Below are 141,637 nucleotides of genomic sequence, written 5' to 3'. Positions count from 1 at the left end.
AGGCAGTCCACCTGCCTTGGCCTCTCAAAGTGCTAGGATTACAGGCATGAACCATCGCGCCCGGCCCTATTTACTTATTTTTTGAGACAGCCTCCTGCTCTGTTGCCCAGGCTAGAGTTCAGTGCTACAATCACAGCTCACTGCAGTCTTGACCTCCTGGGCTCCAGCGATCCTCCCGCCTCAGCCTCCTGAGTAGCTGGGACTACAGGCATGTGCCACCATGCCTGGCTAACATCATATTATTGTTGGTTGTTCCAAATCTTCACTATTCCTTTTTTAAAATTGTAGTAGAATACACATAATAAAATGTACTGTTAGTGACATTTATTACATTCACAATGTTGTTCAATCATCACCACTATCTAGCTCCAAAATAATTTCATCACCCAAAAAGGAAACTCATTAAGTAAGAACTCCTCATTCCTCCCTTTCCCCAGACCCTGGCAACCACTAATCTGTTTTCTGACTCTATGGATTTGCCAATTCTGAATATTTCACATAAATGGAATCATACCACATGTGGCCTTTTGTGTCTGCCTTACATGCTTTTTAAGGCTCTGTTGAACTAAAATTTTCCTCTCTCTCTCTCTCTTTCTTTCTTTTCTCAGAGTCTCTCTCTGTCACCAAGGCTGGAGTGCAGTGGCATGATCTTGGTTCACTGCAACCTCTACTTCAAGTGATTCTCCTGCCTCAGCCTCAAGAGTAGCTGGGACTACAGGCATGCACCACCACGTCCGGATAATTTTTGTATTTTTAGTAGAGACAGAGTTTCACCATGTTGGCCAGGCTGGTCTCAAACTCCTGACCCCGAGTGATCCACCCACCTCAGCCTCCCAAAGTGCTGGGATCACAGGTGTGAGCCACCATGCCCGGACAAATTTTCCTATTTCTTAATAGATAATCTGTCTTGTTTTTCTCAAGAGTAGACAGTTTATCAGGTGTCGTGTCTCTCACCTTCCCACCCTACTCACCTATAAACTAATATAACAATAACAGTAACAATAATCATAATTTGCTGAGTTCTAATTTTGTTCCACGTACTTTGGATAAGTGTCTTATATGCACATCTCATTTCACTCTTTCAACCCCTCTGAGAGGCAAGTACTTAAATTATCTTCATTTTACAGTCAAGGAAACTGAGGCAGAGAGTGTTTAAATCATGTAAGCAGTAAGTGGTGGAGCCAAGATTCAAACGCAGATCTGCTGGACTCCAGAGTTCAACTTACAGACACTACATTGTGGCTCTTCTTGGTGGCCCCCTCCCCTCCTCCCCAGGCTCTCAGAGGATACAGGATCCCTCCTTTGCTAGTCAAGGCCAGCCCATCCCCCTGTATATTTGACTTCATCTCTTCCCACTGCCCCAGAATTTCATCCACCCCTGCTCTGATATCAGGGGCCCCCTCCCCTTCTGTCCATGGTGTGGGGCTTTTTGCACTTCACACACACACACACACACACACAGGTGCACATACATACACACCCCTTCTCCCAACCACTCCACAAAGGGCCCCTGCCTCCTCACTTTCTTGCCTCCCACATAACCTCTCAACCTACTGCAATCTGGCCGCCTCCCCTATCACACCCTAAATTCTCCTGGCCAAGGTTCCCACTGACCTCCTTGTTGCCAAATCTAAGTCCTGTGTGTCTCTTATGCACTTGGCAAGGCTGAGCAGGCCCTTCTTGGAAATGTGTTTCTTTGGTTTCTATGACACAATGCACCCCCACTCCAAAACACACATACACACATCCCAGATTCTTGCCCCCACCCACCACCACCCGCTGTCTCTCTAGATGCTTCTGTGGTTCTTTCTCCTCCTCTGACCTCTTCAAATGTAGTATGGCAGTTTTAAAACATGTCCATAATTCTTTTTTTTGAGATAGAGTCTCATTTTGTTGCCCGAGCTGGATGCAGTGGTGCGATCAGGCGTGTGCCACCATGCTCAGCTAATTTTTTTTAACTTTTAAGTTTTTTGGAGAGATAGGGGCTCCCTTATGTTGACCAAGGTGGTCTCAAGCTCCTGGGCTCAAGTGATCCTCCCGTCTTGGCCTCCCAAAGTGCCAGGATTACAGACTTGAGCCATCATGCCCAACCATGTCTATAAATTCTGTAAGACTCCTCCCACTGAGTGACAGAGTCTGTGTTTCTTCCCCTTGAATCTGAGCCAAACTTAGTAACTCAGACTACAGCAGAAATGATTCTATGGTGACTTGTGAGGCTGGGTCATAAAGGCAATGTTGCCTGACTCATGGGAGTCCTGAGCTACAGTGTAAGAGGTGTCAACACTCTCAGCTGCCATGCTCTGAGGAAGCCCAACTGGCTCATGCAGAGAGACAACATGGAGAGGCCTTGAGGCTATATGAAGAGAGAGATGCTTGGCCAGCTCCCAGCTGCTCCAGCTCCCCACTGCTCCGGCTTCCACTGTAACCACAAAAGAGACACCAAGGCAGAACCACCCAGATGAGCCCTTCCCAAATTGCTGACCCACAGAAACTGTGAAAGATGATAAAATCATTGTCTTTGGAGTGGTCTGTTATGCAGCCACAGACAGCCAAACAGAGGCATCTTAATCTCCTTGGGCTACTGTAACAATTTAGCATGGAGTAAGTGGTTTGACAACACACATTTATTCCTCAGGTCAAGGTGCTGGCAAATTCCATTCTGCTGGCAACCAAGGGCCTGACGTCTGGTGTACAGACGGCCATCCTATTGTAGCCCCAAATGGCACAGAGAAGAAGCAAGCTCTCAAGTCTCCTCTTATCAGGGCTGTAATCCCTCCCAAAGGCCCACTTCCAAATAACATCACCTTAGAACTTCAACATATGAATTTGAGGGAGACACAAACATTCAATCTGCAGCAGAGGGCTTCGTCAGAGCTCTGACCTGAGCACGCTTCATCTCAATGTCATTGTTTTTGCCAGATCTACATCCACTGCCCTTTCTTTTTTGGCTTTTTTTTTTTTTTTTTTTTTGAGACGGAGTCTCACTCTATCACCCAGGCTGGAGTGCAGTGGCACAATCTTGGCTCAATGCAACCTCCGCCTCCCGGGTTCAAGTGATTCTCCTGCCTCAGCCTCCTGAGTAGCTGGGACTACAGGCGCATGACACCATGCCCGGCTGATTTTTGTATTTTTAGTAGAGACAGGGTTTCACCATGTTGGTCAGGCTGGTCTCAAACTCCTGACCTTGTAATCTGCCCGCCTCGGCCTCCCAAAGTGCTGGGATTACAGGCATGAGCCACTGCGCCTGGCCCCACTGCCCTTTCTTACAGTAACAGTATTTCAATTTCCCTTTAGGGAACCTCTTCAAGCAGGCTCTAGTCCAAGAGGTTTCTCTGGGCTAACCATTGTCAGCCGCCCAAAGGGTGAGCAAGTAACCAGCCAATCAGAGACACTCCAGTGGGTTCAGTAAATGACATATTATCCAACTGGGGTGAGGGGAATCAACATCAGGGCTTTTCCTGAGACTATAGGGAGAGACAGATTCTTTTGCCAGCAGTTAAATTTGAAGTCTGTGGCCATTTTGCTACCATATAGGGAAAATCTGACTGACACTGAAGCCAACACAGATGAGGGAAGAGCCAAGAGATAAAGAGAAAGATCCTGAGCATCTGGATACAGCCATGCCTGAAGCCAGTGTCCCTTGACTTCTCAATTATGTGAGCCTTTATATTACCTTTGTTTAAAGCCAGTTCAAGTTTAAAACTGCCATTTGCAGTGAGAACAATTCCCTATGTTGTATCTAAGGCCAAGACCTTGCCCCTGACTCTAGGCCAGTATGTCCTGTACAGTGCCATTCAGCTCTGCCAAAAGCTAAGGGCATCAACTTCTCCACAACCTGGCTTTCCCTCATCTATTTTACATCTCTGTTAATGGAGCATCACCCACCTGACCTATAAACATAACAATCAGCCTCTATGCTCTCTGTCTCTCTCCCTCTCTCTGTCTCTCTCTCTCTCTCTCTCAATCTCTGTCACTTACCTTACTTCTTAGTAACCAAGAAGTTCTGCCAACTTAACTTTATGGACATTTTTCACACCTGCACCCTCCTTTCCATTTTTCCTGCCCACTTCATTCCTTCATCATTTCTCACCTAAATTTTTACAAAATCAAAGATAACTAACATAGAGGTGTATAGTAAAAAGTGAATTTCGGCCGGGCACGGCGGCTCATGCCTGTAATCCCAGCACTTTGGGAGGCCGAGGCAGGCGGATCATGAGGTCAGGAGATCGAGACCATCCTGGCCAACATGGTGAAACCTCATCTGTACTAAAAATACAAAAAAAAACTTAGCTGGGCGTGGTGGCATGTGCCTGTAGTCCCAGCTACTGGGGAGGCTGAGGCAGGAGAATCGCTTGAACCCGGGAGGCAGAGGTTGCAGTGAGCTGAGATTGCATCACTGCGCTCCAGCCTGGTGACAGAGCGAGACTCCGTCTCAAACAAACAAACAAAAAAAGTGAATTTCATTCCCACCCTTGCCATCAGTTACCCTCCCCCAAGGCATCTACTGGTACCTCTTTCTTGTCTATTTTCTCAGAAGTTCTCTATATGTGCCATCTTTTTGAGAATTTCAAATGGAGGCATACTATCAAGACTTTTCAGAACACTGCATCTTTCTTCACTTGAAATGTGATTAATATAAATAACTATAGACTAATTTCTTCTTTTTAATGGCTGCATAGTATTCTGCAAAGAGATATAATGTATATAACTTGTCTTCCATTGATGGATATTTAAGTTGTGTCCCAGTTATCTGTTAGCACAGAACAAAACCGCCCAAACCTAGTGGTATAACACAACAACCACTTGATTATCCTCGTGGGTTCTGTGTGTCAGGAATTCAGACAGGACACAGTGAGGCCAGCTTGTTTCTACTCTGCAATGTTTGAGTCTTCAGCTAGGAAGATTTGAAGATTTGAAGGCTGAAGCTGATTCAAATGGCTGGCCGCTGGAATCATCTGGTTCTTCCCCTTCCCCTTCTACCGTGCAATGGCATGATGTCGGCTCACTGCAACCTCTGCCTCCCGGGTTCAAGCAATTCTCCTGCCTCATCCTCCCTAGTAGCTGGGATTACAGGTGCATGCCACCATGCCCGGCTATTTTTGTATTTTTAGTAGAGACGGGGTTTCACCATGTGGCCAGGCTGGTCTCAAACTCCTGAACTCAGGGGATCCACCTGCCTTGGCCTCCCAAAGTGCTGGGATTACAGGCGTGAGCCACCGTGCCCGGCCTCATCTGGTTCTTCTTCACTCACTTCTGTTATGCCTGAACTGGGATGACTCAAAGCTAAGCTTAGCTGGGACTGTGGTGCCTTCATGTGTCCTCTCCTGATGGTCTTGGCATCCTCACAGCATGGCAGCCTCTAGGCAGACGTGGAGCCCTAGGTAGGCATGGTGCCTCAGGCTCCAAGAGCTAGAGTTCTAGCAGAAGTTGCATGTACTTTTATGTCTGGGCCTTAGAAGTCAGAGCATTAGTTCCACCATACTCCATTGGTTGAAGCAGTCATCAGCTCACCCAAGATTCAGAGAGAGTACAAGGATCCCACCTCTCTATAGAGGAGTGCTAAAGAATTTGTAGCCATATTTTAGAGCCACCACAGGTTGTTTCCAACCTGTAGCTATTCCTGTAGTTCATTTTACAGTCTAACATCTCTTGAATCTCTTCATCTCTCTGCACCAGGCCAAGACACTGTCATCTCTGATCTCTTCACTGATCTCTTGCTGTCACTCTTGTGCTCAACATGCTGTTCTCTTGACAGCAGCCAGATGTCCTTTCAGAATGAAGATCAGATCACATCCCGCCCCTCTTTATAACCCCTCCATGGCTCCCCACTACCCTTGGGTTGAAGCTCAAACTCCTTACCTTGGCTTATGAGGCCCCACAGGTCTCACTTCTGCCTGCCTCTCCAATGCCATCTCCTGTCACCATTTGGGGCCTTTAGTTTTGAGCTGCAAGAGTTCCTCCCATCACACACACACACACACACACACACACACACACACACTTAAATGAGTAAGTAAATAGAACATACAAAACGCTTAAACACTTTGCACATAATGAGCATAATATGTTTGCTACTATTATTAGACTGTCTTCAGTAAATATTTACTGGGCTGCCTACTCAGTGCCAAGCATTATGGGAGGCTCACAGATACAACATGAACAAGAAATATGTGGCCTTGGCCAGACGTGGTGGCCCACGCTTATAATCCCAGCACTTTGGGAGGCCGAGGCAGGTGGATCACTTGAGCTCAGGAGTTCAAGACCAGCCTGGGCATCATGGCAAAACCCTGTCTCTATTAAAAATACAAAAAATTAGCTAGGCATGGTGGTGCATGCCTGTAGTCCCAGCTCCTCAGGCGACTGAGGTGGGAGGATCACTTGAGCCTTGGGAGATCGAGGCTGCAGTGAGCCGTGATCATGCCACCGCACTCCAGCCTGGACAACAGAGTGAGACGCTGTCTCAAAAAAATAAAAATTAAAAAAAAAGAAAAAGAAAAACTAAAAAGGAAGATGTGGCCCTATCTTGCAGAGCTCATTCATCTGTGTGTCCCCAGCCCCTAGCACAAGGAGAAACAGAATGGATGCTCAAGACACAAAGGCATGTTTGTGCAAGGGTACTTGATGAAGGCTGGAGGGGCACAATGACTTTCCCAAGATCACACAGCAAATGTGGGACAAAATCAAGGCTGACAGCTCATGACAGGGTGTGAAGCAGATGCAGCTGCCTGGCACAGGCTGGCTCTCCAGGGAGATGGGCAGTGGGTACACATTGCCCAGGGCAGAACTGGGGCTAGGGGAGGAGAGAACAAGGGAGGCTGTGTCATTAGCTCCTTCCAAAGTGGAAGTCACTTCTCTCCCAACCCCAAGTCCTCCACCCAAACTCCCTTCTCAAGGTACAAGAGCTGATCCTGTACCAGGGAGGGGTAGGGACTCAAAGAGGAAAAGAGGATGAAAAGAGGATGGGGACTGAGTGAGAAGTGAGGACTTCAGAGAGATTAGGGGCTCTCAAGTCAAGTGGGAGGGGACTTCCCGGTAGGAGCCCGGAGAGAGATGGGAGCCTGTGAAGAGGACAGGGGCCCAGCGAGGAGATGCCGGTTTCTATACTGGGTGGGGCTCCATAAGGGGAATGGAGACCTAGAGAAGGGACTGACAGTACAGCGAGGAGATGAAGGCTCAGTGAGGGGATCGGTCTTCCATGAGAGGGGTGGGGAACTGCGGGAGTGATCGGTGAGGAGTTTGAGGGACTGCATAAGGGGTTGGGGCCCAGGGAGTCCGAGGGGTCTCTGTGAGGGACCTGGGGTGTCAGAGAGAGAAGGGAACTCTGGAAGGGGACAGGAGCTGGAGGAGCTGCAGGGGGCCGCTATCTGCAGAGCCAGTCCCTGAGGCGGGCCGGCACCCTCCTCCCCCGTCCCCGTGTCACCCCCGCCCCGAACTGCGGCGCAGGCGCGAACCGAACCCGCTTTTGCTGGGCTCCCGCTCCGGCTCCCGCTTGCTCGGCGGAGACAGCAGGCAGAGAGGTGAGCTTAGCCCTGCTCCACGCGCGGCCAGACCCCAGCCCCATCCCCTGGAGAATCCCCGCGCTCTGCCTGCTTCCTCAGCCCGGGCTGTGTCCCGCCAGTGACAGGACCATTGCGCCTGAGCCTCGGGTTTGGGAGGTGGGGGTCTCAGGGAAGTAGCAGGGGGAGGAGATAGAAACAGCCCCATCGCTCCTCGACACCTCAGGGTTGATAGGCTGGGTAGAGGCTTCAAAGGACACCCCCCACCCCCGCCAACACTTCAAACCAAAAACCCATTCCTACCCCTCTCTGCCTCAGTTTCTGTCTAGGGAAAAGGACGCAGTTAGTGTGGACCAGGGGATCGGTGGTCCTGTGCGGGTGCAGGTGGGGAAGGGAGGGGGGAAATGGCCTGATTTCCCCGGCCAACACCCCCATCCATCCCCCTCGGGAGGGCGCCCCTTCTCCTCGGCCTGGGCAGCGCTGGACGCTGTGGTGGGCGAGTCTGAGGGTCTGGGGAGGACAATGGAATGAGGCCGTGCAGAGCCGACAGATTCCATCCATCTTCGGGCCCTGGCTCCTGTCACTTTCGCCTATGCCTCCCGCCCCTCGCCTCCTCCCTCCGCCGCAGTCTCCCCACATCCGACAGCGCAGCCCCCTCCTCTTCCCGCTCCCTTCCCACCAAGCTCCTCCTGGCTCCCGGCTAGGGACACCTCCCTAGCGGTTCCCATGGCAACCCTCGTCCTGGCTACCTGCGCCCCGCCCCCCGCCAGCTAGACCTACTCCCTGCAACCCTAAAATGCCCGGGGGAGGGGCCAGGCCGAGGGGGAGGCACCGTCAAGGTCACCTTCCTTCTCCAGTACCAGCAGGACTGAGTGATTACATCTATTTGGAGTAGGGGAAGCGGTGAATTGGAGGGGAGGAGCTGACCCAGGTCAACAGTCCCTAAGCCCTCTCCACACCTCCTCACCTGTGGTCTTTAATAATGGTCTCCGCACTGAGGCTCCTACCGTCCCCCGGGCCCCATTTATTCTCTCCACCCGGGCCTCCCCAGCGCCTCGCCGGGGCGGGTACCGCGCTGGCCGCACCCTCCGCACAGTCCGCCCCGCCCACCTCCTCCGGTGAGCCCTCCTCTCCAGACCTCTCGCCCTCCTCCTCCGAGGGTCCTTTGCTTTTAGTCTCTGCCTTTTCCCGTTCTCTGTCATGGCTTTTGTTGTTGTTGTTGTTGTTTTTCCTCCTTTTCTTCCCTGCTCTTCTTTTCCCTGAATTGTAAGTGAGGAGGGTGTACAGCCACTATTTATGGACAGGCTTTCTTGACAGCAATCTTGTGTGCCGTGTGACTCCAAGCAGAACCTCCAACCGTGTGTGTGTGTGTGTGTGTGTGTGTGTGTGTGTGTGTGTGTGTGTCGTACCTATCTGGGTATGTCTCTGTGTGCTTTGTGAGCATGTGTCTGTGTGTTTCTCTGTGCTGTTTCGGTGAGTTTCTCTATGCAGGGATTTGAGGACCACATCTGATTGGAAGTGAGAGGCAGCTGTCAGGACCTTTATCTTACCCTTTGGAACAAGCACATTGTTTCATTTTGTAGGAGGCTGCTAATTAAGGCTGAGGGCCATCATGGAGACTGGGGTAGAAGCCCAGTCCTCCCCCAGCACCTCCTGGCTTTGGTTTGGGCCAAACCTTTTATATATGGATATACAAGTACCTTCCATTCCCAAGATCTGTGTCCACTTTTGTGGGAAAAAAAAAAGGTTATTTGATAGGTTTCTCTGGAAATCTAACAGCTCTTAAGCCCAAGAGCCTCTAATCCTGAGGGACCCTGACTTTCACTTCCAATGGAGTCAAAATTCATTGGAATCTGGAGGCTTTCAGGGGCAGTCCTGGGGAGGACCTTTTATAGCCTTGCAGCTTGGGAACTCCAGCCCAAGTGTCAGCCATGACAATTACCCCCAGGAGGGGGTCTGAAGGGGAGCGGAGGGTGAGGCTCTCTCATTCCAGACATGGAGACTAAAAAGTTCAAGATGGAAGTAATAACAAAAAAATTACAGTACTAATCTCAACAGCTACCATTTCTCAGCATTAGACACAATAACTGTATGGAACAAGTATGATTATTAGGTCTGTTTTACAGATGAGGAAACTGAGACCCAGAAAGGTGGAAGCAGTTGTCTAAGGTCACGCCTCCCGGAAGCAGCGTGTCCACGACTCCAGTCCAAGTGGTCAGGCTCCAGAGCCCACAGTCCCAGGTACTGGGTGGCCTCCAGAGTAAACATGCACATTTATTGACACCTCCAATTGCCAGGCACTGGGCTAAGGCCTTCAGTGCATTCGCTCATTCACAGTGTGCTTCGGGAAGGACAGGCTGGGATTCCAGAAGGCCTGACTGTGCTATGAGTGTAGGGTGTCTCGAGTGGGAGGAGAAGCGGGTGGGGCACAAAGATTTGGGGGGCTTATGAAGGTCACCATGAGCAGCTCCCACTAATCCCTCCCTCTGTCAGCTGCACCTTACCTGCTTCCCAGGGGTCCATGATGCCGAGCTGCAATCGTTCCTGCAGCTGCAGCCGCGGCCCCAACGTGGAGGATGGCAAGTGGTATGGGGTCCGCTCCTACCTGCACCTCTTCTATGAGGACTGTGCAGGCACTGCTCTCAGCGACGACCCTGAGGGACCTCCGGTCCTGTGCCCCCGCCGGCCCTGGCCCTCACTGTGTTGGAAGGTAAGGCCAGATGAGCAACTCCCATGATTCCTCTGCCTTGATGGAGGAAATGAGTCTGAATTTGAGGCTCAGAGGAAAAAAGAAGAGATAGCGTAGTAGTTAGGAGTCTTGCACATTCAAGCAACAGAAAACCCAATTCAAATGGGTTTAAATAATGAAGGGAGCCTTCATTGTATTTGTATTTACATACAAATTACTCACATAATTATTTACATATTTATTGTATGTAAATAATGGCCGCTCATGCCTGTAATCCCAGCACTTTGGGAGGCTGAGGTGGGCAGATCACCTGAGGTCTGGAGTTCAACACCGGTTCTGTCAGCATGGCGAAACCCTGTTTCTACTAAAAATACAAAAATGGGCTGGGTGTGGTAGCTCACGCCTGTAATCCCAGCACTTTGGGAGGCTGAGGCTGGTGGATCTCGAGGTCAGGAGTTGCCTGGCCAACATAGTGAAACCCTGTCTCTACTAAAAATACAAAAATTAGCCTGGCGTGGTGGCGGGCGCCTATAATCCCGGCTACTCGGGAGGCTGAGGCAGGAGAATCACTTGAAACCAAAAGGCGGAAGTTGCAGTGAGCCGAGATCAATCCATTGCACTCCAGCCTGGGTGAAAGAGCGAAACTCCCTCTAAAAAAAAAAAAAAAAATGAGCCGGGCGTGGTGGCAGGTGCCTGTAATACCAGTTACTTAGGAGGCTGAGGCAGGAGAACCGCTTGAACCCAGGAGGCAGAGGTTGCAGTGAGCCAAGTTCGCACCATTGCACTCCAGCTGGGCGGCAGAACGAGACTCTGTCTCAAAAAAAAAAAAAAAACAAATGAGCTAGGCATGGTGGCAGGCGCCTGTAATCCCAGTTACTTAGGAGGCTGAGGCAGGAGAATCGCTTGAACCCAGGAGGCAGAGGTTGCAGTGAGCCAAGTTCGCACCATTGCACTCCAGCTGGGTGACAGAACAAGACTCTGTCTCAAAAAAAAAAAGAAAAAAAAAAAAGAAGGGAAAATGTTGCTCATTTTTTAGAAGAGACCCAAGGTTGCATACTTTCAGGCAAAGTTTGATCCAGCAGTTCAACCCTTTACACCAAGGACTTTGCAAGTTTCCTTAGTCTTCAGCCTCCTCATGGTGCCCCTGCCCTGGCAGCCTGTTAGCTTCAGACTCTCCCCACATGTTCCCCAAATGGCCACTACTGTGTGGACCCTCAGATCTTCACTCCACACCATCTAAGGGAAGTCAGCATTTCCTGTGGTATTTCCTTCAGAAAAGAAAATAGCCCGTAATCCCATCATTTTGGGAGGCCAAGGTGGGTGGATCACCTGAGGTCAGGAGTTCGAGACCAGCTTAGCCAACGTGGTGAAACCTCATCTCTACTAGAAATACAAAAATTAGCTGGGTGTGGCGATGGGCACCTATAATCCCAGCTACTCTGGAGGCTGAGGCAGGATAATCACTAGAACCCGGGAGACAGCGGTTGCAGTGAGCAGAGATCGTGCCATTGCACTCCAGCCTGCACAACAAGAGTGAAATTCTGTCTCAAAAAAACAAACAAACAAAAATGGCCAGGGATACTGGCTCACACCTGTAATCCTAGCACTTTGAGAGGCTGAGGCAGGAGGATTGCTTGAGCCCAGGAATTCAAGATCAGCCTGGGCAACATAGTGAGACTTCATCTCTACTAAAAATAAAAAATTAGCTGGATGTAGTGGCGTGGGCCTGTGATGCCTACTACTCAAGAGGCTGAGCCAGGAGGATCATTTGAGCCCAGGAGGTTGAAGCTGCAGTGAGCCATGATTGTGCCACTGCACTCCAGCCTGGGCAACAGAGTAAGACTCTGTCAAGAAAAGAAAAGAGAGAAGAAAGGAAAAGAGAAAGCAAAATAGTAAGATATTAAAAACATGTTATCATTTACCTTAGCACCAAAGAAGAGAGAAATACTTAGGTATAAATCTAACAAAATATCTGCAATATGAGAAGAACTACAAAACTCAAAAGATATCAAATAACTAAATAAATGGAGAAATAATTCATATTCATGGATTGGAATAGTCAAGATGTTAGTTCTTCCCAACCTGATCTTTGATTCAATGCAATGCCAATCAAAACCCCAGCACGTTATTTTGTGGACGTCACAAAATGTCACCTCCTCAGGGAGGAGATCCCCGGACTGAGTCGGGTCCCTTGCTTTACTCTGGGCAAACTCGGTGCCCATTCATTCTTCAATACACTTACCACTGTGCACACTTGTAGTTTATATGGAGAGGTAAAAGATTCAGGATAGCCAGAAATTTAAAACACCATTTATAAGAAACAATGCTTTTCATTCCCGAAGTCCTGACAAGCATTGCACTGGCTCTCACTGGGCCACTTGCCAGCCTTGAACTAATTACTATGGTTAAGAGATGGACTCTGCTGACTGGCAGGAAGTGAGGTTCATCTCACTTAAATCTTACTCCAGTCTTACTATGGTAGACCGGAGTACCTGGCCAGGGCAGCGAAAAAATGTGAAGAATTGATGTCTGTAACAGCCAAGGAGACTAGTCGGCCAGGGTGCACCAATGGGTCAAGGTGTAGAGGTGGCAATGAGCTGAGTCCCTGCTATGGGCATAGCTCTTTGCTAAATATTCTCAGGAGACTGAGGCAGACGGTCCCTTCTTCTGCTTTCAAAGGACTCCACTCTAGTGAGGAGGTAAGGTGCCAACCTCTGCAGAGAGGCCAACTTATATAACTTCATATCAGGTCTGTAGAGAACACCAGGAGAGGAAATGATCAACGAAGACTTCCAAGGAAAGGTTAGTGTGTATTTAAAATTTTTAAGCGTCTTCTTATTGCGAGGCACTGTGCTAGGCTCTTGGGAACACAGAATTTAAGACATAAGGTCCCTGTCCTCAAAGAACTCTTTTAGCTGTGGTTTATTTAGTCATTCAGCAAACATTTATTCAGCCTTTGCTCTGTGCCGGCACATGCTAGGCACAGAAAACTCCTAGTGAGCCAAAACAGGCACAGTCTGCTCTCATGGGGCTCTCAGCACTGCGGGAGAGGCAGACATCGCTTACATAGCAACCAAAATACATGTCCAAGTGTGCACAATGGTAAGTGTATTGAAGAATGAATGAGCACAGTTTGCCCAGAGTAAAGCAAGGGACCTGACTCAGTCCAGGGATCTTCTCCGTGAGGAGGTGAGGTTTGAGATGAGATCTGATGGTGCATAGGAGTTAACCCAACAGAGACAGGGAAGGTAGAAAGGACAAGGAGATGAGTTGGGATGGAGGGAAATGCAGGGTTGGCTGGAGAAACCGACTGCTAGGTGGGAGCTGGGAAGGAAATTAAGAGGCCTCAGGATTCCAAATAGAACATGACAGTTTATGCCTCCTGTCATTTAGACCCCAGCAAGTGTGTTCTATGATTCCCATCTCCTAAGGATGGATCAAGGGGTTACCCTTAAGTCTGGTGAGGATCCAAGGTGATCCCTTGGCCAGGGTCCCCTGGCTGACTCTGACTGCTTCCTGGTCTGTCTGCTTCTCCCCAGATCAGCCTGTCCTCGGGGACCCTGCTTCTGCTGCTGGGTGTGGCGGCTCTGACCACTGGCTATGCAGTGCCCCCCAAGCTGGAGGGCATTGGTGAGGGTGAGTTCCTGGTGTTGGATCAGCGGGCAGCCGACTACAACCAGGCCCTGGGCACCTGTCGCCTGGCAGGCACAGCGCTCTGTGTGGCGGCTGGAGTTCTGCTCGCCATCTGCCTCTTCTGGGCTATGATGGGCTGGCTGAGCCAGGACACCAAGGCAGAGCCCTTTGACCCTGAAGCCGACAGCCACGTGGAGGTTTTCGGGTATGAGCCAGAGCAGCAGTTGTCACCCATCTTCCGCAATGCCAGTGGCCAATCATGGTTCTCGCCACCTGCCAGCCCCTTTGGGCAATCTTCTGTGCAGACTATCCAGCCCAAGAGGGACTTTTGAGCTGCCCACATGGCCTAAGGAGGAGCCAGATGTGGGTCCTGGATCCTTCCCCCTTCTCACCACAACCCCCTCTCAGTGTTTCCCCAACTTCTCCCTTTCAGCAGGGTCCCTTTAGAGCCCAACTCCAGGTCAAATCTGGAGCTCAAATCCCAGTGCTCCCTCTCCAGGGGTGGGGCCCCAACTCTTCTAAGATGCCATCATTCCCCAAGTCCTCCCAAAACTTCCTACCCACACCCTCTTCCCAAGGCCCTCAAGGGCAGAAAACATCACCTTCAACCCGTCCCCACTCCTTCCTCTGCATGACCTTGGGCAAGCCCCTTGCCCTTTCAAGCCATCAGCTCCTGCCTCTCTGCCATGAGGGCTTTGGATCAGATTCCTCTTCTCGCCAGGATAAGGACACGCACTGCCCTCCACAGACACAGATGAAGGGGTGGGGGTCATTCAGCTCGAATGGGTCCCAGATTCTCACTTGGACTTTCCCTGCAGGATGAGTGAAGACGTTTGCCTCTCAAAGTGTGTCTTCTACCTGCATTTTGGCATCAGAGCCCCCTAGTCCACCCACCATAGGCAATTACTAGCCCTAGTTGATAGGTGAGGTGGGTGAAGGAGGCTGGAGGTGACATGTCCAAGGTCACACAACAAAGCAGCATGCAGGAACTAGAAACACATCTTCAGCCTCCTCCTGGGCCAGCTCTTGTGCTACAGGTGGGGCGGAGCCAGCCCCACACCTTCCTGGTTCCCTGAGGATCCTCAGGGTGGAGGACAGGTTTGGCCCAGAAAGACTAGTCAGAGGCCTGATGGTCCCAGGTGGCTCTGGATATACTTTGGATATGGATTTAAATGGTCCCTAAGAGCCGGGGGTAGGGGGCAGGAAAAGTGGGTTGTCTTTGCCCCTCAAAGTCCACCTACCTAGAAACCAAGCCCACAGGTCTTGGCCGTGACCCTGATAATAAATGTGCCCTCTCAGAGGCACCAGCTCCTCCCTCCCCAGCCGGAGGCGTCATCTCTCTTCTGTACCACTAGAAGGCGCTCTGATACAGCTGGAGAGCAGGGCTCAAGGCTTTCGCCCCCTCCCCTCCCTAACCCCTATCTTCAGCCTCCACCAGCCTGAAGGGCCTCCTAGGGGATCCTCAGGCGGCCCCCCCCTCCCCCAGGGCACACCCTACTGTCCTTGTGCCTCACGGCCCCTCATCCTGCACCCCTTCCATCCCACCTTCCCTTTCAATAAACAGCTGGGATGGATACTGACTTTGTTTCCTTTCTCCCTGGCCACTGGGGCATGGGGAGGAGAAAGACACAGACTCTTAAGAGCACCTACTGTGTGCTGGGCACGACCCATTATTTCTCATTCACTCCTCAGGATAACCTGTTGAGAAAGGAATTATTGTCTTCTTCTTCCTTTTTTTTCTTTTTTTTTTTTAAAGATGTTGTCTCGCTCTGTCGCCCAGGCTAGAATGCAGTGGGGCGATCTTGGCTCACTGCAACCTCCGCCTCCTGGATTCAAGCAATTCTGCCTCAGCCTCCCAAGTAGCTGGTATTACAGGTGTGCGCCACCACACCTGGCTAATTTTTGTATTTATAATAGAGACGGGGTTTCACCATGTTGGCCAGGCTGGTCTTGAACTCCTGACCTCAAATGATCCACCTGCCTCGGCCTCCCAAAGTGCTGGGATTACAGGGTGAGCCACTGTACCCAGACATATTGTCTTCATTTTACAGATGCGGTAACTGATGATCAGAAAGGTGAGTCCTTTGCCTAAGGTTTCCCCGTGGTGGATTTATTTTTTATTTTTATTTTTATTTTTAATTCTTTTTTTTTTTTTTGAGACGGAGTCTGGCTCTGTCGCCCAGGCTGGAGTGCGGTGGCGCGATCTCGGCTCACTGCAAGCTCCGCCTCCCGGGTTCATGCCATTCTCCTGCCTCAGCCTCCCGAGTAGCTGGGACTGTGAGTAGCTGGGACTACAGGCACCTGCCCACACACGCAGCTAATTTTTTGTATTTTTAGTAGAGACGGAGTTTCACCGTGTTAGCCAGCATGGTCTTGATCTCCTGACCTCATGATCTTCCCGCCTCGGCCTCCCAAAGTGCTGGGATTACAGGCGTGAGCCACCACGCCCAGCCTATTTTTAATTCTTTTTATTTCAGTAGCCTTTGGGGTCCAAGTGGGTTTTGGTTACATGAATTAGTTCTATAGTGATTCTGAGATTTTAGTACACCCATCACCTGAGCAGTGTACACTGTACCCAATACGCAGTCTTTTATCCCTCATCCCCTCCCAACCTCCCTGGACTCAGTCCCCAAATTTCGTTATATCACTCCGTATGCCCATGCATCCTCATAGCTTAGCTTCCGCTTATATAAGTGAGAACCTACTGTATCTGGATTTCCATTCCTGAGTTACTTCACTTAGGATAATGGCCTCCAGCTCCACCCAAGTCCTGCAGTGGATTTAAATGCTCAGCCTAGGGCCAGGAGTAGTGGCTGGGCCAGGCGAGGTGGCTCACACCTGTAATCCCGGGACTTTGGGAGGCCGAGGTGGGTGGATCACCTGAGGTCAGGAGTTCAAGACCAGCCTGGCCAACACGGTAAAACCCCCGTAACTACTAAAAATACAAAAATTAGCTGAGCGTGGTGGTGCACGCCTGTAATCCCAGCTACTCGGGAGACTGAGGCAGGAGAATCACTTGAACCTGGGTGGCGGAGGTTGCAGTGAGCCGAGATCACACCATTGTACTCCAGCCTGGGCAACAGAGCAAGCCTCCATCTCAAAAAAAAAAAAAAAAAAAAAAAAAAATGCTTAGCCTGATTGGCCTATTGCCTGAGTGTGGAGCTCCTGTCTTTGGGTGGGAAGGAGATTTCTCAGCCACCTTGAGAACTCACTTCCCCTAGTTCTGAAAGGAATGTGAGGGCCAGGGTGTGGGAGAGGGGGCTGAAGCCAAAAGTGAGATCTTTTCCAGGCCTGGAAGAGTAATTAACCCCTTTTAGCACTCACCAGGGGCTGGGCCTTGTTCCTAGTGCCTTACAGAATTCGGGAATTCATTTAACCAGGACGACAGCCTCTGAGGTGGTGGCTATTATTCTCAAACCCAGTTTTTCCTAATCTCCAGGCTTGCGTTTCCATCTGCATTCACCTGGATGTTGAATTTAAACTCAACTATCTCGAACTGTTCTCCTTATTACCACCTCCCCCACCAAACCTGCCTCTACTATGCTGCCCACATCTTAGAGAGTAGCGTCCCCATTCTTCTGGCTGCTCCAGCCCCACCCTCTCTTTCCTCACACCCTGTATCCAATCCATCAGCAAGTCCTATCAACTCAACCTTGGAAATATATCCTGTACCCAACTACACCTTGACATCCCCGTAGCTGACTCCATGGTCTGAGCCACCAGGGCCTCCCATCTGGATCATTGCACCAGCTTCCCCCTGGTCTCCTGGCTTCTGAGTTTTGAACCCCACCCTACTCCACGCCTTGACTCCCCAAGTCTAATTACTACACAGTACCAGACAGATCTTGTTAGAACATAAATTAGGTCATGTTCCTCCTCCGCTCCAAACCTTCCCATGGATCCCACCTAACTCAGAGTAGCCAAAACCTTCCCTGTGGCCTCCAAGGCCCTACACAATTTGCTGATTTCCACTCCCCCCCGCACCTTCCTCTGTAACCCCAACTCCCACCACTCTCCAGGTTCCTGTGTCCTCTCCAGCCAGGATCCTGACCAGGGCCTTTGCCTCACTGTTCCCTCTGCTGGGGTGCTCCTCCCCAGTTGACAACATGGGCAATTCTTTCAAGTCATTGCTCAAACATCACCTTCTCAGAGAGGCCTTCCGTGAGCAGCCTATTTAGAATTGCAACCAGGCCAGGCGCGGTGGCTCATGCCAGTAATCCCAGCATTTTGGGAGGCCGAGGGAGGTGGATCTCCTAAGGTTGGGAGTTCGAGACCAGCCTGACCAACATGGAGAAACCCCGTCTCTACTAAAAATACAAAATTACCCAGGCGTGGTGGCACATGCCTGTAATCCCAGCTACTCGGGAGGCTGAGGCAGGAGAATCACTTGAACCCGGGAGGCAGAGATTGTGGTGAGCTGAGATCGCACCATTGCACTCCAGCCTGGGCAACAAGAGCGAAACCTCATCTCAAAAAGAAGAAAAAAACAAAACAAAACAAAAATGCAACCATGCCGGCCAGGTGGAGTGGCTCACACCTGTAATCCCAGCACTTTGGGAGGCCATCGTGGGCAGATCACCTGAGGTCAGGAGTTAGAAACCAGCTTGGGCAACATGGTGAAACCCTGTCTCTACTAAAAATATAAAAATTACCCAGGCATGGTAGCACGTGTCTGTAATCCCAGCTACTCGAGAGGCTGAGGCATGACAATCACTTGAACTCGGGAGGTGGAGGTTGCAGTGAGCTGAGATCGCGCCATTGCACTCCAGCTTGGGTGACAGAGCGAGACTCCGTCTCAAAAAAATAAAAAGAAGCTAACACGGAGTATAAATGGTGCAGGCAGTTTGACAATATCAAAATAGAAAATACACATGCCCTTTGATTTCTCCCTCTTATGCAGGTGGCTCTATAGATTCAACTCTACATGTTGGAACACTATAGTATTATTTGTAATTAAAGCATTTGGAAACAACCTAAAGGCTCATGGTAGGGGACTAGTTAATAAAATATGGTAAGGCTGAGTGCAGTGGCTCACGCCTGTCATCTCAGTGCTTTGGGAGGCCAAGGCAGGAGGATCACTTGAGGCCAGGAGTTCAAGACCAACCGGAGCAACATAGGGCAACATAGCAAGGCTCCATCTCTACAAAAAATTAAAAATTAGCTGGGCATGGTAGCACATGCCTGTAGTCTCAGCTATTAATATTTGGGAGGCTGAGGCAGGAGGATCACCCCACTGCACTTTAGCCTGAATACTGAGTAACAGAGCAAAATCCTATCTCTCTTAAAAAAAAAATTGGGGGGAAAGGATGTGTCTTTTTTTTTTTTTTTTTTTTGAGATGGAGTTTCACTCTTGTTGCCCAAGCTGGAGTGCAATCACGTGATCTCGGCTCACCACAACCTCCGCCTCCTGGGTTCAAGCAATTCTCCTGCCTCAGCCTCCCGAGTAGCTGGGATTATAGTCATGCGCCACCACGCCTGGCTAATTTCGTATTTTAGGTAGAGACGGGGTTTTTCCATGTTGGTCAGGCTGGTCTTGAACTCCCGACTCCTGGCCTCGGCCTCCCAAAGTGCTGGGATTACAGGCGTGAGCCACCGCGCCCAGCCAGGACAAGTCTTCTTACAGAAGAATTCCAATTAGTAAATGTAGAACAATTGAGAGAAATTGAAAAATCATCATTAGAACACCAGAATAATAATTGCTGCAGGCAACATCTACCAATGAACAATAAAATGAGTGGGTGAAACTTTAAGGAGAAACAAGGTTTTTTTTTTTTAGAAACAGGATCTTACTGCATTGTCCAGGCTGGTCTGGAACTCCTAGGCTCAATGGGATCCTCCCACCTCATGCTCCCCAGTAGCTGCTACTACAGGCACATACCACCCCACCAGGCTTGAAACAAGATATTTGCATAGCCTCAAAGTATCTACCCCCAAATATGTATTAATTAGTATGGTGGTTTTAACATATGCATACAAGTTCTTTGATGCTCTGCCATCTAGGAAACGGAGCTTAATTTTTCTCCTCTTGAGTGTGGGCTGGACTCAGCAACTTGCTTCTAACAAGTAGAATGTGGAAAGGCAAAAACAGTGACTTCACAGTGGAAAAATCTGGCAGACACCACTTAACCAAATGAAGGCTGGCACCACCAGTCAAAAGTCTTGTTGATATCACAGCCTCTGAAATGATGTGGTGAGAAGGGCACTTTGCCTGGGTGGCATTCTTCCCCCAAATCCGTAACATCAGCCTAATCATGAGAAAACCCATTCTACAAAAGATCTGACCAGCACTCTTCAAAGGTGTCCAGGTCACAAAAGACAAGGAAACCACAAGAAACGGTCTCAGGTTGGAGGAGACTAAGGAGACGTGGCTGAAGGATATACAGGATCTCCCTGTACTGTCCATGTAACTCTTCAATAAATCTACAATTATTTCAAAATAGAGAGCAAAAAGTACAATTGCTGGCCAGACACAGTGGCTCATGCCTGTAATCCCAGCACTTTGGGAGGCCAAGAAGGGCAAATTACTTGAGGTCAGGAGTTCAAGATCAGCCTGGCCAACACGGTGAAACCCTGTCTCTACTAAAAATGCAAAAATTAGCCGGGAGTGGTGGCAGGTGTCTGTAATTCCAGCTACTCGAGCAGCTGAGGCAGGAGACTCTCTTGAACCCAGGAGGCAGAGCTTGCAGTGAGCTGAGATCACACCATTGCACTCCAGCCTGGGCGACAGAGCGACACTGTCTCAAAAAAAAAAAAAAAAAAAAAAAAAAAATTACTGTGGTCAAGATGGAATAAGAGGGATCTGGTTTAACACACCCCAAAAAGGACCTAAGAAAGGACCATTCCCTCTCCTCTCTGAGGTGGGAAGATCTGGGAAGGAGAGGAGGCTGACCAGTGGGGTCTACCTTCTGCTCCATCCCTCTTCTGTCCAAGAGTCTGAGCACCCAACCCCCACAACACCCTGGAGGCTCCCTTCCTCCTGCTGAGTCCAGTATTCCCTCCCCATCCCTACTGACTCAGGGGACTAGGTTAGCTCAGAGAAGCCCCTCTAACTCACCCACAACTGGACCAAAGAAGGAGTGATCTGGAGCCACTGCCTCATCCCTGGGAGCACCGTGCCAGGGCAGGGGGCTGAGATGCCCCAGGGTAAGAGAGAGAAACAATGATTTTTTTTTTTTTTCCTAAGACAGAGTTTCACTCTTGTTGCCCAGGCTGGAGTGCAATGCGCAATCTTGGCTCAACACTATCTCCGCCTCCCAGGTTCAAGCGATTCTCCTGCCTCAGCCTTCCAAGTAGCTGGGATTACAGGCATGTGCCACCATGCCCCCAGCTAATTTTGTACCTTTGGTAGACACAGGGCTTCTCCATGTTGGTCAGGCTGGTCTCGAACTCCTGACCTCAGGTGATCCTCCTGCCTTGGCCTCCCAAAGTGCTGGGATTACAGGCGTGTGCCACCATACCCTGCAAAAACAGTGATATTCATATAGATGGGGGAGGGATTAATGGGGGTGGAGTGAGAGAGAGCCTGCTGGGGCAGTCTGGAAGGCAGGCATTCCTTCTGTTCAGCAACATTCCTGCCCCCACAATCTCCTCCCACAGCTTATATCTAGTGCAGGCTGAGAGTGAATCTGTCTGCCAGTGTTCAAGCCACTGTGTGAACCTGAGTTTCTTAACCATTCTGAGTGTCAGGGGTTTTTCTCGTCTCCAAAATAGGAACAACAAGGATACCAATCCCTTGGATTGTTTGAAGCTTAATGCACTTAACACAGCACCTGGCACGCAGACATGCGCCCTAAATGCCAGCTGTTATTATGAAAGAGAGAAGTCTGAGGTTCAGAACTAGCAGGCAACACATAATCTATGATGATGGATGGCTCAGACAGGGTCCTGTCCTACAGGGACTCACAGTCTAGTGGAAAGGACAGTCCTGTGGACAGCAAATGGCAATATACCTGGGTAAGTACTGTAATAGAAGAACAAAGTAATATCCTATCACAGGGGCAGTCACGGGGGCAGTGAGAGACAAGCGCTTGTCCATGCCAGGCTCTGTACTCAGTCCATCACATACATTAGGTCTTGCAGTCCTCATACCACCATAAGGTGGTTACTATTATCGCCAATTCACAGAAAAGCAAACAGTACCGAGTGTTTAAGTGTCCTCTCCGAGATGGCATAGCTAGCGGAGTTGAAATGTGAACCCAAGCAATCCAGGTCCAGAATGCCCCGGATGCAGAAATGACCACACAGATTCTACCAATGAAGTAACTTGATAAGGTTGGAGGTCATACTCATAACCCCTCACACACATCCACACAGACACAGGCAAGCACACACATGTCTATTCAGATACACACCAATTCCTGTCTATGACAAGCGCTCAGAAAATCCTCCACAACACCACACCAGGAATGATGTGCATTTTGAGAAAAAAAAAATCAGCTCTGAAGACCTCACAGACACATGCATTGAAATGTAAATTGAGGGACCCACCCAAGTTCTTGAATAGCACATTATATGCCTGGATGCACACCAACATGCATTCATGTACACACCAACGGGCATGTAAATGATGATGATGAGGTCTGCAGACACTAACACACTGCATTTGCACTCACTCTCCTACTGAATTTTTTAGCAGCTACATTTACTGAGCACCTACTGTATGTAAGGAAAGATAAAGCGGCGGGGAGCTGTGGCTCACGCCTGTAATCCCAGCACTTTGGGAGGCCGAGGCAGGTGGATCACCTGGGGTCAGGAGACCAGCCTGGCCAACATGGTAAAACCTTGTCTCTACTAAAAATAATACAAAAATTAGCTGAGTGTGGTGGCGCACACCTGTAATCCCAGCTACTCGGGAGGCTGAGGCAGGAGAATCGCTTGAACCCAGGAGGCGGAGGTTGCAGTGAGCCAAGATCACGCCATTGCACTCCAGCCTGGGCGACAGAAAGAAATTCTGTCTCAAAGAAACAAACAAACAAAAAGAAAGATAAAAAAGATAAAGCTCAGAGAAGTGAAGTGGCTTGCCCAAAGTCAAATGGCTGAGATTCAAACCCTGGCCCTATAATATTAGGCAATGGTGTCTACCTCCACCGCTGTGCAGATGTATCCATGAGTGAACAGATGTGCTATGGCTGGATTCCCTCATTGACATTCCCTGTGACCTTGGACATGGCATGGCCTTGTCTGGGCCACATTCTCATGTTGAGTCCATTCACAGGTGTGCTCCATGGATGTGCATGGATGGGACCGGCAACCCTGGCCTTGCTCTGAGTCTCAGCCTGGCTTGGTGTCACCAGGGCTGTGAGCTTCCAATCCCAGCCTTGCCATGTCCCAGAGCACATGGCTCAAAACCAAGCTCTGGGCATCAGGCCAGCAGGGCCCTGGTGTTGGAAGAACTCACAGGATTTCATAAGCATCCGGCCCGGGACATGTGGTCAGGGCAGGGAGAAGGGAGAAAAACAGGATGTCCACCAGGGTGTGCACCTGGGCAGGGTCCATGGACCAGGTGTGGCAGGGGAAGAGCTGTCAGGACTTGGCATCTGATAGGCACTCAGCAGATATAGGCTGTGTGAAGGGAGGAGTTTGTGGGGAGGCAGGGCTGCAGCTTTGCTCCCATCCTGGAGGCCAGGAATGAGGGAGTAAGTGAGCCATTGACTCAATGAATGAATGAATGAGCAGGTGAGTGAAGGAAGGAAGGGGTAAGTAAATAAGTGAAGAATGGAAAGGGGGAGGGAGTGAATTTATTTATTTATTTATTTATTTATTTTGAGACAGGGTCTTGCTCTGTCACCCAGGCTGGAGTGCAGTCTCAGCTCACTGCAACCTCTACCTCTTAGGCTCAAGTGATTCTCCCACCTCAGCCCCCAGTGTAGCTGGGACTACAGGCGCGTGCTACCACGTCCCGCTAATTTTTGTATTTTCTGTAGAGATGGGGTTTCGCTATGTTGGCCAGGCTGGTCTCAAACTCCTGGGCTCAAGCGATCTGCCCACCTCAGCCTCTGCAGTGCTGAGATTACAGGTGTGAGCCACCGTACTGTGCTGTGAATTTATTTTTTACACGAATCTGAGTGCTCACTCTGCGCTGGCCCTGGACGGGTCTCTGTGGATGTCTGGTGAGCAGGATGGACACAGCCTGGTCATTGCAACGCTAAAAGCTTGAATGACACCAGTCAGGCTGGGGAACTGGGAGGGCCCTTGACATGCAGAGTGACTCAGCCAGTGTGAGCAGGGGTTGTCAGCATGCCTAGGGGAGCAAGAGACTGTGAGAGATGTGTGTGTATACTTGTGTGCCTGTGTGTGTCCATGTGTACACATGTGTGCGCTGGCACAGCCAGGTGTTGGTCAATGCAGGTGTGGTGTCCTCACGAGCACAGGGCATCCTCATTCTTCACCCTCCCAGGCCTCACCTGCCCCTGTTGTGTGCCAGCTGGGCCTGCCCCACGTTATGCCTGACACCCACGCAAAAGCTGCTTCTTCCAGTCACAGGACAAAGGACTCCTCAGCCCTGGGCCCCAGGGGTAAAGACCTCCCAGACCCCTAGTGCTCCTCAGCATGGACCTCTCCACCAGGAGCCCCAGAGTTGTGAGAAACACACGCACCCAAAGCCCACCACCCTGTGTCCATGTGCGTGGAGTGTGCCCAGGTACACGCAAGTGCTGGAGATGCCCCAGGGCGGTCCAGACAGATGTGCAGATAACACATTGGCCACTGAGTTTCCACAGACACTGAGCTAAGTGCTTTCGAGACACACTGGGTGACCTTAGGCATATCACCCTCTCTGAGCCTCAGTTTCTAATCTAAAAATAGGGTAATTATACTCACTTCCAGTCTTGTTAGAACAACTCAATGCATCATCAGCTCAACACATCATGATTATTTTTCCTGAGTTCCTGCCTTCCCAGCTATATTGTCTATTCCTCAACAGTACCCACTGAGTCTTATATCCCCGTTTCTCCTATGATACTCCATTATACAGGACTCAAATAACTACCTGCTCTAAGAATTGCTGAGTGACATGTAGTCCTCACAAATAGCAATAATAGTCACTAACATTTATATACAACAAGAGCCAGCAATTTTGATTTTTTATTATGTCAGGCATTGTGCTGAGCACTTTATATTCCTTCATTCTTTTGACAAACATTCACTGAACACCTGGTATGTGCTGGGCTCTGTGCTAGACCTGGGGATGCAGCATCTCTGCCCTCAAGGTTCTTACATTCTAATGGGGAAGAAGAGACAGACAAAAGACAATTTGGCTGGGCATGGTGGCTCACGCCTATAATCCCAGCACTTTGGGAAGCTGAGGCAGGCAGATCACTTGAGGTCAGGAGTTTGAGACCAGCCTGGTCAACATGGTGAAACCCCTGTCTCTACTGAAAAAATACAAAAATTAGCCGGGTGTGGAGGCAGGCACCTATAATCCCAGCTACTTGGGAGGCTGAGGCCCAAGAATTACTTGAACCTAGAAGGTGGAGGTTGTAGTGAGCAGAGATCGAGCCACTGCACTCCAGCCTGGGTGACAGAGTGAGACTCAGTCTCAAAAAAAAAGATAATTTAGTACATAAATGGGATAATTTCAAACCTTGACAAGTGCTACGAATAAAATAAGGAAGAGTTATGGATTAGAGACAAACTGCAGGGATTAGGTGGGGCATGATGCTTGATGAGTGGTCAAGGAGGGCCTCTCTGAGGAGCAGATATTTGATCTGAGACCTGAAGAAGAAGGAAGAGCCTGGAAAGATATAGGAAAAGTTCCAGGCAGATGGCACAGCAAGGGCAAAGGCCCTGGAGCAGGAAGAACTTGGTAGGTTCGAGGACTAGGAGAAAGGGAGCATAGCTGGAGGATGATTCAGCATACCTGGCAGGTCTGTTCTGGATGACTCAGCAAGCCTGGCAGGTCTGTCCTGGATGACTCAACAAGCCTTGCAGGTCTGTTCTGGTTTCAGAACCCAGGCATTTTGTCCTTCACTCCAGACTGCCTCAGAGACATGCATCCCTGCCATACACAACAATGTGTGCACATTGGCACACATGCACACGCATGTGCACACACACTCTGAATGCTGACACACAACTAAGAGCCGGACCAGCCATGATAGTCTAAGACGCTAACATTTTTCTCTAGTGTCTTGTGGGGCCAAGATGTCACCTTCGAAGGGCCAGATGTCACCTTCGCCCAGCCTTCCAGAAGCTCTGGGCCAAAGAAATATTAAATGGCAGGAAGAGAAAAATGGCTTAGTAAGGAGGTGACAGGGAACTTGGGTGGCCTGTGGGGGTGCGGAGATGGGGGGAGATGATAGAGATGTGAGAGCCCTTGGGCACATCCCCTCTGGGGAAGTGAGGGAGCACCGCGGACAGAGAAGCAGAGGGAGTGGAGACAGTTCTCAGAAGCACAGGGCCTCCACACTCACCACAGCCCCCACTCAGCCGACATGCCTTGCTTCCTCTCACCTCCCCTGGTTCACCTCAGAGATGGGACACTCATTGCCCACCAGGGCAGCCTGGGTGGTGCCAACTGTGAGAGGGCTCCTCTTCCACATCTGCCTTTGTGGGTGTAAAATGTGGAAAGAAAAAGAGAAATACCTATGAAAGCTGCAGGAAGATACTTTTTTTTTTTTTTTTTTGAGATGGAGTTTTGCTCTTGTCACCCAGGCTGGAGTGCAGTGGTGCGATCTCAGCTCACTGCAACCTCCGCCTCCCAGGTTCAAGCGATTCTCCTGCCTCAGTCTCCCGAATAGCTGGGATTACAGGCACTCGCCATCACGCCCAGCTAATTTTTTGTATTTTTAGTAGAGATGGGGTTTCGCCATGTTGGACAAGCTGGTCTCGAACTCCTGACCTCAGGTGATCCACCTGCCTCAGCCTCCCAAAGTGCCAGGATTACATTTTTCTAAATCAGTTTGGTAAGAATCAAAAATTTTGATAACACCCAGTGCTGTTGTAGTTCTGGGAAACAGGTGCTCACACACTTTGCTGGCAGGAGGTAGATTGATAACAATCTCTATAGAGGAGGAGCCAGAGATCTCTATTAAAAGTGCAAATGCACAAACTTTTGACTTAGAAATTCTGCTTCTGGGCAGGGCGCGGTGGCTCACATCTGTAATACCTGCCTCCCAGGCCGAGGTTGCAGTGAGCTGAGATCGTGCCATTGCACTCCAGCCTGGGCAACAAGAGCGTAACTCTGTCTCAAAAAAAAGAAAGAAAGAAAAGAAAAGAAAAGAAAGAAAAGAAAGAAAGAAAGAAAGAAAGAAAGAAAGAAAGAAAGAAAGAAAGAAAGAAAGAAAGAAAGAAAGAAAGAAAGAAAAAGAGAAAGAAATTAATTCTACTTCTAGGAAATTAGCTCAGAACTTCTCTCCACACCCCCATGTATGAACATTGCAGCATTTTTTGTTATAGCAAAAGACCGGAAATAATTAAATGTTCATTGACAAGGGATGGTTTAAATAAACCAGTACATTCCTAACCATGGAATAGGACCAAGCTGTAAAAACTGACCAGGCAGGTCTTTCTGGACTGATATGGAAGAGTGCCCAAGACAAAGTGTTAAATAGGAAGGAAAAAGGCAATCTGAAGGACATGGAGTGTGCTCCCATCTGTGTAAAAAAGTGACAATAAATCATCATACTTTATGTCTTGAAGGAAACACGAGAAAATGGCCTGACCCCAGGAAGACGAACTAGGAGTTGGGGATAGGAATGGGAGGGAGACTTCTCAAGTATTACCCTTCTGTGCCTTCGAATTTTGAGCTAAAATATTTAAATAAAATATTAATATAATTAATATAATACAATTAATAATTAATATTGAATAAAATAAAATATTTAAAAATCTGCTCCCCGGATGAGGTGGCTCATGCCTATAATCCCAGCACTTTGGGAGGCCAAGGCTGGTGGATCACCTGAGGTCGGGAGTTCAAGACCAGCCTGACCAACATGGAGTAACCCTGTCTCTACTAAAAATACAAAATAATTAGCCAGGCGAGCTGGCACATGCCTGTAATCCCAGCTACTCAGGAGGCTGAGGCAGAAGAATTGCTTGAACCCGGGAGGTGGAGGCTGCAGTGAGCCGAGATCGCACCATTGCACTCCAGCCTGGGCAACAGAAGCGAAACTCCATCTCCAAAAAAAACAAAAAACAAACAAAAAAAACCCACAACTGTCTGCTCAAAAGTGCCATACTCCTACACACTCCTTGCCCTCAGCTAAGTTCTGTCCCCGTGGAACTCTCCCTGGAAGAGAGAATCTGTCTCCCAAGAGAGCAGGCCTGGGTGTGAGTCCTGGTTCCATCACTGACCCTCAGTATGACCTCAGGCAAGACACTCCCACCCCTGACTTGTACTAGACAATTCTCCCCAGCACTGACATTCTGTCTGTCCTGCTGGAGGGGTAGGAGGGCAGGCACAGTGTCTTCTTGCTCTGGAATTCATTCAGTTCACCTAAACTGAGTTACCTACTCCAGGCCAGAGTCTGGGTTCGTCCATTTCTTGCCCTCCATGCCCACTCCAGTGTCTGGCATGGGAGTTGGTACCCTATAGGAATTCTGAACAGACTCAGCTTACATTCTGAGGAATGGATGGTGGGTCAGAAGCACAGTAAGGATGGTCAGGTACATGGCACACGGTGATTGAATAGATTCGTGGGTGGGTCTTTAAGACAACAGCCTTCACTCAATCCTAAGCCCTCCCCACAGCTACCACCCTATTTTTTCTCCCCTTTGCAGAAAAGGTCTTTGAGAAAATTGCCTATCCTCACTGTTTTTAATTACTCTTCTCTCTCTCTCACCCTCTGAGACAGGATCTGCTCTCTCACCCAAGCTGGAGTGCAGTGGCGTGATCATGGCTCACTGCAGCCTCAACCTCCTGGGCTCAAACGATCTTCCCACCTCAGCCTCCCGAGTAGCTGGGACTACAAGTGTGCACTACCACGCCTGGCTAATTTTTGTATTTTTTGTAGAGACTGGGTTTTGCCATGTTGCCCAGGCTGGTTTTGAACTCCCAGGCTCAAGTGATCCATCCACCTCAGCCTCCCAAAGTGCTGGGACTGCAGGTGTGAGCCACCACACCCGGCCCTCTTGTCTCTTAAGTCCATTTAATCATGCTTCGATCTGTCACTTCCCCAGTTGAAACGCTCTTGTCAATGTCAACACATTGCTAAATCCAGTGCTCAGTTCTCATCTTCATCTTTTTTTTTTTTTTTTTTTTTTTTTTTTGAGATGGAGTCTTGCTCCATCACCCAGGCTGGAGTACAGTGGCACGATCTTGGCTCACTGCAACCTCTGCCTCCTGGGTTCAAGTGATTCTCCTGCCTCAGCCTCCCGAGTAGTTGGGATTACAGGCACATGCTACCATGCCCAGCTAATTTTTGTATTTTTAGTTGAGACGGCATTTCACCATGTTGGCCAGGATGGTCTCAATCTCTTGACCTCATGATGCGCCCACCTTGGCCTCCAAAAGTGCTGGGATTACAGGTGTGAGCCACTGTGCCTGGCCCATTCTTCATCTTCTTAACTGATCAACAGTTTGACACAGCTGACCACTCCCTGCTCCTTGATGTACTTCTTTTCACTTGGTGGCCAGGCCTCCACTCTCTGCTGGCTTTCCTCCTTCTCAGGCTCCCTGCTTCTCCCATTCCCGTTGGAGCAGTGAGGACTTGGTCCCTGGACCTCTCATCCAGTCTCATGTCTATGACTCCCAACACTGTATCCTCAGCCCAGACCTCTCCCCTGAACTCCAACCCATACATTCAAATACCTACCTGATGTCTCCTCGAGGATGTCAAAAGCCATCACAGACTCCACAGAACCAAAGCTGAACCTGGGCTTCCCCCAAACACCTCGCTTCATGTCATTTGATGGCAGTTCCATACCTGTCACTGTTCAGGCCAAGAAACCTTGGAAGCACCTTGACACCTCCTTTTCCCTCACACTCCACATCTAGACCATCAGCAATCCTGTTGGCTCCACCTTTAAAATATACCCAGAATCCAGTCACATCTCACCCCTAGCATGGCCACTGCCCTGCTCTGAGCCACTGGAGTTTAAGAGAATTATTGCAACACCTGCTCCCTTGTCTTCCTGTCCTTGCCTCATTCAGTCTATTCCAAGTACAGATCCCTAAATGATTTTATTTTAAAAGTAAGTCAAGGCTGGGCATGGTAGCTCATGCCTGTAATCCTAGCACTTGGGGAGGCTGAGGAAGGAGGATCACTTGGGTGCAGGAGTTCGAGACCCGCCTGGGCAATGTGGCAAAACCCTGTCTCTACTTAAAACAAAGAAAAAAAAATGGCTGGGCATGGTGGCTCACGCCTGTAATCTTAGCACTTTGGGAGGCTGAGGTGGGTGAATCACCTGAGGTCAGGACTTCGAGACCAGCCTGGCCAACATGATGAAACCCTGTCTCTACTAAAAATACAAAAATTAGCCGGGCAAGGTGGCACACGCCTGTAGTCCCAGCTACTCAGGAGGCTAAGGAAGAAGAATCGCTTGAACCCAGGAGGTGGAGGTTGCAGTGAGCCAAGATTGCGCCACTGCACTCCAGCCTGCATGACGGGAGCGAGACTCCGTCTCAAAAAAAAAGGTAAGTGAGATCACTTCCCTCCTCTCCTTAAACCCTCCCCTGCCTCCCCATGACTCCTCAGCATCCTTTCAAAGGCCTCCAAAGCTCCAGATTATCTGAACCCCCTTTACCTCTCTAACCTCATCTCCTACCACCTCCCCGTCACTTGCTGCACTCCAGCCACGTTGACCTTCTCCAATGGCACACCAGTCAGCTAGTCAGCTTCCCTTTGGAGCTTTTGCATGAGCTGTTTCTCTTCCTGAAGAATCTGCCCTTCAGATAGTCTCAGGGCATCCACTGGAACACTCCACTCAATACAGCCACTGCCCGCGCACCCAACACTCCTCATCTCTGTACTTACTCTTTTTTTTCCCTTGCATTCATCACCCCCTAACATGTGCTATAATGTACTTATTATGGTAATTATTTCTTGCATGTTTCTTTCTTTTTTTTTTTGAGACAGGGTCTCACTCTGTTGCCCAGTCTGGAGTGCAGCAGCATGATCTCAGCTCACTGAAATCTTGGCCTACCTGGCTCAAGCCATCCTCCCTCCTCTGCCTCCAGAGTAGCTGAGACTACAGGCACTCACCACCATGCCTGGCTAATTTTTGTACTTTTTTGCAGAGATGAGGTTTCACCATGTTGCCTAAGCTAGTCTAAAACTCCTGGGCTCAAGTGATCCTCCCGCCTCAGCCTCCCGAAGTACTGGGATTGCGGGTGTGAGCCACTGTGCCTGGCTGCACTTTTCCTTCTAATGGGATGTAAGCACCACTTTTGTCTGTTATTTTCACTGTAGTATCCCCAGCCTTTGGAATGTTGCCTGGCAAGTAGTAGGTACTCAGTAAATATTTGTTGAAGAAATGGATGATTGTATAAATAGCATGGATTTATACGGGAAAGCTACGTAGGTGGATGGATGGATGCTTGTCGAATAGAGGGTAGATGAAAGAACAGCAAGAAATTCGAATGGCTAGATGGTGGGGATGCATTATAAAATAATTCATAGATGGAAAAGGAATGAATAGATGGGTGAAGGGATTTAATCCCTTCAGCTACTATTTACTGACCACTTGGCGTGTGCCAGGCACTGTATGAGGTGCTAGAGACACTGGTGAGCCACACAGACAAGGTGCCTGTCCTAAGGGAGCCTGTAGTTCAGTGGGGGAGGCAGACACTAAACAAATAACAAATACATACATAATTCCAATTATAGTTAAGTGTTCTGGTGGAAAAGAACAGGATGCTCTGGGAAAGAATAATATGGATAAGTGAAGGAAAAATGGACAATAAATGGGTAGATGGAGATGGATAGGATCGGGGTTATTTGCCTTAAAGGGCCTGGCTTTAGGACTGGAGCTGCTTTACCTTAAAGGGCCTGTCGGACCACATGTACCGTCCCACATCCCAGACCAGCTCTGCCCTCAGAGACTGTCCCTCTCTCCCTGCCCTGACTCAGCACCTGCCTGGCCTATCCCCAGTGGTCCTGCCTGACACCACCTCCAGCCCCCACCCTGCTGAGTCACAGTCAGGCTGGTCAGGGGGCTGCCCCATGTTCAGTCCAGCCCCTCAGCCTTCCTCGACCTGGGGGGGTATGGGGAGCAGGCCAGAGGGGAGGGGAGCAGGTGCCAAGCTCTTGATGCCTGTACCTGAGCACTGCCCTGTTGAGACCAGAAAGAGAATCTATGGCTAGTGTATCTGGCGCTATCGTTGGGGTTTATCTGGGGCCTGGGGTCACACATGATGGATTAGAGCTAAATCCATCTCCAGGATTATAACTCAATCAGGAGCTAGAATTCAAATTCAGTTTATGGATCATGTGGGGAAAAAGTGACCAAGACACTGTTCAGTTTGGGACCTGGGTCGGGGTTAGCTGTGGCTAGGGCTCAGGGCCTAGTGATCACGGCTCAGACCATGTTCAAGGTTTCAGGCCAGAGTGCAGTTGAAGTGCAAAGTCAGGCAATAGGGTTCACCCTAGGACCAGAGTCAAGGATCTGGGTCAGTCAGTGTCCACTGGCCTTGTCTCCTCTTCTTTGGAAGAGGAGCCAGTGGATGAGTTGGATCTAAATGCCCTGAGGAGCAACTTCCAGCTCAAGTTCCATCACCCAGGCAGCCTAAGCCCTCTCAGCACTGGCCTGAAAGCCTTCCTTCATCCCTTAACTTCCTCCATCACCCAGGCAGCCTAAGCCCTCTCAGCACTGGCCTGAAAGCCTTCCTTCATCCCTCAACTTCCTCCATCACTCCCTGACAGCCTGGCCTTGCTCAGTATCCCTCACAAGGCTGAACAGTCCTCACTCTGGCACCTCAGGGGACAGGGTAGGGGTGGGGACTACGGGACAAGGCTCGGTGCTGGACCCAGGAGGGCGCCTTGCACAAGGTTTTCTGATGCAACTGGCTGAGTGCTTCAGCGCTCCACCCCCACCCCACAAGCTTTTCTCAGAAAGGCAAGGCCTGGGCAGTTATCCAGACTGAACATAAAATCCCCTTCCTTCTCTGGCCTCTGATGGCTTCAGGACCTGCAGGCAAAAGGAAGGCAGGAAGGCAGGCAGGCAGGAAGGAAGGTCAGGTGACTCAGCAATGTGTCCAGCACTGGGAGCTAGCAGATCTGGGGCTCTCTCATCCTCCAGCTGAGAGGCGAGAAAGAATCAGGATCCCTGGAAGTTTGGAGATCCTAACCCCTTATACATACAAAGCAGCAATTATGTGCCTAAGCCCACGGAGAGACCTGTAACTGCCCAAGGTCAGAGGCAAGGTCAGAACCAGACCAGCTGTCTTCAGCCCATGGCTACAATCTAGCTATTTCCACCACACAGAAGGAGAGAACCCTTCACCCTTGAGGAGGGCACGGGACTTCCCCAGGAACTTCCCGTCAATCCTGTTGAGGCTTCTGAAATGGTGGAATGACATGGACTTTGGAACCACACAGACCTGGATTTAAATCCCAGGCCAGGCACGGTGGCTCATGCCTGTAATCCCAACACTTTGGGAGGCTGAGGCAGGCAGATCACTTGCGGTCAGAGTTTGAGACCAGCCTGGCCAACATGGTAAAACCCCATCTCTACTAAAAATACAAAAACTAGCCAGGCATGGTGGCACACGCCTGTAATCCCAGCTACTCAGGAGGCAGAAGCGTGAGAATCGCTTGAACCCCGGAGGTGGAGGTTGCAGTGAGCTGAGATCATGCCACCGCACTCCTGGGTGAGAGTGAGACTCCGTCTCAAAAAGCCACACTGGCTAGCTGTGTAACGCTGGGCAGGTTACTTTCACTCTTTGACACTGGATTTGCTCACTTGCAAAGTGGGCGTAAATGCATCCTTGGCTCACAGGGCTGTGGTGAGGCTGACATGAGGAAGCACTGGAAGGCACAGCCTAGGCTCCACATGGGCCACTCTCAGGAATGTGTCCCCACCTCCCCCTTTATCCTCAGCTCTCACGGGGGGGTGTTTGCTGGGGGAGGAGGTGCAGCAGCCCTGGGGCCTTGGAAATAATAATAGCCACTCACCCTCCAGTGCTTACCATGTGCTGGGAACTCTCCTAAGTGGTGAACTTAACCTGTATTAGCCCATTTAACCCTCCATTTAATCCAATAACAGTTCCCAGGCCAGGCATGGTGGTGCATGCCCACAGTCCCAGCTACTCAAGAAGCTGAGGCAGGAGGATCGCTTAAGCCTGGGAGGTTGAGGCTATAGTGAGTTATGATCACCCTACTGCACTCCAGCCTGGGCAACAGAGTGAGACCTTCTCTCGAAAGAAAAGAGAAGAAAAGAAAAGAAAAGAGGGAAGGAAGGAAGGGAGGGAGGGAAATCCCAATGACAATAAGCAGTTCAATAACCCTACAGGAAAACACTGTCATCAATCCCACTTTATAGATAGGGCTGTGGGTCTGAGTAGCTAAGTGACTTTGTCCAAGACAGTGGACAAGAGACCACATGGATTTTGAGCCAGGCCAACTGGCTCTGAATCCCACTGTCCCCTCCCTCCTTAAACTAGTGATGTCACTGCTCTGAGCCCTGGTTTCCTCATCTATTTCCAGGGATAAAAACAACAGCTTCATGGGGAAGTTTGAGGATGACACAAGATGACGTAAGGGAGGTCTCCACACAGGGCTCCACCCACGGGCATGAGAAGAGCCTTTCTCAGGAAGAATCCCAGGCCTCCCCTGGGGCAACCACTGGGCTGGCCTTCCTGCCTCTCTTTAGGCCCAGCCTAGCATGATCTGGATGGTGAGGGATTTCTGCAAAGCCCCCAGGGGCCTCCAGAGAAGGGAGGTGCCCGGTCTCCTAGATAAGGGCTCCCAGAGAGGATCACAGCCCTGGAGTTGCCATTCTTGAATCACCCACCGTCTTCCCCAAGTTGATTGGTCTGAATCCATGTACTTATTTTTTATATTAGTTCCATAATGTCTTCCTTCCAGCTCATCTTTTATTTATTTATTTATTTATTTTTTATATAGAGTCTTGCTCTGTCACCCAGGCTGAAGTGCAGTGGTATGATCTCAGCTCACTGCAATCTCTGCCTCCTGAGTTCAAGCGATTCTCATGCCTCAGCCTCCCAAATAGTGGGGACTACAGGTGCATGCTACCACATCCAGCTAATTTTTGTATTTTTAGTGGAGATGGGTTTTTGCCATGTTGGCCAGGCTGGTGTCAAACTCCTGACCTCAGGTGATCCACTCACCTCTGCCTCCCAAAGTGCTGGGATTACAGGCACGGGCCACTGTGCTTGACCACAACCACCTCATTTTAAAAAACTTATATAAATTTATTTAACATGGAAATTTTAAATCACTGACCTCAAATAGAAAAGTACTATGATTTGCCATAAAGAAGAGGTAAGCATACAATTAAATACAAAAAAAGCAGAACAAGGTTATTCCATTCCAGCTAAATCCTGTTTCTTGCTGAAGGCTCCAAGCTGAACTCTGCTGTCTCATTCTTAACAAGAGAGGTGTTAAAAACATAGAAGCTATTAGGCTGGGCACAGTGGCTCATGCCTGTAATCCCAGCACTTTGGGAGGGCGAGCGAGTGGATCACGAGGTCAGGAGATCAAGACCATCCTGGCTAGCACAGTGAAACCCTGTCTCTACTAAAAAAAAAAAAAAAAAAAAAAAAAAAAAATTAGCCAGGCGTGGTGGCACATGCCTGTAATCCTAGCTACTTGGGAGGCTGAGGCAGGAGAATCACTTGAACCCGGGAGGCAGAGAGATCATACCACTGCATTTCAGCCTGGGTGGCAGAGCAAGAGCAAGACTCCGTCTCAAAAACAAACAAAACAACAACAACAACGACAAAAACCATACAAGCTGTTAGCCGGGCACAGTGGCTCACGCCTGTAATCCCAGCACTTTGGGAGGCCAAGGTGGGTGGATCATGTGGTCAGGAGATCAAGACCATCCTGGCCAACATGGTGAAACCCTGTCTCTAGCAAAAATACAAAAATTAGCTGGGTGTGGTGGCACACGCCTGTATTCCCAGCTACTCGGGAGGCTGAGGCAAGAGAATCGCTTGAACCCGGGAGGCGGAGATTGCAGTGAGCCGAGACGCCACTGCACTCCATCCTGGCAATAGAGTGAGACTCCATCTCAAAAAAAAAAAAAAAAAAAAGAAGCTGTTGGTCGGGCACGGTAGCTCATGCCTGTAATCCCAGCACTTTGGGAGGCTGAGGAGGGTTGATCACAAAGTCAGGAGATAAAGACTATCCTGGCTAACACGGTGAAACCCCACCTCTACTAAAGATACAAAAAAATTAGCCGGGTGTGGTGGCAGGCGCCTGTAGTCCCAGCTACTCGGGAGGCTGAGGCAGGAGAATGGCGTGAACCCAGGAGGCAGAGCTTGCAGTGAGCCAAGATCACACCAGTGCACTCTAGCCTGGGTGACAGAGCGAGACTCCATCTCAAAAAAAAAGAAGCTGTTAAATGAGACTTTCTCCCTGAGTCTTTGGAGAAGCAGCAAGAAAATGTAAAGAGTTTAAGTGTATCACAATTATGATTCAAAGTTATGTCATACAGTATCTGGAGACCCTAAAACCCTCTGGCACTCAGCCATTGTTGTACATGGTATATTTCAGAAAACACCGACCTCACTGACCTACTCCAACTTTCTCTTCTTATTTTACAGATAAGAAATTTGAGGCCCCCCCAAAGGGAGGTGACTTGTCCACAATCTTACAGGCTCAGTGGCTTCAGCCAGACCTGGAACGCAACCAGAAGTTCTAAGGCATCATGTCACTTTTGTGGGGGAAATGTATGAAGATGAAAAGTTTCAAGGACACCTATGGTGGAATTTTAGGCATATGGCAGTCACTAGGGACACCCACGTGGAAGGAAAGGAGGCAGGCATGGCTCATGTCATTGCTATGGGCCCCACATCCTTTCCTTCCTCAGAGCACAGCCCTCTGAACTCCTCATCTCAGTGCTGGGGGTCAGAGATGGAACTCATCAGAACTATAGCAAAGAGGCTGGGCACAGTGGCTCACGCCTATAATCCCAGCAGTTTAGGAGGCCGAGGTGGGTGGATCATTTAAGGTCAGGAGTTCGAGACCAGTGTGGTCAACTTGGCAAAGCCTGGTCTCTACTAAAAATACAAAAACATTAGCCAGGTGTGGTAGTCCACACCTGTGATGCCAGCTACTCAGGGAGCTGAGGCAGGAGAATTGCTTGAACCTGGGAGGCAGAGGTTGCAGTGAGCCAAGATCACATGCCACTTCCCTCCAGCCTGGGCGGGAGAGTGAGACACTGTCTCAAAAAAAAAGAAAAAAAAAAAAAAACCTATAGGAAAGAGAAAAGCGGCCTTCTGGGCTCAGAAATCTGAGTAGAAAGATGTTCTGAGCCTGGAGAAAGAAATTCATAAAAGTCTGACTCTCTCTCCAGAAAAGAGTACATTTCTGCACTTAATTTTGGGAGGTTGGTCACCGTTTTTTTTCTCGCTTCTAAACAAATGCTTATATAGCATTTATATTCCAGTCACTTTACAAATATTGTCATTTAATTCTCACGCAAACCAACGAGGTAGGAACTATTGTTATCCCCATTTTACAGATGGGGAAACTGAAGTACAAACAGCTGAAGTAACTTGCCCAAAATAGATGTGGTTTTGAACCCAAGAAATGTGATATAACTATGACATGAGGCAGTCTCAATGCATCTAATCCTTATGACTGCAATGCAAGGGAGGTATAATTAATTGCATTTTATAGATGCAGAAACTGAGGCTCGAGGCTATTTGGTGTTTGTGGTGTAGATCTAGGAGCCAAACTCCAGCCTACCTAGACTCTTTGCCTCTGCTGTACCCCTGGACCATGTGTTAGGAATTCTTGGTACAGGGTGGTAGTGCTTAATATGGTAGTGGTTTTAGTCTGTTTTCTGTTGCTTACAACAGAATGTCTGAAACTGAACAATTTTGAAAGAAAAGGAATTTATTCCTTACAGCTATGGAGGATGGGAAGTCCAAGATTGAGGGGGCACTTCTGGTGAGGGCCTTATTCCTGGTCTCTGAAGTGTCTGGAGGTGGCACAGGGCATAGCGTGGCGAGGGGATTGGGCATGCTGACATGCTATGCTTTGGTCTCTCTTCCTCTTCTTATAAAGCCACCAGTTGTCCTCCTGTGAAAATCCACAAATCCATTAATCCATGAGTGGGTTAGTCCATTCATAAGGGCAGAGGCTTCATGATCCAATCACTTCTTAAAGGTCCCAACCGCTCAGTACTGCCACACTGGGGGATTAAGTTTCCAGCACATGACATTTGGGAGACACATTTAAACCATAGCAGTAGCCATTTGCCACATGTGGTTATTGAGCACTTCAAGTATGGCTAATGTGACTAGTGTGACTGAGAATTTTTTATTTTATTGAATATTTTAATTATTTTATTTTATTTATTTATTTATTTTTGAGATGGAGTCTCGCTCTGTTGCCGAAGTCAGAGTGCAGTGTCATGATCTCGGCTCACTGCAACCTCCACCTCCCGGGGTCAAGTGATTCTCCTGCCTCAACATCCCGAGTAGCTGGGATTACAGGTGTGTGCCACCATGCCCGGCAAATTTTTGTATTTTTAGTAGAGACAGGGTTTCACCATGTTGGCCAAGGATGGTCTTGAACTGCTGACCTCAAGTGATCCACCTGTCTCGGCCTCCCAAAGTGCTGGGATGAATTTTAAATTTAAAACCAAAGCGGGTAAAATATTTTTATCTATTAAATACAATTTAATTGCTTTGGTAGGACTACATTTCACTTTAACCATTGGCAGTTTAGCTTTCACACTCATTTGTGTCCAAATTAAGCATAAAATACAACCACATTTTGTTTTCTTTTGTTTTAGAGACAGGATCTCTCACTCTGTCATCCAGCCTGGAGTTCAGTGATGCGATCATAGCTCACTGCAGCCTCTGAATTCCTGGGCTAAAGCAATCCTCTTGCCTCAGCCTCCTGAGTAGCTAGCACTACAGACATGCATCATCATGCCTGGCTAACTTTTTAAATTTTTTGTAGAGGTGAGCTCTCACTGCATTGCCCAGGTTGGCCTTGAACTCCTGGCTTCAAGCAATCCTCCCACGTCAGCCTCCCAAAGCGCTGGGATTACAACCGTGGCCCACTACATTCAGCCTACACCAGATTTTGAAGACATTAGCATGAAAAATAGTTTTAATGATGTCATTACTGATTTTTATATTATCAGTTGGCATAATACTATGTTGAGTATATTGGGTTAAATAGAGTGGGTTATTAAAATTAATTTCACCAGTTTGTTTAGTGCGTGACTAATTTCAAATTACATATGTGGCTCACATTATATTTCTATTGGAACACAGAATGGTCTAGAGAATTGGGATTTGACAACCCCATCTGTGACAAGGCACCAAAATTTGGGGGCCATACCCAGGGTGCCATTCCTGTCACCATACCCATAGGTCCATGTGGAGGCTGCAGGGATACAAAGCTTGTGAAATATCCCAGGATGGCATGGGCACTGGAGTCAGCTGCCCCAAGTTCAAATCTGAAATCAGTTTTTTTTTTTTGAGATGGAGTTTCACTCTTGTTGCCCAAGCTGGAATGCAGTGGCGCAATCGGCTCACTGCAACCTCCGCCTCCTGGGTTCAAGCGATTGTCCTGTCTCAGCCTCCCGAGTAGCTGGGATTACAGGTACATGCCATCACGCCCGGCTAAATTTTTGTATTCTTAGCAGAAACAGGGTTTCACCACATTAGCCAGGCTGGTCTCTATCTCCTGACTTCAGGTAATCCGCCTGCCTCGGCCTCCCAAAGTGTTGGGATTACAGGCGTGAGCCACCACGCCCGGCCTGAAATCAGTCTTATACAACCAGCTGGGTGGTCTTGGGTAGGTCCCTTACCTTAACTCTTCTTGTCTGCAGAATGGAGGTGACTTACTGTTTTTCTCTGTCTCCCTTTCACACCTTTGCACTCTTCACCCCTTCTCTTCCCTCAGCTTTTAGTTTAAACATCACCTTTCTGATAAGCCCTGCTGAAAATGGCCACCCTCAGTCATGACAGAGAACAAGTCTTTCCTATTTTATTCAAGAAAATGCATGATGCAATCTATTTTAAATGATCATGGTTTTAATTTTATTTTCCTGATAATGGTCTATCTCTCCATTGATTTATAAGATTTGTAAGGGCAGGGGTGGATCAGTCTGGTCACTGCTGAGTCCCCAGCATTTAGAACAGGGGCTGACACAGCACAAAACAACGTTAGTTGGGAATGTACAAGCAAACCCAGCACACCTTCAGACAGGTGCTCAGGAAACAACCCTCCCACCTTTCTTCACTCCTTACGGCTGTGGGATCTTCCTAACCGTTTCAGTATCCCAGGATAGAAGATGAGTTTATTCACCCCTCCCCAGTAGGGGAGTCGCCAGGGTTAATTAAATGAGATCCCAGAATGCCCTGGTGTACCCTGAAGGCTCTGGGACACAGGTGAGCTGGTCCCAGGGATTTGGAAACAGGAAAACAACAATGACTCCACTCTGCCTCCCATCCAGCCTCTGCCTAGAGGAGTTATTTTATTTTATTTTACTTTTTTATTATTATTATTTTTTTGAGACGGAGTCTCGCTCTGTCGCCCAGGCTGGAGTGCAATGGGGCGATCTCAGCTCATTGCAACTCGGCCTCCCGGGTTCAAGCGATTCTTCTGCCTCAGCCTCCCAAGTAGCTGGGACTACAGACGTGTTTTTTGTATTTTTAATAATTTTTTGTACTTTTAGTAGAGACGGGTTTCACCATGTTAGCCAGGATGGTCTTGATCTCCTGACCTCGTGATCCGCTTGCCTCAGCCTCCCAAAGTGCTGGGATTACAGGCATAAGCCACCATGCCCAGCCTCTAGAGGAGTTATTTTATTTATTTATTTATTTATTTATTTATTTATTTATTTATTTATGACACAGGATCTCACTCTGTCACCCAAGCTGGAGTGCAGTGGCACAATCACGTTTCACTGTAACCTGAACTCCTGCGCTCAAGTGACCTCCTACCTCAGCTTCCTAAGTAGCTGGGATCACAAGCTCGTACCACCATGCCTACTATTTTTTTCTCTTTGTAAAGACAGGGTCTTACTGTGTCATCCAGGCTGCTCTCAAACTCCTGGCCTCAAGTAATCCTCCCGTCTTGGCCTCCCAAAGTGCTAGGATTACAGACATGAGCCAGCTCGCCCAGCTGAGGAGTTATTTTTTGACACTGGTGAATTCAGATAAAAAGGGATTTCTAAGAAAGGTGCTGGACCCAGGCCTGGTGCGGTGGCTCATGCCTGTAATCCCAGCACTTTGGGAGGCCGAGGCAGGTGGATTATCTGAGGTCAGGAGTTCGAGACCAGCCTGACCAACATGGAGAAACCCTGTCTCTACTAAAAATACAAAATTAGCCAGGCATAGTAGCGCATGCCTGTAATCCCAGCTACTCGGGAGGCTGAGGCAGGAGAATCGCTTGAACCCGGGAGGTAGAGGTTGCAGTGAGCCAAGATCGTGTCATTGCACTCAATCCTGGGCAACGAGTGAAACTCCGCCTCAAAAAAAAAAAAAAAAAAAGAAAGGTGCTGGACCCCTAGGACGCAGAGGGGTGTTTGACCCCAAACCAAGTAGCACCAAGCCCTCCCAGGCCTAGGGTGCAAGCATATTAAAGGCCTCTTTCCCTCTCTGTCTCCATTGTTTACACTCCATTGAGCATCCGCAATGTGCCACACACTGTACTAAGCGTCTTACACATATTAAATTAAATTATTTAATCCTCACAACAACTTTACGAAGTGAGCGCAATTATGAGCCCATTTTATGGAGAAGGAAATTGAGGCAGGGTTTTAGGTAGCTTTTCTGGGGTAGCACTGTGGGTTGGAGCAGAGGTGGAGTGCACTCTTAGGCTAGCTGGCTCTAGGGGCTCTTCACCACTAGGCCGCACTGGCTCTATCAAAGGGACGCGGGGAAGCTCACCAGACCTTAGGCCTCCCCAGGGCGCCACAGTGGTTCTTTTGAGCCCAGAGTCAACTCTTAAGTCCATAGGCCTTCCTGAAGCTTCTGAACCACTTGCCCATAGCTGGGCCTCAGGCTGGCTCTCAGTAGAATGTGGAGAATGGAGATTCCCGCATGTCCTCTTCTCCTAAAGGTTTTATAAGGCAGTGCTGGGAATGTGCTTTATAAACGGGGAAGCACCCCGACAGCAGTCACTGTTTGCTCTTTTAAGCACCATCCTGAGAAGGAGGAATGTTCTTCCCATTTCATAGGTGGGGAAACTGAGGCTCAGAAAAGCAAAATTTTTTTTCCAAGGTGATAGGGAGAGTCCGTGGCTGATGTCTGCACTGACCAGACACCCCTAGTGGGCCAGCGAGGGCGGGGTCCCCAGGTGCAGCGGATGGAGAGGAGAGAGGCTCCGGCGGAGCGCGCCCTGGCGGCGACCCGGAGAGGCGGGGCGCGGGGGATGGTGCAATCCCGGGCCTGAGGGCATCAGACGGCGGCTGATTAGCTCAGGTTTACATCACCCGGGCCGGGAGCCGGGCGCACATAAGACTCACAGCGGAAGTGGAGGCGGCTCCGCACGCGTCCGCTGCTAGGACCCGGGCAGGGCTGGAGCTGGACTGGGATCCCGAGCTCGGCAGCAGCGCAGCGGGCCGGCCCACCTGCTGGTGCCCTGGAGGCTCTGAGCACCGGCGGCGCCAGGACCCACGCGGGACGACAGGGCAAGGTACTCGGCGGGGTGCGGACTGTGGACTCGCCCGGAGGCTTGGGGGTGGGAGGGGGCGGCCAGGTAAGGAGGCGCCGAGAGCCTCTGGGCGTCTGCGTGTTGCAGACCCTGCCGTCGGGGGACGGCCAGATCAGATCCCTTTTGATCTGGGCCTGGGCTGAGTGCTCCCCCGGGCTTCAGGTGACGCGGCCCCGCAGAGCGTGGGGTCGCCCGAGTTGGGCTCGGGAAGCCAGTGACGGAGGTGTCCGGCTGTCACCCCAGAGGAGGGTGTGCAGGGGTCTGTTTTGCGTGAGTGTGGAATAGGGGAGTCGTGTGGTGAGGTGAGGGGCTTGTGGGGGGCACTGGAGGACTCTTTGTGGGGGTGTTGGGGGATCTGCGAGGGATCTGCGGGGGTCCTCGTGAACCCGTAGGGGAGAGTTATGGGTGAGGGTGGGTCCCGGGGACCTGTGTCTCCGGAGATGGTGAGAGCTGTCTGGAGGGCTGGGCACTTGATGGCAGGGGTTGGCGGTGCAGGGGACACCGCCGGGACAGGGCTGGGGTGCCCTGGGAGCGGGCCGCGGACCGAGCGAGGGGTGCGGGAGCCGAGCGAGTGGGAGCGAGGGCGCAGCGCGGGATCTCTGGCCGGGCAGGGCCGCTGGTTCTCCCCGCTGCGTGGCTCCGGGTTTGCAGGTGGACGGTGCGCGCGAGTGGGGACGACAGCCACCTCCTTCCCTCTGCCTCACCCACTCCTGTCCCAGGGAAGCGCTTCAATTTCCGCTGAAATTTCTGACTGGGACACCCGCCGCCTTTCGCTTTCGCTCCCACGGGAGGGGCCTGGCTGCGGGGGGCGGGGCGGGGTGGGGGTGTGGCCTTGCTTGTGTAGACCATGGGTGTGATAGCTGGGAGGGCTGTGTGTCTGTGTGTGTGTGTGTGCGCGCGCGCGCTCACGCTTACCCGTGGAGGGCAAGGGTGTGTCACTTAATGTCTGACTGCCCTGGATGTGTTTGTCGCTGGCTGGCTTAGACACAGTGTCTCAAGGGTGTGTGTACACCTGTCAGCCGTGTGTGTGTGTGTGTGTGTGTGTGTGTGTGTGTGCGCGCGGGCGCGCGCGCGCTTGATGTAACCCGCCCTCATTTCCCTGGGTCCCGAGTGTGGCAAGGAACAGCAAGAGGTAGATATTAGGGGCTGCTTTCATTCCACAGCACAGATTCTATTCTGCAGTGTGGTCTGCAAAATGCCTTGCCCAAGATTTAGAGACTCAGTTACTGCATCTGTCCCCATCTGGGTGGAGCTTATCCCAGGCCCCAACAGGCTCTGAGGGATGGCTGGGGCCAAGGCAGCCTGGACTACTGATGTGGCACAGGCCAGAGGGACTCCAGGCACTCTCCTGCTGCACAGGGCACAAAGCATGTGCACAGCCAGGTATCATCCTGCGTGACTCAGAACAGCCTTGAGATGTAAGGAGTGTCATCCCAACCTCAAACCTGGGGAGCTTTCTAAGACTCCCAAAGATGGTACTTATGCATCTTGCTGTGAAGAATAACAGGATGAGTGCTAATAATGACCATTTCCTGACACCTACCTGGCAACAGGTCCATAAGCTCTACATGCTTCATTTGTGTTTTCATTTCATCAACACGAAACACCTGTAAGCTTTGCATCCTGTTCCCACTTTACGGGAACTGAGGCTCAGAAAGCTTGAGGAACTTGATCAGGGGTAGCCCCCAGCTAGAAAGGGTTTGAGACAGGATTAGAACCCAGGAATATCTGACTACAGCCACTCCTTACTGCATTCTTACCAAGCCAAAGTCATGACCTTTCACTCATGTGGGGAGGCCTTCCCTTCCAAGGCAGCTCTTCCATTTGGGAGCAGTGTATTTGGAGAGGTGGGCCTCTCTCTGGTAACTGACTCATGTTTCCCTGTTAATTCTGCCTTGAACTGTTGGGAAGGTCTTTAACCAGGCTGAGGTCTCTCGCACCAATGCCCATATCTGGGCATGCCCCTCCTTGGAAAGGAGTTTAAGTGGGTGGGCAGATGGGTTCTAGAGAGAACCTTCCTGCCCTGACCACACCCTACTGCCCTCTCCTTCAGCCACCACACACACACAGTCACACAGCTGTGTGAATGGTGGCTTTCTTTTCACTTAACAGTTCACTCTGGAGATCCTTCCAATTACCCTATAAAGAGCATCCTCAACCTCTTAAATGGCTGCAAATTGTTCCATTGTGTAGGTGAAGTATAATTTATGTAACCAGCCCTGTAATTATAGACAGCCAATTATTTCTGTCACAAGGGCTGCAGGAATAACTGTGTATTTGCATGCTTACACACACACACCTCTACAGAATAAATTCTTAGCAATGGGATTAATTGCTGAATCAAAGCTCACACGCTTTTCATCGTTGTTTTTGTTTTGTTTTGTTTTGCTTTGTTTTGAGACAGTCTCACTTTGTTGCACAGGCTAGAGTGCCTGACCATGGCTCACTGAAGCCTTTACCTTCTGGGCTCAAGTGATTCCCCTACTTCAGCTTCCTGCCTGGCTGGGACTACAGCTGTGTGCCATCATGACCAGATAATTTTTTTTTTCTTAGGGACAGGGTCTCGCTACGTTGCCTAGGCTGGTCTTGAACTCCTGGGCTCAAGTGATCTTCCTGCTTCAGCCTCCCAAAGTGCTGGGATTACAGGTATGAAGCACTACACCCAGCCTGTTTTTCATTTTGATATTGTCAAAATGCACTCCTCAAAGGTTGCCCCTTTTATCCTCCCACTAGCACTGTCTTCATTGTTAGTGGCTGCACTGCCACTATTCCACAGAATAAACCCACTTTTCATGACATGGCCAGGACATAACGGGTCTGAAATTAAACTTAACAGTTTTCTTCCACAGTCCCCAAAATACAGGCTTCTCCCCCAGCTCAGGACATGAAGCCATCATCCCTCCTCATTGCAGGAGCCAAAGGCTGGACCTCACCTCGATTCCACCCTCTCCCTCCTCACATCCAATCCATCCAGTCCATCCAGTCTGCCACTGAATCCTCTTGATCCTCGTCCTATGAGCCCTTAACTTCATGTCTCCATCTAGCACCCCCGTAGTCCAGGTCACCTTCTCCTGCCTGGACTCCTGCTTGTGTGGGCCTCCTAGCTAGTCTCACTGCCCCTTTCTTGTACTTTCAAATCCACCCTAAAGGCATGATATTCACCTGCTGAAAATCCTTCAGTGGCTCCCCGCTGCCTTTGGATAATTCCAAATCCTATTGTGTGTTAATTAGGATTAGGCTCAGCTGTAATATAGAAACAGCCACTTAATAGCTAAAATGAAATAGATGTTTCTTTTTTTTTTTTTTTTTTTTTTTTTTTGAGACAGAGTGTTTACTCTGTCACCCAGTCTGGAGTGCAGTGGCGCAAACATGGCTCACTGAAGCCTCAACCTCCCAGGCTCAAGCAATCTTCCCACCTCAGCCTCCCAAATAGCTGGGACTACAGGCATCCACCACCATACCCAGCTAATTAAAAAAAATTTTTTTTGGTAGAGACAGGGTCTCACTATGTTACCCAAGCTGGTCTTGAACTTTTGGGTTCAAGCAGTCTTTCCACCATGGGCTTCCAAAGTGCTAGGATTATAGGTGTGGGCCACTGCACCTAGCCTTGGACGTGATTTTATTACTCATCTGCCCTCCAAATTGACTGGAAGATCCTGATGGCAAGAATGCTGTCTAACCTACTTCTCTTCCCTAGCACCCAGTGTTAAGTGAATGAACAAGATCATATCTCTCATCTGTGAATGTACTAGAGCCATGGATTATGAGATTAGTTGATTTTCTTAACTATAATTTTTAGGAACAAGCTGTGTTTTCAAGCAGGTATTTATTTCCTTAAATGTACATTTCTGATTAGGAAATACTTTTTTTTGAGACAGAGTCTTGCTCTGTCACCCAGGCTGGAGTGTAGTGGCACAATCTTGGCTCACTACAACCTCTGCCTCCTGGGTTCAAGCGATTCTCCTGCCTCAGCCTTCCCAGTAGCTGGGATTACAGGTATGCACCACCATGCCCGGTTAATTTTTTTTTTCCCCCGTGACGGAGTCTTGCTCTGTCGGCCAGGCTGAAGTGCAGTGGTGCGATCTTAGCTCACTGCAACCTCCACCTCCCGGGTTCAAGTGATTCTCCTGTCTCAGCCTCCCAAGTAGCTGGGATTACAGGCCCACGCCACTACACCTGGCTAATTTTTGTATTTTTAGTAGAGATGGGGTTTCACCATGTTGGCCAGGCTGGTCTCGAACTCCTGACCTTATGATCCACCACCTTGGCCTCCCAAAGTGCTGCCATGGGCTGCACTTTGGCATTGCCTTGGTCACATGCTGCTACCTGGGATTACAGGCATAAGCCACTGTGCCCGGCCTAATTTTTGTATTTTTTAGTAGAGACAGGGTTTCACTATGTTGGGCAGGCTGGTCTTGAACTCCCAGCCTCATGATCCACCCACCTTGGCCTCCCAAAGTGCTGGGATTACAGGCGTGAGCCACCGCGCCTGGCCAGGAAATTACATTTACTTGGCTCAAATTCAAAACTATAAAAGTTGGCCAAACCTGATGACTCACATCTGTAATCCTAACACTTTGGGAGGCTGAGGCAGGAGGATTGCTTGAGCTCAGGTGAGGCCAGCCTAGGCAACGTAGGGAGACCCCATCTCTACAAAGAATAAAAAAATTAGTCAGGCATCATAGTGCACACCTGTAGTCCCAGCTACTTGGGAGGCTGAGGTGGGAGGATCACCGGAACCCTGAGGTCGATGCTGCAAGTGAACTGGAATAGTAAGAGTCTCCTCCTAATCTTGTGCATCCTTTCAGAGAGAGAGATTATACATATTCAAACAAATATATACATATATACATAACATATTTATATATATTCTTTTTTAACATAAAAGTATAGCCAGGTGTGGTGGCTCACTCCTAGAGTCCCAGCTACTTAGGAAGCAGAGGTGGGAGGTTCACTTGAGGCCACGAGTTTGAGACCAGCCTGGGCAACATCTCTTGGGGAAAAAAAAAAAAACCCACCATAAAAGCATTCTATAACACATAATTCTGTGTTCTCTTAATACATCTTGGAGATCAGTACACATCAGTATATAGAGAGCTTCCTTGTCCTTTTTCAGGGCTGTGTAGTATTCTGCTGTATGGCTATACCATGATGTTTTCACTAGCTTTCTACTGCCTGACATTTGGGATATTTCCTGCGTTTGCTATTGGACACAAGGCTCTGATGAACAGCCTTTACTATATTTAATTTTTTTGTGAGAAGTTTAACTGGAAGATAAATTCCCAGAAGTGGGTCACCCAGTTAAGGATATGTGACTTTGTCATTTTAACACACACTGCCAGATCACCCCCTATAAATGTTGTGCCACATATCCTCCCACCAGCAGGGGAAAGGAGGGGCCACCAAGCAGTCTCACTTTAGTGCTTTTCTCTCCTTTTTGCCAGATGCGAGCCACCCCTCTGGCTGCTCCTGCAGGTTCCCTGTCCAGGAAGAAGCGGTTGGAGTTGGATGACAACTTAGATACCGAGCGTCCCGTCCAGAAACGAGCTCGAAGTGGGCCCCAGCCCAGGCTGCCCCCCTGCCTGTTGCCCCTGAGCCCACCTCCTGCTCCAGATCGTGCAACTGCTGTGGCCACTGCCTCCCGTCTTGGGCCCTATGTCCTCCTGGAGCCCGAGGAGGGCGGGCGGGCCTACAGGGCCCTGCACTGCCCTACAGGCACTGAGTATACCTGCAAGGTACGTGCCCATGGGCCACTGTCCCCCAGCATCACAGGAGGCCTGGGAAGGAGGCCTCCAAAGGATTGCCAGGGTGCAGAGGGGTCCTTATGTTAATTCATTCTTGTGTTTGTTTAGTGGGGAAGCATCCAGTGAGCCCCTGCTGGACTGATACTAGAGAGGTAAACCAGAGGTCATCCCAGTCCTGGGGGAGTTCACAGCTTAGGCCCTACAGTGTGATAAATGCTGCAGGGGTAGAGCTTAGGGATCATGGGCACAGAAAAGGCTGAGCAGAAGTTAGCCAGATAGAAGTGGGAGATGGGAGTTGCAGGCAGGGGGAACAGCTGTTCAAAGGCCTAGAAAAGTGAGGGGATAGCACTTTAGAGAATGAAAAGGACTTCTCTGTGGCCAGAGTGGAGAGGGTGTGCAGAAAGGGGCAGGAGATGAGGGTTGGCAGCAGCTGGTCATGAAGGTGTTAACAAGGGGCCTCCACTGGGCTGTGCGGAGCTACTGAAGATGTTTGCACAAGAGAAGGGTAGGGCATAGTAGACATCAAAACTCCTGGGACCTCGGAGGTGATTGAGCCTAACCTGTGGCCATTTTACCGACAGGAAGACTGAGATGAAGACAGGAGAAGGGCCATGCGTGAAGTCACATAGCACTGGGCCTGGCTCCTGGGGTAAAGTAAGGGGTAGAAAAGTCTGAGGATTCCTGGCAGAAACCAGGAAATGGACAGGGTCAAGGGCCCTGAGGGTCAGCCCATGCAGGACACTGACAAGTGACAGTCCAAGAAGACAGAGATGAGAATAAAAAGTGTAACAATAGGTATTCACTGTGCACCAGTACTATGTTGATTGCTTAGTGTGCGCAATCTCTTTTAATCTTGACACAACCAATGAGGTGGTTTCTATCTTTGTGCCCCTTTTATAGATAGAGGACACTGAGACTCAGAAAGCCATGGTTACTTGACACATGACAGAGCCAGGTGGTATCAGAGCTGGTATTGGGCCCAGGAGGGTGAGCCCAGAGAGTCCTGTGCCTGTGCTAGGATAAGCGTTTCAGACACAATCAGGGCAGGCTGCCCTGGCAGGCAAGCATAAGGAAGATAAGGGGGATCTGGATACCCAAGGGAGAGTAGCGGGGGCCTGGGTCCCTTGGGAATGCACAGAGAAGCAGAAGGACTTAAGCCTCCTCCTAGGAGCAGCAGCAGAGTTTGTTCTGTTGACGGAGATGCAGTGAGCAGCGGGGTAGATCCAGACAGGGTCCAGCCCCTAGCTTCACCTGGCCTCTTGTGCACAGATCTCCAGTGCTCTTACCAGGTGCCCTAAGGAGCCCAGAACTCTGGGTCCCCTTCCTGTAGCATCACAGGCCCTTTTCCACTCCCGCTGGGGAGGTGAGTCCATGATGAGAGGAATAACCCAAGCAGGCTCAGGACAGAAGCGCCATGCGTTCACAGGGCCCCGATTCTCAAGAAACATTTGGGAAAATCCACTGGAACATACTCACCCCCAAGCCAGTGTGCACCGTGGGCACTGAACGGTCATTTCTGCACTTCCTCAGCTTTCCTGGTCAGTGTGTAGAAAGATCAAAATCCTGTCTTTGTAAATGATCACCTTATTCATTAATTCAACATAACTTCATTGAGCACCCATATTTGCCATGTACCATGCTGTGGTTAAAAAACAAAGTTCTGTTCTCATCAAGCTGACGTTCTAGTGGGAGATACAGACACTAAACAAGTGAATAAGTAAAATATGTGTCAGGTGGCCGGGCGCGGTGGCTCACGCCTGTAATCCCAGCACTTTGGGAGGCCGAGGCAGGTGGATCATGAGGTCCAGAGTTCAAGACAAGCCTGGCCAATATGGTGAAACCCCATCTCTACTAAAAATACAAAAATTAGCCAGGCATGGTGGTGAGTGCCTGTAAACCCAGCCACTTGGGAGGCTGAGGCAGGAGAATCACTTGAACCTGGGAGGCAGAGGTTGCAGTGAGCCGAGATTGTGCCGCTGCACTCCAGCCTGGGCAACAGAGCATGACTCCGTCTCAAAAAATAAATAAATAAATAAATAAATAAATAAAATGTGTCAGGTAATCACAAGCACTATGGAGAAAAATAAAACTGGGAACAGGGAGATCAGAGGACAAGGAGTGCAGAAGTGCAGGTGATTTTAGCAAGGGAGACCTCTCTGAGGGTCTGAGGGGTGACATTTGAGCAGTGAATGGAACAAATGGAAGGAGTCAGCCTTGTGGGTCTAGTGGAAGAGCATCCAGGCAGCAAGTGCAAATGCACGGGGGCAGGAATGGGCTTGCCCTAACTAAAAAAAAAATCTCTGTTTTGGGGTGATTTCCCCCATGTCACCCCAACTTGTTTTTTGTTTGTTTTTGAGATGGAGTCTCACTCTGTCACCCAGGCTGGAGTGCAGTGGCACGATCTTGGCTCACTGCAACCTCCACCTCCCAGGTTCAAGTGATTCTCCTGCCTCAGCCTCCCAAATAGCTGGGATTATGGGCACACACCACCACACTCGACTAATTTTTGTATTTTTAGTAGAGACGGGGGTTTCACCATGTTGGCCAGGCTGGTCTTGAACTCCTGACCTCAAGTGATCCTCCTGCCTTGGCCTCCCAAAGTGCTGGGATTACAGGCGTGAGCCACCGCGCCCAGCCCCAACTGGTTTTTAAAGTCATGTACTTTAACTTTTGTATCATAGATTAAATATGTATGTGTCTTATTTATTTTTCTTTGTGGCATAGTCAACATAACATGCAAAGGATTTAAAGTCAGACAAACCAAAGTGAGTATACTTGTTCTGCCACCAATTAGCTGCCTGGCGTCTAGTAAGTCACCTTCCTTTTCTGAACCCAGTCTTATCATTGGTAAAATGGGACATACCTTTCAGTGCTAGGGCGAGGTTTTGCTGTAATGCCCACAGACGCCTGGCACATTTCCCATCAACCTCGCCACCCTCATCACATGTTCTTTTTCCCCTCCCCAACCCTTTCTGGCTACACTGATTTTTGGTTGGGTTTCTAGAGCAGGCTAAACTTTTTCCGGCCTCAGGGCCTTTGCACTGTCTGTGCCCCTACTCAGAAAGCTTATTCCATGGGCATCTCTGAATCATTCAGATCACTTTCCCAGAGTCCCTCCTGAACCATACTTTCTAAAATGGGTGCCCCCTTCCAAAATACTCTATTCCAGGCTGGGCATGATGGCTCATGCCTGTAATCCCAGCACTTTGGGAGGCCGAGGCAGGCAGATCACCTGAAGTCAGGAGTTCGAGACTATCCTGGCCAACATGGTGAAACCTTGTCTCTATTAAAAATACAAAAAATTAGCCGGGCATGGTGGCAGGGGCCTGTAATCCCAGCTACTCGAGAGGCTGAGGCAGGAGAATCTCTTGAACCTGGGAGGTGGAGGTTGCAGTGAGCCGAGATCATACCACTGCACTCCAGCCTGGGCAACAAGAGCAAAACTCCGTCTCAAAAAAACAAAAAACAAACAAACAAAAAAACCCTTATTCCAGCATCTTTCTTGGTTCCTTTGCAATGCTTATCAGCATTTGTCAATATTTGGCTTCTGGGCATGTTTGCATGGCCTCCCAGTGGGCACCGGAGAGCAGAGCCCATGGCTGTCAGTCTAGCTGGACATGTGGCTGGCCCATGCAGGCCCAGGGCCAGCATACTGAATGAATGAAAGTGTAGGTGGGTAGTCAAGCCCAGAGGACCAGAGCTGTGACGGTGATGAGCATCAGGTGCCTTCTGCATCATCCGCCCTTCTGGATTCCTCCTGCTTTGTGGGTTATTTTTCTGTTTGGGTGACCTGTTACTTTTCAGTTATCTGATGTTTGAGGCCATATAGCGTAGCAGTTAAGAGCACAGATAAAAGGTCGAGTGCAGTGGCTCACACCTGTAATCCCAGCCCTTTGGAAGGCTGAGGCAGGAGGATCACCTGAGGTCAGGAGTTCGGGACAAGCTTAGCCAACATGATGAAACCCCATCTCTACTAAAAATACAAAAATTAGCTAGGTGCGGTGGCACACGCCTGTAATCCCAGCTACACTGGAGGCTGAAGCAGGAGAATCACTTGAATCCAGGAGGCAGAGTTTGCAGTGAGCTGAGATTCTGCCAATGTGCTCCAGCCTGGGTGACAGAGCGAGACTCCGTCTCGAAAAAAAAAAAAAAAAGCACAGACAGTGGAGTGCATACGTTCAAATCTCAGCTGTGCTGTTTGCTGGCTGTGTGGCCTCTCAGCTTCCTTAACTGTAAAATGGAGCAAGTCATCCTACTTATAGGGCTGTGGTCAGGGCTGAATGACTCGGTAAGTGAACCGCTTAGTGCGATGCCTAGCACATGGTAGTGTCTAATAGGTCAGCTGTGACTGTTTGCAATGCCAGCCTCAGCTCCTGGGAGTCCCCAGCTGTGCTAACACCGTGCTCTGCCCACAGGTGTACCCCATCCACGAAGCCCTGGCCGTGCTGGAGCCCTACGCGCAGTTGCCCCCGCACAAGCATGTGGCTCGGCCCACTGAGGTCCTGGCTGGTACCCAACTCCTCTATGCCTTTTTCACTCGGACCCACGGGGACATGCACAGCCTGGTGCGAAGCCGCCGCCGCATCCCTGAGCCTGAGGCTGCTGCGCTCTTCCGCCAGATGGCCACCGCCCTGGCGCACTGTCACCAGCACGGTCTGGTCCTGCGTGATCTCAAGCTGTGTCGCTTTGTCTTCACTGACCGTGAGAGGTGAGTGTGGTCGCAGAGACCCCAGCCACAGACACACCCAGGGGGTGGGCCATGATGGAGAGAAACCGAGGCCCAGGAAGGCAAAGTAACTTAGGCAAGGAGTGGGAGAGGCTGAAGTAACCAGCAGCCCCTGTCTAGTTCCCTGAGAAGAGTTGACTCAGGCCAGGTGCAGTGGCTCATGCCTTTAATCCCAGCACTTTGGGAGGCCAAGGTGGGTGAATCACTTGAAGTCAGGAGTTCGAGACCAGCCTGGCCAACATGGTGAAACTCCATCTCTACTAAAAATACAAAAATTAGCCTAGTGTGGTGGTGCACACGTGTAATCCCAGCTACTCTGAAGGCTGAGGCAGGAGAACTGCTTGAACCTGGGAGGCGGAGGTTGCAGTGAGCCAAGATCATGCCACTGCACTCCAGCCTCGGCAACAGAGTGAGATTCCATCTCAAAAAAAAAAAGAGTTGACTCAGTCCTCTTGGGAGCCCCTTGGGATTCTGGGATGGAGCACTGAGATGTGAAAGTCATAGTAGCTGACAGTGATGAAAGCATCGCCACATTACCTAACGTGGTCTTCCATCCTTACAAACACAAGGCAGGTACTATTATTATCCCCATATGATCAAGGAAACTGAGGCCCAGAGAGCTCAAGTAACTTGCCCAAGATTCCACAGCAAAATAAATGGTAGAGCTGGGATTTGAACCTAGATCTGACTCCAGAGCCTGGGTCTTAATTCAATCTGAGCTTGAGAGGCAGGGGCCTGGCTGGGCTTACCAACTGACTTTGGGTGACCTAGTGTCTCTGAGCCTCAGTTTCCCCGTTGGTAGGGAAAAGGGCTGGATTGTTAGGGTGTTTTCAGGATTCCAAGACCACAGCCAAAACAGGGTCTGAGGTTCCCCACACGGGAACTTTTTCTGTGAAACTGAGAATTAGCACTTTTTGGTTAAAAGAATCTTCCTTCTCCAGGTTGGGATGCTAAGAATTTTTTTTTTTTTTTTTAATTGAGACAGAGTCTCACTCTGTCACCCAGGCTGGAATGCAATGACGTGATCTTGGCTCACTGCAACCTCCGCTGCCCGGGTTCAAGTGATACTCCTGCCTCAGCCTCCTGAATAGCTGGGACTACAGGCATGTGCCACCATGCCTGGCTAATTTTTTCTATTTTTAGTAGAAACGGGGTTTTGCCATGTTGGTCAGGCTGGTCTTGAACTCTTGACCTTAGGTGATCCACCTGCCTCGGCCTCCCAAAGTGCTGGGATTACAGGTGTGAGCTACTGCACCCAGCCTAGATGCTAAGAAAAATTTTTAAAAGATAATTCTGGGGAGAAGGGCAGAGAGACTCGCCTCCTGTTCCCTCTCCAGACTCCTGGGGGGCAGTCAAGATGTGTCAGGGAGCGCACTAAGCTGCCAGTTACACAGGAGTTTTCTGTGGAGAAAGGAGTGTGACCCCGTTGCATTTTTAAAAACTCTTTATCTTGAAATAATTTTAGACTTTTAGAAAACCTACAAAAATAGTTCAAAGAGTTTCTATATATCCTTTAACCAGTGTCCTCCAATGTTAACACCTGACATAGCTATGGTACAATTACCCAAACTAAGAAATCAACCTTGGGAGAGTACTACTAACTAAGCCACAGATTTATTCCAACTTCCCGAGTTTCCCACTAACACCCCTTGCTGTGCAGGATCCAGTGAGGATCCCAATTTAGTCATCAGTGCTTTCCTTGGTCTCTTCCAATCTGAGACAGTTCCTCAGTCTTTCCCGGTCTTTGCTGACCCATGACCTTGACACTTTTTTTTTTGAGACAGGGTCTCACTCTGTCACCCAGGCTAGAGTGCAGTGGTGTGATCACAGCTCACTGCAGCCTCAACCTCCTGGGCTCAAGTGATCCTCCCACCTCAGCCTCCTGAGTAGTTGGTTCTACAGGTGTGTGCCACCCCACCTGGCTAATTGAGATAGGGTCTCGCTATGTTGCCCAGGCTGGTCTCAGACTCCTGAGCTCAAGCAATCTACCTGCCTCAGCCTCCCAAAATCGTGGGATTATAGGCGTGAGCCACTGCTCCTGGCCATAACCTTGAGACTTTTGAAGAGTACTGATCAGTTACTTTGTATGTCCCTCAATTTGGATTTGATTGATGTTTTCTCACAGTTAGATTGCAGTTATATATTTTTGGCAAGAACAACACAGAATCGATAGGCCCCTCTCCACATCATATCAAGAGATACTTGAATTGATAGTCATTGCTGTGTTGTAACCTTGATCACTTGGTTAGAGTAGGACCTGCCAGGTTTCTCTACTGTAAAGTTCCTAATTTACCCTTTGTAATTGACAAATACCTTGGGGGAGGTAAGCTAAGCATATAAATATCCTGTTTTTCCTCAACTTTCACCCACTAATTTTAGCAGCCATCCATCTTGCCTATAGCAGTTATTATTGTGGTGCTTGCCTAAGTCTAATTTTCTTTTTCTTTTTTTTTTGAGACAGAGTCTCGCTCTGTTGCCCAGGTTGGAGTGCAGTGGCACGATCTCCGCGCACCGCAACCTCCACCTCCTGGGTTCAAGTGATTCTCGTGCCTCAGCCTCTTGAGCAGCTGGGATTACAGGCACACACCACTACACTTGGCTAATTTTTGTATTTTTAGTGGAGATGGGGTTTTGCCAGGTTGGCCAGGCTGGTCTCGAACTCCTCAAGTGATCCGCCTGCCTTGGCCTCCCAAAGTGCTGGGATTATAGGCATGGGCCGCTGCGCCCAGCCCCTAAGGCTGATTTTCTGTTAATATTTCCTTCTACATTTTATATTAGAACAAGCATGCCTTTTTAAAAGAAGTAACATTTATAATGATTTTTAAGCTAGTACGTAACTTCAAACACATTTTAAGCTTAGGGTAGATACAACTACCCCAGACCTCCTGGAGGAGAGAGCGTGCTTCCTGGTCTTTTCAAGAAGTCACTTGATGGCTCACACCTGTAATCCCAGGTGCTTCGGGAGGCCGAAGTAGGAGGATTACTTGAGCCCAGGAGTTCGAGGCCAGCCTAGGCAACGTAGCAAAACCCCATCTGTACAAAAAATTTAGAAAAATTAGCCAGGTGTGGTGATGCACACCTGTGATCCCAGCTACTTGGGAGGCTGAGGCAGGAGGATTGCTTGAGCCCAGAAGTTTGAAGCTGCAGTGAGCTAGGATTGTACCACTGCACTCCAGCCTGGGTGACAGAGTGAGACCCTATCTCTAAAGAAAAAAAGAAAAAAAAAAAGAAAAATCACATGAGAGTCATTGGTAGAAGAGGGACCGTGAGTTAGATAGACCTGTGTTTAAATCCTGGGTTCTGATTCTTACCTGCTTTTTGGCCCTGAGCAAATGACTTCACCTGCCTGATCCTTTGTTTCTTCATCTGTAAAATGGGCTAATAATGCTGACACCTCTTGTCCCCCAATACTGTGATTCATAGGATTGGTCAGTATTTGTGAAATGCCACTGGACACCCAGGAAGTAGTGCCATAAGGAAGAAACTAATAGCAATGGTAATAGAACGATTACTATTAAAGTCATCTTAGAGTGCTCAGTGGGAGTTGTTTAAAGTAGAAATTGCAAATGGCAGGACACACCTTTTTTTTTTTTTTTTTCGAGACAGGGTCTCACTCTGTCACCCAGGCTGGAGTGCAGTGGCGTGATCTCGACTCACTGCAACCTCCGCCTCCTGGGCTCAAGTGATATCCTCCTGCCTCAGCCTCCCAAGTAGCTGGGACTACAGGTGCGAATCCACACCTACTAATTTTTGTATTTTTTGCAGAGATAGGTTTTTACCATGTTGCCCAGGCTGGTCTTGAACTCCTGAACTCAAGCAATCCCCCTACCTTGGCCTCCCAAAGTGCTAGGATTACCGGCATAAGCCACCGTGCCCAGCCTTACACACACTTTTTTTTTTTGCCCTGCTTACCTGTTTGTGTTTTTTATAGAAACTGGTTGCCAATATTTTTTAAATGGGGACTTTTTCATTAAAATACAATTCCTGGCTTCTCTTGGGGAAAACAATGGGAACGTGGGGCCATCTTGGGAACTACGAGAGTGGGTCACAGCACTGGCTCTGAGTATCTGCCAGCCAGGGTTCCCATCCCAGGCCAATGCTCTAGAGCTGTAAAATGGTGTCTTCCTTGCAGGTTGTAGCCTGGATAGAATGAGATAAGCCAGGTAATGAGCTGGGCCAAGGGCCAGGAACACAGCAGACACTTGATAAACCCTAGAATGCGTTGTTAGTGGTACCCTTTTTAGGTAGGGCTTGTGCTGAGATGTCTGGCACACTTTGTGTTTCTCTCATCTTATTACCTGCCTGGACCCTAAGTTTGTGTCTGGTTTAAGAGAGGCTTAACCCTCTCAGCCCCATCAGCCCCCTCCCCAAGGGACTGTTGAAAAATGTATTCCTTTCAGAATTTTAGTTTAAATTTAATTGCTCTGTGGCCTTAAATGACTTAACCTCTCTGAGCCTGGGCTTGGTTATCTGTAAAACAGGATCAGACATCACAGGACTGGCTTGTGTCTGTCAAAGGCCAACAGGCACTTGGAAAGTGGGTGCCACGAGGATGATAGTATGGGGTGGTGGCATGGGGGTTCTGGGTAGGACCTGACCCTTCTGTTTCTCCCCATGTCCCAGGAAGAAGCTGGTGCTGGAGAACCTGGAGGACTCCTGTGTGCTGAGTGGGCCAGATGATTCCCTGTGGGACAAGCATGCGTGCCCAGCCTATGTGGGACCTGAGATACTCAGCTCACGGGCATCATACTCAGGCAAGGCAGCAGATGTCTGGAGCCTGGGTGTGGCACTCTTCACGATGCTGGCCGGCCACTACCCCTTCCAGGACTCAGAGCCTGTCCTGCTCTTTGGCAAGATCCGCCGTGGGGCCTACGCCTTGCCTGCAGGCCTCTCAGCCCCTGCCCGCTGTCTGGTTCGCTGCCTCCTTCGTCGGGAGCCAGCTGAGCGGCTCACAGCCACAGGCATCCTCCTGCACCCCTGGCTGCGAGAGGACCCGATCCCCTTAGCCCCAACCCGATCCCATCTCTGGGAGGCTGACCAGGAGGTCCCTGATGGACTGGGGCTGGACGAAGCCAGGGAAGAGAAGGGAGACAGAGAAATGGTTCTGTATGGCTAGGGCCACCCTACTACATGCTCAGCTGCCAACAGTGCATTGAGTTTGGGGTGGCTCCAAGCCTTCTCCTGCCTCTGAACTGAGCCAAACCTTCAGTGCCTTCCAGAAGGGAGAAAGGCAGAAGCCTGTGTGGAGTGTGCTGTGTACACATCTGCTTTGTTCCACACACATGCAATTCCTTCTTGGGTGCTTATCAAGTGCCAAGCCCTGTTCTAGGTGCTGGGAATACAGCAGTGAGCAAAGCAGACAATACTCCCTGCTCACAGAGATGACAAACTGGCATTCTTGAGCTGACAACACTTTTCCATGACCATAGGTCACTGTCTACAGTGGGTACACTTTGTACCAGTGTCGGCCTCCACTGGTGCTGGTGCTCAGGCACCTCTGGCCAAGGACAATCCCTTTCACAAACAAACCAGCTGCCTTTGTCTCTTGTACCTTTTCAGAGAAAGGGAGGTATCCCTGTGCCAAAGGCTCCAGGCCTCTCCCCTGCAACTCAGGACCCAAGCCCAGCTCACTCTGGGAACTGTGTTCCCAGCATCTCTGTCCTCTTGATTAAGAGATTCTCCTTCCAGGCCTAAGCCTGGGATTTGGGCCAGAGATAAGAATCCAAACTATGAGGCTAGTTCTTGTCTAACTCAAGAATGTTCTGGAATGAGGGTCCAGGCCTGTCAACCATGGGGCTTCTGACCTGAGCACCAAGGTTGAGGGACAGGATTAGGCAGGGTCTGTCCTGTGGCCACCTGGAAAGTCCCAGGTGGGACTCTTCTGGGGACACTTGGGGTCCACAATCCCAGGTCCATCCCCTAAGTTTTGGATACCATGAGTATGTATTTTTACCTGTGCCTAATAAAGGAGAATTATGAAATAATTTTATTTTTCTAGGCAATTTCTTCCATCCTTTCCAACCATCTCTTACCAGTTTTTCCTGCCTTCAAAACTGGCCCCCATGGTGAAAGGCCGTAGAGTTGTGTCTCAACCTGGGCTGAGTGGTTTGTGAGAACAGATTACCTGGAGCCCAGCGGGTCTTCCTGTATTCCTTCTGTTTCTTCTGGCAGCAGCAGTGTCTCTATTAGGGTACTTTCTGAGTCAAAATGGCTTCAACAAGATGGAAATATGTTTCACACAAAGCAAGAAGTCAGCAGATAGGGTGGGCTTCAGTGCTGGTCCATTCAACTCCCAAAGCTGTGGGCAGGGACCCCGGCTCTCCAGGCTCCTTGTGTCTCTTGGCTGTATTGTCTCGAGACTGCTGGCCCAATGGCTACAGCAGGTGTCACATTAAAGAGGTCCATGACCAGAGAGGGAAGCCAGGGGTCATTGTAGTACCTGAGAACTCAGAACTCTGGAGTCAGGCTGCCTGGAATTAAATCCTGGCTCCAGCACTCAATAGCTGTTTGACCCTTGGCAAGTTTCTTAACCACTCTATGCCTCAGATTCTTCATCTGTAAAATGGGGGACAATGATAGTACCTAACTTATGAGAACTAAATGACTTATTTTGTGTCAAGCAATTAGAACAAGCAGCGCCTGGCATAATAAGCCTACAATAAAAGTTACTCCCGGCTGGGCGCGGTGGCTCACGCCTGTAATCCCAGCACTTCAGGAGGCCAAGGTGGGCAGATCATGAGGTCAGGAGATCAAGACCAACCTGACCAACATGGTGAAACCCTGTCTCTACTAAAAATACAAAAATTAGCTGGGCGTGGTGGTGCGTGCCTGTAGTCCCAGCTACTCAGGAGGCTGAGGCAGGAGAATCGCTTGAACCCGGGAGGTGGATGTTGCAGTGAGCCGAGATCGCGCCACTGCACTCTAGCCTGGGCAATAGAGCGAGATTCCGTCTCAAAAAAAAAGTTGCTCCCACGTTTCTTTCTTGGGATGGAGGAAGCTTTCCCAGAAGCGCTCCAGACCGACTTTCCCACACATTTCATTGGTCAGAACTGCATCACTTGCCGTTTCTGACCAATCACCAGCTTACATTCGTGGGGCACGTGCTTACACTAACCATGGCACTCCTCGAACTGTAAGTGGAGCTCGTGCGTCATATGGAGGGGGAGTGACTCCTGAACAAAACCAGGTTCAAAGAGGGAGGGGATCGTAGGGAAAAGAATGCGCAGAAGTGCGGAGGCCCAGCCAACAGCCTGCTAACTGCAGATACTCCAGAGCGGCCACCCTAGATCATCTGACCCAGGCTGGCCCACACTAGAATTGCCCAGTGACCCACAAGGTCATGGGCTAATTGAGCTAAATAAAATCATTGTGTTTTTTTGTTTGTTTGTTTTGTTTTTTGAGACAGAGTCTCACTCTGTCACCCAGGCTGGAGTGCAGTGGTGCGATCTCAGCTCACTGCAACCTCTGCCTCTTGGGTTTTCAAATGATTCTTCTGCCTCAGCCTCCCGAGTAGCTGGGATTACAGGTACGCGCCACTACACCCGGCTCATTTTTATATTTTTAGTAGAGACGGGGGTTTCCCCATGCTGGCCAGGCTGGTCTCCAACTCCTGACCTCAGGTGATCCGCCCACCTCGGCTACCCAAAGTGCTGGTATTACAGGCGTGAGCCACCGCGCCCGGCCAATCATTGTGGTTTTAAGTCACTAAGTTTGAGGCTATTTTGTTTTACAGCAAAAGCTAACTGATGCAGACAGGGACAAGTCAGTCTCATCTCTGTGCACCCAGCATTGCCCAGAACAGGGCCTAGTTGTGTCTAGGGTCTCATGGGGCAGCCCCTGACCTCTATCTTGCCCCTCCCAGCTTCCAACAGACCCTGTCCCAGCTCCCTCCAAGCTGAGTGTTAGCCTGATACCTACCAGTGGAGCAAGGGGAACGGGAGGGCTGCCAAGGGCAGGTACCGTGCCAACACTTTACTCCATTACACAAAGAGACTCATTTACTCCTCATGACAATCCAGTGAGGTAGATGTTCCTGTCACTTTACAGATAAGACAAATGAGCTTTAGAGAGAGCAGAAGACTCATCCAAGACCTCACAACAGAGAAAAAGACTCCTCTGGTTTTTGCCTTGGAGCAGGAACTTTTGACAAGGCTGCACAGATGCAGCCACATGAAAACTGCCCATTAAAAATGTAATATCGGCCTGGAGCAGTGGCTCATGCCTGTAATCCCAGCACTTTGGGAGGCCGAGGCTAGCAGATCACTTCAGGTCAGGAGTTCAAGACCAGCCTGGCCAACATGGTAAAACCCCGTCTCTACTAAAAATACAAAAAATAGCCAGGCATGGTGGTGCGTGCCTATAATCCTGGCTACTTGGGAAGCTGAGGCAGGAGAATCACTTGAACCCAGGAGACAGAGATTGCAGTGAGTCAAGATTGCACCACTGCACTCCAGCCTGTGCAACAGAGCAAGACTCTGTCTCAATAATAAAATGTAATATTCACTCTTATCAAATAATGGATGTCACCACACCCCTGACCCTAATTAGTGAGGACTTTCATGTTCTACTTGTCTTCATTTAATCATCATTGTATAAGAGTTTTACAATATCAAATTAGTACATGTATATTACTGAAAGGGAAGGACTGTTAGAAATTTACTTGAGGAATGTCTGCCACTGGGGGCTGAACACAAAAGATCCTATTGTGACCTGCCAGATTATTCACTCACTTAGCAATTCAACAACCATCGCTGAATGCCTACTGTAGGCCAGGTGCCATGCAAGACAGATGTGCTCCCACCCTCAAGGATTCACAGTCTAATAGAGGAGAGAGATGTTAAACAGATAACCATACCGATGGCATAGCTAATTACATTCGTGGAAGTTCGTTGTGGCAAAGACAGGCATCTCAATATTTCAGGAGCTCCCCTACATTTTCTAGCCTCTCTTACAGTCACATGATTAGTTCTGACCAGTGGGGTGTGTGTAGGAGTGGCAGGCTGAAGCAATGGAGAGCTGGTGAGCCTCATCCCTCTCTTCCCCTGCCACAGCCACCTTGCAGCCACAAGTTCCCTTAGCTACAAGCTGGAGGAGAACCACCAGATCCACCTTAGATTTCACTGAGCAAGAAATAAAGCTTCTTGTGTTAAGTCTTTCAGATTTGGAGTTTGTCTGGTAGATAGTGTTAATTACCATGACTAAGGAAAATTTGCCATTAGTGAAGGGAGGAAAAATATTCTCCACCAGTAACAAGGCCATGTCAGTCTGCTGCATTACAAACCCCAAACAGTAGTTTATGATCCTCTGGGCTGGCAATTTGGGCTGAATTCAGCTGGGTCACTCCTGCAGCTGCAGGCAGCAAGCAGCTCAAATGTCTACCTTGCCAGGAAGGCTCTTCTCTGCTCCACGTGGCCTCACCCTCCAATAGGCATAGCCTGCCTACTCCTTCCTATGGTGGTCTCAGGGTTTCAGAAAGCAACAAGAGAGGACAAATTCCAGTGTTCAAGCTGCACTAGTGTCAAAGCATATCAAATAGCATGTCAAATTCCACATCAAATTCAGGATGCAGGCAAATTGATTCTTTCTCTTGATGGGAGGAGCTAAAAATAATGTGTGGTCTTGTTTTTCAATGTACAGTGGTCCCACTTATCCAGGGGGGTTACATTCCAAGACCCCCAGTGGATGCCTGAAACCACAGATAGTACAGAATTCTGTATATACCATGTTTTTTACTATACATACATACCTACGATAAGGTTTAATTTGTAAATTAAACTCTTACAAATTAAGAGTTAACAACAGCTGGGCACGGTGGCTCACGCCTGTAATCCCAGCATTTTGAGAGGCCGAGGCGGGCGGATCACGAGGTCAAGAGATCGAGACCATCATGACCAACATGGTGAAACTCCGTCTCTACTAAAAATACAAAAATTATCTGGGTGTGGTGGCGCATGCCTGTAATCCCAGCTACTTGGGAGGCTGAGGCAGGAGAATCATTTGAACCTGGGAGGCGGAGGTTGCAGTGAGCTGAGATCGCGCCACTGCACTCCAGCCTGGTGACAGAGCAAGACTCCATCTCAAAAAAAAAAAAAAAAAAAAAAAAAGAGTTAACAATAAATAGAACAGTTATAACAGTATGTTGTAATAAAAGTTATGTGAATGTGGTCTCTCCCTCAAAATGTCCTATTGTACTGTACTCACCCTTCTTGTGATGATGGGAGATAATAAAATGCCCACATGATGAGATGAAGGTAAATGAATGACATGGGCATTGTGATCTAGCATTAGACTACTACTGACCTGACGATACGTCAGAAGGAGAATCATCTCCTTTGGGTGATCCAGGATCATGAAGCCATGACAATGTCCATGGTTGGATGTCAGGAGCAGATGATGTTAATGATTAACCGTGGGTAATGTCTACAATATGGATACAGTGGAAAAGGGATGATTCACATCCTACGTGGAATAGTGCAGGATGGCATGAGATTTCATCATGTGGTTGGCTGCAGGTAACTGACATTGCAGAAAGCAAAACCACAGATCATGGGGGTGGGGGTGGGGAACTACTGTACAACATGAGATACATTTGATCAAACAAGATGATGTGCACCTAAAACTGTCCCTACAGGTTGTATGCCCCTGAATAAATTGCTTGGTGTCTCTGGATCTCCAGTTGTTCCCCTTCTGTCTGCATGGCTAAGCCCTGTCCATCACCTGAGGCTGGACCTAGAGCCCTGCCTGGCCACTAAGCCCTCAGAACAGGGTTTCTTTTTTAAAAAAGACAGGGTCGGGAGGCAGAGGTTGCAATGAGCCAAGGTCGCACCATTGCACTCCGGCCTGGGTGACAAGAGTGAAACTCCATCTCAAAAAAAAAAAAAGACAGGGTCTCACTCTGTCACCCAGGCTGGAGTACAGTGGTGTGATCATGGCTTGCTGCAGCCTTGAACACCTGGGCTCAAGCTATCCCCCAACCTCATCTTCCTGAGTAGCTGGGAGCACAAGTGAGTGCCACCACGCCTAGCTAGTTTTTTAAAAAATTGTTTTGTAGAGACAGGGGCCTCACTATGTTGCCCAGGCTGGTCTTGAATGCCTGGCCTTAAATGATCCTCCTGCCTTGGCCTCCCAAAGCACTGGGGTTACAGGCATGACCACTACCCACAACCAGAACATTTCTCAAATGTGATTGGTTGATCTCCTGTATCCATCCCTGGGGTGCTTGTTTAAAATGCAGAGCCCTGGGCCCTCCCCCAACCTAGAGAGTCAGAACATCTGGGCTTCTGCATCTTAACAAGCTCCCTGGGTGATGCTGCTGGGCCTCCAAGTTGGAGAACCTCTGTATTTGAAGAAATCCGGACTCCTTGGGGACTCAAATCTTATTTCAGCTCTTCTCTGGACCAGTTTGACTTTAGCCTCGGTGTAAAATGGGTATACATTTTACATGCCTGTGATGCCAGGATGCACTCACAGGGGAGGGAGGGCTTTATCAGAGGTCAGAATCTAAGCCACCACTACAGTTGTACTAGATCCAAGGAGAAAGACACCCAGGCCTCATTTCCTCATCATTCTCTCTTCTCTTACCTGGCTTTATGGTTCTTCATAGCACTAAGCACCACCAGGTAGTGTATTTTTTATGTTTTTTTTGAGCTTCATAATGCCAGGGACTATGTTTTCTTTATAACTGTTCCCCCAGTTCCTAGAACAGTGCCTGGTACACAGGGGTGCTCAATAAATGTTTGTGGAATGATTGAATAAAAGTTGTTCCTGTACAGATTCCACCTGCCTAGAGCAAAGCCAGGACACTGATTGGGATGAACACATAGCACATGCAAGACATGGCTTTGAGTGCTTTACCTGCATCATCTCACTTTATATGTGACAGCCAAATGGTCCCTAGTGACCTTCACCAGCTGGTATTCACGTCTTTGTACAGTTTCCTCCTATCCTGAGCTGGGCTGACCAGTGTAATGAATAGGATATTGTGAAACGAGAAAGTATGACTTTTAAGATTAGGTCATAAAATATGTTATGGCTTCTGCCTTGCTCTTCTGGATCATCTGCTCTGGGGATAGCCAGCTGCCATGTTGCGAGGACACTCAATTACCCCTGTGGAAACTTACATGTGGTGAGGATCGTAGGTGTTCTGTAAATAACCAGCACCACCCAGGCACATGAGAGAGCTTTCTTGAGTCAATCCTCCAGCCCCAGTCAAGCCTTCAGATGACTGCAGCCCCAGCTGACATCTTAACTACAACCTCATGAGTGACCCTGAGCCACAACCATCTATGTAGCTGCTCCCCAGTTCCTAACCCACAGAAACTGTGTGACAGCATACATGTTGATTGCTGTTTTAAGCTATTAATTTGGGGAAATTTGCTACATATCAATAATTAATAACTTGTACAGATTCTCACAACAGCCTATGTGGGAGGAGCCATCATAATTACCATTGTACAGAGAAAGAAACTGAGGCCCAGATAGGGGGAATCTTTGTCCAGGGTCACACAGATAGTGAACTGTAGCACTGAGATTGGAACCCAAGTTTGAATGACTAGAGTCTACCCACTGAGGTGAAGGTGTTCCAGTTGAATGCCAGCTCTTCCCCTGAAGGGCCAAGGCTGAGACCAGAAAACCTGAAACAATATAGCTGCCCCCAATATAAATATGTGCAGGTAACTCAGGGCTGATGGTACATGACCAGAATAAATCAGCAGGGTCATTAGGAGAAAACAAGACAACAGGAGTGAAAACAGACAGAAACAAATATGCCCAGAGTTTGTATATCAGTATTATCAGACGCAGATTATAAAACAAAATGTTGGCCGGGCGCGGGGGCTCATGCCTGTAATCCCAGCACTTTGGGAGGCCGAGGCGCATGGATCACCTGAGGTCAGGAGTTCAAGACCAGCCTGACCAACATGGGGAAACCCCGTCTCAAATAAAAATACCAAAAAATTAGCTGGGCCTGGTGGCGAGCTCCTATAATCCCAGGTACTTCAGGAGGCTGAGGTAGGAGAATTGCTTGTACCCGGGAGGGAGAGGTTGCAGTGAGCTGAGATCGCACCTTCACACTCCAGCCTGGGCAACAAGAGCGAAACTCTGTCTAACAAAAAAAAAAAAAAATTTTTACTGTGCGTTTAAATAAATAAATAACCTAGAAACATTGCCAAAGTATAGAAAATTATATCACATGACAACAAATTTTAAAATAACCTAACAGAACTTCTAAAATAAAATAATACAATAATCAAAATTTTTAGGCCAGGCACAGTGGCTCACACCTGTAATCCCAGCACTTTGGAAGCCGAAGTGGGTGGATCACTTGAGGTCCGGAGTTTGAGACCAGCCTGTCCAACATGGTGAAACCCTGTCTCTACTAAAAATACAAAAAATTAGCCGGGAGTGGTGGCAGACACCTGTAATCCCAGCTACTCAGGAGGCTGAGGCAGGAGAATCACCTGAACCCGGGAGGCAGAGGTTGCACTGAGCCAAGATCATGCCATTTGCACTCCAGCCTGGGCAACAAGAGTGAAACTCTGTCACACACACACACACACACACACACACACACATTAAATTTAAAAGATGGGCTAAACAGCAAATTAGATATGGCTAAAAAGGGAATTAGTGAGACAAAAATCAGACACCAATCACAGATTCAAGAAACTCCATAAATTTCACACATAGACACATGATAGTAAAAATGCAAAAACCAAAGATTTTTTAAAAAAAATTCTTAAAAGCGCTCAGAGGAAAAGAATCAGAGAGTCTAAAAACAAAAAACAAAACAAAACAAAAAAAAACCCCAAAACAACAACAAAAAACAAACAAACAAAAAACCAGTACTACAACATGAATAAACCTCAAAAATGTTATGTCAAGAAAAACCCCAATTTTATGCCAAGTGAAAGAAGCTAGTCACAAAGGCTCACATATTGTCAAAACCTAATTTTCTTTTTGAGACAGGGTCTCACTCTGTCACCCAGGCTGGAGTGCAGTGGGACGATCACTGCTCTACAGGTGCACGCCATCACACTCGGCTAATTTTTGTACTTTTTGTAGAGATGGGGTTTCACCATGTTGCCCAGGCTGGTCTTGAATTCCTGGGCTCAAGCGATCCACCTGGCTTGGCCTCCCCAAGTGCTGGGATTACTGGCACGAGCCACTGTGGCCCATCAGTAAGATCTAATTTCTATAAAATATCAAGAAGAGGAAAGTCTATAGAGACATAAAGTGTATTAGTGCTGTCAGTTGGAGGATGGGAAAGAGGGAATGTCTTCTAATGAGTACAGGTCAATTTTGGGGTGATAAAAATGTTCTTTCTTTTTTTTTTGTCTGAGACAGAGTCTCGCTCTATCACACCGGCTGGAGTACAACGGTGCGATCTCAGCTCACTGCAACCTCTGCCTCCCAGGTTCAAGCCATTCTCATGCCTCAGGCTCCGCAGTAGCTAGGATTACAGATGCCCGCCACCACACCTGGCTAATTTTTGTATTTTTAGTAAAGACAGGGTTTCACCATGTTGGCCAGGCTGGTCTCGAACTCCCGACCTCAAGTGATCCGCCCACCTCGGCCTCTCAAAGTGCTGGGATTGTAGATGTGAGCCACCATGCCCAGCCAAAAATGTTCTAAAATTTGATTGTGGTGATGGGTATACAATTCTGTAAATGTTACTAAAAACTATTAAATTGTATATTTTAGGTGAGTGGATTTTATGGCATATAAATTATATCTCAATAAAGCTGTTTATAAAAAGAACAGCAGTTAGACTGACAGGTGATGATATCTCAATAAAGCTGTTTATAAAAAGAACAGCAGTTAGATTGACAGATGATGATATCCCAACAGCAACCATTTCCCAGCATTTTGGGAGGCCGAGGTGGGCAGATCATTTGAGCCCAGGAGTTCAAGACCAGCCTGGGCAACATGACCAAACCCTGTCTCTATAAAAATTAGCCAGGTGTGGTGGCACGTGCCCGTGGTTTGCAGCTACTCGGGAAGCTGAGCCCAGGAGTTGGAGGCTGTAGTGAGCCATGATCACGCCACTGCACTCCAGCCTGGGCAACAAGAGTGAAACTCCATCTCAAAAAAAAAAAAAAAAAAAAGGCTTCCCCAGGCCATTCAAATGTACAGCCAAGGTTGAGAAACATTGTCTAAAGGGATGTGTTTCAAGTAAAAGAAAAATTATCCCAGATAAAGGTCTGAGGTTCATTCCTTCATTCAACATATGGAGCCTCCATTATGTGTTTGGAACTGTTCTAGACACCAGGAACACAGCAGTGAGCAAAACAAATCAAAGTCCCTGCCCTCTAGGAGAGGAAAACAGACCCAGAATAACATAAATAAGTAAAATATGCTCCGTTAGACAGTAATAGATGCTGAGAAGAAAAAAATGAAGCCAGGAAAGCGGATGTGAAATGCTGGATACGTGTGTCTGTGAAATTTCAGATGGCGTAGCTAGGGAAGATTTTTGGGTAAAGACCAAAATAAAGGGAAGGAGGGAGCCATGCAGACGTTTGGGTTATGGCAGGTGCAAAGGCCCTAAGGCGGGAGTGTGTCTGACTTACTCCAGGACCCAGCAGGTCAATGGGACTTGAGTGGAATGAGGCAGGGGCAGGGCAGTCAGCTACGGAGACAGAGATCGGGAGGCAGTTTGCAAGCCCTGGGGAAGATCTCGGATTTTGCTTTAAGTGAGATGGGAGTACTTGGGTCGGGGAGTGGCATGGGTTTGATTTACATTTTAACAGGACTCTCCGGCAGCTAGGTGGAAATGGACGGTAGGGGGCAAAAAGAGAAGCAAGGAGGCCCAGGAGGAGGCTGGTTCAAGACCTCTCAGATGATGGAGCACTGATGGAGCTGGAGCGGGATGGGGCCGGAGGAGGTGAAGGATGAGATTCTGCAAGTGGAGCCCGCAGGATCTGCTGATCGATGGGACGAAGAACGGGAGAAAAATTAAAGCGGCGCATGAGGCAGACGAATGCAAATTTCACCAATAGCTCAACGAAAAGACAGACGGTGACCGCTGAGAGGCAGCGTAGGATCTGGGGAAGGGCGGGTTCCTGAGCCTGCCAGGCCTGGATTCAAACCTCGGCTGAGTGGCCTTGGACAGGTCATCAACAAACAGAGCCTTCGTTTATTCATGTGCAAACGCAGCCAAGGACCGGGCCTGCCCCGCGGTGTGCCTGAGGCTTGGGTGAGCAGGCGCCGGGCTCGCAGGGCGCGGTCCTAACCTGTCCCCAGCGGCTCGACCCTGTGGATCCCGCCGCCCTCCAGCCCCGGCTCTGGCTCCGGCTCCTGCTCAGGCTCCTGCTCCTGCCCCCGGCCCCCGGCCCCCGGCCCCGCCTCCGGCCCCGGGCCCCGCCCGCCCCGCCTCTCGGCCCAGCTCCTTCCCGCGGCTCTGCAGTGCGGCCAGCAAGGTGAGCCGGGCGGGGGTCCGGGGATCCGCGATCAGCCCCGGAGGACGGGGTGGGGTCGCCCCAAACAGGAGCGCCGAGACCGCTGGGACCCCGCACTCGGCGTCCGCCGCCTCCGGGTGGCCGGGCAGTGGAGGTCCAGGATGAGGCGACAATTTTTCCGGCCCCCGGTCCCGCCCCACTTCCGGGGCCGCCACTTTCACTTTCTCTTCCGCCGAAGCCGCTCCCCTTGTGAAGAACTGGGGCCTCCCGGGAGGAGAGAGGGCTTTCCCTTGAAACCCGGGACGCCAGGGGTGCTCCCGCAAGTGGGGGTCCTCCGGGACTTGGAAAGCCCCGGCTGGGCGGTGTCCGGGCGTCTTTTCCCCGCTTCTCCCCACCTCGGCTGGTCCCGTTTCCTCTTGTGCCCAGTGCGGACTTGTCTCGGCGCCCGCTGCCCTCTCACCGCCCCACGCAGGATCCCGGCCTGGTCACCGGGCAGTGTGATGCTTCCCGACTGCCGCGGGGACAGCGAGGCACAAACAGGGCTTGGGCCGCGCCGGAGGCCACACGGCCTGGCTGAGTTGCTCCTGGTCTCCCGCCTCTCCCAGGCGACCCGGAGGTAGCATTTCCCAGGAGGCGCCGTCCCCCCCAGGGGGATGGGCACAGCCACACCAGATGGACGAGAAGACCAAGAAAGGTGGGCACAGGCTGGAGGTGGCTGGGGAACTTCCGGTGGGAAGTGGGCCCCGCAGGACCTGGCCTTGCCTGCCCAGAAGGGCCTTGGAGAGGGGGCTTTAGCCTGCCTTCCCTCTACCCTCCTTCCCATCAGTTTCCTCCTTTGGTACCTGCTGGCTTCCAGAGCCATCTTGGGGCCTTGAGAACTCCTTGGGCTGGCTCTGTGCTGAGATGGGGCTAGGGGACTCGCAGAGGACACAGGGCATTGAACTTGGAGACCTCCTGGGCTGGTGGGAGACAGACGTCAGTTGACCTGAGAAGCAGGGGTCCTTGCCTCTTCTCTTGTCCCCTGCACCTAGGGTTGTAGAACGGAAGTCAGTCACTGCCTTGCTGGAAACTCTCCCATGTCCCTCTGTGTTCTCCAAACAAAACCCAGAGCCCCTGGGTGGCCCACAGGACATCTGTCCTCAGTCACCCCGCCATGCTCACTCTACTGGAGCCCCACTGGCTTCCTTCGGTTCTCATCCAACCATTTTTTGGCCAAGGCCCTTACTCTTCCTTCCATCTGGACCACTCTTCCTCACTGGAGCTTGACACGTGCAGCTTCTCCTCCTTCAGGTCTCAGCTTCAGTGTTACCCCCTCCCAGAGGCCTCCCCTGGTCTCCTTAACCTGTTTATTTCCCTGCCAGCAAGGATCGCAATCTGACTTTTTTTTTTTCTTGTTAAACTTGTTCATTGTCTCCCCACTGGGCAGGGAGATCCATAAGGAGAGGGGCCCTGTTTATAAATCTCTGTGGGATTCCAGTTCCTGGAACAGTGGGTGGCACACAGTAGGAGCTCAATAACTGCTTGTTGGATAAATGAATAGAAATATGACGGACCCTGGGAATATGAAGGACAAACAGAACCAAATGAGCCTAGTGTGAGGAGGAGTGGGGAATATCAGAGAACCCCTCCCAGAGAAAGGGACTTTTAGTCTGGGTGCTGAAGGATATGTAGGAGTTCACCAGGAAGACAGAGAAAGCAGCACCCACAAAGGATCGCCTCCTTTCCTACCCCATTACGCCCAGCTCCTGAAAATAAACCCTGTGCTAACTGGCTCCTGCTGTGCTGGCTTTCAGCAGAGGAAATGGCCCTGAGCCTCACCCGAGCAGTGGCGGGCGGGGATGAACAGGTGGCAGTGAAGTGTGCCATCTGGCTGGCAGAGCAACGGGTGCCCCTGAGTGTGCAACTGAAGCCTGAGGTCTCCCCAACGCAGGACATCAGGTGAGGAGTGCATGGCTGGCCTGAACCCAAGGGACAGCAGGACAGGACATTCTTGCCTGTAGAACAGTTCTTCTTAATGGCACGCTCTGGCTTCAGGAGGCCTGGCTTCTAACCCTAGTTATGTCATTAATCAACTGTGAAATATAGAGCAGGTCACTTCACCTCTCAGTGTGTCCTCATTTTAAAAATCAGACCGTAACAGTAGCTATCTCATAGGGTTGTTAGGAGGTGTACTGTATTAGGATGTTAGGCCTTATACAACAGAAGAAAACGGAACAGTGACGTAAACAAATTTGATGGCAGGGAGTCCAGATAGGGAGGTTCTGCTCCCGACAGTCCTCAGAGGCTCATATTGCTTCTCTCACTATTCTGCCATTCATTCCCAGATTCCTCATGGTGCAAAATGGCCATTCCAGCTCCATCCAGCCATCACATCACAGGACGAAGGGAAGAAAGACACCCCTCCACACTCCTCTAAAGAGCATAGCTCAAAAGTTGTACACACTTCTTCCATTAATTCCTATGGACCAGAACTGATTCCCACAGCTACAGTTCAGCTTGAGGGGAGACTGTATAGCCAAGATATTCAGCTAGAATTCAGGGGTTCGCTTGGTAAGGGAAGGGAGGAGAATGGATACTGTCGGTCTATGCTCCAGGAGACTTAAACTCAATGCTGAAACACTTTGCACAATGCCTGGCATGTGTTATGCACTCAATAAACATTAGTGTCTATGGTTCTTTTTTGACTGCTTTTTCATTACTGGATAGTAAGGCAATAGTTTTATGGTTTCTGATTTTCGGTTCTCTTGGTGGATCCCATTTGGTTTTTCTTAAAACAGTTTTATTTATTTATTTATCCTTACAGTTCAGCCATTTAAAGTATACAGTTGATTGGCTTTTAGCATATTCAAGGTTGTGCAGCCATTGCCACAATCAATTTTAGAACATTTTCATCATCCTGTAAAGAAACCTGGTACTCATTAGCAGTCAGTCCCCATCTCTCTACCTTTTCCCTAACTCCCCAACCTTAGGCAACCACTAATCTACTTTTTATCTCTAGGGATCTACCTTCTGGAAATTTCATATAAGTTGAATCGTGCAACATGTGGCCTTTTATGTCTGGCTTCTTTCACTTGGGATCGTGTTTTCTAGATTCATCCATGTTGTAGCATGTCTAACAACTTCATTCCCCTTTTTTTTTGACGTGGGGTCTCTTGTCCAGGTTGAAGTGCAGTGGTGCCATCATTGCTCACTACAGCCTCAACTTCCTGGATTCATACTGGCATGTACCACCACACCTGGCTAATTTTTTTCTTTGAGATGGAGTCTCACTCTGTCCCCCAGGCTGGAGTGCAGTGGCGCAATCTCGGCTCACTGCAAGCTCTGCCTCCCAGGTTCACGCCATTCTCCTGCCTCAGCCTCCCGAGTAGCTGGGACTACAGGCGCCCGCCACCACGCCCAGCTAATTTTTTGTATTTTTAGTAGAGACGGGGTTTCACCATGTTAGCCAGGATGGCCTCCATCTCCTGACCTCGTGATCCGCCCGCCTCGGCCTCCCAATGTGCTGGGATTACAGGCGTGAGCCACCGCGCCCAACCACACCTGGCTAATTTTAAAAAAATCTGTAGAGATAAGGTCTTGCTTTGTTGCCTGGGCTGGTCTTGAACTTCTGGCTTAAGCAGTCTTCCCACCTCAGCCTCTCAAAGTGCTGGGATTACAGGTGTGAGCCACCATGCCCAACCAGAACTTTATTCCTTTTTATTGCCAAATTATAATCTATTGTATGGACATACCTCATTATCTTTACTCATTAAATCAGTTGATGGACATTTGGGTGTTTCTATTTTTTGGCTATTATAAACAATGCTGCCGTGAACATTTGTGTCCAGCTTTTTGTGTGGACATGTTTTCATTTCTCTTGGGTACACACTAGCAGTGGAATTGCTGGGTCATACGGTAACTCTATGTTTAACCTTTTGAAGAAATGCCAGACAGTTTTCCAAAATGGCTGCACCATTTTACATTCCCACCAGCATATATGAGGGTTCTAGTTTCTCCACATCCTCTCTAACACTTGTTGTTGTTTATCTTTTTGATTATAGCCATCCTAGTAAGTTTGAAGAGGTATCTCATTGTGGTTTTGATTTGCAATTTCCTAACCATTTGATGACAAATGATGTTAAGCATCTTTTCATGAGCTTATTTGCCATTTGCATATTTTCTTTGGAGGTTTGCCTATTCAGGTCTTTTGCCCATTTTAAAATTGGGTTTATCTCTTTTTTTTTTTGAGATAGAGTCTCGCTCTGTCGCCCAAGCAGGAGTGCAGTGGTGCAATCTCGGCTCACTGCAACCTCTGCCTCCCAGGTTCAAGTGATTCTCCTGCCCCAGCCTCCCAAGTAGCTGGATTACAGGTGCCCACCACTACACCGGCTAATTTTTGTATTTTTAGTAGAGATGGGTCTTACCATGTTGGCCAGGCTGGTCTTGAATTCCTGACCTCAGGTGATCCACCCACCTTGGCCTCCCAAAGTGCTGGGATTACAGGCATGAGCCACTGCACCCAGCTGGGTTTATGTTTTTATTATTGAGTTGTAGGAGTACTTTATTCATTTTAGATAGAAGTGCCTTATCAGCTACATGATTTGCAAAAATTTTCTCTCATTCTGTGGATTGTCTTCTCACTTTGTTGATGGTATCCTTTGAAGCACAAAAGTTTTAAATTTTGATGATGTCCAGTTAGTCTATGTTTTATTTTGTTGTTTGTGCTTTTGGTGTCATATCTAAGAAATCATTGCCTCATCCAAGGTCATGAAGATTTACCTCTATTTTCTCCTAAAGATTTTATGGTTTTAGCTCTTACATTTAGGTCTTTGGTCCATTTTGATTTAATTTTTATATAAGGTGTGAGGTAAGGGTCCAACTTCATTCTTTTGCATGTGGATATTGAGTTGTGCCGGCACTATTTGTTAAAAAGGCTGTTTTCCTCTGTTTAATCATCTTAACCCTTTTTGGAAATTAATTGACCATAAATATGAGTGCTTATTTCTGGACTTTCATTTCTATACCATTGAACTATAATATATATCTGCCCTTACCCCAGTACCACACTGATTACTATAGCTTCATAGTATTTGAAATCAGGAAATACAAGTTCTCCAACTTTTGTTCTTTTTCAGTATTGTTTTGGTTATTGCAAGTCTCTTGAATTTCCATATAAATTTTACAATCAGCTTGTCTGTTTCTGCAAAAAAAACAACAACAACTGGGATTTTGGTAGGGATTTCATTGAATCTGTAGATCATTGGCCACTTGATTTTAAGCAAAATATTGAGATATCTACTTCTTGAAATGATTGCTTGAGACAGTACCTGTGTACTCCTTGCTATGAAAAATGAGGAAGTTAACATACTCATCTTCCACCTTTCCTTTTCCTGACTTTTTTTGTTGAAGTATCATTGAGGACACTTTCCCAGTTGACTTCCACTTGATCCCCTGAATTAACTAACTGGCACTGGCGTTTCCTTTGTAAAATGTACAACGTCAGCCACCATCTTGCTACTAAAGTGTAGCCCGTGGACCACAACATGGGGGGAATCTCAGGTCCCACCTCAGACTTGCTGGATCAGAACCTGAGTTTTGAGAGGCTCTGGGCAACGGGCACCTCTCAGACCTGCTGTTGGGTTCTCATCGATGGACCCGATGCTTCCTAGCAAATGATACCTGTTGTATGTGTTATTGGTAATAACATAGTTTACTTAGCTATTACATTAATTAATAAAACATGAGCACCGAAAGAGTTGTTTCTGTGAAAATAAGCTGATTGCTTTAAAAAGACAAGAGACAAATCACCAAAAAAAAAAAAAAAAAAAAAAGATTAACACTTTTGGGTGAGACAGTAGTAAGGAAATACAGTAAAAATCCAGAAGGGCTCTGTGCTCTGATGCTTCAGGAGTGTGTCTAAGTTCTTGCTCACTTTAAAGAAGCTGCTGCTAGAAATTATAGATCATGATTATGGATGTGGTTCCTACAAAAAAAAAGTAAAATCCATGGGAAACTCCAATTAGCAGGTATAAACTCATGCTGGGCATGGTGGCTCAGCACTTTGGGAGGCTCAGGCAGGAGAATGGCTTGAACTCGAGTTTAAGACCAGCCTGGGCAACATAGTGAGACCTTGTCTCTGCAAAAAATAAAAAAATTAGCCAGGCTGGATGGCACACACCTGTAGTCCCAGCTACTTGAGAGGCTGAGACCGGAGGATTATTAGACCCCAGGTGGTTGAGGTTGCAGTGAGCCACGATCATGCCTGAGTGACAAGGTGAAACCCTGTCTCAGAGAAAGAAAGAGAGAAAAGCCATTGGCTGTACACCTAGAGACTGGCCAGTGAATATGCATTTATAGTATGTAAGTTAAAATTAAGTGTTTAAGCTTTGTCTGCAGCTGTTTTTGTGATTCTCTGCTGTTCACCAGCAATCCTGATGTGACGTTGGATGAGAGAGCTCCAGCTGTATTTTTTTGTTGATAGTGTTAAGATTACAGCTTTAAAAAATTTTGTTTTCTAACATAATTAAGGCCTTTATGCTTTGCCTCTAGGTTGATTCTAAAAGTGTAACTCTACTAGAAAGGAGTTATAGTATTTTGATTATGGAAATATTATTCACTATAGAATAACTAGTGCAGTTGAAACCATATGCACTTTTATGTTTCAAAACCCTTATTGCTGGAAGAAGATTTTGGGGTTAAGATTCAGTCCTTTTCATTTTTTACTTTTCTTCTATTCTCCTGTATCAGGCTCATCTATGTTTGTTTTTCAAGAACTTTTCATGTGGAAAGTGTGGTAAACTTTTAGAGTCTTTGCATGTTTAAAAAGTTCTATATTTTGCTCTCTCAATTCATTGATAGTTGACTGGGTATTCAAATTGTTTACCCAAAGAATTTTGAGAGCATTTTCTGGACTGCTTTTAAACAAATTTCAGATATTATTTTATCCTGGAATACTTTAGTATGTGTCTTCACAAAATTAGGACTTGGTTGGACACGGTGGATCATGCTTGTAATCCTAGCACTTTGGGAGGCTGAGGCAGGTGGACTGCTTGAACCCATGAGTTCAAAACCAGCCTGGGCAACATAGTGAAACCTTGTCTCTACAAAACATTAGCTGGGCATGGTGGTGCGCCCCTCTAGTCCCAGCTACCCAGGAGGCTAAGGTGGGAGGGTCACCTCAGTCCAGGAGATTGAAGCTGCAGTGAGCCAAGATCATGCCACTACACTCCACCCTGGGTGACAGAAGTGAGACCCTGTCTCAATAAAAACAAAAACAAACAAAAACCCTCAATACTATTATCACACCTTAGAAAAGGAATAAGAATTCCTTAAAATCTGCTAATGCCCTGTTTATATTCAAATTTTCCTATTTCATTAGTGCTTTTTACAATTGGTTTCTTCAAATCAGGAGCCAAACAAGATCTACAGATAGCATTTCTTAATATGTCTTAAGTCCCTTTTATTCTCCTTCTCTATTTTTATGCCACTAGTTTTTTTTTAAGAAACCTGGTCTTTTGACCTCTAGAATTTTCCCCATATTCTGGATCTATCTATTACCTCTTCATGGTATGTATTAGGCCACTCTAGCATTGCTATAAATAAATATCTGAGACTGGGTAATTTATAAAGAAAAGAGGTTTAATTGACTCAGTTCTGCAGGTTGTATAGGAAGCATGGTCCTGACATTTGCTTGGCTTCTGGGGAGGCCTCAGTGAGCTTTTACTGAAGCGGGAGCAGGCACTTCACATGGTGAGAGAGGGAGCAAGAGAGAGAGTGGGGCGGGGGAGGTGCCACACTTTACAACAGCCAGATCTCACGAGGACTCACTATGGTGAGAAGTCACTACGGTGAGAGTGGCACTAGGCTGTGAGGGAGCACTGCCCCTATGACCCAAACACCTCCCACCAGGCCTCACCTTCAACACTGAGGATTACAGTTCAAGATAAGATTTGGGCAGGGACAAATACCCAAACTATCATGGTGTCATTTACTGTCTCCCGTTTTTCCTGTAACTGGTAATTAGAAATAAAGGTCCAGTTAGTCAGCAGTCACTTTTTTTTTTTGAGACAGAGTTTCACTCTGTTGCTCAGGCTGGAGTGCAGTGGTGCAATCTCGGCTCACTGCACGCTCCGCCTCCCGGGTTCACACCATTCTCCTGCCTTAGTCTCCTGAGTAGCTGGGACTACAGGTGCCCGCCACCACATCTGGCTAATTTTTTTTTTGTATTTTTAGTAGAGACAGGGTTTCACCATGTTAGCCAGGATGGTCTCGATCTCCTGACCTCGTGATCCACCCACCTCGGCCTCCCAAAGTGCTGGGATTCAGCAGTCACTTTTAATGTGCAGGAACTCTTCCTCATTTTTTGGTTGCTTCGTGCCTTTTCTTGCTTTCTGAATGCAATGTTTTCCCAAATCTCTCTGAAGGTACTAGTTAGACTTTACTGTTGCTTATTGTTCCATACCCTAAATGATCTCTGTTTCCTTTGGAGTCAGTTCTGTTTTTTCATCTTTTCATGCTTTTGGTTTTCCAAACATGTTGGAGGATCCTCAAGAAAGTTAAAACCACTTTCTCTGGAATAATACCATGTGGATTTAAATCCTGCCTCTGGCTGAACACAGTGGCTTACTCCTGTAATCCCACTTCGGGAGGCCAAGGTAGGAGGATCACTTGAGGCCAAGAGTTCAAGACCAGCTTTGGCAACATAGTGAGACCCTGTCTCTACAAAAACTTAAAAAATTAGCCAGGCATGGTGGCATGAGCCTGTGGTCCCAGCTACTTGGGAGGCTGAGATGGGAAGATCCCTTGAGCCCAGGAGGTTGACACTGCAGTGAGCCAAGGTAGCACTACTGCACTCCAGCCTAGGCCACAGAAAGAGAGCCTATGTCTTAAAATTAAATCAATACATACAAATGAATCCTGCCTCTAACAGTTATTAGCTGATTAGTTTGGCAGAGTCACTGTAACCTATCTGTGCCTCACATTTTTATCTGTAAAACCGGGATACAGCAGTACCTGTCTGATGGGTTCGTTGAGAGGATTAAATGAGTTAATACACATTAAGTGCATTAAATAGTCTTAGCACATAGTTAACAACAACTTTTGGTGGTTTGACTAAGGAGCAGGGGAGAGAAGATAGAAGAGGGTGGAGAGGTCAGGGAGGCACCAGATCATGGCGGCCCTTGTGTGCTGCCATGAGTTGATTCTAAGAGTAGCATGGAGCCATTGGAAGGGCCTAACTGGTGGGTTCTAATAAAGGAAGAAGCATGGGTGGGGCCTACCCCAGACTGGGGGTTGTGTGTGTGTGTGTGTGTGTGTGTGCATGGCCATGCACCTGTGTGCAAATATGTACATGTCTGTAGCCGGTGGCTGAGGCTGGACTCCTGGCCAGAGCCCATGCTGAACCCCTGCTGTTCTCTGCAGGCTGTGGGTGAGCGTGGAGGATGCTCAGATGCACACCGTCACCATCTGGCTCACAGTGCGCCCTGATATGACAGTGGCGTCCCTCAAGGACATGGTGAGTGAGGAGGCTGAGGGCGACACTGGGGTGGAGGCTCTCCCTTTCACTCCTGCTTCCTCTCTCTCCTCTGGCCCTCCCTTCCCACTCTCCCTCTCTTTACCCCCACCAGGTTTTTCTGGACTATGGCTTCCCACCAGTCTTGCAGCAGTGGGTGATTGGGCAGCGCCTGGCACGAGACCAGGAGACCCTGCACTCCCATGGGGTGCGGCAGAATGGGGACAGTGCCTACCTCTATCTGCTGTCAGCCCGCAACACTTCCCTCAACCCTCAGGAGCTGCAGCGGGAGCGGCAGCTGCGGATGCTGGAAGGTGAGGCTCTGCCCTGAGCACCACAGGACCCAGCGGGGGCCCTGGACTCACTTGAGGGCGTAGGGCAAGCAGGGGCAGAGCCCCTGGGTTTTTAGTCAGGGACTCACCCAGAGGACCCTATCCAAGTGGGGAAGAGAGGACCTAAGATACATGGGAGGGAGCATTTCAGGGACCCATCATGAGAACAGCTGGCATGGGGAGGGGTGGACTCCATCCAGGCTCTGGCATTTCCAGCTGTGTGACCTTGGGCAAGGTTGCTCCTATCTGCCGCCCAGTTTGCTAAAATCATAAATTGGGTATGACGGTGATGATGATAACTAGTGTTTATTCTTAATTTTTAACTTCTGAAATGTTTCAGACTTACAGAAAAGTTGCCAAATTTTACAAAGTAGTATATAAAGAATTCCCGTGTACCTTTCATGTGGGTTTTACCACATTTGCTTTCTTTCTTTTTTTTTTTTTTTTTTTGAGACGGAGTCTCACTCTGTCTCCCAGGCTGGAATGCAGTGGCGCAATCTCGGCTCACTGCAAGCTCCGACTCCCGGGTTCATGCCATTCTCCTGCCTCAGCCTCCGGAGTAGCTGGGACTACAGGCGCCCGCCACCACGCCCGGCTAATTTTTTATATTTTTAGTAGAGACGGAGTTTCACCGTGTTAGCCAGGATGGTTTCGATCTCCTGACCTTGTGATCCACCTGCCTCGGCCTCCCAAAGTGCTGGGATTACAGGCATGAGCCACCGCGCCCCGCCCACATTTGCTTTCTTTTATCATTCTCTTTCTATATAAAATTATTTTATTTTCTGAACCATTTTGAGAGTAAGTTGCAGACATGATGTCTCTTTCCCCTAAATAATTCAGTGTGCATTTCCTTGAAAAGAAAGGTCATTTTCTTACATTACTAGGTATAACATTCCAACTCAGGAAACTTAACGCTGATACAGTACTGGTATCCAGTCTACAGATCTTACTCAGATTTTACCAGTTGTCCCACTATTGTCATTTATAGCAAAAGACTTGGCATTCCGCTGTCATGTCTCAGTCCCTTTCAAAGAGTCCAGGCCAGTTTCTTTTTTTTGGCGGGGATTGGGGGCTGATGTTTCCTCCGGAATGGATCGAGTCACTGTTTTGGCAGGACCGCCTCAGCGGTGCTCTTGGGTCCCTCTTGGTGCATCCTTCAGGAGGCACAGAAGGGCAGGTGTTATGCTGGATTTTGAAGCTCAGAGGACATAGAAGCATTTTTCGGTGGAATAGGGACCCTGACCCTGGGGGAGCCAGGATGCCCACTTGGCCAGATGGAAGCTGGAGGTACCCCCAGGGAGGAGGGAGAGGATGGGGGAGGGTCTGCCTGGCTGGCTCAGAGAGACCCACTCCCATGGGTGTGGACCAAGTGGGCCTCGTGGAACCACCACCCTCTAACCCTCCTCCACAGATCTGGGCTTCAAGGACCTCACACTGCAGCCGCGGGGCCCTCTGGAGCCAGGCCCCCCAAAGCCCGGGGTTCCCCAGGAACCCGGACGGGGGCAGCCAGATGCAGTGCCTGAGCCCCCACCGGTAAGCTGTCCTTGGCCTCAGTATCCTCTTCTGTGCCCCTCCCTTGCCCCACCTTGCCCAGTCGGGCTCACAGCACCCTCTGCTCCCAGGTGGGCTGGCAGTGCCCCGGGTGCACCTTCATCAACAAGCCCACGCGGCCTGGCTGTGAGATGTGCTGCCGGGCGCGCCCCGAGGCCTACCAGGTCCCAGCCTCATACCAGCCCGACGAGGAGGAGCGAGCGCGCCTGGCGGGCGAGGAGGAGGCGCTGCGTCAGTACCAGCAGGTGGGCGCGGAAGTCCCTGGACAGACACCTGCAGACCGCACGGGGGAGGTGTAGGCCAGGAAGGGAGACACCTGCGCATTGCCGCTCCTCTCCGTTACTGCCTTGCCCCTCCCAACCATGCTGCTGGCAGTGACCCTGCACCTGGCTGTGACCTGCCCTCTCTCAAAGGTCACCCTGTGGCTGAGACCCGCTCCCTGGCTGTGGCGCACATCCAGGTTCACATGCCCCACTCCCACGTGGGCTGTGGCTCCATCCCCAGCTTTGACGCACCACCCAAGTATGGCTAGCTATGACCCCAGCACCCTAGCCATGACCACACCTCAGCTCGGACCTCACCCCCACCTGTCTGTGACCTAATCCTGCTCCACCTCGCGGTGACCTCACCCTGGACTCTCCCACTCCTGACCTCTTCCCTCTCGGGCTTGGCCCACCCCTGACTTCCTGAGAGCCTGGCCTGGCCCCTCACTGCTCCCTAGGGGGATGACCCCTGACCCGGGTCCTACGCCTTCCTTAGCCCTCCCCCGCCCCCATCGTGACACACCCCTAATGACACAGACATTGATCCCCGAGTGCTCCCCATTCTGGTCTCACCCCTGGCCCCACCTGCATTCTCCTTGGACCCGGTGCTGCCCCTGGCCACCCCACTCCTGTTCCCGTCTCAGCTCCCCGGCTTTGTCACTTCGCCACCCCTGACCTTGAGCTGGCTCCACCAGCCCTGGCCCGGGCCCTGCCCTGCTTCCTGACTCACCACTCAGACCCCGGCCCCCTCCCTTACCCTGCTGCCATTCCTCCCTCTCCTGGCGCCTTCCCTGGCTACCTGGCCAGCCTCCCCTCCCTTGGCTTCCCCACCTCCGCCTGGCCTCGCTCCCAGCCCCGCCCCTCCCAACCTGCCTGCTCCTGCCCACCCCCATCCCCGATCCCCGATCCCCGATCCCGACGGGCTCCCAGCTTTGCCTCTTGCTGGTCTGACCCAGCCCTGACCACGCCCCCTGGCCCTCCCCCCTTCGTGGTCTGACCCGCCCCCGAGGCCCTGACCCGCCCCGTGGCCCCGCCCCGTGTGCCCAGCGGAAGCAGCAGCAGCAGGAGGGGAACTACCTGCAGCACGTCCAGCTGGACCAGAGGAGCCTGGTGCTGAACACCGAGCCCGCCGAGTGCCCCGTGTGCTACTCGGTGCTGGCGCCCGGCGAGGCCGTGGTGCTGCGTGAGTGTCTGCACACCTTCTGCAGGTGCGGCCCCCAATCCCATCCCCGGCAATGCAGCTTTATCAAAGCCGCCAATTACGCAGGGCTGGACGTGGGTGGGGCCCTGTGCTCTGATACCTCATTGGACGCCCGCGAAAACCTACGAGGTAGGCTCCGTCTCCCCATTTTGCAGATGAGGAACCTGAGGTACAGAGAGGCCCAGCAGCTTACCCAAGGCCACATGGCTCATAAGAGAAGCAGCCTAGACGTGAACGCAGGCATGGGTAGAGACTCCAGAGCCTCCCTTCCCCTCTACCTTTCACCGCCCAGGCTCCTGCAGCCACGCTGCTCTCAGCCTCGCTGTGGGCATCTGCCAGTTTCTGAGTCTCCTGTCGTGGCCCTTCCACCCCTGTATGTGGGCAACACAGACCCACTCACCACAGCGGACCCTTGTGGAGCAGCCCCTGGGTGACAGGCTCCGTGCCTGCCTCCTGGAGCTTACATTCCAACAGAGAGGCTGATGTAAATCGGATAATCACTGGTTGATGTCTTTGTGAATTGTGTCAAATGCTACATAAAGTACATTAAGAGACAACAGGAGTCCTTCCCAGAGAGGGTGGTCTGGAAGCTTCCAAGGAGGTAGCTCCAGAGCAGGGACCGGAAGGCCTGCTGTAGGTGTGGGGTGTGGGCCTGGCCTGTTGGAGGAGACCGAGGAGGTCTCTTGGTGGCTGGAGCAGAGGGATGAAGGGGGTAATCAGAGCAGGATAGAGAGGTGTTGGGTCCGTGAGCAGCAGTGACGAGTTGGGATTTGTTCTGGGTGGGATGGGGGTCACTGGGGAGACATGGCTGCTATTCTGAGATAGACTTTAGGGGCCAGATGGATGCAGGGAGCCCAGTGAGGAGGCTCCTGGAGTCACCCAGGTGGGGGATGTTGGGCCTGGACCAGAGAATCAGAGCGGCAGTATGGAGACAGGGTGGAGGCCTTGGTGATGGGTTGGTGAGAGGGATGGGAAGGAAGGAGATATTGAGGAGAAGTCCACCTGGGGTGACTGAGTGAGGCCCCTGGGGTCAGGCCTTGCCATGTGAGGGGTGGAGTCCCCAGTGAAGGGGGTTCCTATGATCCTAATTCTTCTCCCCTCCCCTCCACTAGGGAGTGCCTGCAGGGCACCATCTGCAACAGCCAGGAGGCGGAGGTCTCCTGCCCCTTCATTGACAACACCTACTCCTGCTCGGGCAAGCTGCTGGAGAGGGAGATCAAGGCGGTAAGGCCTCAGGGTGGGCGACATACCCCAAGTCCTAAGGAACTGGGCCCCAAGCAGGCAGCAGACATCTTTCTTTTTTTTGTTTTTTTTTTGGAGATGGGGTCTCACTATGTTGTCCAAGCTGGTCTCAAACTCCTGGGCTTGAGCGATTATTCATCTTCAGCCCCCCAGACATTTTTCAAGAGCTTTGTCCATGTGGGGTGTTGAGACCCCAAGCAGAAAAAGAATTGAGGGGAGTAGCTAGTCAAGAAACCACATCTATGAAGGAAGGACAGCAGAGTTGTTAAGAGTCAGGGACTCGGCTGGGCGTGGCAGCTCACACCTGTAATCCCAGCACTTTGGGAGGACAAGGTGGGCAGATTGCTTGAACCCATGAGTTCCAGACCAGCCTGGGCAACATGGCAAAAAATATTCAAAAAACAGCCAGGCGCGGGGGCATGCGCCTGTAGTCCTAGCTACTTGGGCGGGGTCTGGGATGAGTGGGCTGAGGTGGGAGGATTGCTTGAGCCTAGGAAGTCAAGGTTGCAGTGAGCTGTGATTGTGCCACTGCACTCCAGCCTGGGCGACAGAGTGAGACCTTGCCTCAAAAAAAGAAAAAAAAAATTAGTCGGGGAACTCTGGAGCCTGGTGGCCTGGGTGTGTGACCATAAGTCAGATATTTAACCTCTCTATGCCTCTATCTCATCTCTGTTAGAGTCAGAGTTACAGCTTCTATTTCCAGGATTGCAAAGATTACAGTAGAGGATATGTGTAGTATATAGAGTAGTACATCCAGGCGCAGTGGCTCATTCCTATAATCCCAGCGCTTTGGGAGGCCAAGGCGGGTGGATCACCTGAGGTCGGGAATTCGAGACCAGCCTGACTAACATGAAGAAACCACGTCTCTACTAAAAATAGAAAATTAGCCGGGTGTGGTGGCGCATGCCTGTAATCCCAGCTACTCGGAAGGCTGAGGCAGGGGAATTGTTTGAATCCGGGAGGCGGAGGTTGTGGTGAACTGAGATCGCGCCATTGCACTCTAGCCTGGGCAACCAGAGCGAAACTCCGTCTCAACAAATATATATATATTTAGAGTAGCGTTTGTCACATAGTAAGCCTTTGTTGTTGTTAGCGCTTACTGTGTAACAAATCACTGCAGGCTCAAAACAACAGTCATTTATTTAGCTCATAAATCTGCAAGTTAGGACAGTTGGCCCTCTGTATCTGTGGGTACCACGCTGGAGAATTCAACAACAGTAGATAGAACATATTCTTAAAAAAACAAAAAAAAAATTACAATAAAAAACAAATTTAAAAAACAGTACAGCATAAACTATTTGTATAACATTTATGTTATATTAGGTATTATAAATAATCTACAGATGATTTAAAGTGTATGGGAGGATGTTGGTAGGTTGTATGCAAATACTGCGCCATTTTATATGAGGGGTTTGAGCATCCATGGATTTGGGTATCTGCAGGGATCTTGGAACCAATTCTCTCTGGATACCAAGGGATGACTATAATTTGGGTTGGACTTACCCGGATGGTTCTTCTGGTCTGGGCAGGGCCTCGCTGATTTCACCTGGGCCTAGCTGGTGGGTCAGCCGCGGTGGCCTGGTTTATAATGGTCTCATCTGTGATAACTGAGATGACCGGGGCCTCCTTCCACTTCAGTGTCTCATCCACCAGCGGGCTGCCCGGACCTTCTCATGTCATGGTGATCTTGGGGTTCCAAGAGCAGCCATGGGGAGCCCCAGTGCATGAGTACTTTCTAAGTCTGCTCATCTCTCACTTGACACTGTCCCATTGGCCAAAGCAAGTCCCATGCTCAAGCACAGAGTCCACTGGGAAGGGACCACCCAAAAGTGTGGAATCGGGGAGACAGAAACAAATTGGAGTCACCACTCCGCCAGTCTGTCACAGCGTTATGTGTGTCTGCGTACGTGTGTGCTTGCCGCTGGCGCTCTTCATGAATTCATTAGCAGGTTCTCTGCCTGACTGCTGGTGATCTTTAGCAAGTTGTTTCCCTTCTGTGGGCCTCCATTTCCTCATCTGAAAAGTGGACAGTTGGGCTTGATTCATGGTTTTCAAACTGCTGGGAAATGATATCAAGAGCAGCCCCATTTTTCTCTGTTGTCTCTGGGTGGTTGCTGAGGCTCCTTTGCTCTGGCCTGGAGAGACCTCATGACCAGTCATTCCATATGTCCCCAGCAGCCATAGCCATTTGCTTAGAGGTTTCCCTGTGCAGTCCACCCCAGCCAAGGGGCATTATGCTGGGGCCAGGGTTCATGCCAAAGGGCTGCATGAACTTCCCTGGAGCCCACTGGAGTTGACGTGAGTCTCAGAAAATGGTCAAGTGTGACAGAGAGAAGGGGGCAGGGATCAGCCAAGTAACGTAGTGGAGGTTGTTTTTACAAAAACAGAAAAATATGCCTCACCACACAGAACCAGAGCAGAAATCAGAGAGAAAATCACCCACAAACCCAGGAAATCCTCTAATTGCATTTTATCCTATTTCCTTCAGTATCTCTGGGCAAATTTTTTTTTTTTTTCCTTTTTGAGATGAAGTCTCGCTCTGTCATCCAGGCTGGAGTGCAATGGTGCGATCTCAGCCCACTGCAACCTCTGTCTCCCGAGTTCAAGCGGTTCTCCTGCCTCAGCCTCCCGAGTAGCTGGGATTACAGGCTCACACCACCATGCCCAGCTAATTTTTGTATTTTTAGTAGAGACGAGTTTTCACCATGTTGGCCAGGTTGGTCTTGAACTCCTGACCTCAGGTGATCCACCCACCTCGGCCTCCCAAAGTGCTAGGATTACAGGCGTGAGCCACCGTGCCCAGCCAGATATGATTTTTTAAGTCAACTTTACTTAAGTATACTTTGCACACAGTAAAATGTACTCATTGTAAGTATGCAGTCAGGTAAATTTTAACAAATGTAACTCTCGTAACCACCAGCCACTGTTACATATAACATAGGCATGATTTCTGCGTCATTGTAACCAGCATGGATACAATAGCTTTAGCTTTTGTTATTTTGCTATAGAATTTTTCTAAAGATTATTACAAATCTCAATAGCACATATACTGTTTATACCTCTTAGTTCTAGTTTCTCAGTTTGTAATACTCCTTCAAGGAATGTTTTACATGGTGTATTTTTTTTTTTTTTTTTTTTTTTTTTGAGACGAAGTCTCACTCTGTCGCCCAAGCTGGAGTACAGTGGTGTGATCTTGGCTCACTGCAACCTCCACCTCCTGGGTTCAAACGATTCTCCTGCCTCAGCCTCCCAAGTAGCTGGGACTACAGGCAGACGCCACCATGCCCAGCTAATTTTTGTATTTTTAGTAGAGATGGGGTTTCACTATGTTGGCCAGACTAGTCTTGAACTCCTGACCTTGTGATGCGCCCGCCTCGGCCTCCCAGAGTGTTCAGATTACAGGCATGAGCCACCGTTCCTGGCTGGTGCATCTTATATATTATTTTCTTGGGATAAAGTTAAAGAAGTGGGATGGGTACCAAAGGGTCAGAAAAGTTTGGGATGGTTGAAATGTTATTGCCACATTGCTTTCTCAGTGCTGTGTACGAGCATACTAGTTTGTTTGTTTAATTTTTATTTTTTATTTTTGCGGGTACATAGTTGGTGTATATATTTCTGGGGTACATGAAATACTTTGATACAGGCAGGCAGTGTGTAATAATCACATCATGGAGAATGGGGAATCCATCCCCTCAAGCATTTATCCTTTGTGTTACAGACAATCCAGTTATACTCTCTTAGTTATTATAAAATGTACAATTAAATTATTGACCATAGTCTGTTGCGCTATCAAATACTAGGTCTTATTCTATTTTTTTCTACCAATTTACCATCCCCACTCCGCTCTCACGCCCCACTACCCTTTGCAGCCTCTGGTAGCCATCCTTTTACTGTCTGTCCTCGTTAGTTCAGTTGTTTTGATTTTTAGCATCTGCAAGTGAGAACATATAACGTTTGTTTGTCTGTGCCTGGCTTATTTCATTTAACATAATGACCTCCAGTTCTTCCATGTTGCTGTAAATGACAGGATTGCATTCTTTTTTGTGGCCAAATAGTACTCCATTGTATATATGTACCACGTTTTCTTTATAGGATACTAGTTGCATCATGTCTTTCCCAACATTGCTTATTATTTATGTTCTTTTCTTTATTGTGAGAAAACAGACGTAACATTTACCATTTTAACCAGTTTTTAAGTGTACAGTTCAGTGGCATTAAGTACATTCACACTGTTGTGCAACCATCACCACCATCCACCTCCAAAACTTTTAGAAATTCCCCCCACTTTCTTTTTACTTTTCTTTTCCTTTTTTTTTTTTTTTAGCTAGGATTTCATTCTGTCACCCAGGTTGGAGTGCAGTGCATCAGTCATGGCTGACTGCAGCCTTGACTTTCTGGGCTCAAGCGATCCTCACAACCCGGCCTCCCAAGTAGCTGGGGCTACAGGTGTGAGCACCACACCTGGTTATTATTATTCTGTTGTTGTTGTTAATTTTTTGGTAGAGATGAGGTCTCACTGTATTTCTCAGGCTGGTCTGAAACTCTTGGCCTCAAGGAATCCTCCTGCCTTGATTGACCTCCCAAAGTGCTGGGATTACAGGTATAAGCCACCACACCTGGCCTAAAATCCACTCTTTGAATGGAGTTTTTCAACACTGTGAGGATTACATGAAGAAAAAAGCCTGGGCCTGGGTTGGAGTTTATGGGCTGGGGGCTTTCTGGAGGGTATTTGGTGGTCAAGGGTCATAGGTCAGGTGTTCTGAATCCTGAGCAGCAAGGACATGGTATGTTGGCAGCTCCTGACCCCTGAGGATTACCAGCGATTTCTAGACCTGGGCATCTCCATTGCTGAAAACCGCAGTGCCTTCAGCTACCATTGCAAGACCCCAGATTGCAAGGGATGGTGCTTCTTTGAGGATGATGTCAATGAGTTCACCTGCCCTGTGTGTTTCCACGTCAACTGCCTGCTCTGCAAGGTGGGGCAGGGACTCACCCCGCCTAGTCACTGTCATCTTGCCTGGAGCTCACCACACTGCAGTGCTTGTTCTCCTGGGAAGGGAGCTGTGACACTGGCCTGCTAGTCATGACTTAGAGCTGCATGTCAGTGGGAGAGCGTGGCTTGAGTCTGAACCGAGCCCTGGCCCCACAGACGGAGTCCCAGACCCAGCCTCAGATGGATCCTCAAACCTAGGCAGCCCTGGTTCACAATGGATCCCTGACCCTGGAACAGTCTGACCTCAGTCACAGACTGAATCCCAGTCCACATTGAGCCCTGACCCCATCCAAGTCCACAGACTTGGCCTCTGACCAAACCTGACCCTGCACTTGTCATTTAAGGTGGTTCCATATTCAGCTCAGACCCTGAACCGAGCTCTGACCCTGGCTTCTGACTGAACCTGTCACAGACTAAGCCCTGACCCTGGCCCTATACCACGTCTCCACCCCTGTCCTGAACTGAGTGCTGACCCCAAACCTAGACAGCCCTACCTGATCCTTCCCCCAGGCCTGTCCCCGCTGCTTCATCTCAAAAGTTGAAGGCGAGGAGCCGGTGAACAGGTCTGGAGCCTGGTCTCAGACTCAGCCTGAGCAAGCTCGGTCTGGGGTCATTGGGCCTGTGACCCCGGGCAGGCCCTTGGCAGGGATGCAGGGGTCTCACCCTAGGGGTATAAGGGATTTCTGTGCCCATCAGAACTTAAATAAGCTGGGTGCGGCAGCACGTGTCAGTGGTCCCAGCTACTCAGGAGGCTGAGGTATATTTTGCTGTTAGCATATGTGATGACCTTGACTTCACCTCCCAGGCGCCAGTATCCTCTTCTGTAAAATGGCTTATGCATTACAAAGTGAGGTCCTGCCAGTGACTACACCTAGAAGCATTACGTGCCTTTGTGGACTCCTGCCCTGCTCCTCACCTCTCCCAGCTTCTTCACCCCTTGAGGAACCTTCTTACCTTGAGCCCCTCACCCGCTACAGGCCATTCATGAGCAGATGAACTGCAAGGAGTATCAGGAGGACCTGGCCCTGCGGGCTCAGAACGATATGGCTGCCCGGCAGACGACAGAGATGCTGAAGGTGAGGCTGGGACAGGGCCGAGGCCTAGGGATTTTAAGTTCTGGGATCCAGGTGGGGGCTGGGGGCTTCTAAGTAAGGGCTGTGCTCACACATCCCTGGAGGCTCTGACCTCCCTTCTGGGTGTCACTCCCATCTGGAGGTGGGACTTAGGCCAAATGGTCATGTCAGGAAGAGCGTCTGGGTGGAGGGTGGAGACACAGGAATGAAGAGGGGGTTGCTGGATGGAGCCTGGCCTGGCAGAGCCGCACAGGAGAAACTCCACAGCTCTAGAGGGTCACCACCTTCTCCCTGGCATGAGGAGGGGCCAGGCTGGGTGACTGCCCCAGCCCCGCCCCAAGGCCGGCGCCTGCCCCACTCCAGGTGATGCTGCAGCAGGGCGAGGCCATGCGCTGCCCCCAGTGCCAGATCGTGGTGCAGAAGAAGGACGGCTGCGACTGGATCCGCTGCACCGTCTGCCACACCGAGATCTGCTGGGTCACCAAGGGCCCACGCTGGGGCCCTGGGGTGAGTCTTTGCTCATGGTGGTGTGGAGAGGGTGCCCTTGTGGGGTTTGCCTTAGAGGAGGGCTTGGAAAACTACAGCCCATGGGCCATATCCAGCCCAGCACCTGAATTTGTACAGCTCCCGAGGCAAGAATTTTTTTTTTTTTTTTTTGAAACGGAGTTTCGCTCTTGTTGCCCAGGCTGGAGTGCAATAGCGCAATCTCAGCTCACTGCAACCTCCGCCTTCTGGGTTCAAGCAATTCTCCTGCCTCAGCCTCCCAAGTAGCTGGGATTACAGGCATGCGCCACCACGCCTGGCTAATTTTGTATTTTTAGGAGAGATGGGGTTTCTCCATGTTGGTCAGACTGGTCTCAAATTCCCGACCACAGGTGATCTACCCGCCTCGGCCTCCCAAAGTGCTGGGATTACAGGCGTGGGCCACCGTGCCGCAAGAATGTTCTTTACATCTTTAAATGGTTGAAAAAATACCAAAAGACTATTTTGTGACATATGAAAATTACATGAAATCCACATTTCAGTGTCCGTAGGTAAAGTGCTTTGGCGCACAGCCATGTTCATTCATTCACATGTTGTCTGTGGTTGCTTTTACACTACAGAGGCAGAGGCCGTATGGCTGCCCAGCCCAAAATGACTGGCCCTTTGCAGAAAAGGTTTGCCCACCCCTGCCCTAGAGGACAGCAAGTAAAGGTTTGATCTGGAGTCGGAGGTGGATTGGCCCCTGGCTCTGGCACATACTGACTGTGCGATTAGGCTGCCACTCACCTCTGTCAGCCCCATTTCCTCTGTGAAATGGAGATGACAGCTGGGCTTATCTCAGGCTTGTTGTCAGAATCAAGTGGAAAAATTGCAAGAGAAGTGCTTAGAGAGCCTGTCACTTGGTGAGCACTCTTGCAGATGGTAGCTGTCATTATTAGGGGTATGCTCTGGAATTGGGGGCCTGTTATGTTCAGGTAGACTTTCAGACAGGTGGAGGCAGAGGAAACTGCGTTCTTGCATGCTGACATGTCTAGAATATGCAGAGTGGTCAGATCCTCTCCCTGGCCTGTTCCTGGATCTAGGCGTGGGTAGACTGAGTGCTGTGGGAGCCCAGAAAAGGCCTCAGTGACTCTCCATCAGGTAGCTGAGGCCGACAAGGCCATTCTTGCAGGAGGACCTGCAGAGACAAAGGCCCTGGGTGGGAGAGTGTTAGGCTGTGGGGGCAGTTTCTCTGCACTGCGCTGACATTCTCTTCTCTTCCTCCCATCCTCTAGGGCCCAGGAGACACCAGCGGGGGCTGCCGCTGCAGGGTAAATGGGATTCCTTGCCACCCAAGCTGTCAGAACTGCCACTGAGCTAAAGATGGTGGGGCCACATGCTGACCCAGCCCCACATCCACATTCTGTTATGGGGCAGGGCTGGGCTTGGGGCTCTGGCTCCAACTTCTGGCTGGGAGATGCTTTTGTGCAGAGGCCAAGTCCCTGAGCTTCGTGGACAGCCTTGCTTGCTGTAGCGTTGTAGGGGCCCTGCCTGCACTGCTGTTGTCCACGGTCACATCTGCCCCAGTGCTTTTGTCCTTCCCTTGGGGCTTGCCGGCCAGACTTCTCTCCCCTGCAGCTCCCACCTCTGCCTGACCCCAGCCTTAAACATAGCCCCTGGCCAGAGGCCTTGCTGAGTGGAGCCTCTGTGTGACTCCGTACTCCTCCCACCACAACACTCATCTGTCGAACACCAAGCACTCTCAGCCTCCCCGCCTTCCCCTGTCAGCTTTCTGGGGCTAACTTCTCTGCCTTTGTGGTTGGAAGCCTGGGGCCTCTTAGAACTCTTGCTAACCTGTTCAGAGCGAGGAAGGAGAAAGCACAGTTTTGAAAGCACAGCCCGTCAGGTCCGGCTCTGCATCTCCCTCTCTGTAGCCTGTGTAAGCTATTATAATTAAAACGGTTTTCCGGGAAGGGATGAGTGTGATATCCTTGAGAGGAAGTGAATGTCCTGGGCTGGGACTCTACACACAGGCAGGATCCTGAGGTCTCTGGGAACTGCATCAGAAAGTTGACTTGTCAGTCCATCTATGGTAGAATGAGGCTGTGACTGAGCACTGGGACCTTTCTACCAGGTGTGGACCCCATGCCCAGCCTCAGGGGCAAGGATGCTCTTGGGTCACCGTCAGCCAGGACAGGTGGAGTGTGCAGTGTGTCAAGTCTGCAGAGAAGGATGGGCTTAGGGGCGAGAGGGGAAGTCTTGCCACTCCTGCTCCCTTTTGACCTCTCAGCAGGCATCTAGGGTTGGCAGGTAGATAGTTCAAGAAGGAACGAAGCCGCTGCAGTTGAGGGGTGAGGTTGTCCATCCTAATTTTCTCATCTCAAGCAAGATGGCAAAGTATCGATTCAGCAGGATTTATTAGAACCCACTCTGTGCTGGTCAGAGGTTACTAAGACATGGTCCTGGGATGTTCATTCTATAAGTTTTTCCTCCGTTCTGTGACCCACCCCCCTTCCCCTTTTGAGATCTGGTATTTGATGCCCAACACATTGTCCATGCTGTGATGTGACCATCATCATAGCAGGCAGAGGGCGCCTCTGCTGCTGAAGGCCTGTGATTTTGTGGGGAAGAGCCTGTTCTAGCCCCTGGAAAGGCACTGCCACCTGCCGTTGGATGCCAAGACTCAAGAGCTGGCCCCAGTCACTGTGCACAGAGCTGTCTGAGAATGTATGAGTGGACTGGGTCCTTCGGCACTGCCTGCATTGGCTCAGGGCAGCCAACCGCCGCAGAGGATGAGGGACACACTCAGGAAGCCTCCCCGGCCCTGGAGGCAGAAAGGCCCAGGCAGAATCACTGACTGGGAGGAAACAGAAAAAGCAGAGGAGAGCCAGGCTGCAGGCGTGTGGATGGGACCAGCTCAGGCAGATGCTGTCTCATACCAACTCTCCCCTCTCTTGCCAGGGCCTGGCCTGGTGTCTTTCAGGAGCCTGGGCACCATACAAAAGCAGAGACTGTTCTCTTGTGGTGCTACAGGCTGTAATCAGTCCACCCAGTGTTGTTTTAGAAATTTAAATTGGTTGCCAATCTTTTTAAATTGGCAACATCTTTTACCACATTAAAATCTAGATGCCCGGCTTCTCTTGAAAATGTCAAAGCTTGGTAATGCCAGGTCCTCACTTCCACCTGAGGGAATGGAGTCGCAGAGATGTCAAATCTCTTCATGGGGTGTACACCCTCCAGTTTGCCACAGTCCTCACCACCCCAGAAGTCACGCCGAGGCCTTTCCAGTGCCCTTGCACCATCCTTTTTCTCATAAGAGGAAAATGAAGTGGGTCTCTACGCACGGCGTATCACAGGTGAGGGCGAGACGGGCAGAGAGGGCTGTGCTGGCTGTGGCTTTGCTTGGCCCGCCCTGTCCATGCTGCAGTGGTGCGGAGGGGCAGGGAGCTGTGTAGGGCCAACCCCGGTTCCTGCGTCAGGTCCACACTCCTTGCACCTGCAAGTGAAAGGTCTAAGACGAGCAGGCCCAGGGCACCTACTGCAGGGTCAGGTGGAGGTGCCTCCACCTCCCAAGGCTCACCCCATGCCAGGGGCCCAGATCTTGAGAGGCCAGCACCAACTCTCCAGGGCAGAATGAAAACCAAACCCCAGGGCTTTGGACTCAAATCATCTAGAGGAAGCAGCAGGAGGTCCCAAATGTACCTGAGTGACACAATGATCATTCTCTCCCCAGGGGCAGGACAGGGGCAGGGGAAGGTGAGTGGAAGCCCATTGCTCAGATAAAGAGCAGCTGCCACTGAGGGTAGCCCCGCGGCCTATGCCCGCGCTCACTGGTGTCTTCCTCTAGTGCCTGGGGCTGGCATGGAATCTGCTCAAATGCAGGCAGCTGAAGGTGAGCCCGCAGCCTGGTGATCCCAAGTGCCAACCATGAGGAAGTCTGGAGAAAAGACCAGGGAGCAGGGGCCCTCGTGAGGATCAGGAATTGGCAGCAGGGGCCGCCAGCAGAACACCAGAGGGGACAGTGGTGGTGGGGGAAGATACAGCCAGGCTGGGTCTCAGCCCCGTCACCTCTTAGCTGGTGAAGGCTCCGGCCTGTTCCTGCTTTCGGTCACCACTTCATCCCTGGGTGATCATGGGCCCGGTGCAGGGCTGGCTACAGGTGTTTGTTGATTGATAACTGCTCACGAAAATGGCAACAGCAGTAGCACAGCTTCACAAATACAAACGCATTTCACCAACACCCTTGCAGGAAGCCCTCCAGGAGGGACAAGAACATCCCTGCTTTACTGTTATGGACGTGAGCCTCCAAGAGGCAGTGACTTCTTAGATGCTCACCCAGCCAGGAAGGAAGGGACACACTTGACCCTCAGTCTAAGACCCCATCAGGCCACTAATAATTCTCCCTCCAAACCCAGCGCGGGTCAAGGTCTATCTTCACCCCCAAATCACCCCTAAGGCAGCCTCAACTCCTCTCCCCAGCACTACAGCCATCCTGCCCAGCCCCAGTGCTCCACAGACCCTAAACCTGAGCCCTCCTAGGCTTTGTTGGCCCCAAACCACCTGCACTTGTTATGTGTTATTTTTACACTGGCGTTTCCCCTCAGCCTTGCATACTGTGTGGTGTTTTCTGACACCACTTTTCCAGCTCTCTGACACCAACTGGGGCTAGCGTCGGGTCCCACAGATTAAAGGGCTCAGTCCCACACTTCCGATGGAGTCACAGATGGGGTGCCCAGGCCACCCACACTTCCTGGCCAACTACACATTCAGGGGTTCCCATGACTCCACCCCCTAACGTTCAATAATTTGCCCGAGTAACTCAGAACTGAAGATCACCCTTCCCTGACGCTTCCTGGCGTGGTGCCCTCAAGGATGCAGTGTGGGCAGGAAAAGCCACGCTTGAGAGGAACAGGGTAAGGGATGGGAGCAACTGGCAGCCACTGCAATCTCAAGTTTTGGGGTTTTTTTTTTTTTTTTTGAGACGGAGTTTTGCTCTGTCGCCCAGGCTGGTGTGCAGTGGTGCAGTCTTGGCTCACTGCAACCTCCACCTCCCAAGTTCAAGTAATTCTCCTGCCTCAGCCTCCCGAGTAGCTGGGATTACAGGCACCTGCCACCATGCCTGGCTAATTTTTGTATTTTAGTAGAGACGGGATTTCACCATGCTGGCCAGGCTGGTCTCGAACTCCTGACCTCACGTGATCCGCCTGCCTCGGCCTCCCAAAGTGTTGGAATTATAGGCGTGAGTCACCGCGCCCAGCCCTGAATCTCAAGTTTGTAAAGTGCTCCACCTCCGTCACCCCGACTCCCAGGAGTCACTGCTTGGGATTGAAATTTTCCGCCCTCGAATCACCTGGTCTTTCTGGTGCAGGAGCGACCCCGAGGCAATCTAGGGGCCCTGCTCTAACGAATTTATTAGCATGAACTCAAATGGGCTGGAAAGGGGTTAGGAATAACAAAAGACACTCACCACTCACGAAATTCCAAGGGTCGTAGGAGCCCCGTGTTAGGAACCCAGGAGGAAGACCAAATATTTCTTAGTATCCCACACATACCCTTCCTTTAGTTCTCCAATTATCATAATTCTATTCATCCTTCTTCACATTCCACCCTCACCTTCTATGAAAGTGCCCTGAATTTGCTGCAGGATACAGATTGCTCCTGGAGTGCAGCTCTGGTGTGAGCTTACAGAGGCAGTGCAGTGCCCTGGGCAGCCCTGCGTAATCCACGACTGTCAGATCAAAGGGCAATGTGACCCTGGCCCACAGTGGCAGGAGCTGAGTGCCACTGGCTTGGCCCTGGGAACCTGTGCATCTCCCCTCTGAGCCAAGGAAACAAACAACACAGACAACAGTGTCTCCCTAATGGCCCCATCCCCAGGGTGGAGGCCCTGCACCGGGCACTGCTCTGCGCCGGGCACTGCTCTGCGCGCGCGCTCCCCAGCAGCCAGCATTGTCTGGAGGATACTGGAAAGCTTGGAAAGAGTAGGCTGAGCAGCTCCTCTGTGGACAGAAAGGGCATGTGGAGAAGCGGCACATCAAGCTCTGGTTAGGATCCAAAACCAAATGCCAGCTCCTAGGAACCCCAGACCAGGGTGTGAAACGCAGCCAAGAGCACCCCAGACCCGCACCAGTTGTGTCAACTGTGACAGTACCCAGAGTGGAAAAAACATGAACTCAAATTGTGTTTTCCTCCGCTGCTCTCTCAATACCAACAGACATCTGTGGCCAAATGTGTTGGGGATTTCTCCCCTGACACAAAGCAAGCAAGCAAGCAATTCTGCAGCCTACACCAGCTGGGTATCCTCCAATTCAATTCAGTGCTCACCCTACCTAAAGTATCTGGAAATGGAATCCACAGGGTCAGGGCTCTGTCCCACAAGACCGCCACCTCCGCCACAACATTGGACTGACCACCCTCTTTGGGTGGCATGATTTGCCAAGAGTGGCTCACAGAACTCAGGGAAACTTATGTTTACCAGTTTATTACAAACGTTATTAGAAAGGATACAAATAAGTAAACAGCCAGATGAAGATACACACAGGGTGAGGTCTGGAAGGGTCCTGGGCAAATGCTGGAGCTTCTGTACCCATGGAGTGGGAGTGCGCCACCCTCTTGGCACATGGACAAGTTCTCGTTCCCCTCCCTCCCTCCACATGTTCAGCTCTTCAGAAGCTCTTGTGTTCCTGGGCCTTTTATGAAGACGTCATCGGATAGGCATGGCTGAAGCATGGCAACCGTGTTGAGATGAAACTGGACAAAAAGCATAAGGTCTAAACCCAGCAAGGCCTGTCTGTCCAGATGCTTCTTGGCCTCTCTGTGCAGCGTTCCTCCTTCCGAGTATGGGGCAGGACCCTCTCTGGAATGAGGGTCTTATGAGCTACAGTCAGATAAAAGTCTGGTGTTGAGCAAGTGAAATGGGGCAGGAGAAGGTCACAGACAGAGATTCCATTTTCTGAGGCCTGCAGTGCCCCAACATATAACAAAGGGTTATGGGAGTGATGAACCAGGAACTGTGGACGAAAACATCTACACACACACACACACGTATAAAATATCACAGTGCCCTGGGCTGCAGCTGGAGTGTGTGGGTCATAATTCTTGCAGATGAAACAGAAACAGCAAGACTGTAGGTACTGCCCAAGGTCTCCTAGCCAGTCAAGGCTGACCAGGAGTCCACAGACCATGGCACAGTTCTGGGCCTGACATGGAAGGTGGGAGCATCCAGATCAGAGACCATTCCCACTGAGCGGTGGCCAAGGACGGAATGACAGAAGAGGTGATTAGTAACCACATATGGCTGTTTATTTGATACAGGGCTCTGTACAAAATATTTACACATATTCTTTACAGAATAAGTAAACCACCTGAAGGTAATTAGATAATGCTTTCTTCTCAATGACAGGGAGAATCCTGGTGTCAGCAAAGTTAGAAAACAGATAAACATTCTCCTTCCGAGGCCACAACTCAAGCAAATGCCACTTGCTTCCTAGGATCTGAAAAGCTGTGGCCTTGGGACCCTGGTCACATGCACCTCCTTTCCTCAACCCCATCAATTCCTTCAGTATTTACAAACAGGCTTGAGTGCTTGTGGAAGGAGGGGCAGCTGGTGCCGCCCACTGAGATGATGACAAGAGGGCCAGCTTGCTTTGGGAGAGCACTGGGAATATCTGCCGCATCATCACCTCTGGAAGAATTTCCTTTGCCCTGATGAATACACCACTGTCTAAATTAATCCATCTATATCACACTCACCCCAAGGTGGGGCTCCTGAGCCATGGACAATGATCCATCACTTTGAGCTTTTTTTGGTTTTAAAGTGCGTAGTGGCCGGGCGTGGTGGCTCACGCCTGTAATCCCAGCACTTTGGGAGGATGAGATGGGCAGATCACCTGAGGTCAGGAGTTCGAGACCAGCCTGGCCAACGTGGCGAAACCCCATCTCTACTAAAAATACAAAAATTAGCCAGGCATGGTAGCAGGTGCCTGTAGGCCCAGCTACTCGGGAGGCTGAGGCAGGGAGAACTGCTTGAACTTGGGAGGCGGAGGTTGCAGTGAGCTGAGACTGTGCCACTGCACTCCAGCCTGGGCAACAGAGTGAGACTCCATCTCAGAAAAAAGAAAATAATAATAAAATAAATAAAAATAAAGTGCTTAGTGTAACTCAGCGGACAGGGCTCCCAGCTGCTCTGGCTCGCCAGCTGCCTGGCATGTGGGACACCCTCCACCCTGCACACAACAGGCATGCAAAGAGGACAGGATATGGTGGGGTGGAGTGCTTCTGGTGTGTTCACTTTAAGAAAACACCTGCCAAGAGAGAAGAGTGCCCAGGAAAGACCAGGAAAATACAAGTACATGGCTGCTTCATACCATACACCCCAATTCTTTAAAGCAGCAAAAGGCACTTTTTTTTTCAGGCCAGAGTTAATCTAAAACAAACCTGGCTTTGCTTACAGGGAAGCTGTCCCAGAAGGATTGAGTGATGCCTCTTGTTCCCTAAGGTCTGGAGAGTCTTTGCAAGTTTCCAATGACATTTCCAACCAGGTGGGAGAGACCAGCAGTTGACGAGACAAATCAGACCCCAAAAATGACACCAAGGTAGTGAGTGGGTGCCTATTTGGGAGTAGGATGATTTGAGGAAAACAGGAAGAAAAACCGGTCAGAAAGTGGCACTTTGGAAGTGGAAAGCTGTTTGCAAATAGCAACTCCGGCTAAAGCGAAAATGTTAATCAAGTACAAAGTAAAATTCAGGATCTTAGAAGCTCATCCTTCTGATGAGCACTATTTTTTTTCCGTGAAGGAACTATTATTACTTTAAAAGTGAGGGTAATTTACATATGGGGTGTATGTATTCTAAAAATAGTAATAAAAGTACCTTTTATAAGCAATGTTGTGTGGCTTGTAGAAGAAAACAGGGAGGAAAAAAAAGGCAGGCAAAACTAGTCTAGGTCTAGGCCCTAAAAATGAGCATTCCTTCCCACTTGACTGGAAATGCCCATGTGATTTCTAGGCTGAAAATAGGTAGGATTTAACGAGTAACCTAGTTCCCTTCTGTCTCTGATTTCTGACCAGCTGATGGAGCTGCTAGTAAGAGGGGCCAATCACGCTCCCAGACGAGTCCTTTGGCCTCTTGCTCTCCAACCCAAGCCTGACTCCTTCAGCAGCAGCTCCCTCCCTCTGTGTCCATCTGATGCAGGCAAGCAAGGGCAGTAAGAGGGCATCCCATGTTCCAGCTCACTTTCTACGGGGTGACTAGGAGGTTCCTGGTAACTAGGGCAGCCCAGGCCCAGCAGGTTGCAAAGGCAGCTGCAAGCTTCAGAAACCCACTTCCTCCAACACCAGGGGAGGTGGCAGAGAGCCCATCCAAAAGCCCACTGGGAGGGGCATAAGATTCTGTGCCAGGCCCCCAAGTCCCCTCTGTGTCAGGTAGGCTCTGCTATTGGCCTCTGAAGTAAAGGCAAACACAAACGGGCAGGGCAGGGTGGCAGGAATAAAAAACTCTGGACAGAAACCCTTTTAATAAAGGAAATTCCACCCCTCCCAATCCTTCCATGGAAGGGTGAGACCTTAATGTGATGTAAGAGGAAGGTCTTCTCTGGCTTTCAGGGAAACAGCTGCAGCTGAAACTTAGGGGCCCATTCCAAGGCACTTTTCACCACAGCCAGTGCGGCCGCTCCAAGTGCCACCGTCAGCCCCATCACTGCCAACTTCACAAAGCGGTTGGTCCTTGGCTTGGTCAGGACATCTTTTGTTCGATCTTCAGGCCGCAGAAGTCCCCGAAACCGCTGCCGCAGCACCATATCAGGCCTCTGCTGGGCTGATGCCAGCTCAAAGTCTTTGAAAGTAGAGGCTGCCGTCCTGCAGGGGAAAGAGACAGAAGGAAGGAAGTGGTATGAAAGAGGAGGAGGAAAGTAAAACTAAACCACATAGGCTGCAGGCAGAGCCTTTCATCGCTGGGAAAGCTCTTTTTGATAAAGACCCATACATCTACAGTGGGGATTCCACTGGCCTAAGCTCAGATCTCTGGAAACATGCCCCAACCTTATCCCACCAGACACAAACCTTCCCTCACTTCTGCTCGTTTACAGCCACCCCCATTCAACCAGTGTCCCAGCCTTGCTCACCTCTCAGCTTGCTGTTGGGCGGCGGCCTCCCGAGCAAGTTCGGATGGGGGAAACTGAACAAAAAGGTCTCCTGCTCTGCTGATAAGTGTCTCATAGGGCAAGTCCTGAGGGATCTGGGACAACAGGTGGTGGACCGAGGCCATGTCACAGTCACAGTCCAGGACTTCCTGCTCGCGATACAACACAATCTGTGGGGAGGTAGTAAAGCCTTGCAGTCAGAGGCCAGACACACAGAGCCTGGGACACCTGCACTCTATTATCCTTGGAGATGAATTTAAACTGGTAACAGACAGGACTCAGCCCAAATGTTCAGCAAACTCTTGTATCCATCAAGGACGTAATAACATATATACGCTCAGTGCTACTCCTGCTGTCTGGCCCTTCCTGCAAACTTCCACCACATGACATGAAAGGCTGACCAGTTACAATCTAAGTCCTTCCGGCACGCTGGGCTGCTCAGGTGTCCCTTTAAGTCTTGAAAGAAATGAAGGAGATTCTTTTAGGAGAAAGAAGGAGAATTACTGGGAGATTCCTGGAGCTCCAGCATAGAAGAAATGGTTCAAAACAGTAGAAAGAACAGTCTTGCTCCCTTTAAGCATCTTCCTTCTGACTGTTGGTCCACAAACCCACAGATGCTCAAGGGACCAGTGGTCATTGAAGGACTTCCCTGAATTCCCATCTCCACCCCATCCCTCAAGGCCCTTCTACTAACTGAAGTCCCCACCCTCCACCGCAAGCCGCCTCCCTTGTCTGTCATGACACCAGATCTCTTCTTTTCTTAAATCTGGAGTTGACAGCTTATACTACTATTTCCCTAATTGTGTTCATCAGCTGAACATATATTCCAGACAATGTCAACAGGAACCCTGACAATTCACAATGCAGATTAGCATTTTAAAGGTTCAGAAGTGTCATGCAGCAAAAAAATCTGATTTTGTTTACACCCAGCATTTGCCAACTTACTATTTTTTGTGTGTGACACCCCCATTAATATTGCACAGAATGGTGTCCAGGGACACCAGCCTGGGAAGTGCTGTCTTTTGCATCTTTCCATAATCCCCAGGTTTCCCTTCAGGGAAAATGACCAGAGTGGGATGGGTGATAGTGAACCCAGTTGCTGGCTCGTGGCCTGTACCTACCACGGCTGCAAAGTAAATGGGCATCAGTGGGTGGCAGGCCAGGAAGAAGTCATATAACCGCACGACGTGCCTGAAGTCAGACAGGACATGCCCAAACCAGGTGATGAGCCAGCTGAGGGCAAAGATGGTCCCCACCTCAGCACTAGAAACAAAGGAAAGGCAGGTGTCAGGTCCTGTGGGCCATCCCTTGCCTCTCTCTGGGCCTTACAGTGCTGGTAAGAAGGAAGCATTTAGCAATAGGATTTCTGGAAAATTCAGTTACCTAGAAATTCAGCATCTTCTCTTCACAAAATATTTAATACAAAGTCTTTAAGGTGTACCACGACACTAACACCACAACAGGGTCCTGGCTGCTTTATCTCACTGGGTGCTCTTCTAATGGCCAACAAATGTCAACTACAGGAACGAGAAGCAGTTGTTTTCAGAGAACTACGCCATGATTCTCCTTCTGAGTAGTTCTTACCCTTCTGGGGGGCACAGATACATATTCCCAAGCCTGAAAACATGACTGCATTAATTTTTCAATTAATATGAGACAACTGAAATATCTTAAGATGTAGCTGCCAGACACGGTGAGTCACGCCTATAATCTCAGCACTTTGGGAGCCAAAGCGGGCGGATGACCTGACATTGGGAGCTTGAGACCAGCCTGACCAACATGGAGAAACCCCGTCTCTACTAAAAATACAAAATTAGCCGAGCGTGGTGGCGCATGCCTGTAATCCCAGCTACTTGAGGCTGAGGCAGGAGAATCGCTTGAACCCGGAAGATAGAGGTTGCAGTGAGCCAAGATCATGCTATTGCACTCCAGCCTGGGCAACAAGAGCAAATACTCCATCTCAAAAAAAAAGAAGGCATAGCCATTAGCTTTTAAAAAATTTTTAAAAAAGAGGCATTGGCCAAGAACACATTTCCAACTAAACAGAGAAGAAACAAAACATCACATGGGATTTGCAAAAAAATATTTCTTCTCTTTGGTACTTCGGAAATAAAACAACCCATTGTTGGCCTTCTCCTTCTCGCCGCTGGATCCCACAGGACTCTGTGTTTCTCTTGTGGCAATAACCTCAACATCTTACCTTGGCATACATACCTTATCCACCTCTCCCCACTAGATGTAAACTCAAGGGATGGGCTATGTCCCCCAAAGAGCACAGTCCCCAAAAATGCTCCAACAACTGAATTACCCAGATTGCTGGTGACTGGAACAACTCGGGAGAACTTAACAAATCCACCCAAGACAATGAGGAAACTGCGCTCGGCTTGTGAGGAGTGTTTCAGGTGTGGGGGGTGTGGGTGTGTGTATGCATGCACACAGAAATGCAGACACATATGTACCTCTGCATGAAGTCATGGAGCTCTGGATTCACCTGGTCAATGATGGGCATCAGATAGTTTAATATATGCTTGGTGTTGTCCATTGTTGGATCCATGAAATCCCTGGAGGGAGACAATTCAATAAGCCTGGTCACCAAACACTTAGATCAGGGCTGGGAGTGGCGAGGGCTCAAACTCCTAAAAAAGCTGACCAGAAAACGGGCCAGTGAGTTATCCCCAGGATGGCTGAGGAGTGATGCCCATCGTCTCATGTTCCTCTCTACTGGTACCTGAGGTGGTGGGTAGATAATTTTTCTACCAGGGATGTTGCCAGCCTCTCGCCTACCACCAGCAGAAATGTGACCACAATGTCATGGTAGCCCTGGTAGTAGTGCAGCTGAGGGTTGCGCTCCAAGATGAGGAGGATGATGTCAATCAGTTCTTCCTGGAGCCCTTCTCTCTGTTCCTCTGGCATGCCTGGGGACAGGAACAGAGAGGAGATGCCTTTGAACATACCAAGCAGCCTAGTTAACAAGGAGGTCGAAGAAGGCCAGCAATGAATTTTCAGAGAAAAAAGGAAAATGAATTACAAATAATTTGGCAACACATATCAAGATCCACTGTTGATACCACCTGGCATACAGGAAAAGGCAGCCGCTAGCTTTCCAGTGGGGGAAGCCGCAGACACCACCTTAACCAAGTTGCTGCAGTTCATACTGCTGGGACACAGTATTTAACTGCAGTATTTCAACTATGGGAGCCACAGACGGCCTCTGCCTCCTGATGTGATGCACTGACAGAGCTCAGCATCATGTCTGCAGGATTTCTATCAACAGCGCACAGACCTCAATCTCACAATGAAGAAATACCCAATATATCCAAAGTAAGAGAAATTTAACTCTCATACAATACAAAGGAACTGTTCCAGATTAAAAATGGCTAAAGATATATGATGACAGCATGAGAAACGCGTAAATCTATATTTCCTTTTCCAGTGAAGCACATTACTCAAAGAAATGGTGAAATGTGAATAAAATCTGTGGATTAATTAGTTAACTATTTTTCAGTGTTGTTACTGATGTTGCTCAGTGTACTGTGATTAGATGAGAGCCTTATATTTAGGAAATATATCCTGAAATATTTGGGGTAATAAGATGTCATGTTTGCAACTTACTCTTAAATAGTTCAGAGAAAAAGTGTATGTCTATGTGTAAAGTGAAGGAAAGACAGAAAGTAGCTAAAAAAGCAAATGTAGGCCGGGCGCAGTGGCTCACGCCTGTAATCCCAGAGCTTTGCGAGGCAGAGGCGGGCGGATCACGAGGTCAGCAGATCGAGACCATCCTGGCTAACATGGTGAAACCCCGTCTCTAATAAAAAATACAAAAAATTAGCTGGGCGTGGTGGCGGGCGCCTGTAGTCCCAACTACTTGGGAGGCTGAGGCAGGAGAATGGCGTGAACCCGGGAACCAGAGCTTGCAGTAAGCTGAGATCGCGCCACTGCACTCCAGCCTGGGCGACAGAGCAAGACTCTGTCTTCAAAAAAAAAAAAAAAAAAAAAAGCAAATGTAGTAAAATGTGAAAACAAAAGGAAATCTGGGTAAAAGGTATCTGGGGAATTCTTTGTCCTATTTTTACAACTTTTCAGTAAATATGAAATTATATAAAAATAAAAAAATTTTAAAGTTACATGGTCCCCTTTAAACCAAAGCAAACGTTATGGGAAAAACTGATCCTCTTGATCCAAAGATGTATTACAGCTGGAAACAGGGAAGCCTGTCTCGGGAGTTCTTTCACTGCTGAGCTCGCGCTGCCAGCGGTAAAAACGCCAAGCCTTGGCCTTCTGAGCCACGTTGGAAGGATGGCACATGCACAGCTTCTCCACACCATTAGCTTTTAGTTACAAACACATACTCAGAGAGAGAAAGCAGCTGAGGTAAGGGCCCAAACTAAACCGGACAAAGGATTGCAGGAAAGAGCAAAACTCACTCTTGCCCATATTTACCCCACCCCTTCTCAAATAAAAAGCATACCCTAAAAGGTAAATAAGGAAACGAAGCAAACTCAGGGCTGCTGAGAGGTGAAGCAGTGAAAGGAGTGAGAGTAAAAATTAAAACCCTGTGTGAATTTTCAGCAGAAAAGCAGTGAGCCAAGCCCAGAAGACCATGAATGGAAAAAGAATATGAAGCCACATTGTAAGTTCAGCCTACAGAAAGAATATCACAGATATTACATCAATGGAAGAGGAATAAAGGGTTCAGAGGGAAAACAGGTTACCTAGGAAAAAATGGGGGCTGGGCATGGTGGCCCTCGCCTGTAATCCCAGCACTTTGGGAGGCTGAGGTACGTGGATCACCTGAGGTCAGGAGTTTGAGAGCAGCCTGGCCAACATGGTGAAACCCCATCTCTATTAAAAACACACACACACAAAATTAGCCAGGTATGGTGGTGGGCACCTGTAATCCCAGCTACTTGGGAGGCTGAGGCAGGAGAACTGCCTGAACCCGGGAGGTGGAGGTTGTAGTGAGCTGAGACAGTGCCATTGCACTCCAGCCTGGGCAACAAGAGCAGAACTCTGTCTTTTTTTTAAAAAAAAAAAAAAGGGGGGGGGGGCATCTGTCCTATGTGATCTCATCCAAACCAGCAGGCTAGGAAAAGGGAATGGACCGTGGGCATGTGCTTTTATCAAAACCACGCTGGCAGGCTACTGCTACCTGGGGATTGCAAGAGTCTGTCCAGGGAGCAAGAATGCCAGCAGGAAAGCAGCCCTTTCAACAACAAAAGCCAGGCCAGAGCACAGTGCAGAAGAGGGAGGCAGCCAGCTTAGAGGCTCCTGTTCCCTTTAGCAATTCTCCTCTCTTCATGAGCTAAAGGTGGAGTTTCCAGAGGAAGAAAAATAGGTCATCCATGTGAGGTTTGTTGCCCAGTTCCCTTCACTGTGAAAACTGAGACAACGGTCCTTCTTTTCTTTCTTCCTGAAATGAAGAGGTAATTTTAGGAATACATTCTTTATTTTTTTGTTTTCTTTTTATTTATTTATTTTTTATCTATTGCTGCTGAACAAATTAAGGAATATACTCTTACACAAACAGGGAATGGCCTCTCTTCCCTCTAAGGAATCTTACATATGTATGTGCAAGGTATCATTGTTTTTAAACCTAATTAAGATATTACTCATTCTTGTTGGTGCCCAATTCCACACCAATCTGCTCTTTAACGCCAGACTGATGGCTCTAACAATCCTTATTAACTCCTTTTTGTGGCTTCAAGGAAAAACAAAAACCTCTTCTCTCATCCACCACCTCTAGGCCAGGAGAAATTATTTTTAGTTCAGGCTTTCACAGTGGGGGTCTGAAAGTGACCAGTCAAGAAAAGGATGACTCAGCAAAAGGAGAGCTCTGAAGGTCCCTGAGGAGGCAGGGTCCAGCATATTAGGTCACATGGTATGACCTGGAACAGATACAGTCTTTCCAAATGTGGCAGGACCGGGAGAGCTCCTCACCAGGAGGAAACCGCCGCAACGACCGCCGGACGTCCAGCAACACTTGTTGGTAGTCCTTGCTCATCTGCCGTAGGTTCTTCCCTATTGAAGGAAAAGGAACGTTATTGCAGGAAAATGCCTGAGAAGCCAGACCAGAAGCAAAACATTCTGGGATGACACAAAAGGCCTAGAGGGCACATGTCAGCTTCTCCTCAAGAGGAGGATATGACTCAAGATACAACATTTGGCAGGGAATCCCTAGTTTAGTTCCAAACATTACGTTTCCTGCAAGTCACAATGACCCTAAGAGAAGGGAGCACAGACTGCCCAGGAGACAATACAGCGGGGTGGGAAGGAGAGCAAAGACGTAAGGAGGCCAGGTGCCTTGTGCAGAAGGCCACTGTGCATCACTGGGAACTGCTCTGAATTTCAAAGTCCACAGCTACAAAATGAGGATATTCCCTTCCAAGGATCAAATAAAATCATGAATGTGGGAACAACAGACCACTGAAAAAAACCCTAACACCTATAAAGTTGTGGGAGCACTAAGCTGTTTAGAAAGGTATATTGAGACTCACACAAAGAACCACCTAACATCTCTTGACCCAGCAATTCTAAAACTAAGATGCTGCAAAGAGGAAACAGTCCTTGTGTTCAGCTGCTAAGTCCAATACAGTGTGAAAGTAAGGAGGCAGTCTCTAGCTGTTATATATATAACAAGTGTACATTTCCCCCAACCAAACCAAGTGCTGTATAATAAGCGTACATTTCCCTCGCAACCCAAATCAAAAGCTAGTAAGGCTGGGCAACACTTCCTCACACGCAGGCTTCATGGTATAAAAAGATGAGGCAAGTTTGGAACCTGATAGAAGAACATCATCTCAGGATTCAGGGTGTGAATATGGCACTGCCTTAGCCTTCCAACAAAAAGCTGACTGCTCTGAAGCAGCCAATTCCAAGGATAATAACAAGTGGCAACTCAACACCTACTGGGTGACATCATGATGCTGTGAACTTTTTGGTGGCAGAAGTCCCGTTTCAATCATCTCCAGTACCTGGCAATCATAGCACAACTAATATTTACCAACTGAATGAAAGAATCCTCAGCACTTGGCATTTTGCCATGATGGCAGGAAAGCTACAAAGTGAGTGCACTGAGTGAATGACCGGCAGAGTGGATTCACTGTTCTACAGGACTTTTACTATTTTGAACTGCATTCCAAGGAACGCTTTTTACCACATGGGCCTTGCACATTAGTTAGGTAACTCTTTTCAAAGAATAACAGGATTTTAGAACTCCAAAGGATCTCAGTATTTCCCAATAAAAAGAGGGTGTTTTCTTTTTTTTTTGAGTGTCTCACTCTGTCGCCCAGGCTGGAGTATACTGGCGCAATCTCGGCTCATTGCAACTTCCGCCTCCTGGGTTCAAGCGATTCTCCTGCCTCAGCTTCCCTAGTAGCTGGAATTACAGGTGTGCGCCACCATACTCAGCTAATTTTTGTATTTTTAGTAGAGACGGGGTTTCACCATGTTGGCCGGGCTGGTCTCGAACTCCTGACCTCAAGTGATTCACCTGCCTCAGCCTCCCAAAATGCTAGGATTACAGGCGTGAGCCACTGTGCCCGGACAAAAGAGGGTGTTTTTGTGTGTGTTTTATTTTACTTTACTTTTAGAGATTGGATCTTGCCATGTTGCCCAGGCTGGCCTCAAACTCCTGGGTTCAAGTAATCCTGCCTCATCCTCCCAAGCAGCTAAGACTACAGCCGTGCACCACCATGTCTGGCTAGTTTTTAAATTTTTGTAGAGACAGGATTTCGCAATGTTGCCCATGCTGACCTCAAACTTCCAGTCTCAAGTGATCCTCCTGCCTCAGCCTCCGAAAGTGCTGGAATTACAGGTGTGAGTCGCCTTGCCCAGCCACAAAATACGCATTTTTTTTTTTTTTTTTTTTTTGAGACGGAGTCTCACTCTGTCACCCAGGCTGGAGGACAGTGGCACAATCTCGGCTCACTGCAACCTACACCTCCCGGGTTCAAGCAGTTCTCTGCCTCAGCCTCCTGAGTAGCTGGGATTACAGGCACCCGCCACCATACCTGGCTAATTTTTGTATTTTTTTTTTTTTAGTAGAGATGGGGTTTCACCATCTTGGCCAGGCTGGTCTTGAACTTCTGACCTCAAGATCCACCCGCCTCAGCCTCCCAAAGTGCTGGGATTACAGGCATGAGCCATCACGCCCGGCCCAAAATATGCATTTTAAAAAAACACTTGCCAAGCAAGTATGTAGAACAAAGCATATGCATTTTTAATAAACTCACTTGCCTAGCCAATATTTTAATCTCTAATAAAAAAGGAACTTGGCTGGGCGTAGTAGCTCATGCCTGTAATCCCAGCACTTTGGGAGGCCAAGGAAGGCTAATCACTTGAGGTCAGGAATTCCAGACCAGCCTGGTCAACATGGCAAAACCTCATCTCTACTAAAAATATAAAAATTAGCCGGGCATGGTAGCACATGTCTGTAGTCCCAGCTACTAGGAAGGCTGAGGCAGGAAAACTGCTTGAACCCAGGGGGCAGAGGTTGCAGTGAGCTGAGATTGTGCCACCACACTCCAGCCTGGGCGACAGAGAGAGACTCCATCTCAAAAATAAATAAATAAAATAAAAACAAATAAAAAAAGAACTAATTCCACTTTTGAATAAAATTCTACTTATCGGTTTGGCCTTATTTTCAGAGTGGGTCCACGCATTTCCCAAAACACCCTAGATTTATTCATATACCCTTGGTTTGAAAGGACCATAAAAATTAAAGATCCTGGAATTCTTTTCTCCCTGTCTCCTAGATAAGCTCCCCTCACAGCCTCCCCCACTCCCCTTACCTGATATAGGAGGTGGGTCATTGGCATTGACATTGAGGAGCTTGGGCCACACTTTTCGTCTGATCTCATCAGTCAGGAGCCCTCCTTCACTGATAGCCATGCGTCTAAGGGCAGCCACATCAGTGGGATCACTGTTCAGAGCCTGGTGTATCTCTGCCACTTTCTTTTTCCTTTTGGCGTTAAAGTCTGAAAATAAGGATAGGGAAGAATTAGGCGCACATTCAGCACGTGCATGTTTTCTGCCTAGGACTCAATCTCCCTTTTGATATGAGGTACAGGTAAGTATCTGCTCTTAGCTCTAAGACTGCCTGCTGGCATAAAGTCTCATAGCCAGAGATGCACTATTCATTTCGGGCCCAGTCTACTGGGCCTCATGGTGGGAGGCTTGGAGAGCCCATTATAAAACAGATTTTAAATCGCCGATTTGTAAAAAGATAAGTCTCTTTTTATAGGTCTGAACCAAAAATTATAGGCACAGACTGGAAATAATTATTAGTTGTTGTTGTTGTTAAGAGACAGTGTCGGCTGGGTGTGGTGGCTCAGGCCTGTAATCCCAGCACTTTGGGAGGCCGAGGCGGGCGGATCACAAGGTCAGGAATTCGAGACCAGCCTGGCCAATATGGTGAACCCCCGTCTCTCCTAAAAATACAAAAATTAGCTGGGCATGGTGGTGCTCGCCTGTAGTCCCAGCTACTCAGGAGGCTGAGGCAGAAGAATCACTTAAACCCGGGAGGCAGAGGTTGCTGTGAGCCGAGATTGTGCCACTGCACTCCAGCCAGGATGACAGAGCGAGACTCCGTCTCAAAAAAAAAGAGACATTGTCTCTCTAAGTTGCCCAGGCTGGCCTCAAACTCCTGGGCAAAACCGATCCTCCTACCTCAGCCTCCCAGATGGCTTGAACTACAGGTGCATGCCACCATGCCTGGCCCAGAAATAATTATACGTACTTTTTTTTTTTTTTTGAGACTGAGTCTCGGTCTGTAGCCCAGGCTGGAGTGCAGTGGCGCAATCTCAGCTCACTGCAACCTCCGCCTCCCAGGTCCCAGTTCAAGCAATTCTCCTGCCTCAGCCTCCCAAGTAGCTGGGATTTCAGGCATGCACCACCACGCCCAGCTATATTTTTGTATTTTTAGCAAAGATGGGGTTCACAATGTTGGTCAGGGTGGTCATGAACTCCTGACCTCGTGATCCTCCTGCCTCAGTCTCCCAAAGTGCTGGGATTACAGATGTGAGCCACCACATCCAGCCTATATGTACATTTTTTTTTTTTTTTTTTTTTGAGACGGACTCTTGCTCTGTTACCAGGCTGGAGTGCAGTGGCATGATCTCGGCTCACTGCAACCTCTGCCTCCCGGGTTCAAGTGATTCTCCTGCCTCAGCTTCCAGATACATTAAAAATAAAAATAAAAAAAAGGTAAGTGAGGCTGGGCATGGCGGCTCATGCCTGTAATCCCAGCACTTTGGGAGGCCGAGGTGGGCAGATAATGAGGTCAGGAGTTCGAGACCAGCCTGGCCAACATGGCAAAACCTCATCTCTACTAAACATACAAAAATTAGCCAGGCGTGGTGGCATGCACCTGTAATCCCAGCTACTCGGGAGGCTGAGGCAGGAGAATCGCTTGAACCCGGGAGGCGGAAGTTGCAGTGAACCAAGATCGCACCACTGCACTCCAGCCTGGGCGACAGAGTGAGACTCCGTCTCAAAAAAAAGATAAGTGAAAAAAGAAATGTGTTAAAATCAGACAGATCTTGGTTCACATCCTGGCTCTGCCACTTATCTGATCCATAATCTTGGACAGATGACTTCCCTGCTCTGGGCCTCTGGACTGACACCCTCTTGTCAGGATAGTTACCATGGTACACAGCAGATACTTACTAAATATTAGTTCTCCTCCTCACTCTGAAACAACACGTATTTTACAAATCAACCTACAAATATTTAATTAGTACGTAATACGCAAAGCACTAAGGAGATATACTGTGTAAGTAACAAGCAAGGAATTACAACTATAATAAACGCTCAGTAAATTCAGGCATATCTAGCAGTTAGTGTCAATGTTTTCATAAAAGAATGTCTGTTCATTCTTAATTCCCAAACTTCTCAGAGCATATACATCTCTTACTGTAACAATTTTTTCCTGTTGTTTATATAGGAAAAATGCATGTCACCAAAACTCGATACTACATTGAAAACAAAACCACATGAAAAGGTCTCCTGTTACATGCTACTACAACTGGTAAAAACATTAGAATCACATAGAGTTTTTTTTTTTTTTTTTTTTGAGATGTAGTCTCACTCTGTCGCCCAGGCTGAAGTGTAGTGGCACGATCTCAGCTCACTGCAACCTCCCTGTCCCAGGTTCAAGTGATTTTCCTGCCTCAGCCTCCTGAGTAGCTGGGATTACAGGCATGCACCACCATGCTTGGCTAACTTTTTTTTTTTTTTTAGACAGGGTTTCACCATGTTGGCCAGGCTGGTGTCGAACTCCTAACCTCAAGTGATCCCACCCGCCTCAGCCTCCCAAAGTGCTGAGATTACAAGCATGAGCCACCACGCCTGGCCAACACAGAGATGTTTTCAAAACCAGAGTGTCAAAGGGTACTTGGGTTTCCAGTGTGGCTGGTGGGGTGAGAGGCTGTGACACTGCATACAAAGGAACTGTTTCTTAAAAACCATAGTAAGTAATGTTTTAAGCATCTTACATCTTTATGTGATAGTCTGTTATTCACAGGCATTTTGCCATGTTTAAATTACTTTTTAGGACTGGTCCCTGAGTGGTGCTGTTTACAACTCATTGATTACAATCAGTTAGATTTCTTTGTTCCTTTTCCATCCCCACTGCTTCACTTGACTAGCCTTCAAATAAATAAATAAATAACGTTTTTAGGAAATTGGTTGGGAATTTGTGGTTAGTAGCTATCATATCATTTTTCTATATGAAATAACAGACTATTGCTTTTTGGCCTTTTGGCTAAGATCAGGGGAGATAAAGGAGTAAAAGGCTCTGAAAGTTTGCATGCAGAATGTCTACTTTTAGGGATGGCTTGTGGAAGTTAAATGGATGATACCTGTATTTCGGTTCTTTCTAGTTGCCAGTAACATTGAGAAAATATGTCAAAAACACAAGAAATGTTACACAAGACAACACCAAACGTCACAAGGCAGTAGACTATAATTGTCAAAAAAGGTGCGTGCAGACAATAATGGCCAAGAGCTCAAAGAGACTGCAGTGGGTCAGGGCCAAGCTAACCTGAGAAGTGTACCTTAAAAAGGAAGAGGAGCAAAACTCTCTTGACATGCTTAATTGTGATGTTTAATGGACATCCTTGCAGTGTAAGACGACCTTTTTAAAATACATTCTTGGCCGGGGACGGTGACTCACGTCTGTAATCCCAGCACTTTGGGAGGCCAAGGCAGGCAGATCACCTGAGGTCAGGAGTTCGAGACCAGCCTGGCCAACATGGTGAAACCCTGTCTCTACTTTAAAAACACAAAAAACTAGCCGGGCATGGTGGAGGGTGCCTGTGGTCCCAGCTACTCGGGAGGCTGAGGCAGGAGAATCGCTTGAACCCGCAAGGTGGAGGTTATAGTGAGCTGAGATAGCGTCACTGCACTCTAGCCTGGGCGTCAGAGCAAGACTCTGTCTCAAAAGAAAAATAAATAAATAAACTGTCTCGGCTTCAGACCTACCTATCTTTGGTCTCTCAAGTTAAACCCAAAGCAGCACCCATCACATCTGCCTTTTCTTCACTTTTGTCTCCTATTGCTTCCGGATACCTTCTTCCTTTTCCTGCAAAGCCCATTCTGCTGGAGTGGAAAAGTCCAATGCCTTGATGCCAGGGTCTTGCTCAGTCACCCAAGATGGAGTGTAGTGGCACAATCATGGCTCACTGCAGCCTCAACCATATATATATAGTTTAAATAAATCAATAAATCAATTCTCTCTCTCTTAATGATGGTTTGAGCCTCACCACTTGATTAGGACAATCAGCATAACCTGTAGAATCTCATTTGGAATTGAATTCTGTATTGTAATTTTGTTCCTGTTCATTTTTAAATTTTATTTTTTGTTTCACTGTAAAGATGATGCTCTGTTTTAAACGTTAAAAGTGTACGAGCAAAACGCCGGGCGCAGTGGCTCACACCTGTAATCCCAGCATTCTGGGAGGCCGAGGCAGGCAGATCAAGAGGTCAGGCATTCGAGACCAGCCTGACCAACATGATTAAACCCTGTCTCTCCTAAAAATACAAAAATTAGCCTGGCCTGGTGGCACATGCCTGTAATCCCAGCTACTCAGGAGGCTGAGAGAGGAGAATTGCTTGAACCCCGGTGGCAGAGGCTGGAGTGAGCCAAGATCATACAACTGCACTCCAGCCTGGGCAACATAGCGAGACTCCATCTCAAAAACAAACAAACAAAAAGTGTACGAGTTAAGGAAGCCAGGTACAATGGCTCATGCCTGTAATCCCAGTGCTGTGGAGGGCCGAGGTGTGAGAATCACTTGAGCCCACAAAATTGAGAACAGCCTGGGCAACAAAGTGAGAGCCTGTCTCTACAAAAAGTACAAAAAGTTAGCCAGGCATGGTGGTCCCAGCTACTCAGGAGGCTGGAGCGAGAGGATCACTTGAGCCCAGGAGTATAAGGCTGTGGTAAGCTATGATAGCACCACTGCACTTCAGCCTAGGCGACAGAGCAGTACCCTATTATCAAGGCACTGGACTTTTCCACTCCAGCAGAATGGGCTTGGCAGGAAAAGGAGGAAGGTGTCCTGGTGACCTGTTTCTGAAAACAAAAACAAGGCCGGGAACAGTGGCTCAAGCCTGTAATCCCAGCATTTTGGGAGGCTGAGGTGGGCAGACCACCTGAGATTACAAGTTTGAGACCAGTCTGACCAACACGGAGAAACCCCGTCTCTACTAAAAATACAAAATTAGCCGGGCGTGGTGGCGCAGGCCGGTAATGCCAGCTACTCAGGAGGCTGAAGCAGAATCGCTTGAACGCAGGGGGTGGAGGTTGTGGTGAGCTGAGATTGCAGATCGCGCCATTGCACTCCAGCCTGGGCAACAAGAGTGAAACTCCGTTTCAAAAAAAAAAAAAAAAAAAAAAAAACTGGCTGGGCGCAGTGGCTCACGCCTGTAATCCTAACTGTAATCCTAGCACTTTGGGAGGCCGAGGTGGGCAGATCATCTGAGGTTGGGAGTTCGAGACCAGCCTGACCAACATGGAGAAACCCCGTCTCTACTAAAAATACAAAAAATTAGCCGGGCATGGTGGCGCATGCCTGTAATCCCAGCTACATAAGCTGAGATCATGCTATATGCCACCGCACTCTAGCTTGAGCAACAAGAGCGAAACTCCGTCTCAAAAAACAACAACAACAACAACAAAAAAGCAGCCAGGGACGGTGGCTCATGCCTGTAATCCAGCATTTTGTTTTTTTGTTTTTTTGTCTTTTGAGACGGAGTCTCGCCCTATCGCCCAGGCTGGAGTGCAGAGGTGCAATCTCGGCTTACTGCAATCTCCACCTCCCAGGTTCAAGTGATTCTCCTGCCTCAGCCTCCTGAGTAGCTGGGATTACAGGCACGTGCCACCATACCCGGCTAATTTTTTTTTTTTGTATTTTTAGTAGAGACAGGGTTTCACCATGTTGGTCAGGCTAGTCTCGAACTCCTGACCTCGTGACCCGCCAGTCTCAGCCTCCCAAAGTACTGAGATTACAGGCGTGAGCCACCACACCCGGCCTATCCCAGCACTTTGGGAGGCCAAGGTGGGTGGATCACTGAGGTCAGGAGATTGAGACCAGCCTGGCCAACATGGTGAAACTCCATCTCTATTTAAAATACAATAATTAGGCCAGGTGCGGTGGCTCACGCCTGCAATCCCAGCACTTTGGGAGGCCGAGGCGGGCGGATCATGAGGTCAGGAGATCGAGACCATCTTGGCTAACACAGTGAAATCCCATCTTTACTAAAAAAATACAAAAAAATTAGCCAGGCGTGGTGGCGGGTGCCTGTAGTCCCAGCTACTCGGGAGGCTGAGGCAGGAGAACGAGGTGAACCTGAGAGGTGGAGCTTGCAGTGAGCTGAGATCACACCACTGCACTCTAGCCTGGGTGACAGAGTGAGACTCCGTCTCAAAAAAAAAAAAAATACAAAAATTAGCTGTGCGTGGTGGCAGGTACCTGTAATCCCAGCTACTCAGGAGAGGAGGCTGAGGCAGGAGAATCACTTAAACCTGGGAGGTGGAGATTGCAGTGAGCAGAGATCATGCCACTGTACTCCAGCATGGATGACAAGAGCAAAACTCTGTCTCCAAAAAAAAAAGCAGAAAGAACATGGATTCACCTGCTTATACAAGAAAAAAGGAAAAAAAAAGTGTACAAGTTGCCTTGTTACAATAAAACTAAATGTGTATACACACAAAGGAAAGGGAGGACATTCAGGGGCTGGGATGAAGGGTACAGAAGAAAGGCCAGGAGATATGGCCCTTCCATTTGACAGTAAATAGACTAATTAAACAACAGAAGGTAGGGCAGATTTTAGAAAGAACTAACAGAAGGTACATCAGGTTTTAGAAGGGACACCAAGCATCTTCCCCAGCAATGTTCTAGTCTGAGACCATAGTGAGTCTACAAACTGTTTCTATGACAAAGCTGTACATTATTATTATTTTTATTTTATTTTTATTTTTTGAGACAGTCTTGCTTTGTCTCCCATGCTGGAATGCAATGAAGCAATCTTGGCTCACTGGAACCTCTGTCTCTCGGGTTCAAACCATTTTTGGGCCTCAGCCTCCCAGGTAGCCAGGATTACAGGCGCATGCTGCCACCACGCCTAGCTAATTTTTTGTATTTTTAATAGAGATGGGGTTTCACCATGCCAGGCTGGTCTCGAACTCCTGACCTCAAGTGATCTGCCTGCCTCAGCCTCCCAAAGTGCTGGGATTACAGGCATGAGCCATCACGTCCGGCCCATTATTAACATAAATTAAAGTTGGTACTAATAAGTCACAGGTGAGCTACCTATGAGACCTGAAACACAAAAACCACATAAACAGAGGCACTAACTGGTTGGGAGCCATGTGCAATTGGAGGGGCAGACAGAAAGATAACAGAAGTAACTTTCACCTAGGTAAACCTGTCCTCCTGGCTTGACTGCTGTTTCCTGGTAACCTAGTAGGGTGACCATTTGTCCTCATTTGTCAGATCTTCCTGGTTTCTACCTAGAGTCCTGGCACAATTGTTCACAGCAAACCCTTTCTGCTCCCTGTATTCTCAAATATGTCCCAGTTTGGAAGCCAAATTAAATGGTTACCCTACCTAGAAATCATTAAAAATAAAACCCCCTCTGGGCATGCCTATAATCCCAGTACTTTGGAAGGCCAAGGCGGGCAGATTACCTGAAGTCAGGAGATCGAGACCAGCCTGACCAACATGGTGAAACCCTGTCTCTACTAAAAATATAAAAATTAGCCGGGTGTGGTGGTGCACACTTGTAGTCCCAGCTACTCAGGAGGATGAGGCAGGAGAATCGCTTGAACCCGGGAGGCAGAGGTTACAGTGTGCCGAGATCACGCCACTGTACTCCAGACTGGGCAACAGAGTGAGACTCCGTCTCATAAAATAAATAAATAAAAAATAAAATAAAATAGGCCAGGCGTGGTGGCTCATGCCTGTAATCCCAGCACTTTGGGAGGTCAAGGCAAGTGGATCACCTGAGGTCAGGCGTTCGAGACCAGCCTGACCAACACGGCGAAACCCTATCTCTACTAAAAATACAAAATTAGCCAGGTGTGGTGGCAGGTGCCTGTAATCCCAGTTACTTGGGAGGCTGAGGCAGAAGAATCGCTTGAACCCAGGAGGCGGAGGTTACAGTGAGCTGAGATCACGCCATTGCACTCCAGCCTGGACAACAAGAGCAAAACTCCGTCTCAAAAAAATAAACAAATAAAATAAAAATAAAAATATAATAAAATAAAAACCACTGCCGGGCATGTTTTTTAGTCGAGACGTGGCTCATGCCTATAATCCTAGCACTTTAGGAAGCCGAGGTGGGCAGATTGCTTGACCCCAGGATTTCGAGAGCAACCAGCCTGCGCAACATGGCAAAACCTTTTCTCTACAAAAAATAGGTGGGCGTGACGGCGTGCACCTGCAATTCCAGCTGCTTAGGAGGCAGAGGCGGGTTGTAGTGAGGCATGATTGTGCCACTGCACTCTAGCCTGGGTGACAGAGTAAGACTCTGTCTCAAAAACAAAAAAAAAAATCTCCAATTTCTTCTGTCAGCATAGCACCTAGTCAACTGTTCATGAAATGTGTCAAGCTCTTGACTCAGGTGTGTCCTTTCATCCATTCATCCATTCATCCGCCTGCCCATTTGTCCAGGCATTCATCAGTGAGTGTCTACTTCTACTAAGCACTGTACTGGGGATAAAAAGATGAATTACTCCCTCCCAGCCCTTGAAGGGCTCACAGTAGGGACACAAACAATTATTATATATAATAGAATCTGAGGGATTATGAAAATCCAGAGGAAAAAATGACTTTTTTTTTCTTCTTTTTTTTTGAGACGGAGTTACGCTCTTGTTGCCCAGGCTGGAGCACAGTGGCGCGATCTCAGCTCACTGCAACCTCCACCTCCTGGGTTCGAGCAGTTCTCCTGCCTCAGTCTCCCGAGTACCTGGGATTACAGGCATGCACCACCACGCCTGGCTAATTTTTTGTATTTTTAGTAGAGATGGGGTTTTGCCATGTTGGCCAGGCTGGTCTCGAAATCCTGACCTCATGTGATCCGCTTGCCTCGGCCTCCCAAAGTGCTGGGATTACAGGAGTGAGCCACCGCACCCGGCCAAGAATGACCACTTCTTTTTTTTTTTTTTTTTTTTTTGAGACAGAGTCTCGCTCTGTCACCCAGGCTGGAGTGCAGTGGCCCGATCTCGGCTCACTGCAAGCTCCGCCTCCCGGGTTCACACCAAGAATGACTGCTTCTAAAGCAGTCAGGAAAGGCTTCACCAAGAATATATTCTGGATCCTTCTTTTTAATTTTTTTTTTTTTTTTTTGAGACAGAGTTTCACTCTTGTTGCCCAGGCTGGAGTGCAATGGCACGATCTCAGCTCACCACAACCTCCACCTCCCAGGTTCAAGCGATTCTCCTGCCTCAGCCTCCCGAGTAGCTGGGATTACAGGCATGCGCCACCACGCCTGGCTAATTCTGTATTTTTAATAGAGACAGGGTTTTTCCATGTTGGTCAGGCTGGTCTCGAACTCCCCACCTCAGGTGATCTGCCCACCTCGGCCTCCCAAAGTGCTAGGATTACAGGCGTGAGCCACCGCATCTGGCCCTTCTTTTTAATTTTTGTTTATTTATTTAGACAGGGTCTCACTCTGTTGCCCTGGCTAGAGTGCAGTGGTACAATCATAGCTCACTGCAGCCTCAACCTCTAGGGCTCAATCGATCCTCTCACCTCAGCCTTCTGTGCCACCATGCCTAATTTTTAAAAACTTTTTTGTAGAGTTGGGGTCTCATTATGTTGCCCAGACTGATCCTGAACTCCTGGGCTCAAGCAATCCTCTTGCCTCAACCTCCCAAAGTGCTAGGATCACAGATGTGAGCCACCACACTGGGCTCTGGTACCTTCTTAAAGAAAATTTTGCCACAGGGAAGAGTGTGTTAAGGGGAAAGTACTCCAGGCAGAAGAGTTACGTGCAAAGACCTTGTCACATGAAAGAAACGCCATGTCCAGGAAACAAAGAGTACTATGAAGCTGAAGTGCCAGGTAAAGGAAGAGAATAGAAGCAGGTAGCACCACAGTAAAAGAGGCTGGGCTGGATTCATCCCACAAAGGAGTCTGGGTTTATCCTGCACTCAGGAGGAAGACAGGGAGGGATTTTACTTTGGGCCTGAGGGCCATCCTTTGGAAGACCAGGCTGTACGTTTTCAAGAGGGGTCAAAAACATGCAGGAAACAGAGAAGACTTTTTATATAACATCAGTGGAGGCAAAACATGAGAAGAATTTAATTTCCAACAAAGAGAAAAAACCTAACATATTTAATTTTTTTTTAACTTGGGAGTACCCCTGCACTTTCCACACATCACAAATTGACAGCACTTGAGCGGCAATACTGAATACTGCTTGAGGGAAGCTGATATTCAGAAGTCTTGTTAACCTATTTGCTAAGAGTATGATAATTTTTCTTCAGTTTGTTTAGACATACCTCCACCCCATCTCTCTTTCTAAATAAGCTATTTGGCAATCTGGGGGAAAGGAAATCTTGTATCTTGGGGAAAAAAAACACTATGCAGTCAACTGAATTTCCATGAGGTTTTGGCAAACCATTTGCCAGAATGTTACTTAATTCTGAACTCAGATCCTCAAATCATACCTCCCATAACTCATTTCTCTTAAGACTCTTGTTCCAATTATTTTTATTTTTATTTTTTTTTTGAGACAGGGTCTTACTCTGTCACTCAGGCTGGAGAAGAGTGACACAATCATGGCTCACTGCAGCCTCAACCTTCTGGGCTCAAGTGATCCTCCTGCCTCAGCCTCCCAGGTAGCTGGGACCACAGACAAGCTCCACTGGCCCAGCTGCGTATATATACTTTGTAGAGAAAAAAAGTGTTGCCCAGGCTGATCTCAAACTCCTGGGCTCTAGTGATCCACCCACCTCAACCTCCCAAAGTGCCGGGATTACAGGCGTTGAGCCACCATACCTGGCCTCCAATTCTATTTTTAATCCTGCATTTCAAAATTTACTTACTATTTCAAAATTTTTGGCACTCTGTGGGAACGCAACAAATACATGCAGAATATAGTAAGTGATTTAGTTTAGTTATTGTTCCTCTGGAAAAAACCGGCTTGCAGTAAATGACATTATTTTTCCCATACTGTTACGATGATGCTCACTACAGAACTCTCTAAACAGATCTGCAGACTCTTTGGCCTGTTTCTAAAACTACTGTGTTTCCCAGAGTGGGATGCTGCCCCAGTGTGGATTTCGGCTGCTGTTTTTTTCAGGCCCCAACACCACCTTCCTCAACCCCACACCCTAGTGATTAAATATCAGTGGCAGATGGAGAAAGCACTCCCACGTGCGCCACTCTGACAAATACTTTATTCCAACTAAATGTATAGGCTCTCACTGTGACATAAAAAGGGAAGAGGAAACAGAAAACTCAAGTGAGCTAAACATGTATGAATTACAGAGTGAGATCAACTGATAGACAACACAGGGAGGGAGGTAGCAGCGTCTCCACTGAAAAACAAATTCACAGACATCCTGTTTATTTCCGAAAGAGAAACATCATAGAGCTATTCTTGGGATGTTCAGGAAAAGATTAAAATAAATGCCTATTATCTATTGTATTTCAAGATAAACTTTATAGATTTAGAGCAGGACACATTTCTGGACTTGAGAATGCTGTATCTGGCTTGGAACAAAAGCCCACATTTCATCTAGAGGTAGAATGTATGGCATTCTAATCTCCCTCAATCCTTTCTTCTCCAATTTCTTTATTGCCCCACTTACAAGAGAGTGCACTATTATTCCAAAGCTGATACCTTCCAAATTCCTTTCTAGTAGAGGTCTTGGCTATCATAACCATGATGGAACAAAATGACTGTCCTACAGCTGGCTGCAAAATATAAGACTGCTATAAATAAATCCCTGATGCCTGAAAAGTAATTCATTCAACAAAGGAAGACAGGTATGACTTTGGCCTACTCTTCATTAGAACGCTTATTTTTATTTATTTATTTATTTATAAAGAGGGCAAAGCAGACTTTATTTGAGGGGCACCACAGCAATAGGTACAGAAACAACTGCAACAGGGTCTTGTAGTCAGGGAAGGAGATCAGACTCAACTCCCTAAAATGCTAATTTTAACAATGGGACACTTTATCTGAACTGTGGTTCTTAATGGTTCAGATAAAGATGACACAACCCACTATTGGCTTAAACTTCTCCCAACTCTGGCTACAGAATCCAGGTAAAGATTTCTCCTCCTCAGAGTAACAGGCATGTCCAAAATCACCTGGATTAGGGCAATTAATACACAGGGAAGGGACAATAACAATTAAAGATGACCACTATCCATGCCTCCTCTAAAAGTTTTTTTATATATTTTTTCATATCACCAAAACAAATACTAACTTGGATCAACTAATTTATACAATGGAATCTCGTGTAAGAGTACAAAATTCCATACTGATTATTTGGTTTAAGCTTGCATTATCATAAAAGCTTTACAGTCTTTAAACTGAAGTTAAGCTCAAATTAAGCAATGCCAGTCTTAAAACAATGGGGGGGGGGGAACGTTTTGTGTGGAGGGAGGGAGACAGACATACTCCTACACCCATCCACAACTCCTGATATTGACATTGGAAATTAACTTAAAAATTTATGCCTGTAGTCCCAGGTACTCAGGAGGCTGAGGTGGGAGGATCACTTAAGTCCAGGAGTTGGGAGATGACAGTGAGCTTTGACTGTGACACTGCACTCCAACCCGGGTGACAGAGCAAGATCCCATCTCTCAACCAAATAAAAAAAATAAAAAAAAAATAAAAAAAAAAAAATGCTTTAACTCCATGTCTGTAACCAGAGGACCACAGCAGGAGAGGAAAACCTTATTTCAAAGAGTCCTATTAAACACAAAATAAAACAAAGTAGCCTCTGTTTTTGGAGGTCTTAATTAGTAGTTTCTACAAAACAGTATCCAAATTAGCAAAGATTCTGTTAACTACCTGGAACAAAGCAGCTACCAAGAAAGAATGTTTCACCCCTACAATGGAAAAAAACAGTCTAGTAAGTAAACCAATCTGACCGTAAACGCTACAAAAGAGGGATTCTAGCATTAGTAACTTTGCCAACGATACTCTGATATGATTAAAAAACAAAACAATAACAAAAACAAAAAATCTCATCTTTAAATTTGTCCCATTCATCCAGAGAAGCAAAATCAAGGAAACTAGAGGGGTAAAGTCTTGCAACAGATACACAGCTGCACTGCCAACAGGTCACAAGACCCATGTTGCCTAGGGCATTGACTATTATGCCATGAGGACAGACATCACACAAACACCAGTAATGAAAGGGTTACGGTGCCAAAGTGTTCAGAGCTCCACTTCCATTCAGTATCAGAACATGAGAAAAAGGGAAAAACAGAAAATGAGCCAAAATAAAATATGGATACCAGGAGCTTCCTCAAAATACGGGGGTTGTATTAATAACGTATTTGGCTCTGTTATGGGCACCATCCATCAGAGGACTGGAAATGGGGAAAGTCACCTTAGTCTTCCTCAAGGAAAAAAGATTATTTAACTTGGTTCACGGTGTACATTCATAATTTTAACTGTCATGTATTTATTGAATGAAAAACATTTGAGAACATAATGTGCAACAAAAACATGATTTCACAGAAATCGTCCAAACTAAGAGTATAAAAATAGAAGCACTTTTTATACAATTATTTACTTATTATTATTATTGAGATAGGGTCTCCATCTGTCACCCAGGCTGGAGTGCAGTGGCGCAATCATAGAGTAGCCTCCAAGTCCTGGGCTCAAGCGATCCTCCTGCCTCAGCCTCCGGAGTCGTTGGGATCACAGGCTCGAGCCTCCACACCCGACTAACTTTTTAAAAAAAACTTTTTGTAGAGATGAGGCCTCGCTATGTTTCCCAGTCTGATCTCGAAATCCTGGCCTCAATCGATCCTCCAACCATGGCCTCCCAAAGGGCTGGGATTACAGGCGCGAGCCATAGCGCCCGGCTGCTTTTACACAATTGAATAACATTAAAATAGGTGGCAGAAGACAGACAGAAAGTCGATTCGTGGTTGCCAGGCGTCGTGAATACTGGGGAATGGCGAGTGCCTATTAATGGGTAAGGGTTTCGTTTTGGAATCAGACAGCGGCGATGGCTGCACAACTTTGTGAATTTTCTAAGAATCACTGAACTGTGCACCTTAAAGGGAGAACTGTATGGTAATTAAATCGGCGGTACGCGGACAGCGCGTCAATCAAGCCGGCGACAGTGAATGAAGTTCGGGAGAGCTGATTTCCCTCGGGGAGGCGGCTCCGGGAGTCTGCGGACGTGGCGGACGCCTGGGACGGGGTGGGCCTGGCCTCCGCGCTCGGGGAGTCCCAGTCCTCTCCAGATGGAAGAAAGCCGGGGCGCGAAGCCCCCGCCCGCTCTTCTGCCTGGGGACGCGACTCTGCCTCCAGGCTCCCTAGGGTCAGCTCGGCACCCGCCCGAGCCCCCCCCAGTTCCAGGCCCTCTCCTCATCAGACGTGCCCCGGGCTCTCAGCCTCTTCCTCTCTCGCCGCCCGGAACCCCGCCGCAGCCCCGGATCCCCAGCCCGCGCCCCTCCGGCGCCGCCTCCGCAGCCAGCTGCCCCTGCCCCCCGGGCCGCCCTCGCAGGCCGCTCCCGGCGCCCCGGTCGGCTTCCGTACCTGCCTTCTCCGCGCCGCCGTCCCAGTGGCTGGAGGTGGGGCCGTCGCCCTGCGCAGTCCGGAGGGCCATGCCCCGGGGCCCCGGGGCCCCGGGCCCCCACCCGAGCCCCGGCTGGTGGCGGAGCCGGGAGAAGACGCGGCTCCGACCGCTGGACGTAGCGCCCGCTCGGCATCGGCAAGCTCCGCTCCGTCGGCCAGCAGCGCGCAGGCGCGCAGGCGCCCCGCTGGCCCCGCCCCGCGCCGGCACGTGATCCTGCGCTACGCCTGGCCGGCGGCCGGGGAAGCTGCGGAAAGAGCGCGGTGAGGGGCTCTGAGGAGTTAGTTTCGTCTGCGATGTAGACTCTACGGTGTAGAGTGTGGCGCTCTTGAGCGAGTGTCCTCAAGACCAGCTGTCATTTCCTTTGCTTCTTTCATCTGTAAAATAGTATTGATGATAATAAAAATATTGAACTCACAAGGTTATTGAGAGTGTTTAGGACATTACCAAGCATATAGTAAATACTCCACAATTATGACCAATTTTTGATTACCAAGGATTTTTTTTTTTAACCTCCTGTCTCATCTCCCCACACGAACTCCTGTCATCAGTTCTTGGGTACTTGGGGATCTAGCAGGTTCATCTCATACGGGTCCGCAGGTTATGCACTGCACAAGGCCTGGGAGCGCCATTTACGTAGACGTTCATGTGAACAGTGCCCCCCTTAATTTGTGCGAAATAGTGGCCACTCATCTAAAGTAGCACTCTGGCTTATCAGTTGTGATTCCCTTCTCGTCTCCAGTGACATTCCTTTCTTTCCAATTGGACATCCATTCCCTTAGTTACATCCCTGATAGGTGATTGTGGCCTCCTGAATTTCTAGTGCTAGGTCTTCATGCTGAAGTTCCCGTAATTCCAGTTGCTTGATGACTCTCTTCCACCTCCCACCCCCAACCACAACAGTTCTTTATTATGCTGAGACCTCCAGCCCATGAAACTCCTGACCTCGTGATCCGCCCGCCTCAGCCTCCCAAAGTGCTGGGATTACAGGCGTGAGCCACCGCGCACGGCCAAATTTTACAGTTCTATTCATAAATCTAGTGAATTATATCACTTATTGGGTCCCATTAATAAATTAAGCTAAAATCCTTTGAACATTTGAAATTGCATTTATAAATTTAATTCATTTTTCTAAGTATCACAGTTTTCTGTCTAACAAAGCCTTTCAAGTCCTTGTGTAATTCTTGTAAATGTAATAAATTTATAAGAATACTGAGCCATGAGTGCTTTTAAATGTGTCAGTACAAACGAGATTTCATCTTAAAATCAAAAGTCTAAATCTATTATTCAAATACATATTTGTAATTAGTACAAGAATAATCTGTTAGAATTCTCAAAATTATCTGTTATTTTTTGAGACAGAGTCTCTGTCACCCAGACTGGAGTGCAATAGTGATCATAGCTCACTGCAGCCTCAAGCTCCTGGGCTCAAGCTAGCCTCCTGTTGCAGCCTCTCGAGTAGCTGAGACTATAGGCACAGACTACCATGCCTGGCTAATTTTTTTAGTTTTTATAGAGGGGGTGGGGAATCTCCCTATGTTGCCCAGGCTGGTCTCAAACTGCCTTGGCCTCCCAAAGCTCTGGGATTACAGGCGTGAGTCACAGTGCCAAGCTCTTGAAATTATCTTGAACATTATAGGAATTTAAAGTATCACATTTACACAGAGGCCTTAATGCAAAATTATTAACACTAGAAGTTTGAAACCATTTCTAGTCTTTGTTCTAATCATCTTTGAGGCTCATGCCTGTAATCCCAGCACTTTAGGAGGTGAAGGCCTGCAGATCACTTGAGGTCAGGAGTTCAAGACCAGCCTCGCCAACATGGTGAAACCCCATCTCTACTAGAAATACAAAAATTAGCTGGGCATGGTGGTGCTTGCCTGTAATCCCAGCTACTTGGGAGGCTGAGGCAGGAGAATTGCTTGAACCTGGGAGGCAGAGGTTGCAGTGAGCCAAGATTGTGCCACTGCACTCCAGCCTGAGAGACAGAGCGAGACTCCTCTCAAAAAATAAATAAATAAAATAGATAAATAAAATGAAATAAAACATCATTGAGGTTAAAAGATGCTTAGTGCCCACTGAAGGAAGAATTAAGTCATCCAGTTTAAGAGTAACCTGCTCAAGCAATTTGAGGTATTTATTCCCTTCTCAGTTTACTGCGCTGGTCATCCAGCCAGCTGGGTTCTTGCTTTTGGTAGTGATGAAACAGTGACCCCCATCCCATTCCCACCACCACAACTCTAGGACGAAACAGTTGTGTGGTTGTTGTGAAGCTTGGGCCAGAATTTACTTTCAAAAAATGTCCTGCTTCATGTATAATATAAAGACCTTACAATAGATTCCCATTTCTTCCCTCCTGTTCTTCTTGCTGTTGTCCTACATTTTACTTTTTAAAATCCCTTCCTTCTCTTACTTTCTCCCCTCTACCCACCAACCACTTGCAAACAACCACTGATCTACATCCTGTCGCTATAGACTGGTTTTCGTTTTCTGGAATTTTTTATGGATGGAATCATATAGTATGTAGTCTTTTTTGTCTGGCTTCTTTTACTCAGCATAATTATTTTACAAGCAATCACGTTGCATTAATCAATAGTTCATTTGCTTTTATTATTAAGTAAAATTTCATCTTAGAAATATACCACGATTCATTTATCAGTATTTTAAAATTTTGCATGTGCTGCAAGTACACCGTTCATTGCTAATATGCTTGCCTTAGACCAGGCGGTTAGCAAAAAAGATGGTCTGCCCACCTGCAAGCCAAAACCACTCTACTGCCTGATTTTGCACGGCTCATGAACTAAGAATGGCTTTTACCTTTATAAATGTTGAAAACTCACAAGTTAATTGTAGCACATTAAAACTATATGGAATTTAAATCTCAGCGTCCATAAACTTTTACTGAAACAGAGTCACGCCCATTCATTTACCTACAGTCTATGGCTGTTTTCATGCTGCAACGGTAGAGTTCAGTGGTTGCAACAGAGATATGGCCTACAAAACCTAAAATATTTATTATCTGCTCCTTTATGTATTTATTTATTTATTTTATGTGTGTATGTATGTATCTATTTTTTTGAGACGGAGTTTCATTCTTGTTGCCCAGGCTGGAGTGCAATGGCGCGATCGCAGCTCACTGCAACCTCCGCCTCCCGGGTCCACGTGATTCTCCTGCCTCAGCCTCCCGAGTAGCTGGGATTAGCCCGCCACCATGCCTGGCTAATTTTTTTGTATTTTTAGTAGAGACGGGGTTTTGCCATGTTGGGCAGGCTGGTCTCGAACTCCCGACCTCAGATGATCTGCCCGCCTCAGCCTCCCAAAGTGCTGGGATTACAGGCATGAGCCACTGCACCCGGCCTATCTGCTCCTGTATAGAAAAAGATTGGCAGGACGTAGTGGCTCACACCTGTAATCCCAGCACTTTGGGAGGCCGAGGCGGGCAGATTACATGAGGCCAGGAGTTCAAGACCAGCTTGGCCAAAGTGGTGAAACCCTGTCTTTACTAAACATACAAAAATTAGCCAGGCATAGTGGCACAGGTCTGTAATCCCAGCTACTCAGGAGGCTGAGGCAGGAGAATCGTTTGAACCCAGGAGGCGGAGACTGCAGTGAGCCGAGATCACACCATTGCACTCCAGCCTGGATGACAGAGTGAGACTCCACATAAAAAAAAAAAAAAAAAAAGTTTTGTGACCCTCTATTGTAGAGATGGGGGTAGTAGGGCTGTTGCCCAGGCTGGCCTTCAACTTCTGGCCTCAAGGGATCCTCCTGCTTCAGCCTCCCAAAAATGATGGGATTTCAAGTTTGAGCCCCATGCCCGGCTCACTTCAGTTATTTCTAAGGTAATTTAAAAAAGATTTTAATTGTACTTACCTTCATTCAATTTCCAGTGCTCTTAATTTCATTGTGTAGACCCATGTTTTTTTCTGGTATCATATTCCTTTTGCCTGAAAAACTTCCTTTAGTATCTTGTAGAAGTAGCAATGAATTCCGTTTTTCTTTATCTGAAACAGGGTTTATTTCTCCTTTATTTTGAAAGACATTTTCATTGGGTATAGGATTCTGGAATTTTGGGTGGGCAGTTTTTCTGTGTGTATGTATTTTTTCCCCTATCAGCATCAGCAATAAAGTCACTCCATTGGCTTCTAGCTTGCATAGTTTCTGACGTCTCCATAATTCTTAGCTTCCCCTGTATGCAATGTCTTCTTTTTCCTTGCTGCCTTTAAGATTTTCTTTTGTTTTAGCATTTCGAATATGTCTAATTTTATGTATATACATATATATAAGTTTATTCTGCATGTTCTCCAAGCTTCTTGGATTTTGTGGTTTGCTCTGTCTTTAATGTTGAAAAATTCTCAGCCTTTAATTCTTCAAATGTTTCTTTACCTGTTCTGTCTCCTTTCTTCTGGGAATCTAACTATACATATGTTTGAATGTTTGATATTGTCCCACAACTCTTGGATGTTCTCTTTTGACAGTTTTTTTTCCCTTCGCCCATTTTCCCCAGTGTTTCGGTTTGAATAATTTCTCTTGACCTATCTTTGAGTTCATTCATTCTCTCCTTGGCTGTGTCAAATCCACTGATGAGCTCCATGAGGCACTCTTCATCTCTGCATCTCTGTTAGTATGTTTCTTTTTTTTTTTTTTTTTTTTTTGAGACGGAGTCTCGCTCTGTCGTCCAGGCATGCAGTGGCGCAATCTTGGCTCACTGCAAGCTCCGCCTCCCAGGTTCACACCATTCTCCTGCCTCAGCCTCCTGAGTAGGTGGGACTACAGGCTTCCGCCACCATGCCCAGCTAATTTTTTGTATTTTTAGTAGAGACGAGGTTTCACTGCGTTAGCCAGGATGGTCTTGATCTCCTGACCTCGTGATCTGCCTGCCTCGGCCTCCCAAAGTGCTGGGATTACAGGCGTGAGCCACCGCGCCTGGCCATTAGTGTGTTTCTTATTTTGACCACTTCCATTTGGTTCTCATAGCTTCCATCTCTCTACCAAGATTGCACTTTTGATCTTGCATGTTGTCTACTTTTACTGTTAGACCTTTTACCATATTAGTTATTTGAAATTCTGTATCAGATAGCTCTGACATCTGTGTTTGGTTCTGAAGATTGCTTTGTCTCTTGGGAGTATGTCATTTATCTCTTGCTTCATAAGTGTTGGTGAAAGTTGGACATCTTGTGTAGGATAGTAGAGGCCCAGGGAAATGGGTTTTGGGTAGAAATGGGCGCACTTTTCCTTCTGTTAGGCCTTTAGTGTAGGGGTTTGAATTAACCTAGTTAGGAGCTGTGATAGGCTGGGTGGGTGGCTCATGCCTGTAATCCCAGCACTTTGGGAGGCCAAGGCAGGAAGATTGCTTGAACACAGGAGTTTGAGATCAGCCTGGACAACATAGTGAAACCCTACCTCTACAAAAAAATAATAAAAATTAGCTAGGCATTTTTGGTGCATGCCTGTTGTCCTAGCTACTGGGAAGGCTTGCTGAGTCTGTCCTGCAGACTCTGCCCAAGTGATGGATGGAAGGAGTACTCAGATACAGATATCCAGTGAAAGAGCAGGATGGGGACTGCCAGCACTAGGGGCCGAAGAGAATTAGCAGTTCCCCTAAGCCGGCAGCCCTCACATTTGTTTAGTACGGATTTAATGACAAAGGCTTGGAGCAAACACAATTTGTGGGTAATAAACATTGTTGACCCCCCGAGTAGGGAGCAGTCCTGCATGCAAATGATTGAAGGTTGGTTTCTGGAGACAGGAGTAGACAAATTTATCTAGATAAGTTTCTTTACATTCCCTTGTTATCTGCCCTTTGCTCTCAGGCTCCAGATAGGAGAATTTGGCTGCCTTCAGCCATAATTTCCTTCCAAAGCTTTTGTAAAACCTCCCGGCCTTTCAAGAAGGTTTGTGTCTTTACTATAATTTCTCCCACCACCCTGACCAATCTCCTACATCTCCCCCTTTTCTGTTTTTTGCATCAGCTTTTGTTAATTGAAGAGTACAGATGTGCAGCAACAGGTATGTCAGGTGTAGTGGTCACTGCTTGTATTTCGGCTTCGCATCCTAGAATTAGTAAATAACATAAGATAAACATGAATATAATCAGTAACATTCTTTTCCAATCAAGGAGTGACATGTAGTGTTACTTGCCACCTCAGTTCAATGTGTGCCATTACTAAGGAACCCCACTGGGGGTATGTTAACCCCTTCCAGCCAAGCAGTTACATTATTAGAGGCTGGGAAGGGGGTGTCTGCCCAGGTAATAGGGTGGAAGAAAAGCAGATTTAGAAGATGGGCCCGATAAAGTGTAGCAGGTACTGGTTGCAGGCAGAGTGAGGGAATTAAACAAGGTTAATAAAGCATAGTAAGGAATAAATTATCTGGAGTGAATGGTGTTTGTGTCCAGAGCAGGATTCGTTCAGCCTCCTGAGTTGTCTTCTTCAGCATCCCCCAGGTAATGGCCGGGGCTTGTGTCGTCTGAGGAAGCTGCATCATCCAGGGCTGTGGGTCCTACAGGGACATTTCCTTCATTTCTGGTACCAGGTTGGGTCCTAGCCACACCATGTTAAGGTTTGATGCATTGTGCTGGAATCCAAAGAGGACCTGAGGTGATGTGAACACAAACATATCCTCTTCCCCATGTTAGCAACTCATTTGGATCACACCATACATTACTGTTTACATCTTTCCATAAAACTGTGGGTTTTATGTCTTGAGAGGTTTTAGCAAAGTGCTTTTCTATAGCTGATTGAAATTTATCATTTAAATTTAAGAAATTAAAGGTAAATAAAGATTTTGCTAGTAGTGTTGCAGGGTCCTTACTCATACTCCCCCTTTTTTGTTTTTTGAGCATATTTTTAAGAGGGGACACATTCTACTATGGCCTGTCTTTGGGCGTTATACGGGATGACTGTGGAATGCTGGATGTTCCACGTGTGACAAAATTGTTGAAATTGTGAGCTGGCACGAGCCGGACTATTATCAGTTTTAATTTTTGTGGGCCGCCCCATAAACACAAAAGTTAAGAGAAGAGTTTAATAACATATCAGGTGGACTTTCCAGGAAGAGCATGTGTGCTAATTAGGTGAGAATTGGTATCAATGGATACATGTACATATCTTAGTTTTCCAAATTCAGGGCCGTGAGTAACATCTGTTTGCCATAACTGATTAGGTTCTAGTCCTCTAGGGTTAAAGCCTGTTGAAGGAGAGGACATGCCTGTGAGCTGGCAATCCAGGCATTGCAGGATAATTTGTTTAGCTAGTCTTTGGCTAAGTTGAAATTGTTTAGTTAAGTTCCTCCAATTTTGGTGGAAAAATTGATGCAACTGCATGGCTTGGTCAAGCAGTGACATCATAACTTGCAGGTCTGCTTGTTCATTGCCATTAGCCAGTGGGCCAGCCAGTGAGCTGCGGGCTCAAATATGAGTGATAAAAATAGGATGTGTACATTGATCCAGCAATTGCTGAAGTTGAAGAAAAAGTGCACACAGGATGGGCTTGAGAGTGGACTTAGTGAGGGCTGTTTTAAGGTTTTGCAATAAATAAACAGAGTAAGCAGAGTCACTAATATTGATAGGCAGAGCGGAAAAGTTCTCCAGGGGCAATATTAAGGCTCCAACCTCAGCTCTCTGACTGCTAGTAAATCCAGAATGAGTGAGGAAATTCTGCAGTCTCCACCAAATAGCCACTTTTCGGTTTTTACCAGAGCCATCAGTAAAAAGTGTTAAAGCGTTGAGGTATGGGGGAGTGAACTACTTTTGTAGGTACAACTACAGGAGTATGAGATAAGAACTGAATTAGGTTGTCAGCAGGAAGGGCATGCTCTATATGGCCTGTGTAATCTGAGAGTGCTATCTGAAGATCTAGAGATAGGGGCAATACTGATCCAAATTGCCTTTTACTCAAAGGAATTCTTATGACATCAGGGGCATAATCTAGCAACTGATTGCACTGTCTGCGGCCTGTATAGATGACTTTACTAACTAATTGGATATAGGAAGATAGTGTTTTAGTCCCAGTATGTGAGCAAAAAACCCATTCTAGGAAGCGTAGTCCTGGGGTCATCTGTCCTATTAATACTGTTAGGGAATGTTTAGTAGGAAAAACAAACAATTGAACTGAATATCGGGGGTCTATGTGATATAGTTGCCTCTGAGAAATAGCTTGCTCTATTTCCTCAATTTCCCTTTTTGCTGCAGGAGTCAAATACCTGGGAGAGTCTAGGGCTGTATTGCCCTTTAGGATAGAAAACAGGTTTTGTAACTTATCAGTAGTTATGCCCAGCGTGGGGCGAAGTCAATTAATATTGCCCAGTAATTTTTGATAATCATTTAAGGTGTGTAAATCGCTAGTATTTAACCTTTTGAGGTCTTACTGACCAGAAGTTAGTATGTATCCAAGATATTTCCAATTGTACTTTTTCAGGTGCTATGATTAAACCTCTTAACTGTGTATTCTTTACAACAGAGGCATATAAGCTTAAAAGCACTGGCTCTGTTCGGGCTGCTAGTAAAATATCATCCATAAAATGAATAATCTTGCAACTAGGAAATTCTTTTCTACTGGGGAGCAAAGCCTGATTTACATGATACTGACACATGGTAGGACTGAACAGCATCCCTTGAAGAAGTACTTTCCAATGAAATCAGTGAGCTGGCCTCTCATTATTGATAGCTGGTATTGTAAATGCCAATTTTTCTCTGTCCTGTTCTGCAAGGGGAATAGTATAAAAGCAGTCTTTTAAGTCAATAATGACTATAGGCCAATCTTGAGGAATCACCTCAAGGGGGAAGGGAGGTCCTGTTGAAGGGGCCCCATAGGTTGCAAATTAGCATTGATAGCCCGTAAGTCATGCAAAAGTCTCCATTTGCCAGACCTTTTGGGAATGAAGAAAATGGGTGAATTCCAAGGGCTGTTTGACAATTGTATATGGCCAGCTTTTAATGGTCTTCAACTAATTAATGGGCCTTTTGTAATTTCTCTCTCTTAAAGGCTACTGTTTTACCCAAATGGGATTTTACCCAAATGGCCAAGAGCCATATCAGGGGTGGGGGAGGAATAACAGTGGCCATTATCAGAAAGGTTTGCTGTTAACACAATTTATCAAATTCTGCCCTCCAGAGGAGGTACTGACTGGCCTTTAAAGTTGTTTTAGCTAGCACTGACCAGTCCCATGGGGTGATATGGAAGTTGTCTGCTATGGCTTCAATTATTCCTTTTGTAAATGGGCTAGTGGCTCCGTTTTCTTTAATGCTTTTTCTTATCTCTTGATAAGCGTCAAGAGAAGTTGTCTGCTATGGCTTTAATTATTCCTTTCATAAATGGGCTAGCAGCTCCATTTTCTTTAACTTTTTTTTCTTACCTCTTTATAAGCGTCAAAAGAAATGGGTTCATATATCTGATTGCCTTGTCGATCTTGCATTACCAGGCAGGCTAAGAGCTCCCCTTCTGATGCCGCTTGCCTAAGACAGGGTCCCAAAGCTGTAGTGTATCCCTTGTCTTTTTTCCAATTTATTGGAGGAGAGGGCTCAGGCAAAACCTCCGTTTCCTCTTTGTTATTTTTGCCTGTTAATGGCAGGGCTGAGGGAGAAGGAGGAGACGGTAGAGTAGGTGACGGTTCCACCTCCCTTACTTTTTTAGGCTCTTCTGTGTAGAGTGGGACCAAAGCAGTCCTAACTAAAGCCCATAACGTTAAAGATGTTACTGGGACCCATTGCTCATGATGTTAAGATTTCTCCCCACTTTTTCCCAGAGCTCTACGTCTAGTGTACCCTCTTCCGAGAACCACGGGTTATGGGAAACAACAGTTTGCATTAGGTCCCATAATTGAGCCTGTGAAACTGAGGCTCTGCTAACTTTCAGCAGCTGTTTTACTACTTTTATCTACTGTTGCTGTTGAGCTGACAACTGTTGTCCCATGATGACAACTGTCATCCCATGATGATCGTCCCTAGCTTGAGCAATTCCCTTGAACTTGGAAACGCTGAACAGGCACCAATGACTTACTGACTGCACAGTCGCTTCACCTTCATTTTCGAGGGTTCCGTCGTGATCTGTTGCAGCATTCCTCACACAGGGAATCACCTGCTGAGTCTGTCCCACAGACTCTGGCCGAGTGACAGATGAAAGGAGTACTCAGACACAGATATTCAGTGAAAGAGCAGGCTAGGGGACTGCTGGCACTAGGGGCTGAAGAGAGTTAGCAGTCCCCTTAAGCTGGTGGCCCTCACATTTATTTAGTACAAATTTAATGACAAAGGCTTGGAGCAAACACAATTTGTGCGTAATAAACATTGTCAACATCCCAAGTAGAGAGCAGTCCTGTGTGTGAATTATCAAAGGTTGGTTTCTGGACACAGGAATAAACAAATTTATCTAGATAAGTTCCCATACAATTCCCTTTTTATCTACCCTTTGCTCTCAGGCTCCAGATAAGAATTTGGCTGCCTTCAGCCATAATTTCCTTCTGAAGCTTTTGCAAAACCTCTTGGCCTTCCAAGAAGGTTTGTGTCTTTCCTATAATTTCTCCCACCACCCTGACCGATCTCCTACAAAGGCTGAGGCAGGAGGATTGCTTGAGCCCAGGAGTTTGAGGCTGCAGTGAGCTGCGATCACACCACTCCACTTCAGCCTGGGCAACAGAGCAAGACCCTGTCTCTAAAAAGTAAATAAAAAAAAAAGAGTTGGGCTAGGTTTGAGGTTTATTGTTGCTATGGTTACCCCCAATGCAGAAGCTTCAAGTTCCTCCAATGACACCTTGGACTGAGGGTGCAGGCTGGCCTGCCAGAGGGATTTTCCTCCTTCCATGTGTGCTCCCTGATCAGCTTTAGGTCCTCCCTTTGTGACCCTCAGAAAGGATCTTCTTCCCACGCTCTTGTCCATCTCCTGTAACATTTTTACTTTTACTCAAGGGTTGTCAGCTTACCATTGGCAGGTGGGGGAGGAGGGAATTCTCTGTTCTGATCAAGCCTCAGTCTCTGTCAGGCCCTTTGTGTCTCTGGATTTTGGGGTTATGGCCTCCTTAGTGCTCCTGTTCCTCCTCCAGTTCTGGGCCCAGTGTGTATTCCTGCCCCTGCCCAGGGAAAGTTTTGTTTTGTTCCTGTTTCATTCCCCCAGATGCAAGGGGGCTTCATCCAACGGGGTGACAGGATTTGGTGTCCTTCCCTCCACAGACTAAGGCTTTTGTTCAGCAGGGGATACAGGTAAGGGTCTGGGTGGAGCACTGTGATCCTTTCACAGCGGCTGCCATTGTTTTCTTCCAGATCTTGAGACATTTTATTAAAACTTTCTCCAGTCTTCTGTGTGCTCCCAGTGGGGTTCTCGGTGAAAAACCCTGAAAAGGGTAAAGACTACTGCAATCTCCATGACCCAGTCCCTCACCAGTGTCCACTTGTGTTTACCAGGTAACCAGTGCCCATGTCATCTCTTCCATTTTGTGCCTGTCTCTCCTCAGATTTGAAGCCAGTTGATTGTCCTCTGATCTCAGCTCTCCAGAAGACCGTTTCCAGAAGACCTCTCCCTATGTGTCCACCTCTAAACCAGTCACAACTGCCCGAGTCTCAGAGCAGCACGGTGGATATCCTGCTGTCTCTCAAACTGGGGCTCTGTCAACAAAGAGGAAAGGAGGAATGACTCCCTTGGGAGGAGACAACAACATTGCCTGCGATCTAGTCTTTGAAAGGCTTTTAAGCAAGGGACTGAGATAAAATTTATTTATTTATTATTTTTAAGAGAGAGGTTCTCACTCTGTCACCCAGGTCTCACTGAGAGCAGTGTGATCACAGCTCACTGCAGCCTCCAACTCCCGGGCTCAATGTATCCTCCCACCCAGCCTCCCCAGTAGCTAGCACTACAGTCACACACCACCACACTAGTTAATGTTTTCACTTTTATTTTTTGTAGAAAAGAGGACTCGCTGTGTTACCCAGGCCTCAAGTGATCATCGGGCCTTGGCCTCCCAAAATGCTGGGGTTATAGATATGAGCCACTGTGCCTGGCCTAAAATATTTATTTTTGAAAGATCTCTGGTTGCAGGTGTCAGATGAATCAGGAATTGAGACAAGATGGGAAGGCATCAAGACCAGTTATCTGCTATGATACTGCAAGCAAGAGAGGATGGTGGCTGGGATGAGGAATTTGGCAACTGGAATGGTGGGAAGTGGATGCATTCAAGATAAATATCCATTTATTAAAAGTAGTTGCTTTTTCACCGGAGTAATACATAAATACAGTTTTAAAAGTAAATACTGCTATGTTAACAGTAATTTAAAAAGTCTCAAAATAACATGCAACTGTTTGATTTTTCAATTTTAGGCATTAGTTCCCCTTATAAATGATGAGAGTTTAGAGCTTAGACCGCTTGTCCCGTCACCAACACTACCGCACATGCCAGCATTTCCCATCACTCCTCTTTCCATTGTAATCATACTGTAATCCTGGTGAGACGAGTATTCAGTGTTTCCATTATGACTATGTAAATTCTAATCACAGCAGAACCAGCAGTATGATATTTAGCTGTCCTTCCTTTCATAACTTTTCCCATTCCTGCTGAGTTAATACTTTTTTGGCTTGTCTTACTCTGCTCAGTTTTCATTTTGTAAACTTTTAAACATTTGAACTCTAGCAAATATACTGAGAAGTGCCCCAAACATAAATGGAGAGTTTAACAAATAATTATAGAGCAAATACAATATGTAACTACCACCCCAATAAACACAACACCGAGGATCCCCAGAAGCACCCTGTGTACAGTGGAATGTTGTGTTGTTTCTGGCCATGGAGTCTCAAAGACTGATTCTCAATTTTTGTTGCTTGAAAACAAGTATTCTCAGCCGGGGACAGTGGCTCACGCCTATAATCTCAGCACTTTTGGAGGCCGAGGCAGGCAGATTACTTGACGTCAGGAGTTCCAGACCAGCCTGGCCAACATGGTGAAACCCTGTTTCTACTAAAAATACAAAAACTATCCGGGTGTGGTGGCATGTGCCTATAATCCCAGCTACTTGGGAGGCTGAGGCAGGAGAATCGCTTGAACCTGGGAGGTGGAGGTTGTAGTGGGCCGAGATCATGCCACTGCACTACAGCCTGGGTGACAGAGTTGACTCCGACTCAAAAAAAAAAAAAAAAAAAGAGTTGGTGTAATCCTTCCCCCCCCCACCCCACACACACACATATATATACATACATAGATGTTATATGTGGTTGCCTTCTGTTCCTACTGATATATATGAATAGTATGGCTGATTGCATTATTGGTTTGTTTCTTCATTCCCCTGTAATAAGACTAAACATTCACACCTTTTGCCATATAACCTCATAAAGTTTTCCCAACACAGGCTCTATACTTCCCTACTGCACTGATGTTGGGCTTGGCTATGTGATTTGCTTTCGCCAATGGGATGATAGTGCTTGTGACACAGCAGAGGCTTGAAATGTGCTTGTGTGATTTCATTTGGTCTCTTATAAGTTTCTGTGATCCATGAGAAGAGCACGCCCTGGGTAGCTGCTGCAACTTCTGCCACATTGGGCAAACCTGAATCCAATTCACATGGAGGTGCCCAGCCCAGCCGACCCACAACCTGAAAAACAGCTGCTTGGGCTGAACTTGATCTATCAGCTGAACTACACACAGTTGCCCTAGAAATTTGTGAGACTAAGACTAGACAGAGAGCAAAAGCAAGAGAAAGAAAAAATTTATCTGCAATGACTGGCTAGGAACCTGGACAGATTCCTGGCAACACAGCTGTGCAAAAACAGCCCCGCAAGCAAAATTGAGCCAGGAGACAGGGTTCTGATCCCAGGCATGGGCCTTGGCAGCTGAAACTTGTTAGGCTGGGCCTCTCCCTAGCCAGTTCAGGCAGCCCCTCCTGTGAGGCCTCATGGACCATTCTCTCTTCTCCAAGACTTCAAGATTCCTTCCTAGTGAGTTTTTCTTTTTTTCTTTTAGATGGAGTCTGGCTCTGTCACCCAGGCTGGAGTACACTGACGTGATCTCAGCTCACTGTAACCGCCACCTCCCAGGCTCAAGCAATTCTCCTGCCTCAGCCTCCCAAGTAGCTGGGACTGCAGGCACACGTCACCATGCCCAGCTAATTTTTGTATTTTTTAGTAGAAACAGGGTGTCACCATGTTGTTCAGTCTGGTTTCAAACTCCTGACCTCAGGTGATCCACCCGCCTCGGTCTCCCAAAGTGCTGGATTACAGACGTGAGCCACCATGCCCGGCACCTAGTGAGTTTTTCTGTTACTTTTTTTTTGGAGTCAGTGTCTCCCTATGTTGCACAGGCTGGAGTGCAGTGGTGAAATCATGGCTCACTGCAGCCTCAACCTCCTGGGCTCAATCGATTCTTCCATCTCAGCCTCCCAAGTAGCTGGGACTACAGGCATGCACCACCATGCCCAGCTAATTTGTGTATTTTTTGTAGAGATAGGGTTTCATCATGTTTCCCAGACTGGCCTTGAATTCCTGAGCTCAAGTGAGTCGCCCGCCTCCACTTCTCAAAGTGCTGAGATTACAGGTGTGAGCCACTGCACCCAGCCTGTTAAATCTTTTTTTCAATTAATAACAACTTCTTTTACAGACAGGGTCTCACTCTGTTGCTCAGCCTGGGGTGCGGTGGCACTATCATAGCTCACTGCAGCCTTCAACTCCTGGGCTCAAGTGATCCTCCTGCCTCAGCCTCCAGAGTAGCTAGCACTACAGGCATGTGCCACCACATCCAGCTAATTTTTAATTTTGGTAGAGACAGGGTTTCCCTATGTTGCCCAGGCTGGTCTCCAACTCTTGGCCTCAAGCAATCTTCCTGCCTCAGCCTCCCGAAGAGCTGAGATTACAGGTATGAGTCACTACGCCCAGCTTCTGTGACTTTAAAAAATTTTTTTTAGACAGGGTCTTGCTCTGTCACTTGGGCTGGAGTACTGTGGCACAATCACACCTCACTGCAGCCTTGACTTCTTGGGCTCAGGCAATGAATTCTCATCCTTTGGCTCCCCAGTAGCTAGGACACAGACGCACACCACCACTCTCAGCTAATCTATTTTTTGTAGAGATGGGTTTTCACCACGTTGTCCAGGCTGGTCTGGGACTCCCGGCTCCCAAAGTGTTCCACAACCACAGGCGTGTAGGCCTTCCATGGTATCTTAACCTCATCTCCCAGAAGCAACAACAGCTAGTATTCTTCCAGTTTTTACCTCCCCCACCACCTCAATCCCGCCCCTGCAGCCTTTCCAAGTGCCACAGCATTGTTTCAGTTTCTATCTTAGAAAGCCCGGAGTCTGTGTCCTATCTCCCTGGGGGCATTCAAACCCTAGTCCATAGCCTGAGGCCCACCTATACCCAGACCTAGTGTCTTGGAGGCACTGTGACTTTAATACCCACTCAGGCTGGGGGCAGTGGCTCACACCTGTAATCCCATCACTTTGGGAGGCTGAGGTGGGTGCATCACCTGAGGTCGGGAGTTCGAGATCAGCCTGACCAACACGGAGAAACCCCGTCTCTACTAAAAATACAAAATTAGCTGGGCGTGGTGGTGCATGTAATCCCATGCCTGTCTCAAAAACAAAACAAACAAACAAAACAAAAAAACCCCGCTTACATTCAGGATGAATTGCCTTCCTTTTTGCCACCTTGGGATTTCCATTTCTTTCTCTGAAATAGGCATTTGCATTTTTCCTAGGATTTTTTTTTTTTAAACAGTTGGAATTATCCCATATACACAATTTTTTTCACTTTTCTAATTAACATACATTTCCCCATGGGCTTGTGTCTCACCTCTCAATCCCCAGTGTACAGCAAAGGACCAGGCTCAGGAGCACTTACAAATGTTTGTTGAAACCAAAGACATCCTATATTACAGAAATGAACTTTGGAAAGACCAGTCAGCGTGGGTGGGTGAGGAATGCCAGAGACGGGGGAACAGAATGAGGTACGCCGTCAGGTTTGAAGGGTTGAGGGTTATGGAGGGTTCTTCATAGGAAGTTTACCATGGAGTTCTTGGAACTGTTCAACACACAGAAGCAAGGTCCTCTCCTTTCAGGTATGGCTAGAAATGTTTATCAATAGCTGAGACTGATTCCCAGGGTGGGATCAGGAAGCCAGCCTCAGCTGCTGCTACATTTTTTTCCCTTTTTCTCATTACAGGAGCCAAGAAAACTGTCAAAGCAGATGATGCAAGAGTGAAGCTGACTCAAATACTCAATCCCCTCAGGAACTTCTCTAAGAAATGGATTGACCATCCTGTAAGCTTCCATCTGGAGGTACCTGGGGAAGGGCTTCTCACATTGAGGCCAATAAGAATCCCTAGTGGGCCAGGTGTGGTGGCTCATGCCTGTAATCTCAGCACTTTGGGAGGCCAAGGTGGGTAGATTGTTGAGCTCAGGAGTTCAAAACCAGCCTGGGCAACATGGCAAAACCTCATCTCTACAAAAAAAAAAAAAAAAAAAAAAAAAAATTAGCCAGGCATGATGGCTCGTGCCTGTAGTCCCTGGAAGGCTGAGGTGGGAGGATCACCTGAGCCTGGGAGGTTGAGGCTGCAGTGAGCCGTGATGGCGCTACTTCACTCTAGCCTGGGTAACAGAGCAAGACCCGTATCAAAAAACAGAACAAACAAAAAACTTCTAGTGATTAGAGCCACAGGGAGACAAATCCAGTTTGTAATTTGCTACAGTGCAAAATATCTGGCTTTCCGTAGAGGGAGTGGGAACAAGGCAATGCTGGCCTTCATGCAATCAGAAACTTGACTTGTACCCATTGAAAACCTGCCATGTTTAATGCTTGGATATTTTTTCTTCTAGTAAAGACACTTTACTGCCATCTGCTGGAAAAGAGTCAGAAATTTTCCAAATGCAAACATCTATGGCCTCCCTATAACGTAGCATCCTTTTACTGTACACAGTCTGCACAACTGTACAATTTAGAAGAGAAACCAACATTTGGTGTAACTCTACCATATACCAGGCATCTGTCATAGAATCTGAACAACCGCTCTATGAAATCAGTACTTATACCCCAATTTAACAGATAGGAAATATTGGGACCTCTGGGGAAGGGAGGAAGAAGAGGGTATCACCAAAAAAGGGCAAAAAGGGGGCTTGGTCTGTATTGGTAATGGAAATTCAACTTGGGTGGTAGGATTATGGGTGTGTTACAGCTTTCTTTATAATTTGGTACATGCCTAAAATGTTTTACAATAACAATTTAAATCACCTGTGAAGAAAAGATTCAGAGAGGTTAACTGATCAAAAAAATCACACTGCCAGACAGAATTCTATTAGAGGTGGACCACTTGCAGTAACATTACATTGCTTCTCTGATGGTTAAATTTAGCACAGAATCAAAGGAGAGCAATAAAGTCTAGGAAGTACTTATTTACATAGGATTGAGTCCAGAACATCTTGTGACACCATCTACATATGTTTTACTTGGAGAATAGTCTGAATTTCATATTACACGTTGAGCATTTCTAATTTGAAAACACAAAATCCTCAAAAATCTGAAATTTTTTGAGCATCAACATGACGCCTAAAGTAAATGCCATTTGGAATATTTCAAATTTCAGATTAGGAATATTGAACTGGTATGTATTCTGCAAATATTCCAAAAATCCAAAAAAATTCAAAACACTTCTGGTCCTAACCATTTTGGATAGGGGATAGTCAACCTATATTACATACAAGTAATACAGCAGGGGAAAAGCAGGGAGACTGCAGCATCTAAGTCTACTAAATTGGCCAGGATCATTCCTTAGTCTTCAGATACCTATTTATCAGGGTCTCATTAAATAAAGTTACTTGTCATGTTAGTTCAGCCTGGCCTGTGGCTGCAAACTCAAGGGCAAAGTTCTTAGGATTTTGAGATGCTCTTTATGCAACAATACTTCCATTTACTCTGTGTGTGTGTGTGTGTGTTGTGTGTGTGTGGAGAGAAAAGGGGGGCAATGGAGTGGAGAGTGGAACTACAATTTATTAAGCACCTATTATTACAAGCCAAGTAGGGTGTTAAGCATTTTCCTCGTGCCATTCCATTCAATACTCTTCGATCCTGAGGGAAAACGAACCCACTTAAAAAACAAAACAAAAGGTTTTAATGAGGATTGCATAAGACATGCAAGGTCACCAGGGAGTTTACATGCAAGTGGGGAGACACAAAATAATACAACAAAAGTTCAGGTGTTCTGAGGAAAAAGAAGGGCAAGG

The 141,637-nt window shown here is 48.3% G+C and overlaps 4 protein-coding genes across 15 annotated transcripts; 3 read left to right on the top strand and 1 right to left on the bottom strand.

The window, feature by feature from the left end:
- Window positions 1-7,383: 7,383 nt before the first annotated feature.
- NRSN2 (neurensin 2) lies at window positions 7,384-15,392 on the top strand. 3 transcript variants are annotated; one of them, XM_054467511.1, is made up of 4 exons: window positions 7,384-7,517; window positions 9,623-9,737; window positions 10,012-10,206; window positions 13,725-15,374. In XM_054467511.1, exons 3-4 carry the CDS (start codon window positions 10,018-10,020, stop codon window positions 14,148-14,150), a joined length of 615 nt encoding a protein of 204 aa, XP_054323486.1. In that variant the 5' UTR covers window positions 7,384-7,517; window positions 9,623-9,737; window positions 10,012-10,017; the 3' UTR covers window positions 14,151-15,374. The 3 variants fall into 3 exon arrangements, with proteins under 3 accessions (XP_054323486.1, XP_054323487.1, XP_054323485.1); XM_054467512.1 differs by having other exon boundaries at window positions 7,390-7,517; window positions 9,990-10,206; window positions 13,725-15,392; XM_054467510.1 differs by lacking the exon at window positions 7,384-7,517 and adding an exon at window positions 8,250-8,614 and having other exon boundaries at window positions 9,990-10,206; window positions 13,725-15,392.
- Window positions 15,393-42,259: 26,867 nt separating this feature from the next.
- On the top strand, window positions 42,260-59,020 carry TRIB3 (tribbles pseudokinase 3). 2 transcript variants are annotated; one of them, XM_054468221.1, is made up of 5 exons: window positions 42,313-42,548; window positions 45,120-45,212; window positions 48,011-48,301; window positions 52,726-53,018; window positions 57,660-59,020. In XM_054468221.1, the coding sequence occupies exons 3-5, from the start codon at window positions 48,011-48,013 to the stop codon at window positions 58,150-58,152; spliced, it is 1,077 nt and encodes a 358-aa protein (XP_054324196.1). In that variant the 5' UTR covers window positions 42,313-42,548; window positions 45,120-45,212; the 3' UTR covers window positions 58,153-59,020. The 2 variants fall into 2 exon arrangements, with proteins under 2 accessions (XP_054324195.1, XP_054324196.1); XM_054468220.2 differs by lacking the exon at window positions 45,120-45,212 and having other exon boundaries at window positions 42,260-42,548.
- Window positions 59,021-69,643: 10,623 nt separating this feature from the next.
- Window positions 69,644-92,010, top strand: RBCK1 (RANBP2-type and C3HC4-type zinc finger containing 1). Of its 9 annotated transcripts, XM_063659313.1 has the most exons (13): window positions 70,042-70,124; window positions 71,224-71,368; window positions 78,830-78,923; window positions 79,036-79,234; window positions 80,664-80,785; window positions 80,875-81,048; window positions 82,114-82,274; window positions 83,380-83,491; window positions 88,306-88,485; window positions 89,480-89,578; window positions 89,939-90,082; window positions 90,679-90,732; window positions 91,333-92,010. In XM_063659313.1, the coding sequence occupies exons 1-13, from the start codon at window positions 70,103-70,105 to the stop codon at window positions 91,411-91,413; spliced, it is 1,587 nt and encodes a 528-aa protein (XP_063515383.1). In that variant the 5' UTR covers window positions 70,042-70,102; the 3' UTR covers window positions 91,414-92,010. The 9 variants fall into 9 exon arrangements, with proteins under 9 accessions (XP_054323527.1, XP_054323531.1, XP_054323533.1 ...); XM_054467552.2 differs by lacking the exon at window positions 90,679-90,732 and having other exon boundaries at window positions 69,644-70,124; XM_063659314.1 differs by lacking the exon at window positions 71,224-71,368 and having other exon boundaries at window positions 69,997-70,124.
- A 4,492-nt stretch (window positions 92,011-96,502) lies between these two features.
- Window positions 96,503-124,096, bottom strand: TBC1D20 (TBC1 domain family member 20). Its single transcript, XM_054467664.2, has 9 exons — window positions 123,967-124,096; window positions 123,417-123,830; window positions 108,965-109,150; window positions 106,113-106,193; window positions 102,904-103,090; window positions 102,635-102,736; window positions 101,297-101,438; window positions 100,158-100,345; window positions 96,503-99,891 (listed from the first exon to the last, which is right to left on the bottom strand). The coding sequence occupies exons 2-9, from the start codon at window positions 123,484-123,486 to the stop codon at window positions 99,636-99,638; spliced, it is 1,212 nt and encodes a 403-aa protein (XP_054323639.1). The 5' UTR covers window positions 123,487-123,830; window positions 123,967-124,096; the 3' UTR covers window positions 96,503-99,635.
- Between the last annotated feature and the right edge of the window lie 17,541 nt (window positions 124,097-141,637).

Source organism: Pongo pygmaeus, chromosome 21 (assembly GCF_028885625.2).
Source record: "Pongo pygmaeus isolate AG05252 chromosome 21, NHGRI_mPonPyg2-v2.0_pri, whole genome shotgun sequence".
NCBI lineage: Eukaryota > Metazoa > Chordata > Mammalia > Primates > Hominidae > Pongo > Pongo pygmaeus.
This window is presented reverse-complemented; position numbering and strand designations above follow the sequence as displayed.

Excerpts from the sequence above, each read along its gene's own strand:
- NRSN2 (XM_054467510.1), top strand. The coding sequence starts at position 8,479 with ATGGTCTCCGCACTGAGGCTCCTACCGTCCCCCGGGCCCCATTTATTC. Across the intron at positions 8,615-9,622 it reads CGCCCCGCCCACCTCCTCCG|ATGAGGAAACTGAGACCCAG; the intron begins GTGAGCCCTCCT and ends TCTGTTTTACAG. Across the intron at positions 10,207-13,724 it reads GGCCCTCACTGTGTTGGAAG|ATCAGCCTGTCCTCGGGGAC; the intron begins GTAAGGCCAGAT and ends GCTTCTCCCCAG.
- TRIB3 (XM_054468220.2), top strand. The coding sequence starts at position 48,011 with ATGCGAGCCACCCCTCTGGCTGCTCCTGCAGGTTCCCTGTCCAGGAAG. Across the intron at positions 48,302-52,725 it reads GCACTGAGTATACCTGCAAG|GTGTACCCCATCCACGAAGC; the intron begins GTACGTGCCCAT and ends CTCTGCCCACAG. Across the intron at positions 53,019-57,659 it reads GTCTTCACTGACCGTGAGAG|GAAGAAGCTGGTGCTGGAGA; the intron begins GTGAGTGTGGTC and ends CCCATGTCCCAG.
- RBCK1 (XM_063659311.1), top strand. The coding sequence starts at position 70,103 with ATGGACGAGAAGACCAAGAAAG. Across the intron at positions 78,924-79,035 it reads TGGCGTCCCTCAAGGACATG|GTTTTTCTGGACTATGGCTT; the intron begins GTGAGTGAGGAG and ends TACCCCCACCAG. Across the intron at positions 81,049-82,113 it reads CGCTGCGTCAGTACCAGCAG|CGGAAGCAGCAGCAGCAGGA; the intron begins GTGGGCGCGGAA and ends CCGTGTGCCCAG.
- TBC1D20 (XM_054467664.2), bottom strand. The coding sequence starts at position 123,486 with ATGGCCCTCCGGACTGCGCAGGGCGACGGCCCCACCTCCAGCCACTGG. Across the intron at positions 109,151-123,416 it reads CGGCGGCGCGGAGAAGGCAG|ACTTTAACGCCAAAAGGAAA; the intron begins GTACGGAAGCCG and ends CCTTATTTTCAG. Across the intron at positions 106,194-108,964 it reads TGACCCACCTCCTATATCAG|GGAAGAACCTACGGCAGATG; the intron begins GTAAGGGGAGTG and ends TTCCTTCAATAG.